This window comes from Pipistrellus kuhlii, unplaced genomic scaffold (assembly GCF_014108245.1).
Source record: "Pipistrellus kuhlii isolate mPipKuh1 unplaced genomic scaffold, mPipKuh1.p scaffold_m20_p_10, whole genome shotgun sequence".
Classification (NCBI taxonomy): domain Eukaryota; kingdom Metazoa; phylum Chordata; class Mammalia; order Chiroptera; family Vespertilionidae; genus Pipistrellus; species Pipistrellus kuhlii.
The window spans coordinates 56,287,516-56,431,694 of record NW_023425405.1 but is presented as its reverse complement, the minus strand read 5'-3'; the positions used below and the strand labels follow the sequence as shown (position 1 = coordinate 56,431,694).

The 144,179-nt window shown below is 43.5% G+C and overlaps 1 protein-coding gene and 1 pseudogene across 1 annotated transcript; one reads left to right on the top strand and one right to left on the bottom strand.

Annotated features, from left to right (window-relative positions):
* Positions 1 to 50,879: 50,879 nt before the first annotated feature.
* Positions 50,880 to 51,487, bottom strand: LOC118711433 (annotated as a pseudogene).
* A 15,542-nt stretch (positions 51,488 to 67,029) lies between these two features.
* NPSR1 (neuropeptide S receptor 1) lies at positions 67,030 to 129,160 on the top strand. The gene is made up of 9 exons (XM_036424427.2): positions 67,030 to 67,392; positions 77,156 to 77,288; positions 99,500 to 99,603; positions 109,604 to 109,697; positions 111,848 to 112,049; positions 119,945 to 120,021; positions 123,583 to 123,669; positions 127,197 to 127,377; positions 128,114 to 129,160. Exons 1-9 carry the CDS (start codon positions 67,249 to 67,251, stop codon positions 128,202 to 128,204), a joined length of 1,113 nt encoding a protein of 370 aa, XP_036280320.1. The 5' UTR covers positions 67,030 to 67,248; the 3' UTR covers positions 128,205 to 129,160.
* The last annotated feature ends 15,019 nt before the right edge of the window (positions 129,161 to 144,179 follow it).

Sequence of the window (144,179 nt, the reverse complement as noted above, 5' to 3'; positions counted from 1 at the left end):
ATGCTGGGGATTTGGCTTGACCATTTCACTGTCCTATACCCTCCCAGAAGAACCTCACACTAAGACCTTGAACCCTTCTGTTTTATATTGTGAGGTAACCCACCACACCAGTCAATCAGCATGTGCATTGCCCTAAGGGAGTGTGGGTGAGTTTGTTCCATAGGGGACATTAGGCAATGTCCATAGACATTTTTGGTTATCATGACTTCAGTGTAGATGATACTACTGGCATCTATTCAGCCAAGGCCAGGGATACTGCTTAGCATCTTACAAAGCACAAGAGAGCTCCTCACAACAAAAATTATCCAGCCAAGAATAAATGTCAATAGCTCTGAAGTTGAGAAGCCCTGCTTCAGAGAATCCTAACAATTGATAACCAAGATGCTTCAAGGTGACATTTTGACCCACCCCTCCCCTTTTCCACTGCCCACATTATTAATAGCCACTTAGAAATGGCAGTTTGCTTGCTAGGCAGAGAAGTATTCGGATTTTGAACTTGAATCAGCAAAAGAAACTGCCACTTGATGGTGGAATCACAATATATCATTTCACAGTCATCCATCATCTTCCTCATTTAAAAAAAGTGGAATAAGTCAACATCACCCCCATTAATATTTCACATACATACATTGTACATTTAATAAAATGTGTGCCCTTTAAAGTCATAATGTCCCCACTAAGACTTGTATGTGATACCATATAATTTCTCTGGAAACTGGAATCTGGCTTGGAGAATGACTTCAATTTGTTTTCCAGACACATATGACATAAATCATTATATCACCAGCTCTGATCACCAGACCAGTGCTGGCCCACAATAGATGTTTCTCAGCCTGCAAACCTTTTACCACAGAAAGTTCTTAGTTTTTAAAAGCTATGAACTAGAACCATGACCTTTGACAGGCAATGAAACTCACAATATCACTTTGGAAGTTCTAATTTGTATTATTATATTTTGGCCATAAAATAAATAATTGGATAGAGAAAATATAAGTGGAATTGTGCTTGTCTTGGCCTAGCGCGCCCCCCCCCCCAAAGCAATATCTGCAGTGAATGTTTATGACTGCAGAGAGGAAAAGCTAGGGATGAGGGAAGGAAATGGGGACATGGGGACGGAGGGGAATCCAACACAAGCCTGCACCAGAAGTTGGCCACCCGATGGATGACTGTCACTTCATACCATGAGCCTTTGCAGAACCTTATGAAATGCATCTCAGAGGCATCGGTAAGTCTAAGTAAGAAGGGGGAACCATGGGTCTGCTAGCTGCCAGTCCTATAGGTCAGGTTTGTTATACAGGTGTCTGTCGCTACAGATTTCACCTGTGAGTACTAATTGTTCCAGGGATGCCCACGGAAGTGAGAAGGACCTAAAACAATAAAATAGGAGGTTGTACCTGCAATTGGAATTCTGCAAGTGGAAGTCAATGCAGAATTTGTCCCTGTAGAGGCAGCTACAATGAGAGGTAAGGCCAAGAGTCATTGAAGAGGTGAGTGAAAAAGAGGTGTTTGAAACAAATACGTATGCACACACTAAGTACTTATATAATATTTGGTAATGATAACAGATCTTTTCAATATTTTTCTTATCTACAATTCTGTGTTGCCTAAAGAGTACAGTTTCTCTTATTTTGGCTTCATTGGAAGGGAATTAGCATATGGCAGTGAAATATGTGGCTAAACTTGTACAGGACAATGTGTGTCTTGCCAGGGGATGGCAGCTTCTTGTATTCTTTGGATGCAATATTCAATATTGACTCTTTATAGTATTTAGACTTTGAATCTGATTACTGTTTAAATCCTGTTCATACAACATACCAGTTGTGTGACCTTGGGCAGGATATTTAACCCTCTGTGCTCGCAATTTCCTCACCAGTAAAGTGGAGACAATAATAGCACCCACCACATAAGGTTATATGGGAACAAATGAGTTAAACATGAAAAACACTACATGCCTGGCACACAGTAGGAGCTCCTAATAGCTGAACCACTCATAGATAATAAATGTTATCTGTTATTATTATTTTTATTCACACCTAACCAAACTGTATGGAAGAAGATGGGAAAAGATAGAGGATGGAATTAGTTGACCTAACTCTTCTTGAGTCATTTTCTATCACTAAGCAATCTCCTATGAACTTGTAAGCTAATCAAACACTTTTAATTGCATGCCTTTTCTTTGTTTTTAAGCACTTTGCTTACCCTAAGTTTTATCTAGCAATAAACTTTTAATGTATTTTAGAGAGCACTTAGTATGTCATTTGAGAATTGCTGAGTCAGGCTAGGGAGATATTGAACAGCACAGTCATTAAAGTAAAATCCAAGAAATGTTAAAAGCAAACCATGATTCCATGACCTGGATGAGTGGAATTTGAGGACACATTTGCATCCATGTGGCCAGAGGACAGGAAAATCCTCGGCTAAGACAAATCAGAGACGGTGTCTGTGCACCTACCTTGCGCTATGTATTGTGCTCAGACCAAATGTTACCATGCTAGGTGGGAGAGTCTCCAACTCAAGGAACTTGTGGCCGAGTAACCCTGCTACTTAGTCTTCACACCAAAACTATAAAGTATATACATGGACCAAGACTCACGTTCTGTCTGAGGGAAGAGATATCAGGTGATCGAGCATCTATTATGTACCAGTTTGCAACCTCCTTACAAGAAATGTATTCTCATTTCCACTCTACATTTCCAACGTAAGATCCCTAGTGTCCCAGAAGTTGAGCTAGCCATATCTAAAAAGACATAAAGATAATAAGCCAAAACAGAATTGTGACCCCTGTCTGTCTAACATTCAGGTCATCATGTTGCCTATCACAGCTAGCCTTTCAGCTCTGGCTGGCCAATGACAATGTAAGGTCACTAGCTTGGTGTCAGCCATTTCTGAGCCTGGCAGTGACAGAAAAACACTGGTGATCTTTCAGGGTCATGAGTTGGACAGGGCAGATGAAACAGCTGATACCAGTTAGAAACCTAAATTGGGAGGTTCTGGCCGAATTAAAAATAAACAAATCATATGCATGTTTATCCACAAGTTGGAGTGGAACCATCTATTGAATCAAGTAATTGCCTCTCACTGACTATTGCAAGTTAATAAATAATAACTTCTGGAACAATAGGGATCTTATTTTGGATCTGCTTTGTCTATTCCAAATCCATGCTCAAGGGCCACCATTTAAAAAAAGCGTTGGGCTCTCTCAGCCAAAACTATTAAAGAGTTTACTCCTTTGAGCAGCCTTATTCCACTCTCATACCCCCGCCAAACAGTAGGCTATTAATCTAGGCATATATGAAATACCTGCAGAAGATAGCATTCTTTCCATAACTTTGAGTGCTTGCTACTATGGCGCGTATGCTTGTGTATATGAAATTATACATATGTATGTACATATATAACATATATACAATACAAATAGGAATATATTTACTCTGACACTGTGGTTTTATGTAACAGTCCTGCCTTGAGAGACAGTATATTTCTCTCCCCGTTTATTTATTTTTAATACATTTTTATTGATTTCAGAGAGGAAGGGAAAGGGAGAAAGAGATAGAAACACCAATGATGAGAGAGAATCATCAATCAGCTGCCTCCTGCACGTCCCCCACAGGGGATTGAGCCCAAAACCCAGGCATATGCCCTTGATTGAAATCGAACCCGAGATCTTCTATCCACTGAGCCAAACCAGTTAGGACTCTCCATTTATTCATTTAGTTGGCAAATATGTGCTGAGTACCTGGTCTGCTGACATAATGAATATGATCACCCTGTGAGGTTTCCTAGGGCCTGGCCCTCCTGGGAGCAAGGCACCTGTGACTTTCCATACCTTCTTCTACATTAATCACACCTTCTTCAGTTATAACAGGTATCAGTTATTCCACGTAACTCATGGAGTAAGTACAGTAAACTTTTATTTCAACTTTCCATAATTTAAGAATTGGCTTGTTCCACACCTCTATCTTCCCTGAATTGTCAAAGGAAAAACAAATATGGAACAAAAGAAGGCTTACACAGTCCCAGGTATCTTAGGAAGAGGTTGGGGAGAAAAGAGGAAGGGCTTAACAGTCTGACTTCCACAACCAAGAAGTGAAGGTCCCTGTTTGCTGTTGCTGTTGCCCCCAGATAATGCCACTGTCTCTCTTTGAGTCTCCACTGTCTCCAAGCTGCTCCAGCAATAAGGGCATCTTGGCTCCCCAGGTTGGTGAGCCCCACAAGGAGGGTGAAATTTGTGCAGGAGATGCTTGCTCTTCTCATCTAGGTTCCCAAGCCTGGGACACTGAGTGCTGGGTCTTTGAGGAATCACCCACCCATTGACCATTCAGTCTAAAGTCTGTGCACTGGGTGTGCTGCGCTCAAGAGCTTCTGGATGTTCTTGGAACAACACCTGCTCCCTCCATTTCTCATCTTAAAGCTGGGAGCTATTTTTTTTTTTCTTTTAAATTCTTGGAGGCGCTTCCAAGTTCACTCACATAGTTGTAGCCAGGCCTGACCCCAGGCCATGAGGGCCTCTGCATAGACTTACATGCAGCTGTAAGAAATCATAGCAAGAAATCCCAAGCACCCCTTTACTCAGTTTTCCTCAATGTAACACATAGCAAAATTATAGTACAATGCCATAGCCCGAATGCTGTCATTGACCCAGTCAAAATGCTGAACACTGTTGTTGCCACAAGGATTCCTCATGTTGCCTTGTGTAGCCACACCCACTTTCCTCACACTCCTACCCACTCCTTAACCTCTGGGAACCACTACTCTGCTCTGTCTTCCCATGATTTTGTCATTTTGAGAACTTTATATTAATGAGTATGTAACTTCTTAGGATTAGCATGTTTTAAACTCAGCATAATCCAGTAGAGAGTAATCCAAGTTGTTGTGTTTAGGAGTAATTTGTTGCTTTTTATTGTTGAGAAGTATTCCTTGGCATGAAGTAGCATAGTTTGTTAACCATTCACTCATTGAAGAATATCCGGGTTGTTTTCAATATTTGCCTTTTAAGAATAAAGCTGTTAAGATGATTTGGGGACAGGTTTTTGAGTGAACATAAGATTTCATTTCTCTGGGATAAATGCCCAGTGGTATAATCACTGGGTCATATGGTTGTTATATGTTTCATTTCTAAAGAAGCTGACAAACTATTTTCCAGAGTATCTGTGTTGTTGAACATTCTCATCAGCCATATATGAGTGATCTGATTCCTGCACATCCTTGCCAGCATTTGATGCTGTCATTATTTTTTATTTGTTCCATTCTGACAGACATTTAGTGCTATCTCATTGGGGTTTTAATTTGAATTTTCCTAATAGCTAATGATGTTGAACATCTTTTTATGTGTTTATTTGCCATCTGTGTATCCTCTTCAGTGAATGTCCTTTTGTGTCTTTTGCCCATTTTCTAATGAACTGTTTTTGTGGGGTTTTGTGTGTGTTTTTTGAGAATTCTAGATACTAGTCTTTTCTCGTCTATATAGCTAGCCTGCAAATACTTACTTCCACTATGGGACTTATCTTTTTATCCTCTTAACAGGGTCCTTCACAGAGCAGAAGTTGTTAGTGTCGATGATGAAGTTTATTTTATCAATTTTTCCCATATTGATCATGTTTTTGGTAGCAAGTCTAAGGACTCTTTTTCTAGCACTGGATCATGACAATTTTATCTTGCTTTTTAATCAAACTTTTATGGTTTTACATTTAAACTGGCAGTTCATTTTGTATTAGGTGTGAGGTGTGGACAGAAGCTCAGTGTGCCATCTGTGGGTATCCAGTTGTTCCAGCATATGTGCATAAGAAGCTATCCTGCCTCCATGGAAAAGCTTTTGCAACTTTGTTGAGAACCTGCTGGAAATATTCTTGTGGATCTGTTTCTGAGTTCTCCATTCTGTTCTATTGACCTCTATATGTCCATCCTTTGGTCAGTTCCACAGAGTCTTGATTTTTCTGATTCCACCTACATTATTTTTTTTCCTATATTACCTTTGCTCTCTATTCCTTCCATGTTTCTATATACATTTAAAAGTAACCTTATCTATAGCTACAGAAATATTGCTGGAATGTGGGAAGGAATTGCATTAAACCAGGTATCAGCTTGCATGAGGTTGAAAATACATCAGTGAGCCATCTTTCTCTGGGCCCTTCCATTCTGCTGGTGCCTGAGGTTTTAGGGAAGACCATGATCCACAGCATAATTAACTGGATAAGTGACTCTGAATCTGTCCAGACCCAAGTCTCTCTGAAAAATTGTGCCAAGTTCTATATTTGGTCTAAGTTTGAGAGGTGTTATAGAAACTATTCTTTTTTAAAATATATATTTTATTGATTTTTTACAGAGAGGAATAGAGATGGACAGAGAGTTAGAAACATCGATGAGAGAGAATCATTGATTAGCTGCCTCTTGCACACCCCCCACTGGGGATGAGCCCGCAACCAAGGTACATGCCCCCAACCGGAATCGAACCCGGGACCTTTCAGTCCTCAGGCCGACGCTCTATCCACTGAGCCAAACCGGTTTCGGCAAAACTATTCATTTTTAAAAAATATATTTTTAAATATATCTTATTGATTTTTTTTTTTTTTTTTTTTACAGAGAGGAAGAGAGAGAGAGTTAGAAACATCGATGAAAGAGAAACATCAATCAACTGCCTCCTGTACACCCCCTACTGTAACTGCAACCAAGGTACATCCTCTTAACCAAAATCCAACCTGGGACCCTTGAATCCACAGGCTGATGCTGAGCCAAACTGGTTAGGGCTAAAATATATTTTTATTGATTCCAGAGAGAAAGGAGGAAATAGAGACAGAAACATCAATGATGAGAGAGAATCATTCATTGGCTGCCTCCTGCACACCCACTACTGGGGATCCAGCCTCCAATTAGGACTGGGTATTGAACTGTGACCTCCTGGTTCATAGGCCAACACCCAACCACTGAGGCACTACAGCAGGGCAGGAACTATTCTTTATGTTCCTGGGTCCTCTCCATTTGAACATTCCTCCAAGGACCTCTGTGCTTCAGGAGTGACTTGGTCCTCATGAATGATGATACTTTGATGGGCACTTGGCTGCTCTGTTTCATTGGTCCTCTAATGGGCAGGAACTGGCTGGAAGGAGGCCCTGCTCATCCAACAGAATAAAACGATTTCTGTGAGTCTTCTGAAAGAGTAGTTCATCCGCAAGAAGGCGAAATGCTTCTGAAGTTATCTTCAATGGGATGGGAGGTTTGGCTGCAATTCCCTGCTCATCAAAATTGCAGGAAAAGATGCTCACTGAAATCCAAATAAATAAATAGAAAATGGAGAAGACGGTGTCTGGAAACTGTCATAAAAGTTGCTGCTTTCTGAGAACCAGCCATGTGTTTTATTAATAGTACAGGACAGTGAGTCTGGAGGTGCTATTTATTATTTACGAGGCATAGTCAAACACACCTGAATCATTAAGGCTCCTGATGTGACTGGTTGTCAGAAGCTGCAGAGTGCAGATGATTGTTAGGAAAAAAACAAACAAACAGTGGATGGATGCTTTTGTGAAACACCTCCACAGCAGCAGACACAACTATTTTCTGGTGTTTTGTATGTATGGTATGATTGCAGTCTGTTTTTTTTTTTCCTAACCCTCCCTGTTGTTTATAGTGCTTACTATTGGGGCCTTCCTGTCCCGTCCATTAGGCTCTCTCTGTGCAGGCTCTTTAGTGTTGGGAAGAAGGTTGGCAGAAGAATGGCCAGGGTGTCTTATTTTCTAGGATCATCAACTTTCCTTCTTACTTCTCTCTTCCCTTTCACTCCATGATCTTCAAAGCATACCCCACCTTCTCCACGTATCTGGTTCTTCCTCAGATCAGTGTTTCTTCCAGGCTTTCACTTCTGGTCTCATGGAAGGGAGCCCAAGGAATGGAACGAAGGAAAAGAACCACGTGTAAAAACCAACGTGTGCAGTTTCCTATGGATAATGCTCTGCCCATCGTGCTGGCAGAAGAGACATTATACGAGAGATGCTGCATGGATGCTCATAGGAGTTGACAAGAAGGAACTTATTGGAAGTTAGTATAAGAAGCTTACATCCTGCCTGACATTATTTTGCTCCACAGGAGAACCACTCCCTAAGACATTCATATGCTGCATTATGCTTGCCTTGGATTTGAGATACAGTTTGGTAGGTGTTTTCCCCTTGAACAGCTTACTTATATCCTAAAATGTTTGTTTGGTTGCCTTTGCTTGCTATTCATATAATGTAGGTTAAATACATTCCAATGAATAGAACTCTGAATGGTCTCAGTTGCAACAGTTATGTAGGGTTGGGTAATCCAGAAAGCTGACTAGAGGCAGCAAAGGTTTCTCAAATGCACTTATTTCTATGTTACTGTTTGGAATAATTCACCACTTTCTCTACCCTCTATCTTCGATGGAAAAAAGAGGCACATTATGGAAATTAAAAAAGAAAACTATTTAGTTTTCATTATCTTTTATTCACTTGGGGAATACAATATATATGTGCCCTTTCTGAGCAACTTATTAAAGGATGATCTTCATTCAAACAAAATACAACTGGAAAAAATCAGTAACAGACCAGACATTAATTGTACAGCTGGCACTAAAACAAGATGGGAGCATGGGTTAAAGAATAATATGCAACTTTTAAAAAGCGAGGAAAAGGGACAGAAAATGAGGAGAATAGAATCCCATCGCTGATGCACAAGCCATACATAGATTCAAGAGATAGTATTCAAAACAAGTTCAGAGAGCAAAAGCATTCAAAAAGAGAAAGAAGATCAAGGGAAGTATAAATAGTATTCATACAATGGGAACTTTGACAATTAAAGGACATATTTTCCTAAGTACCAAAAGCAATTGAGTTAAAGGGGACAAATAAGAAACAGGATGGAGCACAATATAACTTTAATTTTTGGTCCAAAGAGAATGAAATACACTCGGCCATTTTAGGAAATGGAAAATCACCTTGAATAAAAAATTCTAAATCTAAACCAGAATGAGCCAAAAAAAGGGAGAAAATAAAAGAGGTAATTGAATTCAAGAAAGAAATGGAAGGAAAAGACTACATTTTCTAAAAAATGGAGAAATAAATTGTGAGTGTCCAAGAGAGAATAGATTCAAATGAAAATTTAATAAGGGGCATTGAAGAAAGGTAGGAAAATAAACTGAGGAAATAAAAATGACAGGAAGAATGAAATTAAAAATAAAGGTCAAAGAGAAAGAATAGAAATGAAAGGCTGGCAGAGGCAATAATATGCATATTATTGGAACACAAAGAAGAAAAGTAATGGCAGAGAGTTAATTATTAAAAGATATCGATATGTTGTAAAAACTTTCGAGAAATAGAAAAACATCTGAATTGGTACATTGAAATGGCTCCCTGAGTACCCGGGGAGATTAAACCAGAATGATTAACTCTGAGACATAGCCCAGTAAAATGATTTTAAAAATATAGATAACTTTAGATCTCCGGCTAAAATATTTACATAGGCAAAGGAATTAGACTAATTCTTTTCAAAGTCAACATGTAAGAGCAAAGCAGTAACGGAGCAATATTATTACTTTTAGAATATTCAGTGAAAGGAAATGTAAACTAAAGATTTTATGTCCAGCAAAGCTGTCCTTTTAACATTAACAGATATGTAAAGAGTTTGTTACCTGCAAAAACTGGGGGAATGCTGAGCCCATCAAGCCTTCCTGAGGAATCAACCAGGGATGAACTTTGTCCAGCAAAGTAATGACGAGGCAGGGTATTGGAGAGGGAGTAGATTCAGGAGACAAAAGTTCAACATGTTTCAAACCAAGTAAAGAGAAATTTTTAAAAGTGACCAGAGCTTTAAGGAATGGCGCAGAGAAGAACTAGATTAACTTAGAAATAACATGGTTACGCAACAAGAAACTGTGAATGAGAACTGCCATAACACAGGGAAAGACTAAAAGAATTTGTGATGAAGTCCAAATGAGAAGGTACTCAAGAAAGAATAAATACATGGGAAACAGAAGGGGAATATGGGAAGCAAAGGAGAAAAGTGAAAAAATCAAAGATAAATATTAAAAGAAATAGAATGAATTTAAGGAAAAGTGATACATCTCAAGGAAAGGAGATTAAATATTCAGATCATTGCAGACACTGAAAAGGCAGTTAAAATGGAATAAATACCTAAAATCACGTAATTCAACCTTTTTAACATGAAAGGAGACTTGAACTTTCATATTCAAAGGGCACATTATGTATCTTGGAAACACAACTCAGAACATTCAACAGGGAGACATAGCTTATTAAAACCAAAGGACCTGAAGAAGACAATCTGAGAATCTAGGCAAAGAGCTATGCTATTTAAGGGGGAAAGAACATGCCTGGCTGACATGACTCAGTGGTTGAATGTCTATCTATGAACCAGGAGGTCACAGTTCGATTCTTAGTCAGGGCACATGCCTGGGTTGTAGGTTCAATCCCTAGTGTGGGGGTGTGCAAGAGGCATACAATCAATGATTCTTATAATTGATGTTTCTCTCTCTCTCTCTCTCTGAAATCAATAAAAATACATATTAAAAAAAAAAACAAGGGGAAAAGATCAGATTTGGATGATATCCTGACCATGTTTGTTTGTTTTAATTTAGAAAAAAAAAAAAAAGCAACATGTTTAGAAATAGAAAAATATTAATCAGGGTATTTTACTCACCAAAATTCTCCCTTAATTATATATAGGCCACATACAAACAGATGTGAATGTGAAAATCTCTCTGAACACTGATCTCAGGAGCCAACTTGCATATTGTCATTTTTATGCTATATAACTCTTCTAATAAGTGTGTAGTAGTATCTTCTTATTAATTCCTTAATTTATTTTTTAATGCACCAAGGATATTTATTTTTTCACAAGTCATGTTTTTTTTCTAGGAATATAGTCCTTTTCTTCTTTTTTAAAAGTCTTTATTGTTAAAAGTATTACATATGTCCCCCCCTTATTTCTCCCAGTGAGTCATTTTCTTTTCTAACATCTGCATATTGCATTATATTCTCAATGAAAGCTAAATTCTCTTCAGTTGTATCTTTTGATTTTTGGATAGTATTCTAATTATTGTGACTTATTTTTCAATAAATTAAAAATTCTGAAATTGGATTTCCATTCATTACCTTCCCATTACTATGATAACTTATATATTCATTGTTCTTGTCATTTTCTTCAGCTTTGCTAGCTTCTTAAATTTGACCTTAATATCTCTTAGTCGAGATTCTGAATTTCTAATTCTGTCTTTAAGTACGTTTTTAATTCAGGTGTTGGATTTGTTTATCTGGTTTCCTGATGCCTTCCATTTCCCTTTGAATTTCTGTTTTTGTTTCATCTCTTCTCTTATAATGACCTCATGACCCTGCTTTTGAAAGCTTGTTGTACTCATAAAATCATTTTCTGTGACATGACTTCCTCCACATCTTAAAAATGATGAGAAAAGCTTATTTGGATGAGCCAACAGTCAGGTTTTGTGGTGTGCCTTTCCTTTTACCTAATTAACTGTAATTTTTAAAGTATTTACTTGTTTTTTTTCTTGGAGAATATGAACTATTGGTAGAAAAACTCTAATGCCCCAGAGGCCTGTGGCATTTCCCTCCAGAGCTCATTTTAGCAAAAATTACCACTGAGCCCACCTGGGACTGCCTGACTCATTATTTTCTGAGGCTAGCAGTCTCTGAAGCTACTCAACTAAGAGGAATTTTGGAGCCGGATGGGGAACAATGTCTCACTCTTTCAAAGTAATAACCTACCATAGCAGAGAACGAAATATCCCTGTTTTGGGCTGATTGTGTTTGAGTTTCTTATCCACAGGCTAAGATGTCAGGTAAAAAATTTCATATTCTTTTACTTGAGGCAAGAATGTTTTCCTTGCCTTAGATGAAACCCATATGCCAATGTCTCTTTTATATTCTAGTTCTCTTTTCTGCTTCATATATTTTTAATTAACAAAAATGCTCCCTATGGTCCTGCAATATGTTGACTATCAGCTTCAGCTTTGGATGCAGTTACAAATTATAACCATTTCCTGAGTTCCCATAGTTATTCTGTTGGGAATTGGGCAAAAGTGAATAAAAGTAAGCTAACCAAATGCTACAACATAATAGTAAAAAAGGTACATAAACATAAATACAGGCTTTTCTTTACACATATATCTTATAAGGTAGAGAATGCCTGCAAAACACAGAAGAACATGTTTTAAAAATCATAGCAAATCATAAGCAGATTATATCAGCAAAACCTTTGTACAACCCCCAAAAATTATGCTAAAATACCAAATTCCACATGATATCTACATTAGCCAGGCTGAACAGGCTTTGAGGAGTATATTGAGGCTAGTGAAGTAGCATATTTGGATTTTTTTGGTGCATGACCACACATTTTACACATATCTGATCAGGGGAAAAAAGATAAAGTCATAGCAAGAGTGAGTTTTATCCTGAGCTTGGGAGAAGAGTCAAGAAGAATCCTATATAATAAAAGGCTAATATGCAAATTGTTCCCTCAACAGGGAATTCAACTGACAGTTTGATGGGGGGGGGGAGCCAGTTGGTCAACTGCCCATGGCCCCTCCCCCCAGCTGACCAGGCTCAACTGGCCCCAATCAGGGAAGATCAGCTGGACCCCACCAGTGCATGAATTTGTGCACTGGGTATGAACAATAAAAACGATGAATAATTTAGTTATCTGTGGATGTATTACAAGTTATTTTAAAGATAATAACAGCCCATTACTCTTTGTCTTCTGTTGTGATCCTATATAATAAAAGCATAATATGCAAATCAACTGAAATACAAAAAAAACAGTCAGTGGCGAAGGGGCAGGGGGAGGGGGCATCGAGCAGGCAGTGCCAGGCCAGCCAAGGCACATGCCAGTGGGCAGAGGAAGGGTATGGCAATGGGGGGGGGGAACAGAACCATCCCCTGATAGCACACCCTGTCACCTCCCACAGAGGGAGGCCAGACTGCAGCTTAGGCCCACTCCCCTCAGACATCAGTAGGACATCGCCTGAGGACTCCTAGACTGTGAGAGGATGCAGGCTGAGTTGAGAGACCCCCCTCCACCACACCCCTGCCTCCAGTGCATGAATTTTTGTGTATCAGGCCTCTAGTTCTAATATAAAATAAAATTGCCAAAAGTAAAATTAAGAATAAAGAGAAATGTTTTTTTTGTTTTTTTGTTAAATATTGAATAAGCCAGTAGGAAAAGTTATAAAGCCATTTTCTTATTTTAACTCATTAAGAAAAAAATAACTTTTTGACTTGAAGGCTTGAAATTAAATTAAGATAAACCTGATAAACACCTGATACTGTTCCATATTTAAAAGACTATTTTAAATATGTCTATAATTTGTGATTAGATTTTGGATAGTAGTACATTACCAATTACTTATAACTATAACTAAGTGTACAATGTATTACTATGATAGTTGTTATAATTATTTCCTACCCTTTCTCAATTGATCAGTATAACAAACACATAGTCAGGATCAAAATAAAATAGGATATAACCAAAATATGTGTTTTAAGAGAAAAGACTGTCTATAAGCAAAGCCTAATTATAGTCACTACTTATAATATGGCCTGCTTACTACCTCTTTTGGGCTCTAGATACTGAATCCTGTGCCTTTCATGAGATCCCCTCTGCTTCTGAGATAAATAAATCTTCATGGGTAACTCAAAAGATGAGCAAACAACTATGTCTTCTGAGAATTCTCAGAAGGGTAAATGTTGCGTGCAGCTCTAACAAAGGAAGGAAGATTATGTGTGGAACACCAAATTGTCCCTGACGATAGAAGCAAGGAAATAGAAAGGAAGCCATTCACTGAGGGGCAGAATGATGACTCTTCCACCCACATTTTTGCAGTTCTTTGCTGATTGAAGCTGGAATTACATTTTCTCATTTGTGCCCACAGATTATTCATTTAGTTGCATTAATAATATGCCTAATACCCAGGGCTTCATACATTTTGAACCATTTTCACCTGATTTGTTTGATCACAATAACTCTGCTATTATCCTCATCACACTGGGGGCTTTCAGAGGAGAAAATGAGTGAACAGTGCATTAGTCATGCTTCTATCTAGTAGCAAACAAGAAAGTTGCATACAGGTATTTTTTTTTTAAGCCCAGTCAAATGTTTTTTCCATCTTGCATGCTGATGCAATCTCTGGAAAAGATGTTATTGATTTCACAGTCAGAAAAATGGCAGCACTCAGATTCATCAATGAGAGGTATCCCTTGTCTTGATTTCATTGTTAATTTTATAGACACCCAAGCAAGAAACAGCTCATCAGAAGATAAAGTTCTGGGTGAACATCCACAGTGACAGGAAGTCATTTAGAAAATTCACAAGCTTTAAATTTGTTTCTATAGTGCATTACTGTACCTCTGTAATACCTTTTCCAATGTCTAATTTACTCATAATTAAGTTATAATTTTCTTTCCACATATGCTTATTCTCCTACTGAATTATAAAGTTACTGAAGGCAGAGTGTATGTGATAAATCTCACACAATTCTTTGCACACTATAATTCCCATAATTGTTTGTCAAATGAGCTAACTGCATGACCCTAGTATTGATGTCTTTGTATTATTGATACAATTACATTTCTTCAGTTTACTGACAAGAGCACCAGTTTGGATGAGCGAAGAAGGAGCCACATAATAAAGTAACGGACAGTCATGAACCAATATGGGTTATGGAAGAACTGGGAGTTAGCAAGAGGAAGGATGGAGTCAGCCCAGAAAAGCCTGGAGTAGGTACCAATCACACTTGACCTTGGCTAGATATCCTAGAAGAGAATCCAGAACAATGGGGCACCACTGCAGTTCTAGACTATGCACAGAAGCACAATGGGATGAAGATAAAAACCAGCTCTTCTGTGGAAACAGATGGATTTCAGCTCAGGAACTATGACAAAGAAATATGAAAATAGATGGCAAGAACACAATAAGCATAATCACCTTAAAAATGAGTAAGCAAATAAATAAATAAGTGATGCCATTTACAAAAAAAAAAAAAAAAAATCCAGCTAATAGCATCTGCCATTTGGACACAAAACATAGGGCAAAAGTAGGTTTACAATTGTGAGTACATGAAACAGTTTATTCTTTTTTATTGTTGTTCATCCTTACCTCAGGATATCCTTCCTATTTATTTTTAGAGAGAATAGAAGGGAGGAAAATTCATTTCTATTTATTTTTAGGGAGGAAGAGAGAGAGAGAAACATGCATCTATGTGAGACTCATCAGTTGGTTGCCTCCCGCACTGCACCCCAACTGGGGTCTGGGATCAAACCTGGAACCCAAGTAAATGCCCTTGACTGCGAATTGAACTGAAGACCCTTTAGTGTAAGGGCCAACACTGGAAAAACAAGCTAGGGCCAGAGTTTATTCTGCTATTACTATTTTTTTTTCCATTTTCCATAGGAACAACTGTAAACCTACTTTTACCACATCTTGTATTTTACACGTGTTTGAAGAAAGAAAAAAAATGATTCACTTAAGAGCCAATCACATAATTCCTATCAAATGACCTAGCTTTTGTGGGGAGGGGACACCAGTGATAAAGATGAGGCCCCAGAATGTGTGGTTAAAGGTGAGTGAGCTAGAGACAATCAAAGAAAGAGAGAAGAGCCCAAAGTAATGGAAGGAGTCCTGAACACTGGTAGGAGAGAAAACCAGAGAATATTCCCTCACCAACAACTCTCTGAAGTCACTCCTATTACCCCAATTTATAGAGGACAATAATGCAGCTTGGAGAGTCTAAGCTATTTGTCAAGGTTAAAAGGGTCATTGTGCTTGCCCTTGTATCACTGACTAAGGACATACAGATTTGACATAATACTGGGTGATAAAAAATAAGGGGCAAAATATTATCAGGAAAGCAGCACCTGAAATAAAGTACTCCCCATTTCTTGGTGATGAGGGGGGCGCTGGATAGCCATTGTTTGTCTTCCCACAGTGTTCTATCATGGAACAAACAATGAGTCACCAAAGTAAAAAACCCAAGGTTTTCTTTAAAGTGATGAATTCACTTAGAATGTGAAACAGTGTATTTTTTCTGCACTGATTTGCATTTTTCCAAGTTTCCCTTTATTCCTGAGTTATGGACAGCAAACCACATGCTGACATATCGATAGATGCCCAACCTCAGGCACTGAGACAGAAGCTCAATACATTTGTTTCAGGGGGATTAGCCTTAATGTGTAATCCAATCTGTGAAAATGGGTTATAATGGATTCTGTGAAATTCATGCACCGAGCCTCTAGTTAACTTATAAAGACCATGTATCCAAGCTATATCAAAAGACATGGCATGCCAACAGGATTATCAACAGGCCTCATCCAGGGATGCCATTAGGTGATGGCTGAGATTTTAGTTCCACATAAACAAAGTATGAGTCATCTAATTGTAAGTGGTCCCCATTGGGGTACTTATTTAGCCCCTTTTCAATTTCTACAGTGAGTAATACTTAATCAAAAGGCCTCTTGGGCCAGGGAATGAGTCAACACAGAATCCTGTATCTCTCTTTTTGTGGTTATTTTTATTTCATTGGGATAAACACATTAGCAGAAAAACCGGAGAGCTGAGCATGAAGGGCTATTCAGAAACACACTTGTGCAATGGCATTTCAGGTTCTGATGATGGTAAAGTAGATGCAGCCACAGAAAAGCCTGGTTGTGAGAAGTAAAAAGAGGGTATTAGGACTCACAGCTTCAAATTCAACCTCAGAACCTTTCTCTTTGGACCAACCACACAAATTGTGAGCCCGTAGGCACAGCAGGGAATCAGACATTTTACCCAGCCGTGTTTCATAACCTGACTTTCCCTGGAGCATAAGATAAGATGCAAAACAGAGCCGAAACTGGTTTGGCTCAGTGGTAGAGTGTCGGTCTGCTAACTGAAAGGTTCCAGGTTCGATTCCAGTCAAGGGCATGTACATTGGTTGTGGGCACATCCCCGGTAGGGAGTGTGCAAGAGGCAGCTGGTCGATGTTTCTCTCTCATCGACGTTTCTAGCTCTCTATCTCTCTCCCTTCCTCTCTGTAAAAAAATCAATAAAAATGTATTAAAAAAAAAGAAAGAAAGAAAGAAAGAAAGAAAACCCATCCCTCTCATGAAACTAAAATAAAATAAAATAAAATAAAATAAAATAAAATAAAATAAAATAAAATAAAAAAAGATGCAAAACAGAGAAAATTAGGCATATGGGTAGCACAGAGGACTTGTGGATGCTAAGTGGGCAGTGTGGGGCTTTCTTACATCCACAACTGGCTTCCTCTTCATCCATTGCCTCCTTTTCCTCCGTAGAACATTGACCAATGTTGCCAACACTCTGAGTGTTTGGGGAAGGGTGGCCAAATTGCACACTGCATCAAGATTCAGTGTGTTCATTTCCAAGCCTGTTCATGCCAACTATGCCAGTGACTGTTATTTCATCATGTAGTTAAAAATGCACACAGGTGAGGCAGCAGCACAGAAAGGTGAATGCTTTGGAAAGACAGTGGAGCACAACTTAAAAATACTATAGAAGTGGGCATTGGTGAAACAACTGTAGTAAAAGTAATCCAGGAAAAAAAAAATAATAAAAGCTGGAAGAATGCTGCCTTATCTTGCTACAGAATGTGTCTTTGATTCTCACTCTATTTTAATATTTGTATTTTTATATTGTTATTGACTTCAGAGAGGAAGAGAAAGAGAGAGAGAAACATCAATGTTGAGAGAGGATCATTGATCAGCTGCCTCCTGTGTGCTCCTCACTGGGATTGAGCCCACAATCAGAGCATGTGCCCTGACCAGGAATTGAGCCGTGTCCTCCTGGTTTATAGGTCAATGCTCAACCACTGAACTCCAGTCGGGCCAGCTCAAATGATTTTTGAAGGTAAATTCAATACCCACAAAAAAATAGGTTTGTTCCAGTTTAAATTGATTTACTACTTTTGTTTCAAAAACTTGAAGTCACCAAGGGAGGAACCTGGGTTTGTTATGGGGCCTTCAGAGGAGGTGGGAGCATGAGTAGGTTGAGTTTGTAGGACAGGATGCCCCAATCCCTGGATGGGAACGCAGACTTCTAGAAAAGGAAGATGACAAATGCTAGCCAACAAACTGTTTCTGGTGCTTGTACTCCCAACAGACTTGAGAAGAAAGTGGGAAAAGGCAGCCAAATTAGCTGGCAGGGAAATCAGAAGTGGCTGAGGAATTTTAAAAGGCAGAAAAGACTTTTAATCAGGAGGCAGTACCCTGAGGGAGATCAAAAGCCTGTTAGCTACAACTGTGATGCTGGAACTTAGAGCTAAGAGGGCCATTTGGATGATTAAAGCCCCAGACTGGCTTTTGCTGCCTGTATCCTTGGCGGGCTGGAGAGAACAAAGAACCCGTCTGTGTGGATGGAGATGTGAGCAGGAACCCTGTTACTGTCCCTCACCAGCTAAGAACAATGTGGGGGGCAGGGGAGGAGGTGTTGGCTAGCAATTACAGCCCAAGGTCACAGCCTGGCAGCCCATGGGCCATAGTGGACCCAAAGCTAGACACATTTTGGCCTGTACGGTTTTAAGAGTCACATGATGGAATGGGGGAGGAGGGGAGGAGACTTCTGTGACTTCCTTGGTAAACCAGAAGACCTAAAAACCGTACTCCTAAATCACATCAGCATTTGGGGGCCTCTGAGTAGAATCTGTCCCTTTAGATGCTACTTCACTGCAAGCCAGGAGCTTGCAGTTAGTACGTATTTTCAAACGCTATCCTCCATATCCCTGTCTGTATAAGAATGGGAAACTAAACAGTTAAAAATTGAACAATTTTTCTTACACGTGAGCCCAGTCACCTACTTTTGTTATTGCCTACCTCTGCTCTGACACTGGATTCTTTTGCTCTTGACAGGAAAAGTGCTTAGCCTTGAACTTGTAGTAAAGACACTTTAGAGAATCAAACTTGATGCTATTTTTAATGTACCTTTGCCAGAAAATGGATTGTTAACATCCTTACTCATGATTAGTTTATGACTGTGACCTTGTGTGATGGGGAGGAGAAAAGCAGTGTTGAGTCAGGCAGCCTGGGGTCAAATTCCAGCTCTGCCAACTGTCCTGGGTAAACTTGGGCAAAGTCAAATTCTAGGCACAGTTTCCTCATCCCTAAGAAGAGGTGCAATGAGTCATCACCCAGAGTGATTCTGAGGATTAAATAAGAGCTTCACAGAAGCTCCTAGAATGTCAGAGCTGTTCAATAAATGACCATCATGATGACCAAATATTCTTAGATTTGAGCTCCAGTTTTAATTAAGACTTTATGGCAATAAAATTAGGCAACCTGAAGTAAGTTGGATGGGAATGGGCTATCCTATGTGGCCCCCTCAAGATAAGGAAAATAAGATCATTCTTTGAGAGATTAATGAATAAAATCAAAATAATGGGTTTGGGCAGGGTCAGCATGCTTTTTCACTAAAGCACAAAATAGTACCTGCCTTTAGCGTGGCAGGCCACATGGACGGTTGCAACCACTCAGTTCTGCCATTACAGCCACAGACAACGCCCAAGGGAAGGAGTGTAGCTGTGTCCCAATAAAACTTTGTGTGTGGACATGAACATTTTAATTACCTATAATTTTTCACACGTCACAAAATATTATTATTCCTTTGATTTCTTTTTTTAACCACAACACAGAAACTGTTCTTCGTTCTCAGGCAGTACCCAACCAGGTGGCAGGCTGAGTTGACCCGCAGGCCGTAGAGCCAATGCCTGCATTAGAGTCGTCACGGGCAAAGTCATTAGAAAAGCATTCTAGTTCACAGAGATAGAATTACCTCAAGGCTTTGTGTCTCAACAGTCAGAAGCAAATAGAAAAGCACAGAAGCAAATGTTGGCAGAATTTAATCCTATCAATTTCTGCCTGATGCCTGGCCCATCTGGAAGGCCTGGCCCATCTGGAAATTGATGTGTTAGACTAACGTGACCTAATGAGAAACTCCCTGGCTCACCAGGAGTCCTCCTAATTAACATTTGGCTTCTTCTTCCTTTTTTTTTTTTTTTTTTTGAGTTTCCTGCAAGGAGGGAATGTACCAACCAGTCAGACTGATGCAAATATCTATTTTGCTTGACAGAGATTTCTTATTACGAATGGATAAATTGTGACCTGATTTACCCATCAGCCTTTTGAAAGGTTGTTGTTTTGGGTTTTTTTTAAGCCTGAATCAGCATTTCCAAATCCAATTAACTTGGGGCTGAATTTGAGTGTTTTTATGAGCCTGTGTGGCTGAGAGCCAGGCCCTCAACACTGGTGACTTCAGGAGCTGGAAAGGGCCTTTCTGTGTGGCCAGCCGGCCTTCCCCGGTCAGCCCCACCTCACTGAGCGCTACCTGTCCCCCATTAGAATCCCAGGCTCTCTTCAGTGGATGGGAATTCACGGAGTTCTTACAAGTAAAGGAATAGCGGCACGCAGAGAGAGCTCGGTGACTGCTAGCTAATATGATGGTCATGACTGTGATTATGGACAGTTTCAGTCGCTTTACCCTTGTATCTTAATTATACCCAGGGATAAGCCTCAGCCCTTTTTTATGTCCCGGATTTTAAAAGATGGTCACTCATTTGATATGGTAGCTGGGATAGAGGGAATTACAACAGACTGCCTCAGATTCTTTAACTAATTTAAAGGTATTCTGAAGCAGGTCATCTTTCCACTAGGTGTCAAAAATGCTCTCTGCTTATAATCAAGGTCACCTTGGGGAGAAAAGGAAAGGGGGCCTCAAATGCATTGAGCACTTTTTTCCAGTATCATTAGACCGCACACATGTAGTGTTATTTAAGGCTGTAGGTTGGTATAGCACTTCTCTCTATACTAGATGGAAAATGGGCACTCAAAAGAGTGAAATTATGTTTCAAAGGTCACAAAGCCTGGATATTGTGTGTGGCTCCAGGATTTAGATCTCTCTCTCTCTCTCTCTCTCTCTCTCTCTCTCTCTCTCTCTCTCTCACACACACACACACACACACACACACACACAAACAGCTCCATTTATCCCCACATTCTTTGTGCTATAGTTGACATATAGATTAAATCTAAATATGTTATTGTGTTATTGACTCCACCATACAATGCTATAATATACTCTAAACTGCCATATGTCTTTCTCAGGAACCAAGAAAGGAAAAAAGATAACATATAACGTACGTATTGACATTCACATCCCTACTGTTTTTGATATGAATCAGAATCTCTCTCACTGTGAGCCTGAATATTGTCAGCAGCATGATGACTGAGAACCCCATTAGGTCCCCACACTCTTATTTTCTCTCCTTCAGTGCCTCATAAATAGGACACCTCTACTACAGTATAATTGATAACAGTAAAAGGGACCAAAAAAAAAAAAAAAGATAAGCTGCCCCATAACTTTAAAACAATATTAGTTATCACTAATACTTATTTAAGGCTTACGATGTACCACATTTTTGCTTAGGGCTTTATATGTATATTCTCATTTAATTTTATTACCACTAATAATATGTACTATTACTAGCTCTATTTTGTAGATAAAGAAACTGGAGGTTACAGAAGTAATTTGCTCCATATAAAGGAACTAGCAATAGACTGATCAGAGATTAAAATGCAGTTCTCTAACTCCAGACCTGTATTTTCACTAAAATAACCCCTGTTTTTTTGTATTCTATGCTTGCATTACAATTATTACATTTTTCCTTGACAGAATCATTTGAGGGATTATCTACTTTATAATAAAAAGACTGAGGAGCCAGTTCACTCTGCGTGCATGGAAGACTGCTGCCTGCTGTTTCATTGGCTGGCAATCCAGTCATGACAAGTTTTCTCCCAAAGGTCTTGAGCTATTTTCCCATGGCCCTCAATAATAATAATAATAATAATAATAATGAGAATGGTAATAATCAATTTTTTTCTGATTTGGCAGAGAAATACAATCTACAAGGCACTTTGCATGTATTATAGTGTTTAAGCCTAACAGTGAGCCTGCAGCAAATGTGTTATTATCTCTCAGTTCCTAGATGAGGAAATTGAGGTGCAGAGAGGTTAAGTAGGGGAGGTTAAGTAAGTTTCTCAAGTTCCCTAAGATACTATCAAACAGCTGTCATAAAACCCTTTTGAGTCCAAAAAGAGTCATACAAGGCAAAACCTATCATGACAGCCCTCATATTCACCAGGCAATACACACACCCCTTTCCTTTTCCACTGTCAAAATTGCATGGGATTAAAAAAAAAAAGAGTTGTAATAAAAATTAGATTAAATGGATTAAGATAATGTTATGTAATTCTCTGCACAGAAACAAGATACTTGACTGACAAAACAAACTGGTGTCTGAATCATAAGCAAGGGTGATTTTCCAGACAAGTACAGTAAGGCCTCCTGACTGGGCCCCTGGCATTTGAACATTTTTATTCTCCGTCAGAATATTCTACCCTCTTATCCATGCATTTTTCTCTGCTTGGCAACCTTCTGCACAATCCTGAAGAACCGAGCTCAAATGTCACATCTGCCATTAAATAATTCTCAGTACTCCGACACAGAGATGGACACCCCTACTCTGTGCCACAATGGTCTGTGTGACCCTTAGGAGCTGGAGCAGAGATTGATTTATTTTTCCTGTGCCTGACAATGGTGGAGTTCCCACATCCTGGATATTTTATGAGTTTCCTTTGGAAAACTGCCTTTTCCCCAGGGCCAGTCATATCGTCTGGCAAAGACTTATCTCCTCTCAGCTCTAGGGATGGCAAGATTGTCTTATCAAGTAAGTGCATCCCATATCCAGCCACCAAGTTTGAACTTGGGAGGGCATGTGGTCCAAGTTAGGTCAACAGAACATGGGAAGATATTTTGCCAGGGGCTTCTAGCAAAGATAGACACTTTCTTGTTCTTCTGGGAAAGCCAATGGAAGAGATGGGCTCTCTTCCTCTGGACTCCCATCCATCCAGGGTAACCTCTGAACACTTCAAACTCAACACCTTCCCAACAGAAGCTACTGCTCTGTAACCATGCTTCTCCTGTCTTTCCTGCTTTTGTGAACAGCACCCAGATCATCCGGGCACCCTGGAACCTGCTGGTTATCATGAGCTCATCCCTCTCCTTGACCCTATTAGTATACTACTCAAATCACATCTTGCCAATTTTCCTTCTAAATATTCCCATAATTTTTCACCTTATGCTTTTAGTCTACACCCTACTTTCCCTACTCTGAGCCTCTATCATGTCTTGCTGGGACTATTTCAGAGCTTTCTAACTGATCTTTCTTCCAGTCAAAATCCATAAAATCAAATCTCAGCACTGCCTCCTGATTCAAATATGACCATCATCTACCACAGCTAGAAATGTTTCTTTGGGTCCCAAACATATTCAGGATAAATCCCAGCTTTCTTACAATGACATGCAATTCTCTGTTTGATCTGGCCTCGCTTTGCATCTTCAGTCTCATCACTCCCCACTCCCTAGTGATCTATACTCAAGCCATATTGTGTTGATATCACATCCTTTCTTGCCTGAGTGCCAAGTCATGCGGTGCCTTCCATCTTTAAAGCCTTCCTTCCCCAAGTCTACCTCCGACATATTCACTTTCTTGCAAAATCCAAAGTCAAGTCAAATACTAACTTCTCTGGGAATCCTTCCTGGATGTTGCTGATAAATGTAGGCTGCCTTACCCAGGCATCTTTGGATGACACCCTTGAGTAGGACCACATTTCTGCCTAGTAAGATGACCTGTCCTTTTTAGTCAACACTACAAACCTCCACCATCAGGTAGCCTAAAATTCCCTGCAGGATAAATGATTATTTGCATTTCAATAGCTGGGTCTGTGTCCATTGTGGATAAGTCTTCCACAATCTCTCATCCTCATTGCTGTCATTGGTGATTACCTGGTTTTCATTCTTCATATTATAAAGATTAGGGCCTGGTACACGACATTCGTGCACTGGGGGTGGGGGTGGTGGCTGTCCCTTAGCCCAGCCTATGACCATTTGAGTCTGGGAGTCCTTAGAGGATGTCCAACTGATGGCTTAGGTCCAGTTCCGGGGCAGGACATCCATCAGTTGGACATCCTTAGTGCTGTGGTGAAGGCAGGAGAGGCTCCTGTTACCGCTGCTGCACTGGCCAACCTTCAGCCCAGCTTCTGGCTGAGCAGTGCTTCCCCTGTGAGAGTGCACTGAACACAAGGGGGCAGCTCCTACATGGAGTATCTTCCCCCTGGTGGTCAGTGTGCATCATAGCAACCAATCGTTCTGCTTTTTGGTTGATTTACATAATACCCTTTTATTATATAGGATGGTAACAGATGGAGTACAGTCTCATGTTCCATCTCAACCATGCTTTCATTCCCAGGGTCTGTGTGGATTACCTAGCCAATGCCTGGTCTTCTTCATTCCCTTACCTCGTCATCACAAAGAACTCTCCATTGCTTCATGTTAGCCACACAATTCCATACCTTGGACCTGTCATCAGTGTAAACTAAGCCACCCTGAAATCACAAAAACCTATCCTTACTTTCTCACTATAATTGAAGCCTTCTGGTTCAATTTTTTAAGTTACAAACTCACCACATCCTTAATATTAGGCTTCAAGTACATGGAATTTGGCTGCTGCTTAAGAAAATGTATTGGACTGTAGGAAGAAAATTTTTACAGCAGCAGTTCTCAACCTGTGAGAACTAAGACCATCGGAAAACACAGATATTTACATTACAATTTTTAACAGTAGCAAAATTACAGTTATGAGGTAGCAACAAAAATAATTTTATGGTTGGGGGTCACCACACCATGAGGAACTGTATTAAAGGGGTTTGGCATTAGAAAGGTTGCGAACCAGTGCAAGCGAATCCGCTTGATTCCTCCAGTGCCACCATTTTCTCCTTATATCCTCATCTCCCTATGGGACCTTGATCTGTAGAATCCAAATAGGCTTTAGCAGTTCCCATCTTAGAAACAAAAAATGAAAGAAAAGCAAAAGGAAAAAGTTGTGCATGTCCACAACACCCTTCAGCAATTGCTTCATTCTCTGATCTGAATCTAGTCTAAGAATCTAGAGCCCGAATTCTTAGACTTTCATCTTTCTACCTCCCTCCACTCTCTCTTCTTCCAACAGCTCTATTCTGAATTTTGCTCATGGTTACACTGAAACTGTCCTTTTTAAAGATCAATTGCGGGGGGTGGGGGGGATTAGAGAAGGGGGAGGAAGGCCCTTATTAAATGCATGTTTTCCTATTCTCATCATCCTTCATGTTCCACACCAAGGACAACCCCCTATGGCTTCCACATGTCTCTCCTGGTTTGGGGGTGGGGGGGTAGGAATGTTCTGATTTTCCTAGACATTCGTGGCTGATTCTTCTTCTGTCTTTTTCACTGGGTCCTTTAACTTCCCCTAACCTTCAAATGTCTCAGATATCACTTCTAGCACTTCTCATCATTTCCCGTCTCTTTTTCGACCCACTCTCTATGAGACAGCATTCATTCCCCCTGGCTTTGAAGACCATCTCTTCATTTTTGAGTTCTACACTATTCTCTTCTTGGAGCTTTATTTTTAGATATCCACTTCTCAAATTTATTATAATGATCACAAATTTCCTATGTTCAAAATTAGACCTCTAATTTTGCCTCACCTAGAGTAAATCACCATTACCTTTCATCTGGTCCCCATTGTAATATCATAATTGCCTTCCCTGCTTCATCTTCTGCCTCGTTTTTACCCAATCTATTCTTCAAACAAAAATCAGAGTGATTTTTTAAGAGCCTAAATTGGTTTAAAACCGTTCCACTCCTCATTGCATTTCAAATAAAATTCTCATTCTCTACTTGGCCTGTGAGACCTCACCGGCTCTGGCATCTGCCCACCTTTCCAATCTCAGTTTGGGCACTAAGGTATGGCCACAGTGATTCCCTGTCTGAATGCCTCAGTGAACACTGTTACATCCTTGATCTGAAGTGTTCCTTCCAACACTTGTGACATGGCCCCTCCCTCTGCTTCAGGTCCCAGCCCAAATGGTACTTCTTCGGGACGATGCTTCCTATCTCGCTACATCAGTATCACTCCCACCTCATTATTCTGCTTTTTCATTTCCTTCTTAGCTTGTTCTTCTTTGCAATTGCTTGTTAGTTTATTGTTTATCATCTGTCTCCTAGACTGTGCATCACTCACTGCACAGCACCCTCATGCTGAGCATAGAGGGGTTGGTGGAATCTCACACTATAGAGCCAACTCTTAGCTCCAACACTTACTTTCTGTGGAAACTCAGCAAGATCCTTATTACATCCAGGCCTGTGTTTCCACATCAGGAAAGTGGGAATCATCATGTGTAATCTCACTGAGACAGAATGAAGATTGAGTAAGGCAATATACCTAAGGCATTTCGAATAACATTTAGTGTAGAATAATTACTACCAATAACAATACTTACACTATTACTTCTAGTGATGATGATTATATTATTGGTAGCATTCAATAATATTGTTGAATAAATGAACGAATGAATAAAGATTCAGATTTATATTTCTGTGCAACTACAATATAACAGGCACTGTGTTATTTGCTTATGGTTTATTTCAATATGTTTATTCTCACAAAAACTTGAAAAAAGACAATATTACTTCAGGGAAAGTTATTGAGAGAATTTAAATAACTTGCTCCAAAACACGTAGTGCCCAAGTGATGGTGGTCATCAGAGGGGAAGGTGGACGGGGTGGGGGAGGGGGAGGGAGAGGGAGTAGTAAAGGGTAAAAGGTCAAATATAGAGTGACAGGAGATTTGACTTGGGGTAGCGAACACACAATGTAATATACAGATGGTGTATTATAGAACTGTACACTTGTAACCTATATAACTTTATTAACTAATGTCACCCCAATAAATTTAATTTAAAAAAAATTTGTTAAAGGAACCAGATTTGAAACCAGTCTGCATCCAATCTGGTGCTATTTTCAGCTGTCCACTGTCCATGGGCCAGGGGTTGCCTATTTATTAGAAGCATTGGGAATAGTTTTAAATTATAGATTCTTGGTCTAAAGAATCTAAAGTGAATTCTGTAGGTCGCTACAGGGCCCTGGGCTCTGTGGCTTTCACAAGAACTTTGATGAAGTTAAGGTGAGAACCACTGCCCGGTCCTGCCTCTGCTCTGTGGTCCAGTAGCTTCCCTACTTTGCTCCACAGAGATATGAGAGCTCATGGAAATGGGGGGAAAGACAGAACCAGAGGGGTTAAGAGATCCCATTGTGGGTTCAGTCCTCTTGGCAGGTCTTTTCCTCTCATAGCCACAACCTGGCCTGTCACACTGCCCTGCATGTGGCCAAGGCCCAAATGGTGGCTGCATCATCACAAACCCATCACCAAGGCCTGGACATCAGCACAGTATCTCCATCATGTTCAAAGACATCATTCTGAAATTCTCTCTTAAATGTGGAGGTCTGTCTAAAATCAACTTCCAGGAGGACATGGAAGCAATTGCTTTCTTTAAATTGGATTATAAAACAAAGCGAGAAACACATGAACTCCCAATTGATTAGGTTACTCTGTTAGACACCCAGGAACATGGTTTTCCTGGGAGAAGTTGAGGAGATATGATCCAGAAGAGGAGGCAATCCAAAGCTGTAGGGAACTGTTTACAGAAAGCTCCGTGTTCCACTAAATAGAAGAGCAGATGTTACCGCTAACTGCTCTATGTTTGAAAAACTTCTCCAGAGTTCTGGCCAGGAAAAAAATAATCAACATCCTTTTGGGAAAATTGGGTAGCTTTTAGTGCTGGCAATTAGGTACTTCGATTTCTTCCAGTTATCATGTAGAGTTTTCACTTCCCTCCAGCCAAATAATAATAGCTTTGGCCAAATTTTGGTACAAATTGAAAATGTTCAAAAAACATTGGGGCAATAATTCCCAGTGAGCCTTTCAACTTTGTCCTTGCTTCTATTTTCTAAATTATGTTCAGAGAAAGGAAAACAAAGCTTTTATTCTTAACCTTCTGTAAATTCAAAGACCATCCAAAGGGGATCAGTAAAAGCTTATCCTGAAAGCGTGCAACCAGTTATCAATTCCTTTAGGGAAGAGTCAGGCCAGATAGGAGAAGAGGAAGAACTCAAGCAACAGTTTAGAATTAATTTCTGGGAGGAGAAAATGAAAGAATGTTCCTAACCTATAAACTGAGCAAAATAATATTTTCTGGATAGCTATATTGTTTACGATTGAAACTAATAATGTGTGCACGGGAAGTGCTGAAATGTAGAAGGGCCTCAATCAATTATTATCCGTAGTGTCATGTGGATCTAGTACTTTATTTTACATAAGAATTAAAGAAATGTTAGCAGGCCACAATTAAAAAAAAAAACAAAGAGTGAGAAAAATATGTGAAGCCAGAGAGTGTCTAGAGGGTTACATCTACACAAAGTGCCCATCCTCTTCTCTTTTGCTCAAGTAACAAGTGCTTATCCCACTTTTCTCTCCAAAGTTTGCTTCGTCAGACTTCTAGAACACATTTTTGTTCTAATCACGTATCTAATATCAGAATCAAATTCACAACCACTACAGGGGGAAATGTCCACTGGGGAAGACTTCTCTTAAGCCCTGGTGGCGTGTGACCATGGAGGGTGTTTGCTGATCCCAGGACAAATGCTGCCAGCCCAAAATGTAATCAAAAGCAACTCAGCTACCATGTTTAGGAGAGTTTTCCTTCAAAGGCTGCTGGTACCCAGAAGGAAACACATCGAGCACCACCATCGAAAGAATTTAGGACATCTTGCTCTCAAGGGACTCAATTATTTCTAAATATATTTTCAAATAAATTAGACTTTTTTAAACCATTTATCACTATGGCAACTAAGCTGGCAGAGTTGGTGGGAGTTTTAGCATCTATCAATTATGAAATATGCTTGTTGCTTGCAATGCTTTAGGAAAAAAAAGTTGTATTGAATAAATAAGCAATAAATCCATAGTCTTGCATGAAACTAATGAGTAAAGGAATGATGAGTGTATTTGCAAAGATCTACACTCTTACCATTAGCAAGGACTTCATTATACCCCCATCTGGTTATCTCTTAAGTAACATAATTCTCTTAAAATATGAATACTTTTCTCTAATCATACGTCCCAGTATATGTGGTGCCTAAAAGGTTTTGGCCTGGACATCAAGAAACATGGTTCTAGTCTCAGTGTCAATGCTAATTAGCACTATGTATTAAGGCTATCAACCTCACATGGACTAGTTCCTTTTCTATGTGATGAAAGGATATTGGATACCATTACTTCGTTTGAATAAGTAAGCTAAACACTATCTTGTAAAACTCTGTTATGGCCTTTAAAAATGGTTTTCTCTGTTTGTACAGTTGCAAATTTTTTTTTAAGTTCTGGGATATGAGTCATGTCCTCAGGCTCATGGGCTACATACATATGTAAGAGCCTGAAGCCCCATCATTTTGGCAGAGGTTTAGCCATATGGAAAGGAAAAGAAGGTTGACTACTACAAGGCATTGAGCAACTTTGTATTTATGGGCACTCATATGTGCCCTTCATCCCTACAACCTTGTATGTTAGAGCTTATAATTCCCAGTTTAGATCTGAGGAAGGAGCATTGAACATGATTAAAGAGGAAGGCATGTTACATGTCTGGCATTTGGGAGGCACTCAATGAATGCAGTTTTCTTTCTTCCTTGCAACTCTCTTTGTGACAAACTCAATGTATGGGGAAGTGTTTTCACTGGGGCACTGTAACACATAAACCAAACTCAATTTTGTCCAAAAATAGTATTTTAATTTAACCTTGGAAAGTTCTCTTATTTGTGTTTGACTGTGGGGAAGTCAGGTCATCTAAAAATCTCCAACATGTCTCATCAAATAATGATGCCAAAGTACACAGATCTAGCTCTCAATGAGCAAGAAATTCATCAGCTTTACCCCTCCCCACCTTGTCTCTTCTCTTCCCCTGCCTCTGCAGCTCATTATCTCTAGAAGATGATGGGCATCTGCCCCACTCAACTTCCTTCTTTAAGATCAATAACTTCCCTAAGGGAGAGGAGAAAATAGAAAGCAAAATGATTTTGCTTAAAAGACTGAGTAAGGGCTGGGGAAAGAAGACAGGGGCTCCAGCTTAAGGATGAGATTGTCAAACACTTTTAACAGAGAGAAGACTGTCCAACAGGCATGTTACATCATGCCTGGGACTGTCTACCAAGTAAGGCTGTCAATTCAGGAGGAGGCAGTCGGTAAGCAGTGGCATCTATGATGGCACAGAAACCTGGACTGGTTATAAAACAAGAGTTCTTGCAGGAAACTGACTGGCATCATCTCCAAGTCGCTTGGAAACCAGCAAGAAAATATGATTCTTATTTTAGTGTCATTAGCTTGGGAGCAGGAATCTGATGGACATACAAAGGACACAAATAAAAATTGGATGGTGCCAAGAGAGAGGTAGAATGAGACAGACCACATTATCTTAGAGGCTTATTTGGTGCAGTGCAGATAATCTCTGCGCAGAATCCCATAATCATGACCCAGAGATGCTCCTAGTTTGTCAGAGAGAATGCTTAATATTTTATGGAACATCTGATTCATTATAGAGCTTCTCTAGTACAAGGGACCCTAAAGATTTCCATTTGGGGTAGTAGTTTTATTACGCTTATTGTGCTCTTCTCTGAAATCCATGTCCATTGAAGTGACTTAGAATATGTAATAGAGGTCCTTGGGTGCTACTCACATTTTGGAAATTCATCCTGGAGAGTAGGCAAATGGACAAGGGAGTGAGAAGCCCTTACGTGTTACCATGCATGAAGGAAAAATTCACTGGAGATATCGGGTGCAAATGACTAGCAGAATTCTAAGCTAGAAGAGGTATGAGTGGAAAGCAAGAGTGGACTATAAGAGAGAAGAAAATGGACCTTGATTCAAGAAGTGTCCCAGGGTTGAAGGCTGTAGATCTCTCTCTGATGTTATTATTGGCCTGGAAGCCTTCCTGAAGACAGAGCAAGAAGGTGTGCAGAATGTCTGCATCACTACTTTGAAGATTCTTTAGCATGGCTCTGACCTTCCTTTCTGCTCTTGTATGCAAGGATAGACTAATAAAAAGCACCAGATGAAAGATTTACTACTTTAAAGGAAAGGGGGTAGAGGTAAGGAATTGGGGTAAATACGAACTTTGTTGTTCATATTTCCAATTAGGTTCCAGATTTCGGACATGGTGGGGAGAAAATGTTAGGGGTGGGAAAATCCAGTATCAGGAAAACCTGGTTTGGATAATACACTGAATTTCCACATTTTAAAATACACTGCAGAGGCAGTCACTAGCAAGTTGGATAATGAAGAAAACCAGGAAGCTGATAAAAACTGAGCACAAAACATGTTCCCAGAACTTAGAGGAAAATGTTACAGATGACATCATGATGTAGAAAATGATCTATAGAAAATGACCCAGGAGAGTCAGCACTCATGATCTGTGTGGCCCAGGGGGATGAACTTGGCATGAAGATGAGTAAAATCAAAGAAATAATGGAATAAAAGTTGCCTAAGCTGAAGAAAATTTGGAATCTTTACCAGGAAATGGGTTGTTAATATCAGATGACCTTGATAATAATAAGAAGGAAATAAAAGTCTTGTTTTTCACCAGAAAAGATGACACAGAGGACAAAAGGGGGGGAAATGTCAGGATAAAACCACATTTCTTCTTTACTGCACTCAATACTAAATTCCATGCAATTTTGAAGGAGAGAGTTGTATACTTCCTGAGGAGAAAGAATTCTATACTCAGCCAAGCTGTAATTTATGAGTGACATCATTAAGCTATTCTCAGAAATGGAAGGACTCTTGTGCTTTCTGAAAGTGTTACCCTGCAAATAATTGAGCCACTTAAAACAAAAATAAAACAACTATCTCGGAAAAGAATAGAGATATAGCATAAAAGCACAAAGAGAGTAGGAAATGTATTTTGAAGAGCCACAGTTATGTCCTGATTCGGAAACTGGTATCCACACAAAACCCTGCACTCAGATGTTTATGGCAGCTTTGTTCATAATTGCCAAACTTGGAAGCAAGCAAGATGCTCTTCAGTAGATGAACAGATAAACAAACCATGGTCCATCCAAACAAGGGAGTATTTTTGTTATTGTTGCTAATCCTCACCTTAGAATAATTTTCCACTGACTTTTAGAGAGAGTGGAAGGAAGAGGGAGAGACACACAGAGAGAAACATAATTGTGAGAGAGGCACATCGATTGGCTGCCTCCCACATAGACCCTGACCAGGGCCAGGATCAAGCCTACAACTGAGGTATATGCCCTTGACCAGAATCAAACTCGGAATGCTTCAGTTGGTGGACCAAAGCTCTGTCCACTGAGCCAAACCTGCTATGGTGGGAATATTACTTAATGCTAAAAAGAAATGAGCTTATCAAACCATAAATATACGTGGAAGAAAATTATATGCATATTGCTAAGTGTAAGGAAAACATTCTAGGAGGCTAAATATCCTATTATTCCAACTCTATGACATTCTGGAAAAGGCAAGTCTATGGAGACAAAGATTAGTGGTTGCCATGGGGAGAGGAAGAGAGGGACGAATAGGCAGAGCACAGAGGACATTCAGGGCAGTAAAACTACTCTGTAGGATATTACAATGGTGGATACCTATGTCGTTATACAGGTATCTAAACTCATCAAATGGGCAAACCGAGAGTGAACCTGAGCTGTGGACTTTGGGGAACTGTGATGTGTCAACGCAGGCTCATCAGTTGTAACAAATGGCCCCTCTGATGGGGGATGTCAATAGTGGGAGAAGCTGAGCATGTAGGGGAATACATGAGAAATCTCTGTATTTTCTGCTCAATTTTGATGTGGCCTTAAAGCTGCTCTAAAAAAACAAAGTCTATTTTTAGGCACTTCCAGCATCAGCGAGCAGAAGGGTTTTGAAGAGCAGGAAATATTTGCGAGAGCTTCTATATTTCTCTTGCTGGCAGTGACTTTGCTAAGGTCTGCAACTCCAAGCCTGGCCACTGTGGCCAGAGGGTCAGCATGGGTTGTTTTACTAGTTTATCGGTTTATTCATGTTAACCTACAACCTCAAGCATATCATTGAACTTGTGTCTTCTGTCCTTCATGGGATTGTTGTAATGATAAGAGAGGGCATATCCCCAGAGGATGGTTCAATAAAGAGTAGTTATTGTGATTTTGTCATTATTTCATACATCCCAGGAGAATTCCATGGGCCATAGTAGTGACATTTATAAAAGAAGGGAAGAGCCGTGATGTTTTATACCCACCACACACATAAAGAGATAGATACACAAGCCCCTGACCTGCAGCTGCCCATTAAAAAGCTAGGGCATTTATGGATATGCCTTCCCACACACTGTGCCCCAACTGTCAGTCGGATGGAAATGTGAACAGTTCAGACAGAGCCAGAGCACTTTAGTCCTGTGCTCTGAGCTATGAATCTATTCACCAGTTTTTGCAAAGAAACAAGAGAAATGAATGAGGACGAGAAAAAAAGAAAGGAAGGAAAATAAAACAACTCATGGATGTGTGAGCACCAATAAGAACAGGTGTTTGAGCAGGGAAACACCATGCAGGCATAAACTGCTGGTTGCTTACAGCAACAGGTGCGTTTCCCCCTCATGAAACCCATTGCTGTTATGGAAAATGTTTGTGCTGAGGCATTGGATTTATTATTTTTAATTGAATTTCAAAAATATTTACTAATCTTCATGCTTCAGAATTTGCATTTAAAAAAATTTTTAAATGGCATTGTAAATACCGTGCTTCTTAAATTCAGGGCTATTACTGGACAATTTTGTTATTTAACCTTCTCTATCCCCAGCCAGGCCTAGTCTTCCGCAGGGGGGGCCACTTCTAGATAGGTGCTGAGTGGGCCTCAGCTCAGCCCACCCTAACACCTGTGAGACCCCATGTGCTGGCCCTGACCTTTGCAGGATGCCCTTGTTCTGACTTGCGTGCAGCAAGGAATGGCATTGCTTGCATTAAGCTCTCATTCTACTTGGAGGAGAAAGACAGTAACAAATAATTTGGATAATTTCAGATAAGTTGAAGCTAATTCTTTTTAAATTATTGACATAAGTATTTAGCACCCAACGTTTTTCTCTAAAGAGTTTAGCTGTTTTCATAACTTCTAACAGGGGGTGTTATTAGAAATTCAGGGAGCAGGCCTAAGCCTGCAGTCAGACATCCTTAGCACTACTGTAGAGGCAGGAGAGGCTCCCACTACCACCGCTGTGCTCACCAGCTGGGAGCCCAGCTTCTGGCTGAGCAGCGTACCCTTGTGGGAGCACACTGACTACCAGGGGGCAGCTCCTGCATTGAGTGTCTGGCCCCTGGTAGTCAGTCATATCATAGTGACTTATTGTTCCACCATTTGGCCAAATGTGAAAGGGTGCAGGCCAGGCCGAGGGACCCCACCAGTGCATGATCAGAGCTGGGGAGAGACGCAGGAGGTTGACAAGCTGGGGAGGGATTGCAGGAGGGCTCCAGGGTGTGTCCAGCCAGTCTTGTTCAGTCCTGATCTGCTGGACCCCAGCAGCCAGCTAACCTATAAATCAGAGCATCTGCCCCTTGGTGGTCAGTGCATGTCATGGCAAACAGTTGAGCAGCTTTAGCATATCATTAACATATTACTCTTTGATTCGTTGAACAGCCAACCAGACAATCAGACACTTAGTATATTAGGCTTTTATTATATAGGATTTTTTTCTAATCCTCACCCAAAGATATTTTTTCCATTGATTTTTAGAGAGAGTGGAAGGGAGAGAGAAATGGGAGAGAGAGAGACATCAATTGGTTGCCTCCCGAATGTACCCTTTCCTATGTGGGGGATCAATTATGTGCCCTTGGCCAGAATCAAACCCACGACCCTTCAATCCATGGGCCAATACTCTAACCACTGAGAAAAATTGGCTATGGAATGGAGAGTTATTATTAACATTTATTGAAATGTTCTGATGTTTCAAATTGAGGTTTTAATACAGAGTTCTTTAGGAAAAATTGTTTTTAACTTCCAGGTCTATTATTTTCATTTCCAGTTGTTATTTTTTTATTGAATTTATTGGTGATATTGGTTTGCAAAACCATACAAGTGTCAAGTGTACAACTCAATGCAACATCATCTGCACACTGCATTGTGTGTCCATCTCTCCAAACAAATTTAATTTCCCTACCTTGACTTTTTCAACTTCAACAGTGAATTTTTAGTTTTCTGGGGTGGTGTCTGTACCTTTCTACTTTGGGACTTAGTTGTTTTATCTGTGGTCTAGTGCATAGTCATTTTTTATGACTTTACATAGACTCCGTTTTTGTTTTGCTTAGAATTTAATGTATATTATGGCAGGAATGTAGGTTTCTATAGCTTTGCATATATTTAATCTACTTAAACTGTCGTGGACAGAGAAAAGCGAACTACAGTCTCCATCCAATGTGTTTCCACCCATTACTTCTTGTATTACTTTTACATTTTGCTTCATGAAGTTTGATGCTTTGTTCTTTGGCATACGGATATTCAAAATGTTAAATGTTAAACTTATAAAGAAAATGTTAAACTTATATTTTGGAGCATAACTTTTAACCATTATAAAGCGCTCTTTCTTTCCTCACTGAATGTTTTTGGTTTGAATGGAAACCTATGAGATATTGAGATTTGGATCTTTTCTCTTTTTTACTTGCATTTGTCCCTCACTGCCTTGATTCCTTTGCTTATTCTTTTTCATTTAATCTTTCCACAATCATTTCTGTGGCATGCCTCATATGTATAGTACACCTTTTGTGATTCAATCTGAGTCTTCTTCTTTTAATGTGTCCTATTTCGAATTTTTTTTTTCTATTTAAAATTATTTTATCTCTCAGTAAGTGGTATCTTCTTGTTGTGTGTGTTTCTTGCTGATTACTTGAAAAGTTTGTAGCAGCCATATTTAAATTTTATATTATTTTTCTCTTTTCTATGTTTACTTATTTTTTACCAAATTTTATTACCATCCACTATATATAAACTAAAATAAGATTACTATGCTCTAAGATATTACTTCAAATAATTATTAATAAAACATAATTACAACACAATGAGAACCCTGCAATGGGAGACTCCAAGAATTTACCCTTGATTTGAGTATAGTTGTATAAATGACCAATCTTTCTTAACAAATTTTTTTTAATGCACATTCTGAGGGCACAATGGACAGAAATGTATTGCTGCAAATGCACCAAAGTCATCAAAACTCCATCCGTGGGTGGATACAGAGAAAGGACAAATGGCTCCCACCACTCCCCTCAGCCTCTCCACCGACACTCATCACCTTTGACAATGACAGGCAGTAAACCAGTCGCGTTTACGTTTGCCTGTTATGCGAATGTTGTCTTTGACAAGAAATTAAAATCAGTTGGAGTAACACAGAAAAAGCCAATTCTAGGTCTCTTTAAAAAAATCAAGTGAATGAAGGAAATGTTGGTGATTAATATATTTACAGGCTATGTGGGAGTTGCTTGAAATAAAAAAGAAGAAAGAAAGAAAGAAAGAAAGAAAGAAAGAAAGAAAGAAAGAAAGAAAGAAAGAAAGAAAGAAAGAAAGAAAGGAAGGAAGGAAGGAAGGAAGGAAGGAAGGAAGGAAGGAAGGAAGGAAGGAAGGAAGAAAGAAAGAAATAGAGATTCATGTATTTTGTCAGTAGTATTGCAACTCTTGTTGATTTCTGGAATGATAAAGAACCAAGCCTGGTAAAAGACAAAAGATGCCAACCTGAAAATGTGACCTTGCTTGGGGGAAAAAGTGGGGGGGGGGGTGTCTTTGCAGATATAATCAAGTGAGAAATCTCGAGATAAAATCATTCTGGATTAGGGCAGGTGGACCTTAAACTCAATGAGAAGTGTCCTCTGAGGAGAAGAGGAAAGAACACGGGGAAAGAAGTGTCAAAATGAAAAAAGATATCAGAGTTACGGGGCTCCAAGCCCAAGAAGCCAGAACCACCAGAAGCTGGAAGAAGAAAGATTTCTCCCTGTAACCTTCAAGGGGAGTGGGACCCTGCCGGTACCTTGATTTTGGACTTCTGGCATCCAAAATCATGAGAAAATCAAATTTCATTGTCACTTTTTGCTTTGCAGCCCTTGGAAACAAACACAGGTGCCAATATTTCCCATCTTCCTTTCTTTCTCAGAATGACCTGGAAGGGACAGGTAAGATAAGATGGAAAGGGTGGGACAAGAAGACTGGCTTACCCCACTCACCAGTCACGGGACGCTAGTATTGTCCCAAGGGCAGAGCCAACAATGCCTATCCCAGAGTTATAAAACCCTCCTGCCCAGTGTAGCATTTCAAAGTGATACAATGTTCTTTGGCTCTAGTGCATACTTGACTCTTTCATTTTATAATAATTAATGCTCTGACTTCCTGGTTTCCCCTTTTGGCCATCATGTAAAAACTCTCTATTAATCCCTGAGAAAAATGGGTTTTACCTTTGCATTGTTTTATAGACCTGTCCATCCCCTGCAGGACACTATCCACCTATGCCTTCAGCATCTCCAGGCCAGATCACCAAAGAAGGAGGATTTCAGGGTAAGAGCTGAGAATAGAGTTTTGCACTCCAATTCTCTGAAGATGCATTTACCACCCCAAAGGAACAGAAATCTCTTTTAAATCAGCCATAAACCATTCTACTTGAGAGCTTCCTGCTCCTGCTGGCTGGCCTTGGGGGACTCTAGGCTCCTGTGGGAACCCATCAGGAAGTGCTTCCCTCTCAGGAGACATGAAAGGGGCCTCAGATGCATCTTCTCTGTGAGGCAGAAGAGCTAGATTAAGGTACCAGGCAACCTCCTCCCTCCCCTCTGTACAGAAGCAGGAAGCCAGAGACAGAAAACCAATCCTGCCCAGCCCAGCTAGTCACTCAGACTAAAGAATAACCTACAGCTGATTGTAATGCCATTACAATATCATTAATATTGCAAATAGACCAGGACCCTGATGCCACTTCTAATCAATACCAAATAAGGAAGGGAAAAATCCCTCCTCTTGTATGAAGGAGGTGCTTTGCCTACCCTGCCCCAACTCCACCCTGGACCACCCCTTCCTGCATTCGTCTCTGCTAACCCAAAATATAAAACTAGCCCCCCAAACTCTGTGGGGCTGCACACTCCTGAAGTCCACCTGTATTCCCTTATCTGAATGTGTACTTTCGCCTTAATAAATGTCCGGCTTTACTGAGTCTAGCTGCCTCGCACTCAAATTCTTTCCTACATGATGACAAGAACCTGGACACTGTCACTTGGTTGAAGCATCCCTGGGCCTACCCGTTCCCTCTGGCATCATCAGCACTGTCTTCTGCAGAACACAGACAAGGACAGAGGGCCAAAGCCTCTCCTCCAGTGGTGGTGGGAGTGGGTTTAGTTGGTTCAGACCCTGCCCGTCTGGGAAATGGGTTTCTCACCAAGAATGGGTGGCACACAGACCCAAGTGGGGAGTGAGGGAATGAGAGCAATAACACAGGTAACTAAGAGGCAGAACATCAGAGGATGTGGCTGGGCTATGAAGCCAGGACTCCAAGGGGGAGGAGTGAGAGCAAGAAAAATATAGTCATGTAGGAGAAAGGACTCCATGTACAGAACACGACAGAGACTGCTCTCCTAGCCCCGTCCTCCATGCCAGCCTCTGTGCCATGGTGGGCAGCCAGCGAGATTGCAGGCACCAGAGCAGAAGCCAAGAGGAGCTTAAGCCTTCACCTCCTTCCCACCTGAGCTATTGGCTTAAGTCTCCAATGACAGGGGCTTGCTCACCTCTAGTTTTCTCTCTGCTTGTCAAACCTTAACCAGACCAAATGTGAGGCTGCCTCGGCCGAGAGTCCTTGTTCAGCTGCAGAGGCTGGTTGCAGCAGGCGTGTAAATCATATCTTTCTTTGACCCCTTCAAGCCTTAGACTTCTCCAGTGGCAAACAGCACTTTCTCACTGCAAAACCGTTTCTTCCTTTTGTGGGGAAGGGCACTTCCAACTACATCCCCTCCCCTTCGCTTGTTTCTGCCCTTTGTCCGTTTTTTCACTTTCTCTCCTTCCATGTAGAACCGCATGTCAGTCTCATCTTTGTCTAGATCTTCCCAGTCCTCTCTGCTAAAACTCAACTCTCCCAGGAAAGGGAAGGGAGGAGGGATGGAGGGTAAGGAAGACAGAGAGGGAGGAAGGGGAGGAATTCACCTTTATGGGCATCTCTTCTGGGCAAAGGGCTTTCCCCAGGCTTTCCTGCCGAAGTCTCATGGCAAGCTTGTGCAATAGTTATTACTAGGATCTTTTTTCTACAAGAGCAACTCGTCCTATGTCACCCACGGCTTTGCTGTGCCTGTGCAGATGCTGCTACAATGGGGTGACCCAGGTAGGCACCATTTCAGTGCTCAGCCCCCGTCGGGTGGCAGGAGATAGGTTTGTTGTGAACAGCACTAGTCCTGCTCTTATTTCACTGTGTGTTCGAATGAAAGACTGCAGTACCATCTTCAGGGACAGCTCCTTGTGGATAAACACACCCAAGGAACATTCTGAAGGCTGAGAAACAGAGACCTCCCCAGCAGCCTTTGAACACATTTCCTGCTTTGAGAGCTTCATCCAGCTAGAGTCAGAGTTCCAGGGAGATTTTTCAGAGAGCAGAGCAGACGGGCGCCTACCCTCTCGATCAATTACACTTAATGGACTGGCTCAGAGAATGACATGTTTCTCTTTTAAACAATTTCATTTTTCCAATTGCCTAACAAAAAATGGGGGGGAGGAAGGAAGGGACAACAGGAACAGCCAAAATATTATTTGATGTCGGCTATGGAATGACAAGGTAGTCCAAAGAGGCTCTCTCCTGAACAGATGAAAATGAAAAAAAATAAGCTCACACATCTCCTCTCTCATGATCACCACCTCCCCTATATTCCTTCCCATCATGCTCATCACCTCCAACCACAATCACTCATGTACCTGCCTGTCTGACACACCTCAATCCTCAATCATTCTCTCTTTACTTTTCCTTTTATATCAACAATGAAGCCATACTCCCCAGCCCATTTCATCTCTGTATGACCCAGTGGCTAGTTCCTGTGAAGAGGAAGAAAGCAGGAACTGTGTTTCAGGGTCTAGTGCCTTCCCCATGCTCTTTACCCTCTTGTCAGCTGGATACATATAAAGATGAGGCCCAAAGGGGTCCCTAAAGTTCAAATAGGGGACAGCTGCCTTCCCCACCTCAAACCCTAATGTAAAGAAGAGATGTACTTTTGTACTTACCGTGTACTAGTTAACATCACCCAGCCTCCTCAAACTCATAACAATAGGAACATGGGTTAGAGGTGAAATCTGTCACCGACAGCAATCTTCCTCACCTCAGCCAGGGTTTGTCTCCATGGAACCTGACCACACCTGCTGGAATTCTAACCCATAACTCAACATCAGCACTCATTGGGCCCCATTCAAATGTTTATAACGTGGGGAGTTGTTTGAATTTCACCCATGTTTGCAAAGAAGCCATGAAAGCATGTTAACCAGGGAAGCGATATGACCAGAGTCACATTTTAGAATGATCAAGTGCAAGACCCATAGCAGGAAGCCCGGGTTGAATGCTGCTGCTGGGACCCAGGTTTCGGCAGTATAGACGGAAAATGGCAGGTGGGTGCAGGCACTGCAGGGTGCGTGTGATCAGGTGAGAGGGTAAGGGACACTGAGCCTTCGAGACTCAGAGAAGCAGGAAGAAAGCACAAGGATGTTTGTGCAAGGAAAGGAGTCCAGGAGAGAGACTTACTGGGGGTGGTTTGTATATAAATCCAGGTAACTCTTAAGGCCAAATGAGCTAAGTAGAAAAAGGTGTTCATCTGAGATAATAAGCAAGAAGCATACTACCAAATTTTTAAAGCTTGAAGAAGGGCCCGGCCAGTGTCTTAGTGGTAGAGCGTTGACCCATGAACCTGGAGGTCATGGTTCAATTCCCCATCAGGGCACATGCCTGGGTTGCAGGCTTGATCTTCGGTGGGAAATGTGCAGGAGGCAACCGGTTGGTGATTCTCTCTCATCATTTATGTTTCTTTCTCTTTCTCCCTCTTCCTTCCTCTCTGAAATCAATAAAGTATATATTTAAAACAAAAACAAAAAAGTTTAAGGAAGGAATGTAGCATGAAGATGGAAAGTTTTTAAAACTCCACCTCAGGAGGGTTGGATGTGACAGGAGAGATAGAGAAGTGGTCAGAGAAAAGCATGGATTGAAGGAGGTGTTTTTGTTGTTTTACATGGGAGAGGCTTGTCAAAGCATCATTGGAAGGAGACATGCAGAGAGGAGGGGAAGCATCACAGAGCAAGCCTCTGATGAGAGAGCTGTAGGATGCAAGAGGTGCAGGGGATGTGGAAAATTAACTGCTGGCAAGATGAGGAGGCTCTTTCATGGTACAAATGAAAAGGGAAGAAGAAATACAAATGGAATTAATTTATGTTTGGCAGATTAAGCATAAATGGATAATGGAAGCAAGGAAATTTATGTTTTCTGCAGGAAAGAAAGAGAAAACATCTATTAAGTCTATTAGGATTTCTATTAGTTGAAGGGAAAGCAAAATGGCCTGAGATAGAAATACACATGAAAAGCAGTATACATGAAAATGGCCTAGGCAGAATACAGAGTAACATTTTCAAAAACTGTGTTATCATGTAATCTCATAATTAAAAACATGAGCTTTGAAAAACCAAAACCAAGTTTTGCATTCCAGTTCCATTATTTAATAACTATAAGAGCTTGTATGGTTTGCATGGCCTTATTAAGATTCAAATTTCTAGCCTCTGCCATGGGGTTATATACACAAAACAATGACCGCTAGGATAGCATATTATTAGTTATCCATATACTTTTAGCATCATCATTATTACCTGGGCAAAGCACTTAGGAAACGATGATCTTCATGAAACAAGCAGAGAAATGCAAAAATCATGGGTAATGATGGAGAGATCAGTGGGATAGCCTCCCAGAATATCCATGAAATAAACAGAGATTTCAAGAATAACAAAGTTGGTGAATATGGAGGACAGATATGAGGGATGGATGTTCCAGAATGAAAGATCAGACAAAGTGGAACAGAGGCTATACTCAGAGACATACAAGCATTCACCGGCTGCCTTTGCAACATTCACACAGTAAGTCCACAGACTTATAAACCACCTACTTTTGCTATACAATGCAAGGTTTGTATTCTTTTTTTTCTTTCTTTTTTACTTCTACAGCATTGAATCTGGTTGTAATCAGCTCAGAGGCATGTGACAAATTTTGCTCATGCATTTTTTTTTCAATTTTTAAGGTTAAAACAGCGTTTTACCTTCAACAGTATTATAATTTGTTACAAAATTGTGTCTCTAACACATTTAGCCATCGCTTGTAATTTGCAAAAATACACAGAACAAAACAAGAAAAAAACCTGGCAAACACTGGTACCCAAATCCCTTTTTTCTTTAGGAGTATTTTAGTCGAATGGCATAATAATAGAGATTATAATTATCTACAGTATGTAATTACCCTGACTCATTATTGATATTAACAGCTTAATGCTTGAACTTTCTTTCCCATTAATAGAAGCACAGCAGTTTTCACATGAACGTTAAGGATAAAATGAGTGTGTTTTTTCCCCACTAGCTAAAACTTTGGAGCTGGTGACACTGTGTGGCTAATTCTATCAGCATACGCCGACAACCTGGAGACATCTGGGTGGCATTGAAACAGACAAGATCAATGACAAGGGACCCACGCTAGAACTCATCCTGGCAAGTCTTCTAATTACATAAAGGAAAATCCTCTGAGGTGTCGAGGTTTGAGGGGAACACAGTGAATCAAACCTTTTCCCTGGCCCCTGCTTCTAAGTTGAGAAATCAGACAAAGTAGAAAGACGGATGGAAAATGCAAGAGCCCTACTGCCAACTGCAGAATGTAGCTCAGAGCTGGTGCCCAAGGGGTATCCGGACCCTCTCCTCCACTCACTGACTCTCAGGAAAAAGACTAAACTTGCCAACCTGGTCAACAACAGACCTGGATAACCTTGTGGTTCCCCAACACAGGTCGGTGCTTTACAGGTGGCAGAGGAAGAGAGACAGAATGTTCCAGGTGGCGGAAGGTCACACATTGGGCACCTCAGTGCTCTTGCACATGGCCTCTCCTTTCAGAAGACTAGCTGGGACTTCTCACATGCATCTCAGGGCTTCGGCATGGAGGAAACAGAAAAGGCCAGTCCTCCTAAAAGTCAACCCCAATCCTGGCACATCACTTCTACATATGCTATTGTTCAAAGCATCCATGCCAGCCCAGAATCAAGTGAGTGGAGGAGTGGAATCCTTGCTCAGTGGAGAAGGGGCGTGAGTGTGCAGGGAGGGAAGTCAAGCTAACACCCTCTCTGAGGGATCCGAGCTGCCTCATGGTTGCCTGTGCAACCCAACTTCAAGCCCATCCACTGGTCTATGTGTTCCTATTGAGAGATGCTGCTCTGGGTGTGAAATAGAGCCCTGGTGTGTGCAAGATTAATAAAACTCTCCCCTGCTCCGGCTCCTTGCTGCTCTTCTACTTAGAGAATAACTTATGAAGCTTGTTATGGTCTGCCTACTCAATGAAAAATGAGTCTCATGAAAGGGGAACTGGTACAGTGTGTGAAGATTTATTTGTGGTAAGAGTTTCCAGTTCTTAATGCTTGAAATAATCTCATGAGTTTGAAAAGCCGTAGGAAAACCACCTTCATATATGTCATGAGTGCTTCATTCTTATATTTTTAAAAAAGAGTTTTCTCATTGAAACTTATCACATGTTGGCCCTGGAATAGAAATGTAGGTCTTCTCCCTTTAAAATATAACATTTTGTTTGTAAAAACAATAAATGTTCTTGTAGAAAATCTGGCCATCCAAAATGCTTTAAGGGTTAAAAAAAAAAAAAAAAAAAAAAAAGTTCTCCATAAAAGCATATCTCAGAGATAAGCATTGTTACTCTCATGATTTAACTTCCAATATACCCTTATCCGTTTCTCCTTAAAACCTTCAAAATCAGCCGAAACCAGTTTGGCTCAGTGGTAGAGCGTCGGTCTGCAGACTGAAAGGTCCCAGGTTCGATTCTGGTCAAGGGCATGTACATTGGTTGCGGGCACATCCCCAGTAGGGGGTGTGCAAGAGGCAGCTGGTCAATGTTTCTCTCTCATCGACAATTCTAGCACTCTATCTCTCTCCCTTCCTCTCTGTAAAAAATCAATAAAATATATATTTATTATAAGTACCGCGCGCTAACCAATTGCGCCACTGGAGCCCCAAAATATACATTAAAAAAAAAAAAAACCTTCAAAATCACATGTGTTGTTTTGCAGCTGTAATCAAATCATAAAACAACATCTAGGTATAGCTTTCATTCCCCTATCATTAACCAGTCTTCTAAAAACTCTTCAAAACAACTTGTAAATAATAGATTTCTTAATCTGACCAAATAAACTGATACATCATAAAATTTACACAAGTTACAGAGAAGTAATAGAAATTTATTTTAAAATTCTCCAAATGCCCACTAAATACAGTTAACAATTGTTATGTGTTTATTGTTTTTTCTTACAGAAATATAGGTCAAGGTATTGAAAGTGATGTATACTTATCTATCTATATGTCTCTTTATGTGTGTATGTATTCTTAGCATATATACATACATACATACATACACATACATATGTATATGTATATATGCATTTTATATTTCCAAAATTATGATCATTGTCCACATTGTTTTGTAATCTTCATTTTTCCTGAACAACATAGGGTGAATATCTTCCCATGCTTTGTCTTCCACAATATCATCTCATCCAACATGTTATTAGGACAAATTTCAATCATTCAGAAAAGTATGAAGATGGTACATTGTATGCTCAGGTGCCTACCACCTAATTCCACAATGGATGACACCAGTTCTCATTGCTCTTTGAGGGCCATTCCTGGAACTATCTCTGGCACTTCCAACTTGTGTGCAGCAGGGATGGGTGGGTACAGAGCACACTCCTGCAGATAGAAAAGACTTTTGAGTAATACAGGACCTCTCTATAAGTGACATTGGAGCAGGCAAGATGCTCAGCACAGAAAGAACTGATTTATGGTTAAATGGCACCCAGTCAATGCTCTACTCATCATAGTTCTCCGAAGCCTTTCCCTGAAGAATGTGTAGCTCTCTTAAGTTTTTGAAGGCAGTTACAGGGCAAATGTTTGCTGGTTCCAATACCAGTCAGCATGAGTTATCACACCCTGACCTACCAGCACTCATTGCACCGCAAAGAAAATCTTTGTTCTTGAAAATGGTTAGGATTGGTCTTTTAGCTTTCACACATATAGTCAGGCACCCTTGCTATTTGAGAATGTAATGATCCACTAAAAAAGAACAGACATTTATATAAAAAATACACATATTGATCATAAAAATTTCAGTAGTTTTTTTAAAAAAAAAACCACTGCCCTCAAATTCTAAAAGAAATTGCTTCAGTGCCTGCGGAAAGAGTGGTACCTTGAAAGAGATGGCAACAGAGAGCACAGCTGTCTCCTCGGCCATCACTTGTCAGCAAGTGTAACTAAGGGACTCCAGAAGAAGCTGTGCTGTCGCTCAGATGGAGACATTTCACACACAGTCCCTGAGCAATAAAATGGCTTTAACCTTAACATCGTCAGTCTCAACTCCTCTTTCTCAAGAGCAGGCTGTAGCAGAGAAGAACTTCGAGCACTCCTTGAGAAAAACAAGCAATAATTGTGAGCATTTAAAAGTCACCTTCAGCCCAAATCCTGTGGCTCAGGCAGGGGTTGAGTGTTGACCCAAAAGCTAAGAGGTTGCTAGTTTGATTCCCGGTCAGGGCACATGCCTGGGTTTCGGGCTCAATCCCCAGGAAGGGGTGTGCAGGAGGCAGCTAATCAATGATGTTTCTCTCTCATGGATGTTTCTATCTCTCTATCCTCCTCCCTTCCTCTCTAAGAATCAATTAAAACATTTGTAAAAAAAAAAAAAAAAAAAAAAAAAAAAAAAAAAAAAAAAACACCTTTAACAGTACTGCCCGTGGTGTTATTTCATCCATGTATCACCACTGTGAATGTGAAAATATGCTCACTCACTCCACATGTTGGAGATCAGGAATCAAAGGCTCAGACAGCTACTTAAATCTAGGTCTTCTGACATCTAACTCACTGCTCCGTCTACTCCATCACTCTCACCTCTGCTCATAAGTCTCTAAGAAATGGTCAAGACAACAGGCTGAACAAAATAGCAGGCAACGTGGATTTAGTCAGAAACCTCTCTTTCACAGCGTTGATCGTCCCACAACATGATGTCTACAGAATGCACATCGTCTTCAAGGAATTTGAGAAGCTCTGGGCTCCTCCTTTTCCTGCTACAACTCCCTACAAATTGAAAGCTATTCTGATGAAATGATTGAAGGGCACTTACATCCAGATCCCTTAACTCTCATTCTGCTAAAATGGAATTATGAAGTAACTGTGCACTTGAGAAACTTCAGACAAAGTAGTGGGGCAGGGCCCATTAATCAGCGGGGCATTTGTTTACCCCTGTCTGCTTCTGGCTCTCTGAGGACTACATTGTCCGCCTTTGGGCCACAAAAAGAACCCCCATAATTTATAGTCATAAAAATGAAAAATCACTGCATGGGAGTAAAGTAAATGACTTCTGTGCAACCAATAAATATGTGGGGGTTTTTCCCCCTCCCACAAAGTGCTCACTCATATCAAAGAAAAGGATGGAATCATGACATTTCCATTGAACTGCTCTCACACAAATGGTTAGGCTGAGTCATTGATTGACTCGAACCCTGTCCATTGGCTGGTCCCTGCCTCTCATGTAGAGTTCCTAGGACTTCTATGGAAATTTTTGTCCAGAAGAGCCAGGGACATTACCATATTTGGCCAGATCCATTGTGAATTCCTTTTCTTTAACTGTTAATGTGTGTGTTATCTCCAGAGTGGTGCACCATCTTGTTTTGGATATTAATTGACTTTAGCCTCTGGAACTCAATAATTATTCCTTCCAAGCAAGTGAAAAAATATAGTCACCAGACCACAAGTTAGAAGGTCAGAGAAGCAGACTTTGTAGGATCCAACTACCCTCCCAGCTCTAGGAAATGATTATCCTTTAGATGTCCCAGTTTTTCATCTATTAAATGTCATGAAAGATTTTTAATGGCTTTGTTGCTAAATGTAATAGCTGGGAATTGTCAGTGTACTACTATTATTAATATTTCATTTTAAAAATGTATTTCATTTAACAAATACTAACACAGTCCTTACTATATGTAGGAACCACTTTAAAGCCCTATAACTATCCTATTTAATGCTCAACAATATGAGGCAAAACATCCCTTTAACAGATGAGCAAACATAGACACATAAGCAATAAGTAATTTTTTCAAGTTCGTACAACCAGTGAGTTGAAATTCAAACCCAGGTCTTTGACTCCAGATTCCTGTTCTTACCTATTACATTATGCTGCACCATGGAAAATAAATTATGATTTTTTTTTAAAAAGTTTCTTGACATTGTATAAGTTGGAAATTAAAGCACCAGCCTCAAAGCCAATAATCTAAAGGCAGAATGATTTCCCTCAATTCCTCTTGACTGAATGGTAAACGTGTTTAATCCTCTTCTTTCTGAGTATTAATCTTTAGCAGGTGGACGCCTCCTAAAAATTCTAAGGGATAAATTCAAGTGGGTTTTACAGGCAAAGCCGTGCTTTAATTGCACTCTCTGCATCAGCGGAGTGGTGAGTATGCTATCGTGTCGTCCTTTCCAACTGGCTTCCTCCAGCTTGTCAGAGGTCGTTTGAGCAGAAGCTACACTAAACCCTATCAAGGTAAGGTAGAAATGGCTCTTATTTAGAGGAAATTTCTTTTATTTGACAAGAGAAAAGCTCTACGATCTACAATGTCTGTCTGTTTTCTTTGCTGATATTAACAAGAACTGCCTCTCCTTACCATGCTTGTCTGAGAGCCCCAAATCATAAGAATAAAACACAATAAGGCACCAACCCCATGACCCCTGTTTTACATAGGCCAGATAAGTAGTCTTCTACAACACCCAGGTTCGGGGATCCATCCCACCTGAAAACAAGCCAAAGAGTACACCAAACACCTTGCTACTGGAGGCAGGACTGAAGAGCAGAGCCTCTATCTGTGATCAAATGAGCTTCCAAATTGAGTCAACACCTTTAAAAGAGGAAGCATGGAAGAGAGTTAAAGGGTCCATGCTCGCTGCAACAACATCATCTCCCAGGATAGTTCAGAGGGGGGAAAGATAGAGAATGTTACTCAAAGTAAAAGGTACCAATCTTCTACACTCTTCCACAGAACAGAGAACAATTTCATATACTTTCACATACTTAGATTGTCTAGATTATGTTTGTCCATTGAGATTAAGATTTTGGTGAACTAGGGGTGTGGCTGCTCCCTTGGGGCTATAGGGAAGAACTGCCCCCACCTTCATTAGCCTCTGCCCACGCATCTATTTCTGCTCTTTTATCCACATAAGACTGCTGGTGGACAATATATAATTTGCCTCCATAAGGCTCAGAAATTAATTATTTAGGACAACTCCAAGGTCGTTCAGGTCCTGAGACTAAAAATTTGCTCTGTATTTCATTTCCCATGCCAAATTACGTCCAGTCAGCATATCAGAGGTTCTGCAATAAAAAGCAAGTGAATAAATTGCCAACCAGAGAGATATACCCTAAATTTGATTATTCAAACATCTTCCTTAATCAAATTCCAGGGAGAAATTAAAGTTCAAAGATTAACAACAGCCTTGCTTGTTAAAGTTCAAAATTTATTTTCTCTAATTTCATATTCTGCTCATCTCAGCTAAAAGAATTGCCTTTAACCTTCACCGATAATGGCTTCCTACAAAACTCCCCAGAGCAGTGTAGTGGGAGAGCCCCGTGGCTAACTCCTCTCCCTCCTGTCTCCCAGACTCCACAGAGCAGTGCTGAGGCCCAAGGTTCATTGGTTTGGATTTCCACTACGACAGGTTCTTAGGCTTTCTCATTTTTTGTGTCTCCCCTTGCCCCTTCCAATACTCAGTTCCCTCCTTCTTCATGGTGCCAAACAGTGGAGTTAGGATAGACTTGGGATGCACAGATGGGAAGCTGTCTCCCTGACTGCTTCTAAGTCCCAGATTTCATTGAATACTCACACTTGTTCAGAAAGAACTAGCAACCTGAACATTTGATATGCAGGCCTTCTGTCACTAAATAAATGTAAAACCCCAAAGTTTCTCCTTTACTTTCAGAGAAGCATTGATCTCTATGGTCCCTCTGCCAAGATGTGCCAATGTCTCCTAGCAAGAATCTACCCTCCAGCCTTCTGGGAACTTCTGAGCATTCAATATGTGTGACCATCTTTGCTCCAAGCTCCATTATGAGAACCTTGGTAGCACTGCTCTTAGGGGCCATGCCACAGAATGAGACCCACTTCATTTGGGAACATAGCTCCATAAATAAGGAAAGTAGTTTAACCTACCTAAAACACTAATATCAATGTTTCTACTTTTGTAATCATTACAACCATTTTTGATAAATAGCTTCTGGCATTTAAAATACAGCTCTCAAATCTCCCTTCTCATTAAAAAGAAAAATAAGAGGAAGTTGTGGAAATAGCCATCCCTCCTGGCCCTATTAATAGATGATTGGCTTTTTAAATAAATGCTTTCACTATAAAACTAAAACATGCATATTAAAAAACACACTTGGAACACCCAGAAAACTAGACAGAAGGAAAAAAAGCACATTTAGCCTCATTACCCAAGAAAAAAACATAGTTAACATTTTAATGTTTTCATTTATGGCTTCTTCATGTATGCTCATAAAGTATCTCTTTGGATAGAAAATGGGTCAATTACCCTATTAAATTAAGCTATTCATTCAATGTAATTCTAAATTGCATTTTTGTTTTTTTACTAAAATGCAATTCTAATAAAAATTCTCATGGATTTATTTTAGAGCTAATTCACTCTAAGTTTAACCAAAAGTATAAATGGATTGGACTGCAAAAGAAAAAGTTTTGAAACTGCTAGAAAAGCAGCAGCCTGGTAATATATATTAAAATTAAAAATGTATACAATTTTTGACCTAACAATTCAACTTAAGGAAACTTTCTTTTAGAAGTATAATAACACTACACCCTGGTTGGTGGGGCTCAGTTGTTTGGGCATTATCCTGTGCACTGAAAGGTGGCCAGTTTGATTCCCAGTCAGGGCACATGACTGGATTACAGACTCAGTCCCTGGTAGGAGGCATGTGGATCAATGTTTCTCTCACATCGATGTTTCTCTCTCTCTCCTTCTCCCTTCTTCTCTCTCTCTTTAAAAATTAATAATAAATTTAAAAAACTACAAATATATATTGTTTTAAAATTTAAAGACTGACACTAGAACGCAGAGACACATATCAAAGGGTTCGTTGGTGTGGTTTGTTTGCTTGGTGTTGGCATTGCCAGTAAAGTGTGTTGAATTCATCACACTCCTCAATTCATGGGATCTTAAGTGACATCATCCACACATGGAAGGACCGTGTGTTCTGTTTGGTTTTCTTATTGTTTCCGTTAGCTCTTCAATCCTCATCCCTTCTCCTCTGTCCCCAGTAATGTTATGTAACACCATGTTATGATATTCCAAGCTTTTAGGAAGGGCGCCTAAAATGCCTCCAGGACCTTTTTACCACAAACAAATGCACAGTGCACACCTCACACTCTTCCTTATAGATCTCTGTGAAGCAATGACAGAGTGAAGGCTGGGGGATGCAGCTTGTTGGGGTTCAAGGGGAATTGTTATATATACACACATATATGAAGAAGACAGTCTGAAAAGGCAAGTATTAACTTTTTACATTTTTGTTTATTTATTTTTTACTATCCTAACTTGTTTATTAGGTAAGCATTTTACAAACATATTAGAGGTAATGGTGGAGCAGGAGAGAATTGCGCCTTTTTCAAGCTGCAGGGCGAGAACCGCCCATAGTGTGGTGAGACTCATGGCCCTTCCCAAGGCCACATGGCTCTTGGGCCTGCAGATGTCAACCCTAGCATCTCCCTGTGCTTGAGGACTGGTTTGGTGATCCACTGGTGCCAGGATTTCTTCGGATGGCCTTATGGAATGGATCAATGAGCAAACCCCTGAGGATTTGTCCGTGGAATTTTCACCAACCCAGGAGGAATGCAGGACCCTCAGAGCGCACAGTGGAGTCCAGCTCACTCCTCGGCAACAGTCTGAAGATGAGCAGACTTTGACTGGTTAACACTGTGATGGACAGGCTTGTCGTCGAAGGTCACACCTTTAGTAACACGGCATTTGTGGCCACCAAAATGCACATGAATCCAATATATGGCATAGCCTTGCGTGGCCTGGTATCCTAACCTGTGCACTATATTGGGCCAGGTGGGGCGGGGCCCTGTGGATTGCAGAGAGCTGGGTATTGCCTGCAGCGCACCCTGAGAAGAAGTGCATTACATCAGCCTGCTTCTTCCTCCATCGCTCCTGTTGATACTTGTAAGTGCCCATCTTGGTTTACCAAATGGTTATGGCCATACGGGGGGGGAGGGAGGGGGAATCCCATTATTAACTCCTTAAGTTCCATCTCAACAAGCTAAAAACAAACAAATAAGGACACAAAATCAGCAAATTAAACCCAATGAATGAGAAGAAATTTAAAAAGAGCAAAAATCAACAAAACACAAAAAATACAATATAGAAAATCAACATCTCCTGCAGTGGAGGGAGGAGGAAGAAAGAAGCCCCTCAGCAGGGAAGTTTTTCCCAGAAAAATACACCTTGGCCTCAAGGATACTCAGCAAGGCCTGGGGCAGACAGGACTGATCCGACCTGGAGAACAGAGCGGGGATGAGCCACTGGGCTGGCAGGTGTCCCCTGCTTGCTTGTTCACCTTTCATCTCTCAGGTTCAGTGATGGACACGGAATGAGACTGGTGCACTGAGAGAGTCACAGGGCGGGTCTTGCCAAAGTGAGCACCATTTCTTTTGAGGTGGTTTTGGTTGGGTTCAAGGCAGAGACCCCTCTGGATTTAGAAATGGCTCCAGGCCATACTGGTCTTTTCCCTTTGGCTATTTGAATCATCTAGGAACTCAACTCTTTATCCACAAAATAAAATGAAATGTTTCAGTTCCTGAGTTTTTGGAAATTTTTAGTCTGCTCAAACAATTCTATTCAGATACCTCTTTAGGAGAGGAAAGGAACACATTTCCCATGAAATTCTTAAAAATTATTCTCTAGTATCATTAATATAATACAAAAAATCCATTAAGAATTATGTTCCCTCTTTATACAAGAGGTTACTGTAGAAAAATACCATAATAAGAAAGTTGCAAAGGAAAGAGAGATGGAGGTTACCCTAATAATGTATTTTTGCAATAAAAGCTGAACCAATCACTGATTAAAGTGTAGAAGAAAATGAGTTGTTTTGAAAGATTACACAGACATTATCTCTCATAGAGGTCAACATCATAAAGTAAGACATGTTCAAAGTAAGTTGTCTGTACTCAGCCTGACAGTTGGTAGGTTTGTCTTAATTACCTTTGAGGATAGAGTTTTAAAGAAAACAATGCCTTTAATGGTTTGTTCTGATCTCATTTTTGTTCTGGTCAGTATTTCTGTTAGTGACTAGGATATGGATAGAAATAATTTGCTGATCTAATAACCCTGACCAGAGATGATGAGGTGAGGGGTGGGCGAGAGGTCAAAGGTGGCTGCCCCAGTACGAGAAGCAGAGATTGTTAATGGTTCAGAGGGTGGAGCCAAGGTCCCATATGGACCACCCTGTCAGCCAATAGCCATCTTCTATCAGGGGATGTGCTTATTTAGTTACAAAGTCAGGGGCAATCCACAATTCTTGGGTGTCATCTGGGACAAGGGAAGCTAGAGCCCCAGAGTATGCTGAGCTGCAATGGCTCAGGGTACAGTTCTGGATTATACTCATGAAATCCTTGATGCAAGTGCACTGGCCCCAGTTCAGAAAAGGACAACTGAGATGGGTGAAGCATCAATGTACTGTCACCAGAGAGCTAGTGAGGAAACAAACGGCAGAGGAGATGTATGGAAGACATAATGTGTGTCCTCAAATGCTTGAAGGGGTTGACACAGTGACAGGACTAGACTGACTGCTGGGCTGAGGGCTGCTGGCTGCCCGTTGGTGCAAGGTAGAGCTCTGATCACAGATAGAGGCTGCCTATGTAGGAAGATGAGCCCACTGCTGAGGGTTCAAACAGAGGAGCATCCATTAGGGAGGACTGCAGGGCCTTCTTGGGTTAGGATTAGTGGTGGCTGGGGGAGGCCGAGGATTAGAAGACTGGCCCCAGCGACCTCCACAGTGACCTCCACACCACAATTCTAGGAGCTCCCAGCAAAGCAGGCCTCCTCTGGTGTCCTCCTCCTTCCTCTCACCGTTTGCACGACAGTTCCTTTCTCTGTGTGCTGCCTTCTTCAGCGAGTCCACACAAACAGCTTTCCTTTTGTGTGTGAGGTCCTTGACAGTGCTCCCCACATCCTGCCCCGTGCTAGACTGCACCATGACGTGTCTGCTTCCCATGAGACCATGAACTGTGATAAAGTAGGACAGGCCTGACTTCCTGTCAATCACATGCCCTTTGCCTTGCTGCGAGTATGTGCTTCATTGTAAACATTCTGTAAGCAACTCGGAAAAGAGATGAGCCTGATTTTAAAGAGGGGGTGAGAGACTTCAAATACGCAGATAACAAGTCAAGGCTGAAACACTTGATTATGGAACTCATTCAGGTTGTACTTACAGAAAAATAACTTCATCACAATGGGAACATATCTTTTGCATGTTGTCAGCCATACAATGGCCCAGGGATAGAAAGAAGAAGGATTCAGAAATTTTAGAAACACAGAGTGGGTATCATTAAAGCATTTTTGGAACCCCAGCACTCTAATTATACCAAATCTCACATGGAGGACAAACAAGCCCAAAACCAACAATTGATCTTTCCAGAATCAGTAAATGGGACATCCTATCAACCCGTTTTCTGGATGTGAAAGTTGGTCTCTGGATTCTCCTTTGTTATACCTAAGGTCCAGAGTTAACTTGCAAGTTTGTGTCGTCATTCTGCAGGGGTAAGTTATGAGCTAGGTCTTTTAAACTCCTCAGCACTGGGGGTGCAATCAACTCCCCCCTCCCATGACTACAATGGATGAGAGCAAAGAAAAAGGACAAATATTAAGTCAGAACAGATGTATTTGAGATCAATAATATATTTGAGATGGTTAGAAGTCAAGTTTTATCAGAATAGTTTCTTGTCGTGGCAAAATTAGGATATGCTTTGATGACGTTGTTTAGAATTTAACTTCTCAATAATTTGTGATAACATTTGTCCATGTATTTACAACTCATCAACATCACTTTAGTATATACATTTGTCCATGTATATACTATTCATCAACATCACTTTCTGCAGAGTAAGCGTTCAAAACAGGCAGATAAGAAGTCACTAACCCCTGGGAGATCACGGCCCCTGTAGGGTCTGGGGTTTAAAACAGCTGATGTCAGGAGAATTGCAATAAAGGGCTCTCTCCTGTGCAGGACCTGTGCCGGGATGCACAGGAGTTGCAGAGGCAGGCTCTGCAAGGGTGCTGGGCAATCCTGGGATGAGGGCCTTAGAACAGAGGTGCCAGGTCACAGACCAGGGTGCTGCACAAAAGAATCCAGGCTCCCAGGCTTGCTTGCTTCTTTCCTTCCTTCCTTCTTTGCTCCCTCTCTTTCTTCCTCCCTCCCTTCCTTTTTTCCTTCCTTCCTTCCTTTCTTCCTTCCTCTATCACTCTATCACTTCACAGAGGAGTGGATGGTCTAAGAACTTCCTGAGATTATTACAGATGAATTCAATCATCACTCACCACCACCCATGACTACCCATGATCATCCATCTCCCTGAGAAGAAGGGTGACAAGATCCAGCCACCATAAGACCAGGACCCAGAGAGCACCAAAGACGTCATTCGATGGGTTCTTCTAAGGCAGCTGTTCTCCACATTTCTGACTTGGGCACATGTATTGGCTGATGTTCACTTGCACAACTTAAACCCATGGGTGTAACTCACCCTTAACAAACATAATCACCCCCCAATTAATTGGCATGACTTCTTTTAGCATTTCAAATTATAAAAACAATGAAACCGGGCACTTATATCAAAAAATTGTCACTTGAAAGAAAATGACAATAAACATAGCTAGCCTCATTTTTTTTAAAATTTTCTATTAAAAAAAAAAAAAAGGATAGTGTTTGCTGCCTGTGGGCTCAGCTGAGATAGAGTAAATGGAAGACTTGCAATTCCAATTGTAATAGCTCTCAGACGCCCTCTCTCTCACTCAGAGTCCAAGTGCTAATGACAGACTGATCTCTCCTCTATGTTATTATCTCTAATTGCTGATGAAATTAAAGGATTTGCACACTTTAATTCTGGAGGAGCAGCAATCCCCTTTCATTCATCACAGCAGCCACAGAGTTGACAAGTGTGGGTAATATGGGGTTCTGGAAGCTTATAGACTCTTCTGAAAACTCCCTAAATGAAAGCTTTCTCTCAGGTGGAAACATTCTCGCATTCAGAGTACCTTCTCTTCACTCATGTCCCACTGTCCCTAAACATCCAAGAAAAGACAAGACCTTAATCCAGGAATAGGAATAGGAAAAGGCGGGGAACGCAGTTGGAGAAATACCAGTGGGAGAGAAAACTGAGGAGCCTCCTTCTATCTCTTTTTTGTTTTGCTTTCCTCCCTCCCTCTCTTTCTTTCTATCTCTTTCTCCCTCTCTCTCCTTTCACTCTGTCACCTCATAGAGGAGAGGAGTCTTAAGAATGGCCTGAGATTATTACAGATGAGTCCAATTAGCATGTGATAAAAGCACCATCTTGTTTCCTTCCCTATAAGTTTTGCTGGAAACTGAAGGACCAGGTTCTTCTTTACATACAATGCCCAGCCCAACACATAACCCAGAAAATGGGGGCCTTGCCCCTCCCTGGTCCCGTGGTTATTTTCCAAGTAGAGGCAGAACTATGTAGTGATTATCAATAGATATAATACAAAGGCTTTAGCACAGGGCTGACAAGGTTCACATCATGGCCACACTGTTCACCAGCTGTGTCCTCCAGCCTCGGTTTTCTCATCTGCTAAGTAGGGGTGATAATATCGATAGTACTGCCCTGGGTTTGGGAAAAGAGACACTGCTATACATAAAGTGATTAGCACAGTACTTGACCTGCAAGAGCCACTCACCTTAGGCCACTTGATACCTAACTATGAACAAAAGTGAGAAAAATGGTGGCAAGGTGAATACAGTAAAATTAATAATGAATAGTAAGTGGTTAAATCACAAAATGCTTAGAACACAGACCTCACACATATTAGCTGTCAGTTTGTACTATTCAGCTGGGGAGAGAACCACTTCTACCCTCCCTCCCCCAGTCCTATGGTTGGATTGGAAACCAAGGAAGGCAGCTTGCTTGGGCTGATTCTAGGTGGCTGTTTGGGTCTCTCCTGCCAACCCTCTCATGGGTCCTCCCACTGGCAATGGCAACCCACCGTAAGCCTTAGTAACTGTAAATTTCTCATCACACCTTTAAATACTCTGGACCAGTGGTCAGCAAACTCATTAGTCAACAGAGCCAAATATCAACAGTATAATGATTGAAATTTGTTTTGAGAACCAAGTTTTTAAAACTTAAACTTCTTTTAACGCCATTTCTTCAAAATAGACTCCCCCAGGCCATGGTATTTTGTGGAAGAGACACATTTAAGGGGCCAAAGAGCCACATGTGGCTCTTGAGCCGAAATTTGCCAACCACTGCTCTAGGACACTGCACTGAGACTCCTATAGGGCATGCCTCTTCTCATCCACTGGCCTGTTACCCAAGACCCAGCCATGAGTTACCTGCTCAGTAACTCTCCCAGGTAGAGCTGACATTCCCTCCTCTGGGTGGCACAGCTCTTGTTCATAACTATCCTAGGGCTTATCGTGCGGCATTTGACTACTTGGTTATCATGTGACATCTTACCTAAAAATGGTAAATCTTTTTTTTAAACAATTTATTGATTTTTTACAGAGAGGAAGGAAGAGAGATAGAGAGTTAGAAACATCGATAAGAGAGAAACATCGATAGCTGCCTCCTGCATACCCCCTACTGGGGATGTGCCCACAACCAAGGTACATGCCCTTGGCTGGAATCGAACCTGGGACCCTTGAGTTCACAGGCCGACACTCTATTCACTGAGCCAAACCGGTTAGGGCAAAACAGTAAATCTGTTCAGCAAGTCAGTTTATTATGTTCCCAGCTTCTCTCAAGCTCACACCACTGGCCTGAAGTCCTTCAGGACAAGGGTGGTGTTTTTTAAGTCTTTGAAGCCCTAGGATAGCCAAGTACATAGTAGGTGCTTAATAATCATTTATGGAGTAAGTTGAAAGGTGAATTTGCAAGCTGCTCTCTTTTTAACATAATAACTTATTACCACATAGAGTAAACCAATCATTCTTGGATCAGGTAAATAACAAAATGAATCAAAATTAAAGGGAAATTAAAGATAAGTAGTATAATTTAATCAGAACTAAGGTGGCATCTTGCAAGTAGAATGTTTCACCAACCTAATACATCGGCAATTGTTTTGAGATCCTAAGCCTTGCTCCTAAGGGAACTTATGGCAGTTCAAAATTCACTGTTATTAGAATTTGCATTCTGGGGTTTCACCCAATTTCTTTAATCAATCTGTAAAAGGGGGCTCAGACAGATTTTTTGCTGTTGTTTTCTTTTTCCAACTATCTCCAAGATTAATGAGAAATCAAGGTTGAGATCGTCCTGCTCCTCTAACTTACTGGCCCTGTGATCTTGAGCGAATTTTTCATTTCTCTAAGCCCAGTTATTCTCATCTGTCAACTGAAGATAATTATCATGACTCCTTCAAAGGCCGAGTAATGTTTAAATGAAACAATCCCATAGGAAGCGCTGAGCACAGTACTTCCAATGCTGAAGGCATGGAATAAGCATTATGATTGTCTTATTAGCAATATAATTTTTGTTACTAGAGGCTGTGCCACACTGCTACCCATGAGCCAGCACTGCCACCATCTTAGCCCAATAGCCTAACCCCAGGTTCCTGTCCACTGACTTCAAACAATGGAAACTAGGCCACCCTGCCTGTCCTGCCTCAACTTGTCAAGAGAGAGGCTGGCTGATAAGCATTCCAATCAACCTCCCTTCTGTCTCTGCTACAAAGACCCGAATTTTTCCTGTTATTTCTAAGAACTGAATTAGGCAACTCTCAATGAGGTTGCTTGCTCCTGGGGAAAGAGAGAAAGACCACAGAGAGGAAAGACAAAACTTTGCTCTAAGACAAAACTTTCAAAATATTATTTATCCCCCAAAAGTGAAAAGGTATAGTTGGGGAAAACCTGCTCTGTGGAAAATTGTTTTGAAAGTTAATTTGGGATTCATTCATTATTTCCCTTCCGTTATCTCTCTGATGTCCTTAGAACTCTGATGTCCATTTCCATTTCATTAAAAAGGAGCTAAATGAGCACATTCTATGCAAATCATAGCACATGCAAACTCTTTAAGATAAATTTAGAAAGCAATTTATGTATTAGTGGCAGGGAAAGCAAGGTAAATATTTATAAGAAAAATAAATGCATAAGTTAGAAGAAAATAGCCCAGAAACTCCTATGTTCATCTACGAGGGTGGAGGTGATAAAAATAACAGAAACAGAGTCTTAGAGTTGAGAAAACATCAATAGAATGTCTTCAGTGGAGACCACCTGTATACAAAGTCTACTGGGCACCCCACCTTCCCATTGATTATCAAAGGCAATCTTCCCAGTAAAGGGGAAACACTGTTATCCCAAGATTACAGGTGAGGAGGGGTTGCTGCCTGACTGGTACTGGGGTGACTCCTCTAAACATGAAATTAATTGGTTGAAGAATTTCTTCATCTTCTTCCTATTCAGAGTACAACCCATATCCTAAATATGCTTCACATATTAAACTGTACTAACACAATTAGACTACTTGTCTTCTCGCAACTGGACAGTCATTGACATCCTGTTTTTCCTCCTAACTCTAAGATCTTTGTAAAAATATGTCTTGCTTCCAATTGGATAAAGGAAATGGTTGTTATTTGTCACTCCCTCTGTTGGGTAGAAATAAAAATGGAGGGACTGACAGTGATCAGAGCATGGGCTCAAAGACTCGGAAAGACAGTGGGGGGATTATTGCAAACATCTAAGCAGACAGAAAGAAGCTAAAGGAAACACCAAGTTAGCTCCATTTAGAAGTCGCCCTTCTTTCCTCAGCTCTGTGTGAGTCACTTCACAGACATCGACCAGCCAGCCATGGATTTCCCTGTGAAGCACACCTTAGTCCCAAAGCCAGGATGCTGATGATGTTCATAATAAGGCACTTTGTGAAGCTGTTATCGCAATTGCTGTTCTAACAGAATTTACATGTCTGTGGCCTGGTCATCTTCCAGGCTGTGCATTTAAAGCTTGATGAGGCATTGTTTCCATCTCAAAAAGTCATGGAGACAAAGAAAATACAACTACAATTGTTCCTATCATTTAAAAGATGTAAATTATTTCCCTGTTGAAGTTTTCTTGGCACACAAACTTCTCAGAAGCAAAGTGGATAGTCTATCTCCAAAATGTAATTACGTTCTCTTTTTCTTTTCAGTTCTAGACCTGATTAGAGAATTCATCTGCCATTTGGCTCAGTTGTGAGAATCAAAAACAAACAAACAAACAAACAAACAAACAAACAAAAAACCACCAGAATTAATAGTTGGGGAAAAAATATATTGCTATACATATCCTCTATTTGTGTGTTAGCACAATGGATATATGACCACGAATATTTCCATGTGTGTAAAAGCTCCACCCTGCTTCCTCCTAGCCCTCTCTGTTCCAGGAAGGGTCCTAAACACCAGACTACAAATACAAGATAAAGTGGACTCTATGTTCCAATAGGATTCTGAGAGCATAAGTTGCCCTTCCAATTCCTAAATGTCTTAAAATGCGTACTAAATACATATGTACCATTTGACTTACTCTCTTCTAAAAAATATTTTCATTGTAATGAAAAAATTGAGGCAATAAGGATCTAGAGAATGGTCACACATGGTTAACAATTAAATCAATAAAAAATGGGGAGGGGGCAGTCCCATTAGAATAAATAACTAAAAAGCAATGAGGAGATTAATGAATTCTTATCCAAGTAACATATGGTGTTTAACTACAACAGATATATGATTATGTTCTATGTTTAATAATTTGTAGTTCTTCAAAATGTTCTAAGTAGCTCAAATGTTTGACATGTGTTATTATTAAATCACATTCCATCTTTTGTTTCACAATTTTTTTTTAACTTGGAGATTTAACTGATGTGGATAATCAAATATGGGTAAATATCCTTTTAGGTCACTTGGTTTATTTCTTTCAAAAGTCTTGCCTGTCTTACTTTCCATAGAACTCCTTATATGTCCTGATCTGTATTATACATCAATTCCTCTACTTTTTAATTTTCTAAAGAAAGCTGTGGAGCTGAGAAATGAGGCTCCCCCATGACTCCCACTTTCTCCTAAAATTTTCCAATTTACTCCCCATTTATCAATGATGATGATGATGATGATGATGATGATGATGAACCTTCTATTTTAATGACTCAAATGTCATTCAATAGGAGAGGTCATATAACCAATTAAACAAAAACCAAGTGGAAAGTACTGGAGGGGGTTTCTAGGTAAGCTCCTTTAAAAAGATCTGAGTCCCTGTAGGAAATACAAGGTGAAACTTATAGGATTCCCATGATAATATGAAACATAAACAAACTTGTCTGAGTCTTTGAAAAAAAGCATATGGACAACAACTGATAGGTCAGGAAAATATAGTAAAATTGAAAGGGTGCCTGACACCTTAGACTATGAAAGCATTTGTGTGTGTGATTAGTTAATCATCTTATTGTATAAAGGGAATTTCATAGTTTCCTAAAAAAAAAAAAAAATTATATGAAAATTTAAAACATATTCCAAATACAGATCTTATCTTCAAAACATAATTCAATAAATAAATATGAATATTAAATTGCATTGGATTAAACACAAATAGCAACATTTGGTAACCACCCATGAGTACTTCTTTAGTCCAAGAAGAAATCAAAACACACATTACAATATATCAGAATCTAGATGACATTGCTAAAATATATATCCAGAGGAAAATCCATTGTCTTAACCATGAGCAAATGGAAGTACACATTAAGCATTTAATCCAAGAGGTCATAAAAAGGACAGCAAAATTAAAACAAGAAGAAAAAAAAATAGATAAGCAACAGCTGCAATAACAGTACCTCAAGAAAGTCTTTTGAGGAAATGACCAGATAAGTGCTCAGAGATGAATGTTCAATGCTTAGTGTTCGAAAAACCAGACAACTTAAATCTCAGTTACATGGGGATGATTGAATAAACCGTGGCACCATTACCTGAGTGTTATAGAGAGACACGAAAAATAACCATTCCATTTCTTGATGTAAAAACCTACAATATATGAACTTGCAAAATCGAGTGCATAATCTACCTCATTTGGGGACTGAGGAGTAAGTTAGCAGTTAATATACCTTCTTTCTTTGCATGTTCAGGTAGTTTCTTAGAGTAGGCAAGCTTTACTGTGGAAATTAGAACAATGCGATTCTAAAAGCACGGAGCGCTAAATCACATTTCTTCTCGTGTCCTCTCTAAAATGGAACACTGCATTTCATTTCTTTCGGGAGTGTAACTCGTATATCACTGAAACACGTGTAACCCCTTGTACCTAGTAGAGCAGGCAATTACCAGATGGAATACAGCACTTAGCTTTTCTCTGGGACCCCAAGGATTCCCCCTGCCTTCGAAGCCGTGTTCTTCCACAGGCTGTTATTCCACACTAATGGCTGAGAGCCTTCCCACCACATCAGAAAGCCGGGCAACAGTAAAGGGACCACGGAAAGCGAACGGGCGTGGAAGCCAATGATGGTTTCTAATTGTTTCTCTAATTGAGAAGTTCTCCTCTGCCAGGAGCTCTCTGCACCTTTAACACAGGGAATCTGCTCCCACCTTAAACTAATATTCTGGGAATTAAATGCTGAGCCTGCTGTCAAGCACTCCTCACCTCTCTCCCATATCCCTTTCACTTCCACCTGCGTAATTAAAGCTCCTCCAACAAACCCAGATCTACACGGATTCTCAGAGAGACGCAGGGCGGTCCAGGGGCAGCAGCTGGGATGTAGCTGACGCAGGCCCCACGTGAGACGCGATGACTAGCACCAGCCCAGGCTGCCAGCTCATTCCTTTGAGCAAGAACTCCTGGGTGGAGTGTCGATTAGCACCTGAGCATTCATCTCTGCGGGCAGTAGCCAAGCCTGGGACCGGAAAAGCAAACACCCCACAGGAGCTTGGCTTCCTGTGTCCTAAACCCACCCTCACTTGCCATTCTCCATGTGGTGGACTTTACTCAAAGGTATCAAAGCACCACACCTACTTTGGAACTTCAGAACTAGGATCTGTGCCTCCTCTGATCTGAGAACGTGAATTCTCTTGATTCCCTCAGAGATGAATCACACTCAGCCGCCGGAGCCACCTAAGGCTTCTGTGATTTACCCTAGAGCGACTGAACCTGGAGCACATATCTGTCTGCTCTCTCCAACCCAACCACGAACCCCCCCACACACACACCCCTACCCCCCACCCACCCACCCACCCCCCTCGGCACCTGACATCACCAGTTTTTCCATAGCAGTTGCTTAAGTAGATATTTAACCACCAATACCATTTTCCGTTCAGTACAACACAAACCTGTGAGCAGGGTGGAGGTGTCTACCAACCGCTCAGGACTCTGGGATGTTGGGAAGAATCATTGTAAGGGGGGTAGGCATTCTCACAGAAGGGGGAGGGGCATCCATGGGTCTGATCAGAGCCGCATGGGGAACCATGGGTCATTGCAGTGAGCTGTTCTCAACGCAAAGAAACGGTTCGCCACTCTGGGCTCCAGGACCACAGGGCTGGGGGTCCATGTTGTCAGAGGACACAACAAGAATAGGGGGAGCTCCCACCGTCAGGAACTGGCAGACTCAACAAAGAGCCCAGAACAATGGACTCACATAAGCCAGTCATCACTCTAAGGAGAAGGAAGGGAGGGCTATGACAGTAATGGGCAGGCTTTCCTCATGTCCCCTATACTCCTCCCCCCCCCCCCCCCCCCCCAGTTCAGAGCCTGTCGGACGGGGAGCTGGGCTGTGGTCACCCACACTCCATCTCTTACCTGGAAACCTCCCTCCAGGCTCTGGCGGACGGTGTCTAAGGAAGGCAGCATCCCGAAGGGTGATCCAATTGATTGTCTGGAAGTCTCCAAACCGGAGGTTAACTAGGGCTTCCTGATGCTGAGAGAGAGCAGCAAGCCTTCTGGCCCCAAAATAAAGAAATGGGAAAGTTCCCTCCCATCTGCTTGCTGAAACTACGCATGCCCAGTGACTCAAACTGCGCCCTGAGGAAGGAGAACCTGGGAGGATATGGGGCTCTCTGAGGGTCTGGGGGGCGGGGGGGCGGGGAGTTGGGGCCAGGCAGTGTAGACAGTGGCCTCAGAAGGCAGGCAGCAGACATAGCAGCCTGGGAGTAGCAACCTAGAGATTGCTATTCTTCAGGACGGGGGTTCTCGTCCCCAGATATTCATGAGAATCACCTGGGGAGCTTCAAAAACTCCCAGTGGCCAGGCTGCCTCCCCTAGTCCAAACCTTGGGGGCTGAGGCCTCAGCCCCAGTATTCTTTAGAAGCACAGATGGTTATTCTAGGGCGCAGGCAGGACTGAGAACGCCGGACCTGGCAAGCAGGGAGCCTGTCCTACACAGGACTCTGAGACACCCCAGTTTCTAGAGGGAAAGGAGATCAGAGACCTTGAAGTGAACGACTTAAGCAAGTCTGAAATCAGAGCAGACAAACAAAACCTAAACAAATAATAGAAAAATGTAAATCCACTCCAGTCACTACTCACCTATAAAATGAATGAAATTGAACACCACACATTGTTTTGTGTCTTATCATTCAAAATGTATGACTGTAAGATTTCTACAGACCGTTTATCGGAATCGTGTATATTTTGCATCATTTGAACATGCCACACGCTCTTTACCTGCTCCACTGTGAATGAGCACTTCGGGAGTGTCCAGCTGGGGGCATTTCCAAGCTGAAGCGCTCTGTTCATCTGGCAGCAAAGCCGCCGGGTCCTGGAATATGCATATGCTCAGCCTTAGATAATGCTGCCAAGACAGTTTCCAAAGCACCCATGCCAACGGACATCACTGCAGCCGTGCAGACAGGCCTCGTCCGCCACATCCTCACCAGCACACCGTGTCTCCCAGGGGTCTCGTGGCTTCACTCAATGTCCCGTGACACATCAACGCCCCTCTCATTTTTGTGGAATCTCTAGGGATGAATGCAGGTAAGGAGCTAGATGCTACATGCATTATTTGAGGCTCTCTAGAGAAACATAACCAATAGGATGGATGGATGAATGACAGATAGATAGATAGATAGATAGATAGATAGATAGTAGGTAGATAGATAGTAGGTAGATAGATAAATAGATATTACTAAAAATCGGTTCATGTGATTACAGAAGCTAAGTCCGAAGATTTGTAGTCAGCAAGCTAGAAAATTGATGTGTAGTTCCAGTCCGAAGGCTGTCAGGCTTGAGACCCAAGCCTGATGTCTTAATTCAGGTCCAAAGGCCTGAAGAGACCAATGCCCAGCTCCAAACAGTCAGGCAGGAAGAGTTCTCTCTTATTTGCGGGAAGATCTGACTTCCTTCTGTTCACACCATCAAATGATTGGATGAAGGCCATCTGCTCCCCTCAGTCTCCTGATTCACAAGTTAATCTCACCCAGAAACATCCTCAGGAGCACACGGAGAATAATATCTGAGCAAATATCCCGGCACCTTGCTGTCCAGTCAAGTTGATAAATAAAGTAACTGCCACGTTATGTTAGTTTGCCATCTTGTCTGCAACACTTTCTTTTAACTGCTGTATAGTATTCCACAGTGAATATGTATTTTAAAAAAATATATATATGCATGTGTGTATATATATATACATACATGTATATATGTATATAAATGTGTATATATATTAGAGATAGATAGATATACACACACATATATATAGTGATACTTTATATCAATGAAAAATATGGATTATTTTACTTAAAATTACATTTATGAGTTTAAGCTATCATGTTATATTTGCTGCAGAACATTCTTCTCACACTATTTCATTGTGTGAAATACATGGAATGTATTCATCCAGCTTCTGTTGATGGGTATGTGGGCAATTTCTAGCTGGGAGAGTCTTGTTGATCCTGTCACCATAAATATTTGGGTTGCTTCTGATTTGTTTCAGAATGATGTTGCAAAGGCAACTTTCTGGGCATCTCCTTGTACACAGACATATGTTTCTCTTGGATAGCCACAGGTCAAGAAGTACCCTTCTGGACCCTGAGTAGGAAGAAAACCACACATTCAGAAAGCTCTCTCTCCACCTATTCCCCATCCATGGCATCTATCATATCCTCTCTCTCCACCCTCATCACAATATGGCTTCACCAGAGTCTGTCCTCTCCCAGAAGTGACTCACAGATTTTGTTTACAAATTTGTGTTGAAGTAAAACATACCTACAAAAAAAGCACCCGCATTTTCAGCATGTAGTGCAATGCATCTTCATAAATTGTATGTAAGTAACCCAGGTAAAGAGCTGGGAATTACCATAATTGAGAAATGGAATGATGCATTCCTTACAGAACAGGCAATTTCATCTTTACCAATCCCGCCAAATTGCTCTGCAAAAGGACCGTGGAACTAACTCTCACACCGAAAGTGAAAAAGTGTACCCATTTCTTGTTGACCTTGGTGGGGTCACACCTTCGTTTTGCCACACGGATAGGTAAGAATTCTGCCTATTGTTTGAAGTTGCTTTTCCTCAGTTTGTAATATTATTGGGCATCTTTTTTGACGTTCGTTTGCCAGCAGGACTATTGTTTGCTCATTTGCTCTCTGCTGATTTGACCCTTTCTCTAAGAGCCTACAGCTCACACGTTTTTCTGCACAACTTCCTCCTCTTTGCTGCCCCTTCATTGTAGACTTAACATCTCATCTCATCCACCATATGCGTCCTGGGCTCCTGCCTTCCGCTAAAGTTCCCCAGGAGCCCTTATGAGGGCTTCAGTCTCTTATGATCATCACGCCTGCTGCCTCTGACCAGGTGGCATTAGCCCCTGGTTGTGGGTACCAGCCCCTGCATGCTTTCTGTGTAAGTGGCCAGGATTATGCTCGGTTGCTATTATATGTCCTATTGTTCCCCAGCTGGCCTGTCACCCTTACTCGGGGTAACTTCATGCCAGTATTTGGTGCATCTCAGTGTGTGTTTCAGTGAAAGCACCCTGTCTAGGAATTTGGGAAGACGTGGGCTTCATCTCATTCCCGTCCCCAGCTGTGGGCCCTGGACAAGTCACTCCACCTCTGAGACTTTCCTGGTGAAAATGACAGTGTACATGCCTGCCTCACACAGTGGTTGCATGTCAATGACAGGACGCTGAGGCCTGAGGCGTTGAGAGGACTCCCCAGGCACCAATCCCAGTCATCACAGGACGTGGCTCATTGGCAAACACAGACCCAGGCTTTCCAGAGAGCTGCCCGGTGCAAGCCTGGGAGTGGGGGAGGGTGGGTGCGACAGACAAAAGTGGGCTTGTTTACTGAAATGACGGGCAGGCTACAGGGGATTGTAAGTCAGAAGGCAACCTCAGCTGAAGCAAATGCATAATTACTATTATGTTTCAGAAAGTGCCAACATGACCTGAATTAATCAACCCGTGATCAGCCTAATCTCCTCTGTGGCTCAAATTGTAGCAAAAGGGTGGGTGGGAGGGGGCCCTTCTGGAAGGAAAGCACACCTGGGCAGGGAGGCCTGTCTGGGAGCCTCCAGGGGCGAGGCTGGGCCGGGGTGGGCTGTGGGAGCTGAGGCTTGCAGCTCCCGGATCGTGACAGCTGAGGAGAGAGCGGCACGTGGATGTGCCCTGCCTGCCGTCAGCGGCTCTTCAATGAAGTGGGCTCCGAGGGCTCAGCGCCTCTGCTCAGCGCAGCTCCCGCCAGAGCCAGGAGCCCGGAGGTGCGGCTGCTGCCGGCTCTCAGCTCTCAGGAGAACCTGGACTCTCTCTCCCTTGCCTCTGGGCCCCCCGAGCCATGCCAGCCAACCTCACCGAGGGCAGCGCCAACTCCAACGGGACCACGCGGACCCCGGATTCTCACTCGGCCGGCTGCTTCCCCACAACTCCCACGGGAGAGATGGCAGAAGAGGAGTGGGGCTCCTTCTACTCCTCCTTCAAGGTGAGTGTCTGCCGCACCCCCACGACGGCGGTGGAGCGCGGGGCGAGCGGGATCTAAGAGACCCCGAGCACCTGGCCAGTGTGTGCGGGGGCAGCTTCGTCTCTTTGCTTAGTCTGGAGAACGAGAGAAACCAAACTGGTGAGCTCACGCAACAGTTTCTATAGACCCTGCGAGGGTCTGGATTGTCGTTTTTTATGAATAGGGCTCTTTTTTTTCCCCCTGCTGCTGCTGGAAATGTGTGCATTTGAGTGGACAACTTAAAAAAAAATTCTCTCCCTTTTCCTCGCATGAAAGTACGTTTAATGAATCCTTTGGTTGTGCTTGTAGTTGTGTCTTGTAAGGGTCGGTGCTGTGAATGTGCAGGAGGGAGGGAAGGCTCACCCTGCACTTTGCACTGAGCTTCAGTAGAACAGATGCCGGGACAGCAGTGGGTGCTGATATTAGCAACAGGTGTCCTCAGAACGAGCACGGGAATCCGAGATTGGTGAGTTTCCTCTGGAAAGTCCTCAAGGGCCACGGGGAGGACACGACTCTCATCAGGTTCACCCTGCTTCCTGCAGGACAACACGCTGTGGTCCGGCCCCCGGGCGCCTGGCAAACCACCGCCTCCTGCTTGCTGGGCAGGATGCCAGGCTGTCGGGTTATGGCACACACTGTCTGTTGGCGTGTTTAGTAACGACACTAATTCCTGGGTCTCAGACTGGTCCTTTGACCCCCAAAGGAAAACACTCCAAGGAAAGTTTAGTGGAAAACCTTGTTGGTGTTCTGGAAGCGATTTGGTTTTTACCCAACCAGGTAGCATTCCTGGAACACCCACCTGTCCCCTGGGAGCTTTGCTTCTGCGCTGGCCTCAGAATACGGCCATCAGCAGAGCTGTCCCTGGGGCCAGCCCGCTCCTGGGGACCACGCTGAGTGCCCTAGGCAGACTGCCCGGCCCAGGCCGGCAATCACCTGGGGGAGCAGCGCCTGCACAGCCCGCTGCGGCTCCACAGCAGAAACCAGTGCACCTGAAGCGGGGTGTCGCCCATGACAGAGGACTGAGCAGGCCCCACCTCCATGAAATGTGCGCTGACCCCAAGCTGCTGCTCAGAGAGGCAGGCGCTGAGCCAGGGAGCCGGGGCTGCTTTAGACGCCGCCTCCACGGCCACTTTGAGTTACAGAGCGTGACAGCCCACAGCGGAGAGACTGGCCTTGGCAATGGGGATAATAGCGGCAAGGTAATCAGAGCTCTCAGCCGCCCCGGGGCCGGGTACCTCAGCGGTTAAAGCGTCGTCCTATATGCCAAGGCTGCAGGGCAGATCAGGGCACACACACGCAGCAGCCAGGGAATGCACAGATGAGTGGGACCACAAAGCAGCGACCTTCTTCTCACAAGCACTGTGGGCGGAAGGCCTGCGTGCCGGGTGTTTTAAGCAGCTCCTGGAGGGGTGTGTTTGCAATATGGACAAACACCCAGCTCCCTCTCCACCAGTGTTTGTGCAGCAGCATCCCAGAGCACTCACAGAAACCTCCTGTTTTGTGTCTCCTTCCTATTGGCGTGTGTTCCCTCACACAGCCAGTGGACAGGGGAGAAGCACAGAGATCTTACCACTTTGCGTGTCCGGTTGTGAGAGATGTAGGCACTGACTAAAGGCGGTGATTTTTAGTTCCACACAGTCCGTGGGGGTGTTTCTGGGAGCCCAGCTCAGTGTAACTTTCTTCCACGGTCCCTTGGAGCATGAGCAGTTTGGAGGCACTGCTGATGCAGAAAGAGTTCTGATAAAATAAAATAAAATTTAAAAGAACCCTTGTTCACTGGGTTGCTTTGATCCCACAGGCATCTGGAGAAGGAGGTCAGAATTGTGCTAGCTTACTGTCTTTTAAGCATGCGCTTTGAATCCCCGTGGCCTTTACCAAAAGCAGTAAAAATGTTATCAAAATAAAGCAGCAGAATAACAGCAGCCATACCCCTCTGTCTTGTTTGCTGTGGGCTTCCCTGATGACAGGACTCCTTCGGTGAAGTATCTCATTGAATTCTCACAGCTCATGGGTGTCCCCTCATCTGGAATTGCTTTCCACGTTCATCCCTGTTTTAAGTTATACTCGCTCTTTAAGGCTCCCGTTGGGCTGCTTCCTCCAGGGAGCCCTCCTTGACTTGTTCCTCCTCTGGATTCCAGGAGTGTCCTGGGAACACACAATAACCAGCTCCTGCAGAGATGAGGTGCGAGGTTCTATTTCTGTCAGTTGCTACATGTTGTCAGGCTGGGCAACAGGAAACATGCTTTCTCCATGGCGGCAGTGGGGTCCTGTGTGTCAGCCCTGCCCTGCCTGGCCTCTGCCCTCGTACACACTAAGGGTCTTCTCTGCAGGCACATTCCGTGCATCCATATTCCATTCCTAAGCCAACGTGGCCAAGGTACGTGATAGATTCTGGCGAGTGGGGTGTAGAATGAGTTGTGGCACCCTGGTGGGGACCCTGATCCCTGGGTGCGCCGTGGAGCTCATACCCACTGCAGTGCAGCCGTTAGACTTCACTGTCATGCCTCAGCTACATGCCTGGTCTCCTAACTTAGTCTCCTACCGAGCACTTGAGTTCTCTGAACCCTACAGTTCTCTCGGCTGAAGACAAGATATCCCTGTCTAGATCTTATTGGTCCTTTCCCGAGTGGGTCAGGAGTGAGTTCACCACCCTCTTCCTCTATCACAGAGGTGGGGAACGTCCATCCCACAAAATCATTTGGTCTCACCGAAACCAGTTTGGCTCAGTGGATAGAGCGTCGGCCTGTGGACTGAAAGGTCCCAGGTTCGATTCCAGTCAAGGGCATGTACGATGGGGGGGGGGGGGGGGGGGGGGGGTGAGGCAGCTGGTCGATGTATCTCTCTCATCAACATTTCTAACTCTCTATCCTTCTCCCTTCCTCTCTGTGAAAAATCAATAAAATATATTTTTTTAAAAATCATTTGGTCTGGCCCTGCCGAGGCATTAGGGGTGAGTTCACTAAATGTTTGACCACGTAGAGCCGCTCATGTTTAAGCTGATCGTTTCGTATGGCCCATGAACGATGTTATAAATATCCGATCCGAAGAGCATTGGCAGAGAAAAGGTTCCCCACCCCTGCTCATGAACTTCAAGTAATAACACTGTGTGGTCCTGGGTTCAAGGTCCTCAGCTCAGGCCCTGCTTTCCTTCCCAGCTTCTACTTTCAAGGTCCCATCCAGCTCACTTCCTCAAACCGTGACCCCCAGCATTAGGGGTTATCTGGGCTTTAAGAATCTGCCGGATGTTTGCAAGGAAGATGAGACCTGTCCCTCAAGAAAGTGAACCAGGAACCTGAATATAAAGCCGTCCATGAGGAAGACGAAGATGGAATAACAGCCTCTTCCTAATGGCCTCTAACTTTGCCTAGGAATTCACCAGCGCTGCTTCCCAAATCTCTGATTCTTAATGATGAGAAAATTAATTCAAAGTAACTGGGAGGGAAACCCGACTCGGTTAATAAATTTCCTAACTTTTAAAATAATGCAAATGAGCTCGGTTTTATTGCTGGTTCTTCGCTGAGGGGAAAAGCACGAACCAAGGCTGCTGGATATCCAGATGTTACCTGATGACCGTCTCTGAAGAGTATCCTGGAGTGAGGAGTTACAAATGGTGCACAGTCTGACTATTGTTTGTGTACGAGTGATGGTTCCTAAGTGCTTGACGGTCATTGGCCACTGCCCCTGCTTTGCTCCTTCTCCCTGCCTGCAGTCTGACTGTCCATTTTCCTAACACACCCTTTCTCCTTTCATGTCACCAAAGCAAATTCCAGTCCAACCCATGCCCCAGTATCTCTCCCTGGGCTTAAAGCAAGAGATCCGTTTAAGAAGCTGAGTATACTGTGCTATGCTTGTTGTCACTGTCTTTAGCTTCCCTGCTTATTTGTAAGAACTCTCTCTACTGAGTGTCAGGGTTCCACCTTCAGGGACGGCCACTTCGGCTCCCCCCTGCCCACTTCCTCTCCCCAGAACCCTCCTCCAGGACTGGCTGCTCCCCCTTCCTGCCCTGGCCCCCCAGGGCAACATCAGTGATGCCTGCCTGGAGCCCAGGAGCCCTGGGTCCCCTCGGCTTCCCATGTACCTGCTGCCGGTTATCACCAGGGGTCTCGCACACACAGATAACCAGGGGTCTTGCACACACATCGTGCCCTTCTAATTAGTTCCACTCGGCCTGTTCATGCTGAGTTTCTCCTGCTGAATCCTGCAGCTGTGCATACGGAAATGACTGCTCGCCGCGCTCAGTGAAATCATTATTAAAGGTCTGCTCTTTACTGCCTGTTTCTGCCTCACAGCCCTGACACTCCCTTCGAATCCTCTATCCTAGGCATGCTCCACCACGGCCAGCTTCACTCCGGTCACGGAGAAAGGCCCAGATGGGCCGGCTGGCCCCCAAGGATGCCATGGGATCCCCAAGTCCTACACTCCAGCTGTGAGAAAGGAAATCTCTATCAACTGAATTTCTCTTTGCGTGACTAACGCATCTGGTGGCAAGACACATAGTCTTAGCTGTTCCACAGCACACTAGGTCATTACACAGTTTTTCAGCCTGTGGGGGTTTTCCCGTTGTCTGACTCAAGAGAGACGTGGAGGCTGCAGGGGGTACGCCTCTGCAGTGTTGGCACAGGTGAGGGAGGGGTGAGGGAGGGGTGAAGCAGGGATGAGGGAGGGATGAGGCAGGGGTGAGGGAGGGGTCTGAGCATGTGGGTATCAGCGGAGAGAACGAGTGCTGCTGCCTTCAGGAGTGGACGTCCTGGTCCCCACCTTTGTGTGGGTCCCTATCCAGCTCAGGCCCATCTTGACTGCTCTCTCCTACAGTGTCCCTGTCATTCTCCCTCCAGTGGCAGGTGGCCGGGCTCCTTCCTGCCCTGTCTGTCATGGCCACATCACTGTGTCCTTATGGGGATGTGAGATTTCATTTCTTCACTCCCGATTCTGGGCAGCAGAAAACCAAGTGGGGTTGTCTTCTGGTTCCTTTTCTACCCACGTGGCTGTCGTAGCCAGGAAACTCTCACACCAGACAGCTGGGTAAGCCCCCAGGGCCGCCATTCTCTGGGATCTATTCATCAGCACCCCCAAACCAGCAGGTGGGGTCTCTTTCTCTCTCGTTGTGCTAACCTGTGGAAGTGGCAATAAAGTCCTCTCCCCGGTTCCTCTTCTCCTGACATCCACCCCTCTGCGGTGTCCTTCCACACTCCTGTGTCCCGTGGCTTCTTCCTCTGACCTGGGGGAACTGCTCTTCCCCACTTCTCACTCCAGGCCGTCTGCTCTGAATGGGCAAGGACTCGACCTCTCTCAGGGAGAAAACCAGTTCTCTCCCCTGTAGGATGTCCTCCGAGGAGCATGTGAAAGCTGCCCTAGCTTCTTTCTCCCCTGCACTGAGGGGGGCGGTTTCTCCGAGGGCACATGGGGATAAGCTCTCTGGCGGCCTGGCTGGGGGAGGTTTTCTCTAGGGAGCGGGGAGAGGGCACCCATGAACGCTTCCAAACATCATCCTGGCGTTCTCAGACTGTTTCTCGCCATGAACTCGAGTGAACAAGATTGTTACTTTATTTTTCTGAACTGAAATTAGCTTCTCCCTGGGCCTCTCAGCTAGCTGACAGCAGGCGTAAACTCAGACAGTTAACAAAAGGAGTCCCAGGCACTGCCTCTGTCTGAAAGGGGCAGGTAGGCCTTGGGAAATTAGCGTTGCCCATGGGACCCACGGCAGCAGTGCTGAAACACTCCAGATCCGATGCTCCTAACCCTGTCTGCTCAGCATGGAAAGTATTGATATAGTCGTTTCCCTATGTCCTGGAGGCGAAACTGGGAGAGAATTGCTAGGCAGTGAGCCATTGAGAGGTAGGGCAAAGACCACTCTGGCCATGAAGACAATTGAATAAAACTCCAGAGGACAAATAATCTTCCCTCTTGGTAGCAAGTTCTTTGAACCCAGGACAAAGGGCCCGAGTGGACTTCGCCCCATTTTTGAAATAGCTGGTTTTCAGGACATTGGCCCAAGTTCTCACTTTCATACCAGACTTGCCTGCTCAGTGACTACACCTAAGGATCGGGGACGGCCCCCTCTGTCCTCTGCCTTCACTCACACCTTGGCCAGGTACCCTGCTTCTCTGCCTGGCTAGTTCTCACATTTCCAGACTCAACCCACATATTAATTCCTTCAGAATCTACCTTTTGACCAGCCATAACCAGCCTCTTCTCAAAGTCTCCATTATACCAGGTCACATTGAAAACGTTTGTCTCCATATCTGCCTCCGCCATCAGACTGTGAGCTCCTGTCTTAGCCTCCCTTCCACCCCCAAAGTATTTTGAATTTGTTACTAGATTCTCAACAAATGCTTGTTGAATTATGCAGAACGCAAACCAGTATAATCCTGTTCACAAGACATGGTCTCCAGAACAGTTCTCTCTCCCTCCCCCTGCACGGGAGTTCACAGAATGACTTGCTCCAGGACTATCTGGAACTATCTTGGTCCACAGCCCTGCTGTCCACCTCGACAGAACCAGGCTCTGATAGTACTTCCACTCCATTCCTGTTCTCTCTTCTTCACACAGAAGCCCCCGTCTGCCAGTCCCACCAGCCCCTGGCCAGAGGTTGCCACCTGCACCCCTGTTCCTCATGCCTGTAACGATAGGAAAAGCCTTACCAAAACATAAAACTTGCGTTCACATCCCCACCTGTATGTTGCTTTACATCATTTTTTTTTGTAATAGCAATCCATTAAAATGTCTTATTATCTACTTTTTAAAATATATTTTATTGATTTTTTACAGAGAGGAAGAGAGAGGGATAGAGAGTTAGAAACATCGATGAGAGAGAATCATCGATCAGCTGCCTCTTGCACACCTTCTACTGGGGATGTGCCCGCAACCAAGGTACATGCCCTTGACCGTAATCGAACCTGGGACCTTTCAGTCCACAGGCCGAAGCTCTATCCATTGAACCAAACCGGTTTCGGCTGTTATCTACTTTTTACACTTGAATATGAGAAATGAAGACTAGCCTGGGTAATTCAAGATAGAATCCCCATCGCTCTCAGTAAAGCAGTTAGAAAAGGTGAATGCCAAGAGAAGGCGTGAGGACAGTCACTCAACTGTATTGGCCAGGGTGTCTCCCAGCGGGTTCCTGGGGAGGGTGGCGAAGATGCAGATGTTCGAAAGGGGCCTCACTGGGAGGAGGTTGCCATGGGAAGAAGCCAGGTGAGCCCTCCAAGCAAGCTCAGTCCTCCCCAGCCGCCTGCTTGGCTATTCCGGTTGCTGCCACCTGGCCTTGCCTTCTGAAGCAGCAGGGGGGGCGTGACAAGGAGCCTTCGGAGCGCCCACTTGCTCAAATGTGCTCACCTCCCTAGAGGCTCGGAGCCTTTGCCTGGATCACCCTCCCCAGTCTAATCATGGAACCCTGAGCCCTGCAGTCTGCTCCTGCGGGCTCGCTTTACAGCGTGGGCTCCTGTCTACACGGTGACTCATCCTCAGTGCAATCAGATGCTTTCAGACTTGGCTCTTGATATTTCCAACCCACCTCCGTGAATCAATGAGGCTTTGAGCCGCTTCAGAGGCCGGGTGCTGTGAGTGACAGGTGACACTTGGTCCCGGTGCCAAGGAGGCAGCACAGTTGCGTTGCCCTCTCGCTGAGGACGGAGGCTGAATTGTAACCTTTCGGAGACTTCATTTCCTCTCTTGGGAGGGAAGATATATTTGCTCTGTCCTGTGTTTGAGATGCTATCTTCAGCACCACAGGAATAACACTGGTCATCAAAGGGACCATGAAAGTGTAAGGCGCATGGGAAGTGCTGATTCCCTGGGCCAGCTGGCATCGTTGCATCTGGTGTGACATCCGGGATGCTGTGGTGTGGAAGCTACACGCGGCTCCAGGGTGAGTCCCTTCAAACACACACTGAGCACCGCCCTTTGGCTCAGCCTGGGGTGGGGGGGGAGGGGCGGACACGGTCACAAAACCCACCCAGTTCCAAAAGCCCAGCTTCAGACAAGTTTGGAGTCAGAATCGCAATGGTGATAATTGAAAGCAAATGAGGCAACTTCACCATCTCTAGCCCCAAATTGTAAGCAAGTCATGGACTTCCCAGTTTAAAAAAATATATATTCCAACTTTAGCAGCATCCCTTCTAACCCAGGAGTACCTACCAGCTAAGTAACCCCTTTGAGCCCCATTTCCTCCCCTTCTGATTGAGAGCAGCGGCATCTCCCTGGCCAGGTGGTGAGGACGAAGTTAGCAGTAAGTAAGGCGTCTCAAACAATGCACAGCACAAGGCAATCGATCAGCAGCACACATTTATCGATTACCTACTTTACAGTGCGAACTGAATACTCGGGTGTTAGATGAATGAAGTCACTCAAATAGTGTTAGTTCCCATCCCCTGTAAGATCATGGGGGGGGCGGGAAGGGGGGGGAGGAGATACTCACAACTGGCAGCCCAATGTGGGATACTCCCAAGCCCCTTTGGAGAGACTGCAGGCCTGGGGGGGATTGTTCAGACCAAGGACTAGAGACCCAGCCATTCTATTCCCACTGGGGGCCAGAGGGCTCCTTCATTGGAGAGAATCCAGATTTCTGAGGATCTGAATGTTGGTGTCTACATAGTCACCAATGCAGCATGCAGGACACACACACACAATCTCTCTCTCTCTTTCTCTCTCTCTCTCTCCAAACTAGTTACTTTCTGTGGTGGTGTTTTTTGGAAATGTGGCCTAAAAACCAAACCACAGGCAGTTAGTGAAAGAACAGCATGAAGAGAGAATAACCTGGAAGAAAAACAAACAAACAAACAAACAAACAAAAACATAGCTTCTTGTTCAAAAGTCCCTGAGTTTATTTGATCACTTCTCTTTCTGATTCTCATCCAAAAGGCCTTCAGAGCCATTTTAGTTTAAAACAATTTTCTGTGAGAAATAGAAAATAGGTGAGGTCAGCTCCCTTTCACCCCTCCTCCCCCACCTGCTGGGAAATTGGAGGACTCTAGAAGGTGAAGGTACGGAGGTTCTGAGTGCAGGGCAAGTGCTGTGACGTATTCATGTGAAGAGTGTCCTTGAGCATCATCGAGGGAAGGATGTCACAGGAGCCTTGCTGTACAGGTCCAGGGAGCAGATTTCCGCTGCAGCTGCATCACATGCTCAGACCTCACAGAGGAGCCACTGCCCGCTGCTTTCTCCCGGCCGAGGGACGTGAGTGGCCTGCAGGGCCAGGGACAGTGCTGGAGAAGACGGAGTTGGGAAGGAAAATGGTGTCTAACTCTGTTCCTTCTTCCTCTGAGGTTGAAAGCATCCCGCAGAGATTGGCTCGGTGCTGGGCAATGTGGAAGCACACCACTCCTGTACCACTACCCAGGCAGAGAAAATGTGTGCCTGTAACACAGAGTTCTGTGATTTGAAAAAATAAATGGATGAAAAGCATTATCGAAATGCTTCTTCCTCTGAAACAGGTTCCCTGAAAGGAACAGGGGCAGGGAAGCCTGGGAAACCCCTCACTTGCATTTCCGCAGGACTTTGCAGGCCCGCACTGCCACACTACAGCCCCTTCATCCTGTCCAGGGCCAGAGACAGGCCCCCCCACAATCCTCAGTACCATCCTCTTCCCTGGGAGCAAATGGTCTTGGTCTTGGCCTCTTTTGAGTAGAGCTTTGACAGTGGGGACATGAAGGCAGAAGGAAGACCTTCCAGCTGGAAGCCTGAGCCTCATGCTCTGCAGGGCACCTTGGTCCTCACAGCGCCGCTTCGTGTTGCTTGTTTCCCACAGACTGAGCAGCTGATAACGCTGTGGGTCCTCTTCGTTTTCACCATCGTTGGCAACTCCATGGTGCTGTTCTTCATGTGGAGGCGGAAGAGGAAGTCAAGAATGACCTTCTTTGTGACCCAGCTGGCCATCACAGGCAAGTAACTGTGCAGGTGGAAGAGGAATGAGCTGCCTGCAAAGTTCCTAAGGCTTCTTCCTTTCAATTATTTTGCCAGTAGCAATGGTAGGCTCTCTCCCCAAAGGCATCAGCCAATTTGGGAGTAATTGCTATGGGGATATAAAACCCATATTTGAATGTTTTGAATGTTTCTTCCAGCAAATTTAACACAATGAAATATCCATTAGATTCCACTCTAAAATAACTCACTATATAAACAAAGTTGAAAATGCAAACATCAGTGCCACCAAAGGGTTCTAGAAGGTTCCATTCTTTATACACTGCAGCCTCCACAGTTCACTGAGGTGGTAATATAATATCATACCACATTATGAGCTTAAAGAAGAGAACCCAGAAAATGGACCAGAATTATCTCTCTTCAGTAACACATGTGAAGTCTCAAATACTTTGCAGACGTAAGTCAGAGGGCATTGCTTTTGAAATGTAAGGGACATATGACACCACTGCTGGGTGTGGTACAAGGTCCTAAGATAATAAACAGGATTTGGACATTTAAATGTGGGTTTGCAGACAGGCCAGTGCAGCTGAAGCCTGAATGCATCATGCCTCAAGTTCAGCTCTTGGTTAAGATGGCTCTTACTTCAAGGTGGCTGCTGGAACTCCTGCCATCACACCCAAATTCCAGCCAATGGGAAGAAAGAGCAGGGAGGAAGAATAAGAGAGGCCCATACCAGCTACCTCTCCTCCTCTGAGCTGGCATTCCTGGGACTTGAACCCATTAATGTTTGCTTGCGTTTCACTGGTCATCTCTAACCAAAGTAGAAGCTGTTTGTTGGCTTGCATGTTTGCTTATTTGTTTGTTTTTGACCTGGGCCCCTTGGTCAGAATGCAATCCTAGGGAGGAATGAGGGACAGAGGTAAGTAGCAGTCTCTGGTACAGAGTGTCCTTCATACTCCCATTGAGAAAGACATTTAGACATAGAGTGTCTATCTGACCACCCATCCCCCAGCTCTGAGGGTGCTTCCTCCAGGTAGCCGGGCTCCCTTCTCCTGGCCCCTTATCTCGGCATGCTGGCCCCTACCCATTCTCAAACACAGGAGGAGCCTTCTAGACCCATGGTTGGCAAACTGTGGCTCGCAAGCCGCATGCTGCTCTTTGGCCCCTTGAGTGTGGCTCTTCCACAAAATACCATGGCCTGGGCGAGTCTATTTTGAAGAAGTGGCTTAGAAGAAGTTTAAATTTAAAAAATTTGGCTCTCGAAAGAAACTTCAATTGTTGTACTGTTGATATTTGGCTCTGTTGACTAATGAGTTTGCTGACCTCTGCCCTATATGATTGCCTGTTTATGTAGGTCAATCGTTGTTGGCTGTTTATCTTTTTCCAAAAGATAATTTCCAAAATAAACTTCTCTGAATAGCTTTCAAATATATAATATAGTGTTGTTACTATAGTCACTGTGTTAGACTTTATATTGTTGGCTGTTTATATCTTTCCAAAATAAATTTGGCTATTATACACAACTCTACAATGAATATTCTCTCATAGTTAAATCCTGGGAGCATTATTTATTACTTAGAAAAGTTTATAGACGTGGATTTGCTGCATCAAAAAAAGTCACTTGTGACTCACATTGGCTGATGTCCTTTTAGGTCCCCCAGGACTGACAGATGATGAAAAATGTCATGACAAATGCTCTGAAAATCACCACAGAGACCCACACAGGGCCTTGTTTTAAAACCTATGTAATCCTAGCCACTTGCTTCAGGCAGGGATTCTCTCTGCTCATCTGTGAGTGATACGATTCTTACACATACCCAAGTACAAGTTGCTTATTTTAAAAGGAGCATTCTCTTCCATGGCTGCCAGTGTACCAGAGAAGAGTCCAAACCTACTTTGTCTTTTTTTTGTCCCACAGTGATTATAGCAGTGCTCATGTGCTTGTGAAAACAAAGACCACATCGCTTACCAGAATATTGAGTGGAGGAAGTGTTTCAATTTTGCACCTGTTTTAATTCATTTCCTCTTCTCCACATTTCTGAACCATTCAAAACACACACACACACTCACACACACACACACACACACACACACACACACACACACAATTTTTCCTCTATATCCATTAGGGATTTTAGCTATAGGGTTACTTTTGAGAATAGAAGGAAACCAAAAAATCTCAAAGTTGTTATTTTTGCACAATCTGCAACTTTAGCACTTTTGATTCTGAGAGTTTTCTGGTTGAATTTAATGACTGTATGTTTGCGCTAAAGAGCCAATTAAAATTTATTAGTCATTTATCATCATCAAGACGGCTTCTCTGTTTTATCCAAATGCAATAAAGAAGGGGAACTAATGAGAGTAACTCCCACTGAGCATTGAAAAACAGAATACATATTTTTGGGCGCACATCCAGATAACTTCCTCCTTCTGGAAGGGCCAATCTTTTCCTATTAGTAAAAGTAATCAGCTTTGCCTCCGAGCACTTTCTGGAGATGAATTGACTAATGAACTAAGGAATTCTTCATCCTCCTGTTAATGATGTGAAAACAGAGTGGAGAGACTTAGGCAGGGAGGTGAGGCCGGGAGTGTCAGCTGTCCAATGCCCTGCATGGAGTTCAAATATCACTTTTCTCTGCTGATTCTACTCTTTTCTTGAGTTTTTGAATTGTATACTTAATTCTTTTATTTATTTTAGTTTTGCTCATTTTGTTTTTCATTTTTCTATTTTTTACCTTTATGGAGATAAAGCTGACAAAACCTGTGTAGGCTTCAGGTGTCCAAAGCAATATGTATGTATTAAAATATGATTACCATAATAATTTTAGTTAGTATCCATCCCGTCACATAGTTGTAATTTATGTGTGTTAAGAACTTTTAAAAAGTCTGTGAGCAACTTTTAAATATACAACATAGTATTGTTTACCATAGTCACTGCGTTATACTTTATAACTTACTGATCTTATAACTAGAAGTCTGTATCCTTTGACTAGCTTCACCCATTTTCCCTAACCCCACCTCTGGCAATCACCAGTCTGTTCTGTGGGTCTATGAGTCCAGGGATGTATTTGTTTGTTTTTAACATTTCATATACAAGTTGAATCACACAATATTTGTCTTCTTCTGACTGGCTTTACTTGATATATTGTATTCAAGTTGTCATAAATGGAAGAATCTTATTTTTTATGACTGAGTAACATTTCATTGCACATATATACCAAATAGTCTTTATCCATTTATCTGTTGATGGACACTTAAGTTGTCTTCATGTCTTGGCTACTATACAGAATGCTATCAGACATGGGGGTGCAAATTTCTCCTAAAGATGGAGGTTTCATTTTCTTCAGATATATTCCAAAATGTTGGATCATATGGTAGTTCTATTTTCAATCTTTTGAGGAACTTCCATACTGTTTCTCCACAGTGGCTGCACCAATTTACAATTGCACCAACACCGTATAAGGCTTCCTTACTCACATTGTTTCCTCTCATCTTTTTGTTAATAGTCATTCTATCATATGTGAAATGATATATCATTGTGTTTTTGATGTGCATTTTCCTGGTGTTAGTAATGTTGAGCACTTTTTCATGTACCTATTGGCCATTTGAATATTCTCTTTGGAAAAAAAATGACTATTCAGGTCCTAGGACAGTTTAAATGGTTATTCATTTTTTGGCTATTGAGTTGTGTGAAATTGTTATGTGTTTTGGATATCAATCCCTTATCAAGTAGATGGTACGTAAATATTTTCTTCTGTTTCATAGGCTGCCTCTTCATTTTGTTGGTCATTTCTTTGGCTCTGCAGAAGCTTTGTAGTTTGATGCAGTCTCACTTGTTGGTTTTCATTTTTGTTATTTGTGCTTTGGGTATCATATCCCTAAAATCATTGCCAAGACCAATGTCAAGGAGATTTTCTCCTATGCATTCTCCTAGGAGTCTTATAGTTTCAGGTCTTACCTTTGTCTTTAATCTATTTTGAGTTCATTTGCAATGTAAGATAGGGGTCCAGTTTCCTTCCTTTGCATGTGAATATCCCATTTTTCCAACACCATTTACTGAATATGCCAAATAGTCATTATCCATTGAGTATTCTTCGATCTCTTGTCACATATTGGTTGGTTGTATGTGCATAGGTATATTGAACTCACAACTCAAACCTCCATTGATGTTGCTGCTGGCTCCGGAATTTTATCTTCCAAAGGGGAGGTCTAAAGTCAGCCTGAGATTTCTTTCTTTAGAGGCTATCAAGTTTTGTCTTTTGTTTCTCGATTTTTTTTTTCTTTGAGGGTTTATACTGTTACCTAGTTCTATCTATTTATTGGTCTGTCCTATTGGTTCCGCTATTTGCCAAGTGAGCTCCTTTAATCTACAGATTAAAGTGATTTCTTAGCTCATTTTATTTATGTCTGAGTGTTTATTGTCTCCCATTTGTTCTGATCTTGTGTTCAGGAGCACTAACTATTCACATATCAGTAACGCTGGTGTTTCTCTGTCATTATTTGAATATCTTGGTCTTATTGCTCAATACTTGGAAGAATTATTTAAGCTTTTCCTAAACGTTTATTTTATTTTAGTTCCATTGTTATCAGCCGTATTAACCCTAATCTTACTATTTCTAAAATATCTTCAAAGTTGCTTTTCCCATAATTATTTCAAAACATTCATTCTTTATATTATCTAGTACCTTTTTTCATTCTTAGTTTCTCAGTATTTCTTTTCACAACTGCCTTATGTCTTATTATGTTATCTTTCACTTTTTATTCCATAAAATGTAAAAAAGAACAGAAAACATACTTTTAAAAATTTGAGCACATTTCTCAAACTGAAGGTTCTTTTGGATGTATATTCTTTTTCTGATATTTGTGTGCTCTCTTCTACTTAACGCTACAAAGTCCTCTACTATGTGACTCATTCTTTCCACCAAACATTTTGTTCATGTACACGCCTTTCATTAGATCATCACTGTGGCTGCACGCTGCCATTATTGTCCCCAGCTTGAGGAGAGATGTGTGTTCTGAAAGGAAACCAACTATTCTCCAGAAGGAAAATAAGGTATTATCCAGGAAAAGAAGGCATTGTTCCATCGCTGTTGGAACAATTTAACAGAAAGGAATGAACTTATCTCCCAGGAAAGCTTTTCCTTTTGGAGAGCAATTGGGTTTCATTTTGTTCCCTGCCTTTGACCCTCCATTAGTAACAGTGTGACCCCTGAAAGGCACTTACCTTTTCTCTAAGCCTTTCTCATCTCTAAAATGAAGGTGTGGGCGGCTCTCTCTCTCTGGATCATGCCTTGCACCTTTCCCCACCCCTTCCCTGAGCTGTCCTAAGTCTCTGATGCCCTGTGTCCAAAACCCTTGCTACTTGGAGGGCCACTTTCTGACCAAACCTGACAAGTGTCGTAGGTTTGTGGGGGAAGAACTACTCCAAGTCCTTTTGGCCCTCTCCTCAAGATCCTGGACTAATTAGACAATGTCCTCCCTTCTGGGAAAGGTGAGAGAACCGAGGAAGGGGGGAAGAAATCCACTGTCTGTGAATTACCCACTTTTAGATTCCACTGGTCATGACTCAACTGCCTTTTGTGCTTCCTACACTGAAGTCTCAATGGCCGAGAACAGTCAGAACCTCCACCCAAAAAGACAAGGAACTTTCTATTTGGCCTGATATTGGGTCATTGAGAAGCTCTCCTTGGTCTGTGAACAGATTCAACAGGGAAACATTAATTTAGGGTCTACTACACTCAAGGTCCTCTTCTAGGCCTGGCAGGAAAGAGTGACAGTAATAGAAAATAATCTTTCACCTGGGGACTTTCCTGTAGCAGGGAGAAATCAAAGTTGTTCATTGAACTGACATTAAGACAGAGGAAAATGTCAGGAGAAAAAAATTCCTCAAGGCAAGAGCTAAGAGGGTTTCAAATAAGGTGAAATTATATTCTCCAGAGAAGTCCAAAAGGCCATCCCAATTTATATCTGTATGGATAACTCAGAAAGGCCATTCTGGATTATATTCTCATGGAGAACTCAGAAAGGCCATTCTGGAAAAAAAAATGGACCTTCAATGATGAGTGAGTTTCCCAGAGAGATAGATGAGCCTAGGAAACAGGATGCCAAGAGGGATATAAATATTTAAAAAACATTTATTAAGTGTCTGAGACCACAGGTACCTGTCTGAAATTCTCCAATTTCCCCAGTATACTTTTCCACTTACATTCCTTGCCACATTTTTTATTGCTCTTGCTTTGATTTTATGTCCTTTCTTTACACAGTAGCCAAAGTGATCTTTTCAAAATTCAAATCCATCATTGAAGTTGGTGGTAGATATCATAGTCCATAGAAAATTAACACACATGCTAATTATAACCCTCTATCTATTTTGTGTATGTGAGAAGGTGGCCAGAACTTTCAAATGTCCCAGAGATTCAGAAATCTATCCAGGCTTAAGAACCACTGCTCTAGGGGTAAGGTGAGGCCAGACTGTAGAGGCCTCCCAGGACCAGGCGTTGGGGTGTAATAAACTCGGGCACTGGGTCATCACCGAAGTCTTTGAGCAGAGGCGCAATTCAAACAGCGATGTGTTTGAGTGCCCAAGCCAAATACAGTGTGTGGATTTAAGGAGGAGACTTAATTACTTATGAGAGAGTATTTATTCATTTCTCAGAAGACTTACATAATTATCTTCATTCTGTTTCCAGTTTCCTTTTTTCCATAATTAGTTTTTCTCCATGCACTTGTCCCGCTAGCCTTAGACTCATTTTAGTATTTGTCAAAGGTCACATTTCAGTATATTAATTCTCTTGCTGAATGTTACCGCTTGAATTCCCATCTGCCAGTTTTGTTAAAATCCAAGAGAGGGGGGAAAAATTTCTCTACATTGTCTGGGTGAGCCATGTGAGCAGTCTGGCCCCATTAGCCCTAGTCTGCAGTGGAGGTGAGTTCTGAAAGGGTCTGGTCCAAAGGACACAGCCCTTCTGAGGTTATCAGAGAGAAGCACAGGGTGTGAAGGTCCCGCCTCATCAGTAGTTTCCATTGCTAGTCTCCATAGCAACAGCATGCCAATGCTCAGATCCATCCCAGTGGAACAATGGGACTCAACTGCGAATTTAGTAATCTACAACAGGATTTCATTTTTCTGCGTGAATTTGCATCTTTTCATGGAGTGAGCAAGTTCATGGCTTTGCTAGGGGAGCCTTGATATGTAGGGGGCAAATACCCAATCATAGTTTAGAAAGCAGTAGGGAATTCAAGTTAAAAAGTCCAAAGGAGCAGCCTCTGGGACCCCCCACCCCTCCCTGCACCTTTGCATGCCATCCTCACCTCCACTCCACATTATAACTTCTAGAAGAAAAAGAAAATTTTTAAACAATAATTGCCCGATTGGTGTGGCTCAGAGGTTGATTGTTGACCTATGAACCAGGAGGTCATGGTTTGATTCCCTGTCAGGGCACCTGCCCAGGTTGCTGCTCAGTCCCCAGTAGGGAGTATGCAAGAGGCAGCCGATCAATGATGCTCTCTCATCATTGATGCTTCTATCTCTCTCTCCCACACCCTTCCTCTCTAAAAATCAATAAAAATATTTTTAAATAAAAATAAAACAGTAATAATGAACAGCTTATCTCAAAGGGAGAAAGCTGAACCTCCAGCTGCCAGGAATAAAGAGTGAACACTTAGGCAGGCTGTGAGCACAGGACACAGTGGGGCTTAAGTACAACATTTAGGAGCTGTATTTTCACATCTCTGTGGAGGTCTGCACGTCAGAACTAGAGCAGGAAAGAGCTGGAAGGAGGCTGGGGGTAGGGGGACTGGGGCTGCACAGTCTGTGACTGGGAAATGGAAAATCTCCCCACTGGCTGGAAACAAGCCATCTGCCCCAGGCCTGGTCCCAAGTCCCTTCACAGAGAGGAACTCCAAGAAACAGGATTGCAAACTCACTGCACACATGTGCTAAGCCCCACATCCATGGACAACTCAGAGAAACATTATTCACATAAACAAGTCTCCCTCTTCTGGTCATTGATTGCTATGTAGCAGTCCCAGATGCTAGGGACTTCAAACATTGGTTGATTTCCCCTCATGTTTCTGAGGCAGCTCCTCTTTGCCCCATGATGTCAGAGACTCATCAGGGAACAGCCTGAGTGGCATGGCTGGCGTGTTGACGCTGGTGACTGCTGGGAGCTTGGCAAGGACTAAGGTTCCTCTTCACGTGGGTCTTCCCAGGGCTTCCTGGAAGAATGGCAGCTGGGATTCAAGAGCATGAGGCAGAAGCTTCAAGGGTTCCATGGCCCAGGGTTAGAAATTACGCAGTATCACTTCTGCCCCTTTCCATTGGTCAAGCATGAGTTAGAACCCAGCCACGATTCAAGAGGAGGAGACCACCCATGAAACAGGAACAACATGAAACATATTTCTTAGGTGGGGAGGGCATATTTGCAGACTAGTGACCACACTGCTGGGCTGGGGCCACCTGCCAGTAGTGGGCTTGGTTATAGAAATCCCAGTATGAATGGAAACACTGGTTCAGAGGATGAAAGCTGATAGTGCCCTTCAGAAGCAACCACAGAGCTGTTCCCTAGAAGGACCTCCATGCATTAGAGTGCCCACAGGACTCCCTCAGAGTTCCCAATGGTCATAGGTCCCCTGGAAGATGAACACAGAGGGAAGGTAGGCACCCACTTAGCAGAACCAGGATGTGAACACCCAGACTGACCAAGTGGGGGTCCATGGAGCTCCCCATCCAAGACCCAGTCATGAAACAGAGCTGGGTCAGGGCTGGATGGGTAGGGGGACAGGAATAAATGCAATTGATGAGTCCTCTGCCCTGACAAAGTATCAGGAAGCATAAAGCAATGGCCATATTTGAACCCAGGTTTGCCTGACCTGCTTTTCCCAGCCCTGTTGGCTTGGCAAGAAGACACCAGGGTCACAGGGGTCAGAGAGGGGTGGAGGATGAAGTGTGTTCTGGAAGTTTAGCCAGAGCCCAAGGCATGTGGTGACTGCCAGGAGTGTGTGAGCCTAAGAACTGCATTGCATGGGAAGGTCAATGCAACGAGTGGCTGGTTACAGAGAGCTGGGAGGGGGAAATGCCCCCAGTATGCAAACCCCACCCCTGCACCAATGCTGGCAGAATTCACAGCAAAGTGGTTTCTCTGTCAGGATGAACTTAAGAGAATGAGATCAGATGGTTAGTGTGTTAGGTTGTTCAGAGCCTTTGAGGCAGCAGGTGTCCCAGAAAAGATCCTCCCTAAGAAAAAATGGTAACACACTGTTCCTGGATAAGGGTGACATCCGGTCTCTATGTGCAGTGAAATAGATGTTTCAGAAATGTTATGGGAAACAATATTATGACCTAATAAATGTCTCTATTTCATGCCTGATTCTTTAACGAGGATTAAACGTGTATCCTCAACCTGCCACCACCAAACGTTCTTCAATCACAGATTGCTTCCATCTCTCATGCAACAAACCTCGCTGGACTTCCAGTTCGAGCCTGTGCCTGGCTCGCAGCCCTCAATGCCACCTGTCCCAGTTTCTCACTTTAAAAAATATGGGGGGAAATGGCAACTCCTGTTACTATTGAAAACCACCACTGACAGACAATCAGAACCAGAGAGGAATTAACACTCCCTGTAAGGCAGATGGAGCTACACTGAGCAGCCCAGGGGCCCTTCTCTGCCATCCCTAGATAGATTCCAAGTCTTCATTTTTAGGCAAAATAATTGAAAAGATGCTTCAGCCCAACCTCCCCCACCATCTAGTCTCATCTTAGCGAAGCCTTTTACTTACTCAACAAATACTTATGTGTCAGGCACTGCTTTTATAGAGGTTAAAGGGAAAAGTCTCAAAGTTTTAGGTAAAACAAAATTGTTTACTCACAATACCCACAGAGACTTGAGGTTTCTTTGCAAAACCAAGTATGGGAACATTGTGAGAAGTCACCTGTGGTCTTAAAGGGATTGTTTGTGGCCCAGGATTTCATAGGCTGCCCAGGGGCCTTCTGTGCGTGAAGGTAACAAAATGCTGGGGTTTAAAAATCCTGGCATTGATAGTGAACGTTTAAATATATAGTTACGTGTATTCTGCAAGCTCAAGCAGAATTAAATGCCTAACATGGAAGAAATCATTGTATAGAAGTCCTGAAATAATTAAAATACAGATCAGCATATGTAATTGGCACATGTGGTTGTAAACTGAAAACATAAACATCAAGTAGTGTATGAGAAAAAGAATCGATGTAAATGTGCATACTCTTAACTCAACAATTTTTTATTAGTAGAAAAATTTCCCAACAGGTTATTTAAAAATGAGTATAATGGTTTTTAAAGAACAATATGATTTAGAATGTTAGTTATAAAGTTGACAAGAATAAAAGAGTGGTGACATTGGTTATATAAACAATAATTTATACCTATAATGAAATACAATAGGAGAGTGTAGATAAAATCCATTTGTAGGGGAATAAGCTGGAATATGTTGCCATTAAAAAACTGTGAAGTTAAAACACAGCATTTACAGTATAATTCTTTGGGGGGAAATATATATGTATGGAAATAGAAAATAAAGTCTGGAAATTTCTACAGTTTAATGTTAATAGTCGTTATAGCTGGATGGCAAGATCTGGTGTGTTTGTTATTTTCTGTTTCGTATGTTGATTTGTTTTTGGCTTATCTGGATTTCCTAGATTCTCTGCAAGTTACATAAAAGAAATGTAAACTTCGCTATAACATTATTTGCTTTGCAGGGCCAGGAGAGACATGTAAATGAAGCAAATCAGGTGAAGGGTAGTGGCAGCTGGAAGCCAGAAATGGTTGTGGGGGTAGGTGCAAGTGGGCCCACAAGTGAGTCCAAAGACCGGAACTGATGAGGCCGTAGCTAATTACTGAGCTGTAAACTACCCTGTTTCCCCAAAAATAAGACAGTGTCTTATATTAATTTTTTATCCCAAAGTTGCGCTAGGTCTTATTTTCAGGGGATGTCTTATCTTTCCATGCACTAGGTCTTATTTTTGGAAGATGTCTTATTTTCGGGGAAACACAGTAGAAGGAAGAGCCAGCCAGGTGGAGAGAGGGAAGGCCATTTCAAGCAGGTGTGTTACTTGACCTGTCTCACAGTGGCTTTTCCCAGCCAAGCCGCAAACACGCTCACCAAATTTAAATCATCACATTCAAAGAAAGAAGCAACTACCATTCCCTCCGGAAGCTCTGAGCACATTAGTCAGAGCGATCCATCCATCCTGGCTCCAGCTGTCAGTCCCCAGACAATGCGGTCCAAGCAGCTTTGCAGAACGGGTTATCTCCGCTGAGTGCCTCATTAACTCCCCAGTGGAGAACTCCTGGGAATCCGGACCAGCCAAGCATAGCACAGTGACTGTTTCTAGGAAATTACCGTTTGACTCCAATGACTTACACGAGCAGAGCAATGTCCCATTGCCCAGCCGTAATCTCTGTGACCTTCATTGGGAACCAGTGTCCCTTCCCCAAGGACCTGCTCTGAACCACTATCTACCGGGTTGAGCTCCTGTCCAAATGTGGAGATTCATCACACTGACAGGTCCTCCTTGAGGAGTGACCACAACATCCTTTCATATGAAGGCCGAAGGGGCAAACGTTTCTCAATGCCACAGAATGAGGTGGCCTATGACGACTTACTTTTAGCAGAAGTTCAAAGTAGGAATAGTCATTGGGATTTCCATTTCAAATTTTCATTGAAGTTCTTTATCAAAAGACTTCCTTTTCTCTTGATCTACTCAACATTTCTCACCAGTGATAATTTATAGTAATAATAATGATAAAATAATATGAACATTTGTTGGTTTGCCAAACCCTGTTATGAACATATCTCATTTTATCTTTACTTCCTGGCTAAGAAAGTAATCCAATTTCCCCAGATGTCAGAGAGAGAAGTTATCCATTTGGTTGAACCAAAACCCATCTACTTCCCACATGGAGTAGCCAGGCTTTTATTTTAAAGAACATGCTCTTATCTAGAAAGAACCACTATACTTTCACATTGACCTTTGCCCTCACAGTCATCCAATCTGAACTACCAGCTGGTTTAAAAAAAAACAAAAAACAAAAAAACATAGTTAATGTGGACTTTCTTTTCCAGAGCTGGAAAAATGGTATAGCTAACATAAAGTAAAACTGCTAAACAAGCATAGCTATATTATCACAGAAACAGATTCAGAAAAATAAGCTAGGGAACACTAGGGAAAGAAAGGCTATTATACAAGCCTCTCCCCTACAGTTTGCAGCCTCTGTTTACAGTTGGCTGTAACTCATTCAGCTCTACCAGGAAGCCCACGTGACCACACTTCCCAGGCTCTGTTCTCTCTTTCCAGACCTGGGAGGTTTCTTTCTTCTGATAAAGTGTAAAATGCTTGTAGGGTAAGGGGTGTTCAGAAACGGGTAGAGAGCAGACTGCCTGATTCAAGGCAGGATGGAAACCAGAATGCTGGATGTTTTCAACCACCCCCTCAACGCTATTCTCACTCAGGTGGTTTGGGACAATGGTTTAGACTCTGGAGTGGAGGATTCTGGGAGCTGCGAGCACATGGCGGCTATGAACCTGGGGTCATAGGGTCTAGGCTCAAACCCCAGCTCTAGGTCTCACCAATGAGGACACTATGACAAGTCAATTAGCCAAGTCTCGATTTTCCATTTACTAAGTGGGGATGATAATATATATAAAGTAATGAGATGATGTATAGATGCAACATGCTTACTTAGCATGTATCTGGATTATAGAAGGTAATCGATAAATGAAAGTAATTATTATTAGATTATATGCAAAGCACAAACCAGAGAGTGCTGTATATGGTCTCAGCAAAGCCCTCATTTTAGGGGACAGAAGTGATTAAACACTGACCCCCAACTGTCTATGAGATACATCTGGCAGTGTTGACAACACATGGTACCAAGCTACCCAAATGGATGAGCCAGTACTAATAAATTCCACTTCAAAAACGAGTAATAAAGGGAAGGGAAGGGTGGGGAAGGGCCCGCCAAAACCTTTGCAGCACAAAGAACAGAGCTCTCAGGACAGTGGAGTGCCCACTGGCCTGCCACAAGGTAAGCACGGATAAAATTTTCATAACCATCCCCCAAATCACTCATATTCTAAACAGAGAAAATGCTTGTAAGACTAAAACGGTACTTATTAAGACCCGAAAGCCAAAGAGGGACATCCCAATATCATGTAACGGTAACAGTTTTAGAGAGCTTGCTACCATCATTTGGGCCAGGGATGCACGTTAACCCCGCACAGATGGATCATGAAGTCCCAGCAGAGGTTTTCCATGTGGCCAAAGCAGGAAGCAATTACAGGCAGAAGAGGAAAATATGCAGAGTTTTTTATGAAATTTGCAAAACAAGGGTCAGTGAAAAAGAACTCATTTCTCCAGTCTGTCACCCTGGATCAGGTCAGGAGTGTATTCTTCTGTTGCTCATCTTTCTTATCCACTAAGGCCGTGGTCAGCAAACTGATGCTTGCGAGCCACATGCGGCTCTTTGAGTTTTTAGCAAAGGTCAGCTTAGGAGTACCCTGATTCAGTTAATAACAATGTACCTATCTATATAGTTTAAGTTTAAACAATTTGGCTCTCAAAAGAAATTTTAATCGTTGTACTGTTGATATTAGGCTCTGTTGACTAATGAGTTTGCCGACCGCTGCACTAAGGAACAGGCAGGCTCCTCAGTGGCCGTGAAGGAAGTGGGGTGACAAGAAGAGGGCTGCTTGGGCACCAGAGTAGCTTTTGGACTGTTCTGGTTATTCATGGCAGAACCCCAGGGCGGCTTTAGAACTCCTCTGGCACCCACAGCAGAGTCCTGGCATTTCATTAATTTTAACTTTACGGAGGCTCTATCTGAGGCATCCATGCCTGTGAGTACATCTTTTTCAAAACTCATGTCCACCAGCAGTGTGCTCTCTGTGATCTCCTGCTGGCCTCATCTGTCTCTCTCTGGCTGCTCTCTGCCCATTGAGTGGTTGTGTTTTTCTCTGAGGTGTCATGACCTCTCCACAAGGGACCTCAGCAACATTAGGCCTCCATTATCCTCAGAGCTAGTGACCGGTCACTATGGCCATGGAGTAGACGATTCTGATCGTCAAGGCCTGGGTCATGAGTGCACTCTAGGTCGGGGGAACTGAGTCAACACCACCCAAATGGTATAGATGAGGACTTGGTTAGGGAAGGATGATTGAGATACTGTTGAGAAGAAGTACATGTGGGATAAGCAGAAACAACAGGTGACCAGTAAAACGTCAATGGGTCTTCAAATTCCCATTCCCGGGGCTCACCTTGTCTATGTGAACACCAGCAATGGTCGACGGAGTGGTGTTCCCTTCCCAGTCTCCATGGCCTCGTGTGGGGGCAGAGATGGCCCTGCTTCATGGGGAGGCTCTGGGGATGGCAGAGAAAAGACCACCCAGGACGTAAAATCTGAAAAAAAAAGGCCAACTTATGCCATTCGCAGTGGGGCATTCCTCTTATTTCTTATCCCAGAGCCCTGTTCCTTGCCTCTTTTTTGCTGACTTTGATAAATGGATAAATGAATGAATGAACAAATATGTTTCCTGCAAACCCCACGCCAGCCTTCCTTCTTTTCTCTAAAATATAAATGGAATGTTTATGGGACTATAAGAGCTGAAAACGTGACAGCTCTCAACCTTGGATCCAGAGAAAACAGAATGGGCTGTGGAAAGTACTGCTTAATGAGTTTATTTCCAAAAGCACAGACAGAGCTTTAAAAATGTTCATTTCTTTGACATAGTAGTTAAGGTTTTTATAATCTACCCCGAGGAAGTCATCTAAAACTGCTGGTAACGCTTTTTGTGCAAAGATTTTCATCACAGGGCTATTTATAACAGCAGAAAATTGTAAACAATTTAAGCAGTCCACATTGAATGAACAGTTCAATGACATATGCTACATTCCCTCAAAGCATATAATGTACCATTAAAAATAATGTTAATAATAAACTTGTAATAATATGGAAAACAATGCCATAAAGGAAATGAAAAGCAAGATAGAAAGGTATATGTGCACAATGAACTCCAGCTAAATAAAAATGTAAATGCCATAGACGCTTTTAATTAATCTTCCTTACATCCTCAGTCCCCTCTCCCCTGCCTCTTTTTATCTTATCACTCTACAAAACGACGGCCAAGGCAAAATCTCCTTTTCCATGTCTTTGCCATCTCTAGGTAAAGCAGGCTGGAAAAACAAAACAAAAAAACAAAACACACGATGGGGACTCTCTATAATTTAGGAACTTAGCACTCATACGAGCCATTAATTCTGCCCAGCAACCGTATGCCCATTCCCCTGTGGTCACTGAATTCTCCAAATAAAAATGTCATATTTACCAAAGACTGCAGTGAGATTTAATGAAATATTCGCACTTTTTCTTATGATGAGAAAGCTGTATCTCATGCTAACTACATCTCTCAGTCTCCTAAACTAACCCTTACCTTTTCTCTCCTCTAACTTCCAGCGCCTTCTCTCCCATCTCCCCTCCCACCACATGACTTTGCTTCCTGCTCCACTCAGAAAACTGAAGCAGCAGCAGGACACTTCCTCCTCGTTCTCCTGCAGCCCATACCCTTCCGCCAACATCACCCTCCAAAGCTGCTGTCTTCCCACCGGGGGATGTGGGTAAATTCTCCCTGCACCCCAGACTAGCCCATCTGCTTCTGCTTTAGACACCATGTCACAGCTCCAGTTCATTCTTCCAGAAAATCTCTTCCACCCTGATTGTGTTTCTCCCTCTGCTAGATAGTACTATCGGCATTTACCATGCTGTTGTTTCACACACACAAAGACAAAAAGTTTTATTCATTGCATGTGTTCATCCAGCTACCACTCTGTTTCCATAAATATCCCTTGATGGGAATAGTTCTTGAAGTAATTGTCTGTACTCATTGTAACCAATTCCTCTCCTTCCCTTCCTGCTCAAACCCATGCCAGCCAGGCTGTTGCCCCTACCATACCCATAAAACTGCTTGGGTTAAGTCTCTTCAATGACCATCATATTCTAAACTCAGGGGCCAGTTATCAAGCTTCCACTTATTTGAACTTACAATGATATCTGACCCAACTGGCCATTCCCATTTCCTGAAAAACTTTTGTACGTGGCTTCTAGCCACCCACATCTCCTGGTTCTGTATCTGTCCTACGATTGCTCTTTCTCAGTCTCTTGCGTTGGTTCTGTCTCTTAACTTCTGACCTCACTTCCATAGAATGCCTTCAGCTCTGAAGTCCATGATTTGTTCTGCACTTGGTGGCATCATCGTGGCTCTGAAAACATCTCTATGCTGATGATGCCCCAGGAGTTTTCTCTGGAGCTCATGTTTCCTAATAAGTTCTTCACGTGCTGTGTTTATTGTCTACACCCCAGCACTGGTGTGTAAATGTCATCAGAAGAACATTTTTATTTATTTTATTTACTACACCTAGAAGAACTGGCACATAGTAGGTATTTAGTAAATATCTGTTGAGTGAATGAATTAGTGATGTCACACTATCTCTCTTTTGCATGGAATAATTTTTATTTCCCTTTGTCTTATTCTATTTGTGTCTTTGAATCTAAAGTGAGACTTGTTGAGACAGAAGTGTAGAACAGACTGTTGAATCTCAGAGAAAAGGGAGGGAAGGATGGGTGGTGGGTGGGGAGAGATCAGCCAAAGAATTTATATGCATATGTGTATAACCCATGAACACAGACAATAGAGTGTTGAAGGCCTGGGTCCGAGGTGGGCTAGAAGAGGTCAATGGGAGCACAGGGAAGAGGACATATGTAATACTTTCAACAACAAAGACTTTTAAAACTAAAATAAAATGAGTCTCTTTAAGCAGGATACAGTTGGATAATACTTTGATCAATTCTTTGTCTTTTAATTGGAGAGTTTAATCCATTTACATTTAAAGTAATTACTGACAAGGAAAAATTTATGTTTGCCATTTTGCTATTTTTTTTCTGTTTAGAGCTCTTCTTTTTGTCTGCAATTACAGTTTTGACATCCAGCAGAGTAGGAGTTTATGCTAGCAATTAATTTCAGTTTTTGAAGATGAAACGTATTTTTCTTGCACAACTGCAAACCAAAGTGTAATGCATGCTTACATTCTAGGATCCCTTAGCTGGTATGACAGGTGTGGAAGGTGAAGAGGGGTGTAGGAAAGGGATCTGGGTACCACCACCTCACTGCTTTCTCTCTTTGGGGACCACATCTCAAATGAGACTCATTGTAGGTATTTTACTGCCTTGTTCTGCTCAGCAAGGCTCTCAGCCAGAGAGCATAATTGATGTGCACAGAGCCTGGACCTTTGCCAACTGCTGGAGCAAGGGCCTCTAATTCAGAGAAAAAGGAATTGGGCCTCTGCCAGACATGTGCCTTTTATGCTTTCATATGGCCATCAGTTAGACCCTGATTTCAGTTTGACAAATCAGGAAAAATAAAACTGTCAGCATCCAAGCATGTTCTTTACTGGGACTGTTAGCTCAGTAATGGAAGGGAATGTTATTGCTCTATGCATTTGCATAATATCTATTGATCAGGCTTCCTACAGCTTTTCATGCTCAGCTCTGGCGGTAAGGGAGGTCTGTTCAGGTCTCACATCACAGCCTCTTCACGCCACAGTCACTAACACAGCTAAGAGAGAGGCAGACAAGTCAGCAGTGCCAGCAAACAAGCAGCAGCCTCAGGCTGGGCAATTGTGCGAGATGGGAGTTAGGGCAGCTGGGTTTTATTCACAGCTCTGCCACCACCTTGCTGTGTGACCTCGGGCGAGCTGCCAACCCATTCTGTTCCTCTCTCTGCATTCCACGCTTCCTGGAATCTTTCCATTAGAGAGGCTCTCCGGGCCAAGGTTTGATGCCCTCGTTAAAATAAAAATGCTGGTAAGAGAATAAGTGGCTTTAGCTGTTAGCCCTGGAGAATTAGGACTAATTTTCAGTCAGTTACATTTATTTACAATGAGAGGTATTTGGTTTGGGAGGGCTGACCTGGGGGTGGGCACAGGTGGGAGAAGACCAACTGGAGTGTTGGGATTCTTCTGCCTGGGGGTGGGGTGGTGACCTAGGAAAGGAACCTACTGAGTCTCCATTATCAAATCCTGGAGGAAGAATCTGTGAGACTTAGCTTGGGTCACTGCACCCATCTCCCCCACTGCCTGAATTCCTAACAAATAGACTGAGGATCTTTACATAATTCCTTCTAGGAATAGAAATAATTGCCTCCCCCTTCAGCAGGGGTGGGAAACCTTTTTTTTTTTTCTGCCAAGGGCCATTTGGATATTTATAACATCACTAGAAGCCCAGTTCATGAAATTTGTGCACTTGGGATGGGGGTCTCAGCCTGGGAGCCCTAGGGGATGTCCACCTGATGACCAGACCAAATGACTTGTAATCTTGATATAGTAATTATACATACCTCAAGTTTATAAGGCTGCCACTCTCTTTACTGAAGAGTATTCCATTGCATGGACATGCCACAGCTGATTTCCCCCTTCTGCTGGTGATGGGCATGTGGATAATTTCCAGTTTAAAGCCATTATGAGCAGTGCTGCACTGAACTTTCCGGACATGCTGTTTCATGAGACACACATGTGAATTGTTGCACTACTTGACTTTTGTATTGTGTGCTAGTATCACTTTTTTTATTTAAAAAAAATTTGTTTTTAAAACACCTTCTAGCGCTTTTTAATTGGCTTCTAAGATTTAGCTCCTTCCCTGCTGACAATTGAGCAGAAAAAAAATAATAGTTAACATTTACTGAGTGCTCACTCAGCCAATCCTTTGCAAAACAAACAAAAATATTTTCATATATACCTTCTCATTTAATCCTACAAATTACCCAAGCAATAGATTCATCCATTCCTCCCAGTTAGACCTATGGAAACTGAACCTGAGAGAAGCTGAAATCACTTGCCCAAAGTCCAACAGCAAGTGGAGAGCCACGGAGCAACCACAGGTCCCTGACTCTATAGTTGCGTTCAACCCCCGACATCACAACCTCCTCTAGACAGGGTGGGGTGGGGCTTAGGGAAGCCTCTCAGAATGGGAGCAGGAGCTGGGCCCACAGCAGCTCAGGCTGCCAACCCAGCCCTGCCCAGCAGCCTGGATTGTTCTTTCTTCCCTTCATGTCCTAATTAATCAAATCCTGAACAAGAAGGAGAGAGAGACTGGAATTTTGTTAAGATGAGAGAGGAAATCTGTTCCCATCTGGTCCCTTCAAAGCTCTCCTGTGTGAGCCAGCAGGAAGGACATCAGTGCAACCTGCATGGAATTTAACGATTTCTTAGGAGCCCCACAGGCTTTGGCGAGGTCACCAGGAGTCTGGGCCCACCAGCATGCAGACATAATGGAAAGGTCAGGGCCTGAGTCCCAAGCAGGGGGCAGCCAGCTTTTCTGCAAAGGGCCAGATATTAAACATGTTGGGCTTTGGGGGACATCTGGTCCCCAGCTCTGCTGCCGGAGCATGAAGGCAGCACGGACAGAGTGTGAGCAAGTGGCATGTCTTGGCCCCAGCAGCACTTCATTTGTCCATCCTGAAATTTGAATTTCATAGACTTTCCGTGTGCCACAAAGTATTGTTCTCCTTTTTATTCCTTTCAATAATTAAAACATTATAAAAGCCATTCTTCATTTAAAAACTGTACAAAAACAATTGGGGGAGTCTGGAGACCACAGTTTGAATCTGGGCTCTACTACCGCGTCTGTGGCTTTTGGCACATTACTCATATTTTCCCAGCTCTCTCCTGGGGAAGTGAGCAGAGCAGGGGCTGTGCACCGGGGCCTGCTTCTGGCTTCCATGCTCTGCTTAATGTAATCCTCATCATAACCCCTAAGAGGTAGAATTATATCTACAAGTCAAGTCTCCTTCCATTCCCCATTTATCCCCCTGCACCCTCTTCCACCTTCCCCACCCCCTTCCCCTCTGATAATCACCACACCGTTGTCTGTGTCTATGAATTGTTTTCTTAACCCCTTCACCTTTTTTACCAGTCGCCCTGAGAACATCTTTCAGAGCAAAAGAAACCCTGGGTCATGCATTGTGTTCCGTCCTCATGTATGATTAGTCTTATCTAGAATAATTTCTCAGTCTTTCTTTGTGTATACACATTATAGAAATAGTACAGGTTAGGTATCTTGTGGAATGTCCCAGGACACATTTGTGTGAAAGTGCCACAGGCCTAATCATGACAAGGTGTAGGGTAGGACTGTTCTCAGGGTGCCAGGCTATAGTCTCAATCCCAAATGTCCTTTCATATTTCAGTGATTCCCCGTGGACCCAGTCCTGGGGCATTTAGAGTTATCCCACAGCCCAAGGATGCTGACTTTCCAGCGACACACGGGGCAGTCTAGCCTCAGAAAGAATCGTCCTGCCAACAGCCTCCCTGCTAACAAAAAGTGGTCCGATCCCTGGACCACGCATCACAGCCAGTCTTCCTTGTGTTCTGTTCTCTCAAATTCTGGCTTGGTTCTCTTCACCTTGACAGCCAATCCGTTCATGTAAACCACCACTGTCTTATTAGTCCATGTCAACCCTGATAAATTAACTAGCATGCATTCTAGCAAATAAAACAACCCGTCTTTACGGCTGATCTAGTTTAAACAAAGCCTCAACTTTTCGTTTCTAATTTTTTTGTTCAGAAAAACTCTTCCAGCTCATGGGCTAAGAGCTCAGGACCTAAGGTGAGACTCACCCTCTCATCACAGTCCCTGTGGCTCTCCGTTCCTTCAGCTCTGCTCCTGACATCAGCACCAAGATGTTCCAAGGGTTTATGTGCCAAGCGTTTCAGTAAGAACTTCACATACTATCTCCTTTAACCTTCACCATGGCTCTACAGAGTGGGTACTCTTACCACCCCATTTTTACACAGAGCCCGCCTCCGTGTGGTGAGTGACATGCTGAGGATGGCACAGGGGTTCTGTGGCAGAGCCTGTAGTCAGGCTCTAGGACGCATGCTGCCCTCACTGTCTGGATGTGGAAGATCACACTCAGCAAAATAAAAAGCACAGGACAAGAGGGTCCTAGAAAATGCTCAACTCTAACCACAGAGACCCAGAGGGAGGCTCTGAGGCTCCACCAGTTACCGCAGCTGAGGATGTTTCATTTTGTGCTTCCCATTGGCCGAAACGAAGGACAGAACTCATCAGATGCGATTCATTCCGGCCTGAAGGAAAAAGCCCAGCAAGAGGTTTCCTGATCAAGAACACTAATTCCGTGGAGCTTTCTATGTAGGACTTTGATACTACATCAACAAAATGGCCTCACCCCTCCCTCCAATGCGTGAGCCAGAGATTCTCACAGACCTACAATAGGAGCCAATATGATGGTGCCCACGTATTCGCAGGTTGGCTGAGTGATGGATGGGCTCTGAGCCTAGAAGCCATTCTCCGCAATCGTTTCCACATCTTGGTGGCTTTCAAGTGCCTTTTTCTTGGGGGGGCAAATGGGGTTTTTGCTAAGATCTGCGATCATGCAGAGGCAGCCCCACAGCCCATCCTCAGACAGTGACTGATCTATGTCCCTTTCTGCCTCACCTCCAATGGCAAGGTGGACTTTTTGGGACACAGATGCTGGAGCAGAACTAGCCATGCCAAATTTGGGGAAAATGAACACCTCAGGCACCACATCCTCCTCCTTTTACTTTATAACGTATATCTCAAAGCCGCACCCTCTCTCCATCTCTATATCCTGTTTGAGTCACTCAGTAGGAATCATCTTGTTCTGGAATGTCTGAAGTTTGCTAACGAGCACAATGGTGATTTCATTACTGGACCTACCAAATGGACACACACAGCCCCACAACTAAATGAATCCCTTCAAGCACAGGTCTGAGCACACAGACCTTCCACAGCCCCCGCAGGGCACAGGGCTTCTCAAAGACAAATATTTTCCTGTTCTCAATTTTGCCTTTGACTAATCCTCATGCAGTCCTTGTTTAAGCACAGGTCTAAACCCCCTTCAAACTTCTCTTCTGTGTTTAAAAGGTCAACTGTATGATAAGCACGATTCCTCTTCGGTCATCACCCATTGCTCCCTAGATGGCTGCATCCGAGTGGCAACAAGCTCCAGGAATAAAAGTGCAGGGACTCCTGTGTCGCCTTCCTTTTTCCTCAGCAGCCTCCTGATAAATCAGGAAAAAAACACACAAATCTCCCAGGAATTCATGTCTGCGGCAGCACCTGGCTGCAAATTTGAAAGACGTGGAAATTAATCACTGTGTTTTTGTTAGACTCTCTCACAGGACTGGTGAACATCTTGACAGACATTATCTGGCGTTTCACTGGGGACTTCATGGCGCCTGACCTGGTGTGCCGCGTGATCCGCTACCTGCAGGTATGTATAGCATCTTCCCAACTGGATGAGTCAAACTGACACCCAAATCAGCTCCGGGGTTCTTCCCAGGGAATCATTCAAACTCATTCCCACACAGCACACTGCACTCCTCCTTCTAGTTGACAGGACAGGCAACTTGGTGAGATGTTTAAAACGTTTTTGTTGGTTTTTTTTGCTAAAAATAAGACCTATATAAAGAAAACCCAATAAATTTTGGAGATTAACCCCTTACCGGAGATAATATTGGCAAATATATTCTCCCAGGCTGTGTACTCTCTTGTTGTTTTGTTCATGGTTTCTTTTGCTGTGCAAAAAGCTTTTTCTTTTCTTTTTTATGTAGGCCCATTTGTTTATTTTCTTGTTTCTATTGCCCTAGGAGATGTATTGGTAAAGATATAGCTACAACATATGTCTGATATTTTGCTGCCTATTGATTCTTCTAAGATTTTCGTCCTATGTTAAATCCTCTATTTCATTTTGAGTTTATCTTTGTGAGTGGTGTAAGTTGGTGGTCTAGTTTCTTTTTTTTTTCTTTTTTTTTCTTCTTTTTTTTCTTTTTTCTTTTTTGCATGCATCAGTCTAATTTTCCCAACACCATTTATTGAAGAGATTGTCTTTGTCAAATATTAATTGAGCATAATGGCTTGGGTCAACTTCTGGGTTCTCTGTTCTATTCCACTAGTCTATATGTCTGTTCTTGTGCCCAGTACGAAGCAATTTTGAGGAAAGTGGCTTTGTAACATAGCTTGATATCTTGTATTGTGATCCCTCAAGCTTCATTCTTCTTTCTCAGGATTGTTGTGGCTATTCAGGGTCTTTTTTTATTCCATATGAAGTTTTAGAGAGTTTGTTCTAGGTCTGTGAACTATTTGATAAGGGTTTAATCTCCAAAATTTATAGGAAACTCATAAACTTAACAAAAAAAAAGATAAATTATTCAGTTAAAAAATGGGCAAAAGACCTCAATAGACATTTTTTGAAAGAGGACCTACAGAAGGCCAAGAGACATATGAAAACATGCTCAAAGTCACTAACCATCCAAGAGATGCAAATCAAAATGATAATGTAGTACCACCTCATACCTGTCAGAATGGCTATCACAACAAATCAGCAAACGACAAGTGCTGGCGAGTGCTGGCTGGTGGAGAAAAAGGAACCCTCATACACTGCTGGTGGGAATGCAGACTAGTGCAACCACTGTGGAGAACAGTATGGAATTTCCTCCAAAAAAAAATTAAAAATGGAACTCCCATTTGAACTAGTAATCTCACTTCTAGGATATATCCTAAGAAATCAGAAACACCAATTAGAAAGGATATATGCATCCCTATGTTCATAGCAGCACAATTTACAAAAACTAAGATTTGGAAACAGCCTAAGTGCCCATCAACAGATGAGTGGATTAGAAAACTATGGTACATCTACACAATGGAATACTACGCTGCTGTAAAAAAACATGGAGAGCATTCACAACATGGAGAGCATTATGCTAATGAAATAAAACCCAAATAAGCAATAATAAAATTATCAAAATTCATAATTAAAGCATTAAATAAAATTTTCAGGAAAATGGTAAGGCTTTTGACATAGTCTGGTTGTCTCCATTCATCCAGGGTGTTGTAACAAAAATATTACAGAGCAGGTGGCTTATAAACAAACATTTAAAAAATTAAATATGTTATTTATTTGAGGAGGAGAAGAGAGAGAGAAACACTGATGAGAGAGAAATTTCAATCAGTTGCCTCCCATATGTACCCTGCTTAGGGATGGAACCCACTACCTATTTAAGTATGAGCCCTGACCGAAAATCAAAGCAGTGACCTTTGGGTACACAGGCTGAAGCTCAGCTAACTGAACCACACCAGCCTGGACAAACAACAAACATTTATTTCTCACAGTTCTGGAGGCTAGAAGTCTGAGATCAATGTGCTAGCATGGCCCAGTGAAAGCCCTCTTTCAGGCTGCAGACTTCTGATTATGTCCTAGTGGTGGAAAGGGCAGCGGAGCTCTAAGGTCTGTTTTATGAGGGCACTAATTCCATCATAAGGGCTCCACCCTCATAATCTAATCACATCTCATAGGTCCCACCTACTAATACCATCAAGTTGGGCTTTAGGATTCTAACATGTGAATTTGGGAAAGATGCAAACACATATACTATACATAACACTAGTTAAGTAATCTCGAGAAATTTTTTCAATTTTTTTTTTTTTGCTTTTTCTCCTCAAACTAACCCAACAACATTGGATACTGTTGTTTTTGAAAAATTATGGCAGTTTTTAGAAAATAGGTATTCTCTTCAGTTGTTTTAATTTGTATGACTACCCAAATTCAACCTTTTACGATATTTGTTGGCATTTGAATTTCTTCTCTTAATTGCTATTATCCTTTTTTTTAATCTTTTATAACCAGTATACTTATTTTCTCAGTTATTGATAGTATCTATTTTTAGATTAAAGACATATTCTACTTTGCCTGTAGAATATGCTTCAATATAAAATATAATTGTAAAAAAATATATATTGGGTGTAAAATATTACCTCTGTAACATATATATTTCATTATTAATACATCATCCATATATATATAACATAGATTAAGATACAGCAATAAACACAATTGAACTTAGTATGGAAAGAATGGACCATTTTATAACTGGTGTTAGGACCAATGTGTTCTATTCCTGAATTTTTAAAATGATTTCCCATTAATGTATTTTACTTTTGTTGCCAGGACTTCAGATTTAAGTTATTGTAGCTTTACAGGTATAAGACATTTCTGGGAAAATTTAATCTTGTTAGATTCCATTTGTTAGTATATGACTTTCTTTTTAGAATCTTTGCATCTATATTCATAAGTGAGATTATGATTTTCAGTTGTTCGATCATTTTCAAATCTTGGTAATGGAATTATTCCACATTCAGAAAATAGAAAGTTGTTACAATTAAAAATCTCCTTTTGTGTTCAGCACCTAATCTTGTGAGTTTAGATGAGAAAGAGCCCTGTTACTGTCTGGGGCTAGTATTTTCTCAGTGAAAATATTTAAAACATAGTTCTTAAGGATTTTTGCTTCCATATTTCTTCTTGAAGATTGATAGAGTAAGCAGATAAGTATTTTCAACTGCTTACTCTATCAGTTGCTGAGAAACAAGTTACATCAATACTTGGTGGCCTAAAACAATAAACATTTAATATCTCACAGTTTCCTTAGTGGAGCATTCAGAAACAGGTTGGCCTGGCGGATCCAGCTAAAGGCTTATCACAGAGCTCCATCAGCTCTTGCCCAGCACTGCCATCATTGGGAGGTCTGGTCTGGACTACACAGATCAGTTAACTTTCAAGGTAGCTCACTCACGTGGCTGGCAAGTTAGTGCCAGCTTTTGACAGAAGATTCAGGTCTTCTTCACCCGGGCCTCTCCACAAATATTCTTTAGTGATTTTACGATCTAACAGCCAGCTTTCCCAAGGATCAGCTACCCAAGAGATCATGGTAGAGGCACATGTTTTATGAACTCGTCTCAGAAATCATACATCATCACCTCCACATTATTCCATGGGTCACATGGTCAGCCCTGATTCAGAATGGAAATAAAAGACCCACAAAGGAGCCAATCAGGAGGCAAGGATCATTGGGGATACCTTGGAGACTGGCTGCCACACTTCCCTTCACATTTTTCAAATACATGATAACCTATGTCTTTTCTAATTACTAACTGAAAAATGTCCTTTTGACCCAGAGTTATTCATGTCAATAATATTCCTTCTAATAAAATTATATAATAAGAGCCCAGTAACCTTTATGGTGGGCAGAATGACCAGAATGACTGGTCACTATGACACTCATTGACCACCAGGGGCAGACGCTCATCGCAGGAGCTGCCCTCTGGTGGTCAGGGCGCTCCCACAGCAGGAGTGCTGCTCAGCCAGAAGCCAGGCCCGTGGCTGGTGAGTGCAGCAGCAGTGTTACGAGCCTCTCTTGCCTTTGCAGCAGCACTAAGGGGAGGTGAGCCAAGCAGTAAGGAGCGAGCATAGAAGCCATTAGGAGCTAGCAGGTGGACATTTAGGAACAAGGGGTCCTGAGTTGTAAGAGGGATGTCCCAGATTGTGAGAGGGCGCAGGCTGAGGGTCTGCCCCCTCCCCCAGTGCATGAATTTCATGCACTGAGCCTCTAGTAAAAATGTATTTAGCCAAAACCGGTTTGGCTCAGTGGATAGAGCGTCAGCCTGAGGACTGAAAGCTCCTGGGTTTGATTCCGGTCAAGGGCATGTACCTTGGTTGCAGGCACATCCCCAATTGGGGGGTGTGCAGGAGGCAGCTGATCAATGTTTCTCTCACATTGATGTTTCTAACTCTCTATCTCTTTCCCTTCCTCTTTGTAAAAAATCAATAAAATATATATTTTTAAAATGTATTTAAAAAAATAAACATAAGCTGACTTGCCTTTTGGTGGTAAACACACAATGCAATATGCAGATGATGTGTTATAGAATTGTACACCTGAAGCTTATATAATTTTATTAACCAAGGTTACCTCAATAAACGTAATAAAATTAAATATATATACACATATATGTATATGTAAGTATATGTGTATATGTGTATATGTGTGTATGTATATATACATATATGTATGTGTGTGTATGTATATATATATATATGTGTGTGTATACACACGTATATATACACATATACATATATTTTTTTAAATAAGCTTAATAATGAGATATTCGTAGGGGTTTAGAAAACCTCTGACAGAGCCCTGAGAATGTAGAAGACAACGGGCACACTGAGGATGATGCCTGTGCTTAGATATTCTTTGACTTCTCTCATCAGAGTTTTGTGATTTTAAAATATTTATCTTGCATGTATTTTGTTAAATTTACACCTTAGTATTTCATAGTTTGGTGCAACATAAATGCTATTGTGGTTTTAACTTTAGTTCAAAAATTTTATTGCTGATATATGAAAAAACAATTGACTTTTATATATTAACTTTGTATTCTGTAATCTTACTATTTCCATTTAATAGTCCTATAGAGTTTTCCTCCTATTCTTTTGGATTGCTTATCCAAAAGAATTGAACTTGCCTTATTGGGTTTGCCTGACCCGTGCTAGGGAAGAAAGAGAGAAGGCCCTGACTGCTCACCTTTGCCTGACCTTAAAGCTTTGTACAAGCAGGAAATGGAGGCAAAGGCAGAGCTGCCATTGTCTGGCTGTGTCAAAACTATGCCCAGCATTCACACAGACTCTCTGCAAAGACTGGAAGACACACCAGTTCCAGGCATCTGTCCATTGATTGCGACACTCCTGTGCGGGATTTTGATAATGAGGGAGGCTGTGCCAAGTGATGGCTGTGAGTTTATGGGAAGTCTCCGTACCTGCCACTCAGTTTGGCTGTGAACTTAACTCTAAAAGATGTGTATTAAAAAAAAAAATAATGAAATATCCAAGAACTGTGAGACAATTACAAAATGTGCAAAAAAATTCATTAATGTAGTCCATTACATCAAACAGGTAAAGAAAATGTATATGGTCTCATCAATAGTATTTGACAAAATTCAACACTCATTTATTTTTATTTTTATTTTAAAACTCTAAGAAAACTGATAGTTGGAAACTTCCTCAACTTGATAAAGAATATCTACAAAAAGCCTTTTAAAATAACCTCATACTTAATGGTAAGAAACCAGAAACTTTCCTCTTAAGACTGAGAACAAGGCAAAGATGCTCCCTCTCGCCATTCCTACTCAGTGCTGCACTCAAAGTGCCAACTAATTCAAAGGGACAAGGAAAGCAAATGAAAGGAAACAGACTGGAATAAAAACAACTTTGCTCACAAGCAAGACTGTTTATATAAGCAATCCAAAAAAATAGGAGGAAAACCCTATAGGACTATTAAATGGAAATAGTAAGATTACAGAATACAAAGTTAATATATAAAAGTCAATTGTTTTTTTAATATATCAGCAATAAAATTTTTAATGTAAAATTAAAACCACAACAGCAGTTATGTAGCAACAAGCTATGAAATACTAAGATGTAAATTTAACAAATACATGCAAGATAAATATTTTAAAACCACAAAACTCTGATGAGAGAATATCTAAACAAGTGGATAGATACTCCATGTTCATAGATAGGCAAACTCACTATTGTTCAGATGTCAATTCTGCCCAATGTAATTTAAAAATTCAATGCAATCCCAATCAAAATCCCGCCATGTTATTTTATAGATACAGACAAACTAAAGTTTATATGGACAGGCACAAGACACAGAATAGCCAACACAATACAGAAGAAGAAGAAAGTGAGAAGAGCAATCTGATTTCAAGACTTCAAATAAAGCTATAGTAACTAAGGCAGTATGGAATTGGTGAGAGAACCAACAAGTAGATCAATGGAACAGAACAGAGGCCAGAAACAGATTTCCACAGTCAACCTGTACCACCTTCTCAATTTTTTCTGTAAATCTACAATTGCTCTATAGAAATAAAGTACATTAAACATTTTTTTAAGTCACTCTAGGAATCCTCCTTTAAATGAAGCCAGTCTGGAATCTTTAAAAATAAAATTTCTCTAAATTTCCTCTATTTAAATCTCACATCTCCCCAAGATTTTATTTGGTTTCTAACTTCCTAGGTCATTTTTGTCAGAATTGAGGGGTGGGGTAGTGAGAATTCAAACATATGTCCTCAAACTGCCGCCTGTTCTCCAAATGGTATCCCATATGTTGTTGATGTGTAGAATTCTCATTGTTGACATTTATGAATTGACTATAATTATACTTTGGTTTCCTTTTTGACTCAAGTTAATTATAGGGGCGTTTAAATTTCCAAGTGGTATTAAAAAAAAAAAAACATAATACTAATGTCAGCTTTTATTGCTTGTAAATTGGCACAAGTGTCACTTTTTGGAATCTATTGAGGGTTGTTGTTTTTTTTATAGTTTCATTATGACCAATTTTTGAAATGTTACCTTGATATTTTATAGTAATGTATATTATTCTTAAATTTGGTTTTTTTTTTCTATCTATGTATAATTGTATTTGTTCCTCTGTAAAGCTCTGAACATTTTAGTAGCTTATATTTAGTGTTAGGTTATTAATATAAGTTTATTACTTATTTTCTTGCCATGATGTTTTTGTATCCTTTGTTAACAGAAATAATCCCTTTATCCCACAAAGTGCTATTTGCCTTAAATTTAATTTGTTGGATAGTAGTATTGGAATGACTGCCTCCTTTTCATTTTTAATTGCTTGACCTACCTATCTATCACTCCATTTGTAAACTTTGATAACCATTTGGTTTTAGAGGTTTCTCTTCTAAACAGGACACGGTTGGATTTGGGGACAGTTTTGTAACCAGTCCTTGTTTGTTTCAGTGAAGGGGCTCAAGCCATCTCTGATTGTGACGAGTCATGTTTGGTGTTATTTCAGCCACCTCATTTAATCTTTCTGTCTTAAATTCCTTCCTGTTCGCTTGTGTTTTCCTTTCTATTTGGTAACTAATTATGGTAGGCTAAAAGTGGCCCTCAAAAAATACCCAGTTCCTAATCTCTAATGCCTATGCATGTTTACCTTGGGAGGGGGGGACCACAAAAATCTTTGCAGATGTAATTAAACTAAGGATCTTGAAATGTGGAGATGACTGCATTATCGTGGTGGGTCCCCTACAATCATCCTTATAAGCGGGGAGGTGACACAGAGACAGAGGAGGGATTGTAGCCATGGACTCAGTGATGGGATGGGTGTGGTCACAAGACAAAGAATGCTGGCAGCCACCTGCAGCTGGAGAGGAGGTCCTGATGTTCCTCTAGGATCTCAAAAAAAAGGGGAGGGGGGGGAGGGCCTTGAGAACACCTTGATTTGAGCCTCTGTAACTGATTTTGGACCTCTGGTCTCCAAAAATGCGAGAGAATACATTTATGTTGGTTTAAGCCACAGAGTTTGTGGTGATTTGTTCCAGTAGCCATAGGAAACTAATAAGATCTTTTTCTCCATTTTTATTTCATTCTAGGATAGCTTATCTTTAGTTTTAAATTTAATATCAAAGTAAAAAGCAAAAGAGATGCCTCAATGCCCACATAGAAATGTAACAGGACTTCTTTCCTTCTACCCTCTCTTCTCACTCAACTTCCCAGATTTTCTTCTGAAATACTTCACAACTATATTCATAGTTGTTTGTAAACATTTTGTGTTTTTCTGACTCATTGCTTACCTTGCTATTATTATTCAATCCCCTTCCCTCTGCTTGAGTTCTTCATTTTGAAACAATTCCCAATAGGCAGAAATATTTCCTCAAAGAAGATTTTTCAGGAAGATAATGTGATGTCATATATATATATATATGAATAATTCTGTGCCTTTGCATAAAAATATATTCATAAAGTTCTCATACTTTTTCTTTCAAAGCTGTGAACATGTTTTGTTACTCTTTTCCACTTATCTTTGTGAAGAAAAGCATGACCATTGGAGATGCATTTTCTCAGTAACCTTTAATATTTTCCCCTGCCTAGATGTTCCTAGAGCCCTGAAATTAAATACCCTTTTTGACCGTCTCAGAATAGATTGTGTTTTATTAACGTCGCCTGCTTCTCTGGGAGCTCTTCACAGTGACCTTTCTTCCTGCTCCGATTTCAGAGCGGGTGTCAGCACCTCACTCAGTCCCAGCTCCGATGGCCCTGCCTCTTCTGACCTTGTCACCACACGGCATCCCACCTCCAGGGCTTTGCCCGGGAGCTCTCTTTCTCATCCCCTCTCAGAGGTCCCCCCCTCAGCAGCCCTAACAATTATGAATTCATGGGCCACACAGAAATCCCAACTTTCTCTAGGGAGTCAATTGTCTGATGTTTTGGTTAAAGATGGCCATCATTTTCTTCCTGCCCATATATCACCTTTTTAGCAAGAGGAGACTTTCCCCCTTAAATTCCTCATGGAGCCTTCAATCTCTGATCAGCCCTCGGAACCCCTAGCCTAGGACACCTTCTGAAATATTAGTGCTGGGCTGTCTTGTGGTGATGTCACCAAAATAGAGATAATACAGGGCAGCAATGTGATTGCTTGGGATTTGTCTGAGAAGGGGGGAAAAAACAAAAAGGCACAAATTCAGACAAAGGTCATTGCCAAAGTCATGTTATTTCATTTTAGAAAAATTCAGACAGTCAGCCTTCACGTTCCTCCTCTGTATGCTCTGGATTTGACCCGAAGGTTCTGGAGCAGAGAGATGCTGCTCTCCAAGTAAAAAGAGGCTCGGAGTCAGCTGAGGTCTTTTCTCCTTGCTTGTCCTTTTGGAGCTGTTTCCTGTCATTACAGTTGGAGTGTGCACTTCACACGAGGGATATTAAGGTCTCATATCCCAATTTCCTTCTCTGCAAAGTATGCAAATAGCACTGCACACCGGATAATAACAGGGCTGGGCAAGGTTGATAAAGGAGAGGGTGGGGTGTAGGAACGGGAGACCTGAGGACCTACTGTAGGGAGGAGTTCTGCTGGGGAAGTAGAGGAACGGGATCTCTGAGTGTCCTCTCCGAGGATGACAAGTGACTTAAACCAGCCCGTTCCTACCCAAACCCTCCTTTCATCATCTCTCAGCAACTCTTGCAGATAAAAGGCAAGGGGACGTTTTGTGTTTAATTATTCTGGAATGTCCGTGGTGACAGAGAAAATTAGATTTAGCTTTAAAAGTCAAGCACCAGCAAATGTACCCTGCACATGTCCCAAGAGGCTGATTCTGAAATGCGGAGTCTCCAAGAAGCCAAGTGAGTGAGCAAGCCAGAGAAGGGGGAGCATTCTCAACTGTCACCACTAGCGAGGCCAGTTCCAGCATCAAGAACAGCGTTCTGCTTCCTAGAATGGAAGGCAGTCTTCCCCTCCCTCACCCAACCCCATTTCCCCCAGCGTTCAGTGCCCGGCTTTCCAAACAGCACAAAGAACGTCTCTTCCCCCTCGGTGCCTTCCCTCACCTCTGTGACGTCCCTCAACTCCTCTCATTTCTACCTCCAGGTTGTGCTGCTCTACGCCTCCACCTACGTGCTGGTGTCCCTCAGCATAGACAGATACCACGCCATCGTCCACCCCATGAAGTTCCTGCAAGGAGGTGAGCTGCCTCAGCCAGCTGCTGTGTTGGAGGCCTGCTATGAAATCTGGACTACAAGGTGTAGTCAAGTGTCATTAAAATGTGACAAAAGCCAACTTATGGAAAATAGGTGATGTCTTTAAAACACCATCCTGCAAAATGTATACCCAAGGTAGCAAAATTAATAGAGCAAGCAGAATTTTAGACTAAATAGAATGAATGTCATCAGATACTACTGAATACATACTATTGGAGCAGATACTTCGGCAGCTTAACCATCTCTAATTAAATATACCGTATTTTCTGGCGTATAAGACGACCCCCTAATTTTACAGTTAAAACATAGGTTTAGGCCTATATTCGCTGTATAAGACTACCCCCCCACTTCCGAGGCAACACCAGTTCTTTTTTTAATAGACCACCTCTCTGACTCTGGCCAATCTGAGCAAGCTTTTTTTTTTCGTTTCAAAAGTCGTCTTAGCCGAGACCGGTTTGGCTCAAGGGATAGAGCGTCGGCTTGGGGACTGGAAGGTCCCGGGTTCGATTCTGGTCAAGGGCATGTACCTTGGTTGCGGGCATATCCCCAGTAGGGGGTGTGCAAAAGGCAGCTGGTCGATGACTCTCTCTCTCATCGATGTTTCTAGCTCTCTGTCTCTCTCCCTTCCTCTCTGTACAAAATCAATAAAATATATTTAAAAAAAAAGTCATCTTATACGCTGGGAAATACAGTAAAATGTGTAGCCCTTGACATAGAAATTCTACTTCTTGGCATCTTCTCTGGGTGCATGAATACATATATGAGCTGTGTCTTCTAGCATTGCTTAGAATGGCAGAAATCCAGTTCCACCCTGGGTGTCCCTCAGTGGAGGAATGGCTAGCTGTCCTAAAGAAGTTTCAGTAGCTTAGGTGCATTGATTGCATGCTATGTGCCATCCATGACTCTAAGTTCTTTACATATGTTAAACATTTTAATCCTCACAACAGCTCTGTGAGGTAGGCTCTAGTGTTATCTGCATCTTCCAGTCTGGACAATTACAGTTCAGAAAGTAAAAGTAACTTGTTCAAGGTCATGCAGCTTGTAGGTGCATGGGCTGGATTTGAACTCAGGTGGTGTGGGTCTAGCTCAGCTGCCTGTGACACACCCTGTCTCTCTCAATGAGGACGTGGTAGAGCCATGGGCAGTCATGTACAATACATTGACATAAAAATGTTTAGTGATACAACAGCATGCAGAGGAAGCCATGAAGAATGATAAGATTAATATACAGACAAAGTCAAAGCAATGCTAGATATGGTTGAGAGAGAGGCAGAAGAGAGAATGCAAGAAAAAGGGGAGTCCTTACTTCTGGGAATGAAAGTTGGACAAGCCATAGTGACCACATGCAAAAAGGTAATTTTTAACCTGAAACATATCAATTTATTGTGTGCAATTCAAAGTAATTGAGTTTACCTGCTTCGTAGGCTTTCTCTAGGGTGTGTGTGTGTGTGTGTGTGTGTGCGCCCAGCACCAAGCTTTTGAGCACTGCCATGCCCTGGGGATTATGGTAGAGAAGAAAGCAGGGAATGGGATGAGGGGAAATGGGAGAGGCAGTCTACAATACATGTATACAGAGGTGTGATACACTTATTCATCCATTTGCGTATGCCCAGCTGGCTCCAGGAAGGAGTGAATGTGGTCTATTAAAAGACACCTCCAAGCATCAACAAAATAAAATAAAATAAAATAAAATAAAATAAAATAAAATAAAATAAAATAAAATAAAATAAAATAAAATAAAATAAAATAAATGATTTTTTATTGATACCCCATGGTGCGACACCTCCACCAGCGTATTTTAAGTTGAAATAGGAGAAGGAAAAGTACGTAACAGGAAGTGTGTGGGTGTGTCTCGGGACAGCTGCTGGAAGTGGAGAGCCTGGGATCGAGAGCCAAGAGGGGAGCATGGTCAGTTACATGTTTCCCTATATTCACTAGGTAAAAAAAAAAAATTGTTTAGCTCAGAGCAAAGATGATGAGTTCTGAGAGACACTGTGCAGCATTCTGAATGGCATCCTAAATTACAGGAAAGGCAGCGATGAATATCGGAGTGTCCTTTTAAATATGTAAAGCCATGTATTTCCTCACTGTGAAATTAGTGAGGCCCAGCCCTGCCTCTGTTTTCTCTGAGCAGAAAAGCAAGCCAAGGTGCTCATCGCTACTGCCTGGGGCCTCTCCTTCCTGTTCTCCATCCCCACCCTCATCATATTTGGGAAGAGGAAGCTCTCCAACGGCGAGGTGCAGTGCTGGGCCCTGTGGCCTGATGACTCCTACTGGACCCCGTACATGACCGTTGTGGCCTTCCTGGTGTACTTCATCCCTCTGGCCATCATCAGGTAAGAGGCCCGCAGGCCAGACCCCAAGGGAGCTTTCCTGGTTTGGCAACTGCCACTCTCCTCCCCTACAGCCCACTCACTGTGCCTAGTGTTCTTGGGGGAAGTGGCCAGGCCACATGCTTTTATCTAAAGCTTGTGCTAAGCCCAACTCCTCCATGTAGAGCAAGGAGCAGGGCACTAACATTTGCTGAGTGTGCGCTATGAGACAGGCAATGGGCTAACTGGCTAACAGTTACCCCATTAGCCATGCTTCAACTCTATGAAAGAACTACTGCTGTCCCCATTTAATAAATGATGACACTCAAGCTCAGAGAGGTTGTAACTGACCCAACATCACACAGGATTTGAACCCAGGTCTGTCTGATTTCACTCCCTGCTCTTTGTCCAGCCTTTCAAGTATAAGACATAGTACCAGTTCCAGAGATATTATCACTGAAAAAATAGTTGAAACAAAACTGAGCAAAAACAACAATAACACAAAACATAAGTAGAGTGTGTGTGCAGGAGGTCAGGTCATGGCAGGGAGCATTTCCCAAAAGCCACATTGAAAGATAGAAGAACTCAGACAGGAGAAAGGGAAAGAAAGCAGAGGGGCAGTTGGCTCCCTGGTGACTGGAGGTCAGAGTGAGTATGGAAACAGGAAAGGACAGGCAGGCAGAGCCAGTGGGAGAAAAGTTGGCAGTAAGCTCTTTCTGGGGAGGGGGGAGGCTTGCTGGGAAGGGCCTTAGAAACCAAGCCATAGGATGTTCCCTTTGTCCTAAGGCCAATGGTGTGTCAGAGCTGGTCTTTCAGCAGAGAAGACCACAGCTACCTGGACAGGACAGGTCTCACCTGGTCATGTGACAGGACCACCTCTGGAAGGGTGGAGTGCATAGTGGGGCTTCAGGGAACCATCTGGGTGTTCAGTGTGGATGCAGGGCATGCTGATCCTGCCATCCTGCACCCTTTAAGTGTCCCCATGCCTGCCATGGGGTTTCACGTACTTTGTCCTTGGCAAAGGAAACCAGCCTTTGGTAGCGTAAACAATATATATATATATATATATATATATATATATATATATATATATACACACACACACACACACACACACACACACACACACATATATATACGGTAAGAGCTAAGTGACCAGAACAACCGGAATGACCAGTCACTATGACGCACACTGCAGCCAGCCAACCCACTTGAAGGGGACAGGGCCAGCTGGCCAACCTCCCACAGCCCCACTCCCCAGTCGGACCCCACCCATGCATTAATTTGTGCACCGGGCCTCTAGTGCTATGATAAAAACTCTTATCCTTAAAAAAAAAAAAAAAAAAAATCACTGAGTCTCTGATCAGTTCCTCCTAAGTTCTTTTTGTGGATTTACTAAATCAAAGATGATGCTCACTTTAATATTGATATATATTTATCAACTGTCCTCTGGGAAAAGGGGCTTCCTGCCAACAGCAAATAAAAACCCTGGCTTTTCTCCCCCTGACCCGATGGGAGATGGTACCATTTCTTTATTAAATCAGTAGTGTCCCAGTGCACGGACCCACGTACAATGAAAAGAAATTAATTAAAAGAAATGTTTTTATATCACTATTTGCCCTTTCTCTATAACAGAAGTGTCAACCAAATTCACAATCAACAATGACAGATGGAAACACAGGCGTGCGATTGGCGCCAGTGAGAGCTTTATATGTATTGTGTATGCAGGAGTCAACTTAGCCTTTTATATATATGGAGTAAACTTGCTTAATTAGACCTGCCTTCTGATTTAGCTGAACTTTTCCCAGCCCAGTGAAGCACCCCAACTTCTCTTTCAGATAATTGTCAGCAACACAGCAGTAAATATCAACATGAAGCAGATTATTATGGTAGATCATGCAGGGAGAACTGAGGATAAAATATTTAACTGCAGCAGTGTTTGACTATATTCTGTGAGTGAGAAAACCTGAAGTCATTTTCAAGGTTCAACAATTTTTCTTTTCAGTCAGGTCAAGTTTCTAAGCTTTCTAAATCTCCATTTTCAGGCTAGTGAAAAGAAAACAGGATTCCACCAAGTCTCCTATCTACCTACTCCAGGACTTCTGTGAGAATCAAATGAAGCACAGAAAAATGCTTCACAGACATTTGGTTAAAGTGTAAAATGTTTGCACCTGACTATGAATCAAGTCATGTTCCTGGGCTGAAAAGACTGCAAGGAGCTAGTCGTCACTAGGGAGAGGAAGGCAGACATTGCTACATGACGTCATTACCTGGATGGCCAGACATTTAGCATATTAGCCATATATATATATATATATATATATATATATATATATATATATATATATATATATATATATATATATAGTTTGCCAGTCATAGAGTTTAAAGAAAAGCTATCTCATTGTTTCAATATGCATTTCTTTGATCATTAAGTGGTTAGGTATTGTCCAAGTGTTTTCTGATATTATGGGAATCTCTTGTTCTTCCTCTTTGGTCACATTTAGTCTCAGAAAAAGAAAAAATACTAAAGCTGAATTTTGTACAAGAACAGACTTAGGGCTAAAAGGACTGAAATGGCTTGCTCCCCATCAGAGGTCAAACTGGGCAGCGTGATCCCCATAAGCCAGCCCAGCAGCCTGGCTGAGATTACAGATTGCCCCGTCATTCTGCTCAGTCGATACATTAACCTCCGCAGTTAATTTTAACTTACTATGCTCCTCCCCACCAACTTGAATTTGGGAGGGATCATGAAGGAGAGCTGAAGGTTATTTAGACAACCAATGAAAGGGCAGTCATAGCAACGTTAGCAGGGGCACGTGGTGAGGAGAGAGGTCTGTCCTAGCCCCAGCCCCAGGAAACTATTTGGGAGGAAGAGGCTCAGGCTGTCATGGGCAACTGACTGATCAATTTCGGTGACAGCCGCAGGTCCTGGCTTCTCTCCTGATTGATTTCCTGTCAGTTCATGAAATCAGTCAAAGCCCTTGCTCAGCAGGGCGGATGCCTGTGTGCAGCAGTGGCTCCCCCTGTGCTGTCCAGCCAGATCTGCCATGTGGGTCTCTCACTGTCCCCCATTCATTTGAGCTGCTTCTTTCCACCAGGGCTTCTCATCAAACTTACCTACAACCCAACTTGGGTGTTTTTGTGTTGTCTTTGGAAATAGCATACCCCCTGCACACGCACCACACACACACACACACACACACACACACACACACAACATGGACATCTCTGGCCATTTAGTACCTAGATCCATTTCTGGCAAATGGTAGATCTTCTGTAAATGTCTGTGATGGAAAGAAGGAGGGAAGAAAAGAGAGAGGCGAAGAGGAGTCTTTCTGTCTGTGGCAAGCTCATAAGAGAGCTATGTCTGAATAAAGATGTAGCTGTTCTGTCATTAGCTCAGTCAGGCTCCCAGGACTTGAAATCCTCATGAGTAACATTAAAGGCAATGCAGTGTTTTTCTGGGTCAACACCACTCCGTTGTTTTCAAATTCACGTGTCACACCTGTCTCACTGCCGCTGGGGCGGCTGTCAGCTCTGCCGCAGTGCCTTGCATTGGCTGTGGTTATTCGCTTGCACCTAATTGATACCTCATTCTCCGATCATTTTCATCTCCATGATATCAGGGCAGAGGCATAAAAGATCCAGGGCTGACAACTGCGAAGGTGTAAGTGGGTAAAAGCATGTTTGGCATGGAGCACTGATTCGTGATCTAATGAAATAAATCTACTTGCTTTTCCTTGGGGTATGGGGACCCGACTGGGAAGCCCATGTGGAGGCTGGCATATTCTCAACCCTCTAACTTTAGGCCACACTATGTATTCGTTTCACCAGGACTTGGATTAAAATGCAAGGACAGTTGAGGCGGTATACACTCCCAGGGTTATTACAATCTTTCATTCTGTCCAGTGCAATAGCTTCCTATCTATTTTACATGCCTATTCCTTACGGCAGACAGAGCCTTTATTTTGTTTGGAAAAGTGCAAAGCATGCAGTAGAGTATGAAATGATAGAGAAAAATGTTCCCCCACATCCCCTTTGCCCCATTCCTCAGAGGCAGCGCTGTTAGGAACGTCTGGTATACCTTTCCAGGACCGTTCAGATCAGACACCAGGCTCTGCATCTGTATAGAAATACTACATCCATACAGGAAAAAGGCCTGATCTTCAAAAAACTGTCAAGCAGTCATTTCACTTTCCTAGTTAGAACCCTTCAGTGAGTTTCCATTGTTTCATGCTAACACTCAAGACCTGCAACCTTGTGTACAAGGCCATCCTCATCTTAGGCCACATACACACGCTGACCGCCCACAGGCACAGCCAACACCGGCCTTCTTGAAGTTCTTCAGTGGTGCCATGCTCCCTCCTGCCTCTGAGCCTTTGCACATACTGTTCCCTCTGCCTGAGGGATCATCTCCCTCTGCATTTAAAACACCATTTTCCCCTTCAGATCTTAGCTGAATGGTCACCTCCTCCGAGAAGTTGTCCCTGACCCCAGGGCAAGTCAGGACCCCTATTATATACTCGTATATCACCTACATTATGTCTTCACAGCATTTTGCTCCTTCATAATCATGTACAATGTATTATATAAAATATGTTGCTGTATTATAGACTATGTGTGAAACTTATACCTATGGGAGGATGGTAATGATCAAAGTGAGGAAGGCCGAGGAAGACGAGGGAGGCTTCCGGTGCTCCACATAAGACACTGAGTGTCATCTTGTAGGAAAGAGGGGGTGCTGGAGGGCTTTGGAGCTGGGGGAAGGTTCTCTGCCCAGGAGCACCAGCTCCCGTGGTGGGGTGAGCATCCAACATGGTAGCAGAGTGGAGTTCTTAGAAGACAGAGGCAGCAATCAGACAGGAGACTAGAAGGGGTACCCATTTCGGCAGCAAGCACACTAAGATCGGAGTGATACAGAGCAGGCAGCATGGCCTCCGGGTGAGAATAGCACATCCATTCACGAAGCTTTCCATGTTTCTGTGTCTAATGGAGACAGAGCTTCCCTTTGAGAAGATGAAAATGTTCTGGAAATGGACGGTGGTGATGGTTGCACAACAATGTACGTGTTCTTAATGCCACTGAACTGCACACGTAAAAATGATACATGTTATGTTCTGTGTGTTTGATCACAGTGAAACCCACCGACACACATAAAAAGAGATTGTACGGGTCCTGAAGAGCAGGGCTGGAGAGGCAGGGACAGGTAATGGGGACACTTTGCAGGGACAAACCACACAACTTGCTGATTACTTTGAAACAAAAAATGAGGAAGAAAGAGGAGACAGATGTAATTCTGAGGTCTCTCTGATGCCTGACTGCTACAGCCCAAGAAGTGGCCAGATTTGGGTAATAAATTAAAGGGGTGCCCTCCTTACTAGGCATTTTCCTGGTGAAAAGGAAAGCTGGGGCTGGCTTTCTACTTGCCTCACTGGTCCTTTAAAGATGAGGTAGGGCCCGGCTAGTGTGGTTCATTGACCTGTGAACCAGAGGTCACGGTTCAATTCCTGGTCAGGGCACATGCCTGGGTTGCAGGCTCAATCCCCAGTGTGGAGTGTGTAAAAGACAGCTGATAGATGATTCTCCTTCATCGTTGATGTTTCTATTTCTCTCTCCCTCTCCCTTCGTCTCTGAAATCAATAAAAATATATTTTTAAAAAACAAAGATGAGGTGGGGGTGACTTAGGCCCAGACCCCTAACACATAAGACCTTTATTCATTTCCACCATGTATGTGGTTGGTGGTCAATAAATATTTGAATTATTGCTCAATTGTTAATAAATATTTGAATTAGTGATCAATTAAGTACTGGACTTGCAATTATAATATACAGCACCTCGTGTGGCTGTAAACTTTCCTTGGATTTCATTTCCTTGGGGAAAAGTTTCCCTGCTCCAACAAATGTTCGACTTAAGTAAAGAATAGACTCACTAGTAATTTTTGTTCTCATTTGTTTCTTTAATGTAGACATGCAAATTCCAGAAAAATCCCTGGGCAGCTGTCTTAGGGGAAGGGGGGAAGCTCCAAAAAGGTCTTTCGCTTCCTTAGAGCTCTCAGAGGGGTTGGCTGAACAAGACAGCAAAAGCATTAAGAAGCAGAGCATTTTAACAGTCATTAATTAAGTTATATTGTAAAGATCATTAAAAGCAATTAGTGCCTTGTCAGCTGCTGCAGACTGGAGCTCCGATTTCTCTCTTAAGCAGTGGTTCTCAAGAGGGAAGCTGGTGGAGCTTTAAAATAAAGTAGTGCTTTTCCCCCAAGTTTTTAGTGGAGATACTTAATATATTGAAAATGTCAAATGACAAGAAAGAAGGGTATGGATTGTTATATTTACCAAAGAAGACATAGTAAGAAATGTTGCCGCTTTTGAGTCATGAACATGTTGATTTCCTGTCACATACATATTATATCACATAAGAGAGATGTGATACTACATGAAAAATGGCGGAGCTAAAACCGGTTTGGCTCAGTGGATAGAGCGTCAGCTTGTGGACTGAAAGGTCCTGGTTCGATTCCGGTCAAGGGCATGTACTTTGGTTGCGGGAACATCCCCGGTGTGGAGTGTGCAGGAGGCAGCTGATCGATGATTCTCTCTCATCGATGTTTCTAACTCTCTATTCCTCTCTCTTCCTCTCTGTGAAAAATCAATAAAATATTTTTTTAAAAAGAAGAGAAAAATGGCAGAGAGAGGACAGAAAATGACATTTATTGAGTCTCAGATAATTTTCAAGCATTGTGCTTGGCATTTAAAATGTTGTCACATTTGATCCCAGAAATCTCTGAAGAGGTTTGTGTTGTTAACTCCAATTTCCACTTTCAACTGGGGCTCACTGCCTTTGTTTGGGCTACAACAAAATACCACAGACTTCTACTTTACACAACAGAAAAGCATTCCTCTCAGTTCTGGAGGCTGGGAGTCTGAGGTCCAATGCCAGCAGAGTTTAGTGAGGTTCCTCTTCCAGGCTGCAGACTTCTCTCTGGTGGAATGGCGAAGGTCTCTTTTTAGAACGGCTCTACCCTCTGACCTAAGCATCTCCCAAAGACCCCGCTTTCATATACCATCACATGGTCATTAAATTGTCCACATGTGAGTTCTAGAGGGACACATACATTCAGGCTATATTACTCTAATTGCTATGTTATCTATTGTTTGATAACAAATGATCATGAGCCTGATGATTAAAACAACACACTTCATTATCTCATAGTTCTTGTGAGTAAGGAGTCTGTTCATGGCTTATCTGGGTCTTCTGCTGAGGCAGGGCATGCACCAAGGTGTCAGCCAGGGCTGCGGTGTCCATCAGAGAAGGATCTTTCCCCACCTCTCACAAGTTCTTGGCAGAACTACTCCCCTGGGGTTGGAGAACTCCTGATTCTGCAGCCCCAGTGTGATTCTTCAAAGCCAGCAATGGAGGCAGATACTAGCAAGACAGGTGCTACACTGCCATGTAACCACGAGCATCCCATCACCTTCATCCCGAGCATCGATTAGAAGCAAGTCACAGGTCCTGTCACACCCAATGGAGAGGATCACACAGAGGCTGAACACTGGAGGCAGGAACCATGGACTAACGTCCAGGGCATATACCACCAGCAAGCAGTAGAGCTAATTACAAGTCTAAATCTTTCTCACCCTAAGCCCTGTGTTTGAATCCTAATCTCAACTATACCTCTAACCACTGGGGTGATTTTAGAGAAATTTAAGGCTACCAGCCTTGGCCTCCTCACTTCAAAAAGTAGCTGCATCCCGCTGATCTTTCTGGAGGCTTTCCGTTGCAATTGGCTGAGTCTACGATCAGCAAATACAGAGCACCCCTCCCGTCATACCTCACACTCAGGAAGTGGAAGCGGCCCTCCTTCTGTGTCCTTCAGGCGGGCACCCAGCAGCCATTTATTGCCTTTGCTCCTTTTCACAGCGTCATCTACGCCATTGTGATCCGAACCATTTGGAGTAAAAGCAAAGCCCACGAGACGGTGATTTCCAACTGCTCGGGTAAGCCTCTAACTCTTGGAGGACTTTGCCTTTGTTGAGGTTTTCCTCTAGCAAACAGGAGCTTGGGCTGGGGATACAGCAAGCCTGCACTGTTGTGCTATGGCCCAGCGGGCAGATCAGACCCCCATGGAAGTCCCCCCTCCTCTTCCCTCCCAGTCAGGCCCTGCCTCCTCCACCTGGCTCCCTGGAAACGGGGAGAAGGAAGAGGACTGTGAGTCTGGCCAAGCTGTACCAGCCGAGAGACCTGCTAAGCAGCCTTTGAGCCAGAATCTGGGGTGATCCCATTCTCTCAGGCCTGATCAGGAGGAGGACACAAGTGAAGAGAGGACTGTCCAATCAAACACCATCCATTCATCAAACACCAGAGCGGACATTTCTATTGAGCTGAATTCACAGACCGAGAAATCTGCCTTTGATCCACAGGGCAATCCTGGACCTAAGCCAGTGGAACAGCATCCATGCTTTCCCCTGACCCAACACTCCAGCTCCCAGTAGACTGAGCCTGAGATGGCCATGTAACCTCCCCCAATTCCCTTGCAGTAAAACTTCACTCAGAACAGCCACACGGCATGCACTGAGGTGTTTTATATGACCCAGGCCTGATTCTAGTGTACAAGTATTCTTCTTGTGTTCCCATAGGCAGAACTTAGACACATGACTATACCCTGCTGAAAAGGAGGCTGGGAAATGTGGTCTAGCTGTGGGTCCCAGGGGAAATGATCTGATGAAAGCTAATTTGTCTCTGCCACAGTGATTTCAGGCTTGTCAGGGATCTTGGCTCTGCCTGAGCTAAGGAGCTGAGAAACAGAAAAGTCTGTGAGTTAGGTGAACTGGGTCAGTGGTTGGCAAACTCATTAGTCAACAGAGACAAATATCAACAGTACGATTAAAATTTCTTTTGAGAGCTACATTTTTTAAACTTAAACTTCTTCTAATGCCACTTCTTCAAAATAGACTCATCCAGGCAGTGGTATTTTGTGGAAGAGCCACACTCAAGGGGCCAAAGAGCCTCATGTGGCTCGCGAGCCACAGTTTTGCCGACCACAGAACTAGGTCATACCTCCTCCTAGCCAACCGTGGCCTCTGTTTTGCCAGAAGGTCAAAAAAGAAAAGGAAAAAAACCCTCAGGATGGAAGTGGCCATAGTTTCACAGTTAAGCAGGTGAGACATAATGCACTAAAAACATGTAGCATGCAGATTGGGTTATATTTATAGACAAAGAGAACACCAATGGTCAGAAATCAAAAACGAATTTCATCTTTTAAAAATTGTAGAGACCAGACATACCTTCTTAAAATGTTTAATGGTTTATGAACATGAGGTATATAAACTTCCTAACGTATGAAAAATATTTATTCTAAAATACTACTAGGTAGATTCCTTGTTAACAAACCACTTGCACTCAGTATAGGTCCACAGATAGCTCCCCCTCCTGGCTGCGAATAAATTCTGCCTCATTTTAAAATCCCAGGATAACAAGGGCCCCTGGTGGCTCCCCTCCCCCCTTCTGGTGTTCAACTCACAGGAATGGATTCCCAGTGGCTCCATTCCCCAGTGTGAGGAAGGTGAGGAGCAGAGCTGGCCACTTGGAGGCTAATTCCCAGCTCGGCCCCCCTAGGGACTCATGCCTGAGCTGAAACAGCCTAGGGCGGTTTGCAGAATCTAATGAGCCTGCTGCCTCCAGCCTTCCCCAGCTATTAATGCCCAGTGACAGCTGGATGTAACTGCTTTTCACTCCCGTTCAGGGCCAGGGCTGGTGGAATTAATCCTTTTATCTCCCAATAAAGGAGAATTAAGGCGCTTTGTCGCCTGGCGGTGTTTGAAGAGCCGGCCTGAGGAGCTGCAGGCTTTGCCTTTCCCAGAGTGGTCCGACTGAAGAAAGGTGCTCCTCGCTGATCTTACTGGGAGAGCGAAGGGCAGGTAGCTGCTCGCTGCACCCAGCTGCTCTGTGCAGAGGACAGTGTGTTTCCAGTTTAAGCAGATTTCAGAGCACAAGTGTCATTCTGGGAACTTTTCTGAAAAACCAACGCGGTCAGCTGCTTCCCCAGCAAACAGGACACTGGGAAAGGAGACAATTTGGTCGGCTGGCTTTTTGACCTGCCTCGCATGGGCCTAATCCCCCCTGGTAATTTTTGGGTGTACGTACTTCCTATACAGAGATAACAACACTATAGGAGAAACTGTCTAAATGCAGGAAGACCTTCTGTTGGCCTCCATAAAGGCAGCTCACAGTCCTCCTGAAACACCATTAAAATTGACATGGTCGCCGAAACCGGTTTGCCTCAGTGGTAGAGTGTCGGTCTTCGGACTGAAAGGTCCCGGGTTCGATTCCGGCCAAGGGCATGTACATTGGTTGCGGGCACATCCCCAGTAGGGGTGTGCAAGAGGCAGCTGGTTGATGTTTCTCTCTCATCGACGTTTCTAGCTCTCTATCTCTCTCCCTTCCTCTCTGTAAAAAATCAATAAAATATATATTTTTTTAAATTGACATGCTCAGCATAGGGCTTGGCATCTGGAATTCATTATTTTATTTGAATCCTCAAAAAAAAAAACCTGAGAACTTGGTGTTTCATGTCTCATTTTTAAAATTGGGAAACTGAGGCTGGGAGCCATAGGCAATTTGCCTCTGGTTACACAGCTGGCAATTGGTACAGCCGGGGTTGAATTCCAGTCTGGCTCTGAAGCCTGTATCTTCCCAAGATGCCTCCCTAGCAACCAGGGTTTTTCAGCCTTGGCACTTAACTAGAGCTATTGTGCTGCATTCTGTCCATCACCATTCTTTATTTTACCACTGCTCAGCGAGAGAGAGGGAGGTTTGTATTAATTCATTCAACAAATATTAATCAATGAGTTCTGAGGATATAGGAGTGGAAAATACAAAGTTCCTGTCTCCATGAAGCTGACAGTCCAGTGTGTTCTCATACCCTTCAGGGTGGTTTGTTTTTGTTTTTTAATATCCCTGGTTTGAGCCTTTGTCGAGATTGGAGTTTCTGAGTTAGATGAATGAGTTCGCCTGGGGTGTCCATTCTAAGAAAATGGCTTTGCCCTGGATTGCCAAAGCAATCAGATGGCTGTCTCAGCATCGCCCCTTGTGGTCACATCGCTCATTCCAGCTTCTGCAGCTGACTCCAGGCCTCCCTTGGTTTGCAAACTGCAGCTCGAGAGCCACATGTGGCACTCTGGCCCCTTGAGTGTGGCTCTCCCACAAAATACCACAGCCTGGGCAGGTCTATGTTGAAGAGGTGGCGTTAGAAGAAGTTTAAGTTTAATAGAATGTGGTTCTCAAAAGAAATTCAATTGTACTGTTGATATTTGACTCTGTTGATTAATGAGTTTGCCAACCACTGTTGCAATACATTTTCATCTTATGGTAAGCTTCAAACTGAGCAATTTCCAACATCCAGCCCAGCGCCATCTCTACTCTAAAAATGTCCAAGACGTCCTCCTGGCCATGGGAGAGCAGGATATTCGTGGCCCCGGTGCCAGTAGTGGGACTAACTGGCCATGTTCCTCTTGGCAGGAACAGCACTTCATTTGACCACTCCTTCTTTGAATCTGCAGATGGAAAGCTGTGCACCAGGTACAACCGAGAGCTCTTCTCAAAGGCAAAAATCAAGGCCATCAAATACAGCATGGTCATCATTCTTGGTAAGCACCGCCCCTGTTGGTGCTTCAGCTCCGCGAGGACTTTCCAAGAGCAAGCTGGTACCCGGGACGCGCTAGTAGGGAGTCCAGAGAGAAAGGGCTTTGTCTGCATGCATACCCATCTCTGTCTGGTTGGGAGAGGAATGTGTGAAGCTGCTCAGCCTATCTGTAGCCCTTCCAAAGGTCACCTTGGGTTCCTGATCTCTCTCTTCATTAATCTCGCTCTGCACCAAGGCCCTGGGGTACACAGTTTGGAGAAAATCTGACCACTAGCTGAAGAGGACGCTCACCATCGCCCCATTGACCCAGGTGCTTTCTTGACTGCCTACTCTACTCTCCCCCAGGCTGAGGTTGATGAGCAAGAGGAAGACAGATGTGGCAGTTTGTTTCTTCTGGATGACTAATTTTAAGGTCCCTATAAATTCCTCCTTAATGGACGCCTATCTTCTCTCACTCTCCTGTTTTCTTCCCTTTTCTTTCCCTTGGCCTCTACTCTGAAGACCCATAAAGTCACCTTACCCCTGGGGGAAAAAAAGGGGGTATTTCTGGAGCACCTAATCTGTGTCAGATTGGTGTGTGCTCTTTGTGATCCGCAGACCTTCAAAATGTCCTCTTCCTTAGGCCCTCTCTGCTAATGACCTTGATTCTTATTTCCTTGAGAAATACTACCAAGCAGAATGGAACTTCCTCCCTCTCCTGCCCTCCCAGGCACTGGGGGGAAGAACCTCTGACATGTGCCTTTGTCTTTTCTCCATTGCTGCGGATTCCTCCCCTGCCCAACACGTTCTCTTGAGCCTGCATCTCACCTTACTGCTCACTCAAGAACGTTGTGTCTCCAATTATCTCCTCCTCCCCACACAGATTTCCCTCCACTGGGTCGCAGGCACATAAACATACGAAATAGCTGCCTGGATGACCTCTTTAGGAACAGCCCCACTTCACCACGCTCTTGCCAGCACACTTCTCCACTCTTTACCTCTCATTCCCAGAAGCATATTTCTGTCCGCTTTCTTTTCTATTTCTCCAGGAAAACCACCCTTATCAAGGTCACCACCACCTCCAAATGCCAATGTTGATTGTCAATCTTCATCTTATTTGACTGCTAAGCAATATTGACTAGTTTGTCCTCCACTTCCTTAGCTTGGGAGTTATATCTAATATTTCTACTTCAGAGCTCTACTAGGCGTACCAGTTAATAATGCGGATTTTGTGATCAAAGAAAACACGATAATTTCAAGAGCAACGTCAAACGTGCTTTATCCAAAGTAATGTCCATTGCAAGCTACACATTTCCCTCATCTTTCAGGTAATTTAAGAACTTTTCTTGTTTTGAGGCAGACCACTCAGAGACCCAATTTTCCACTTCATGGTACATTTTGAAGAGCTCAGAAAGTGTGGGTGCCGTCGAAAGGAACAAGTGGTAATCTGAAGGAGAAAGGTCTGGTGAATATGGTGGGTAGGTTAATACTTCCCAGGCAAGATCTCATAATACACTACACCTTACTGATCCCATCTAACGTAGAGCATTGTCTTCTTCTTATTTGGCCTTGCAGTCCATGTTGATGGTTGACCTGGATCAACCCATGATTTTTTGCATTTGGAATTCTCAAAATAAATCCACTTTTCCTTGCCAGTCATAATTTGATGCAAAAAAAGACTTTCTTTCATGCCATTGAATCAACATATTCCTGATAACTTTTCGGTTTTCCATTTGTCCATTTTTCAGTTGACATGGCACCCATTTTCCTTCCTTTAAAATCTTTCCCATTGCTTGTAAATGATAAAAAATTGTTTATTGAGCAATGTTTAATCTTTCTGCAAGTTGCTTTTGAGTTTGACAAGCATCTTCATCCAATAATGCTTGTAATTGTTGGTTTTCAAACGTTTTTAGTTGACCTGGGTGTTGACTTTCACATCAAAATCATCACTTTTAAAGCATTTAAACCAGTGTTCACAAGTATCTTGAGATGCATCATGTTCACAATAAGCTTCCCAAAGTATACAATAACTTTTTCTTCAAAATAAAGTAATGAATTAAAACTTCCTGCAAATATTCTTTTTTTAGCACAAACTTCAACATTTTAAAATGTAATAATATCTATGATGTTAACACCTTCAACAAATTTGACATATGAAGTTTCAAAGCTTCTGTCAATACAACAAAATAGCATACATATCAAATCGTGTGTGTGTGTGTGTGTATCAACATATGTATAACTCCATCTTTTGAAAAAAAAAACACATTATTAACCAGTATTTGTATTTCTAATAAGCTTATTATAGGCAACATGGCAAGCCGGAAGTCTTGGCATGCTCTCCTACCCCCTGCAAAGTAATTTTCCCCCCTGGTGTCCTTTCCTCTACCCTCAAGGTTTTTCTGGCTTGTCTCATAAACAAATCGACATGAGAAGATTAGCAAGAGAAAAGAACCAAATTAATACATACATATGGAAGGGACTCCGGCATCTGTGAGAAAGTCGCTGCCTGCAGAGAGGTTCTGGGACAAAAAGGGGACACGTGTGTGTCAGACATCCTGAGCTAGGGATGAAGCAAGGTGCCCTGGGAGCTTCAAAGGGTCATTGCAGGATGTGAAGAGCAGACCTTTAGTAAATGGAGGTCTGCCCTGCCCTATAAGTAGGTCAAAAGATAGGTTTCTCCACTGGGTGATTGTAAACAGTTCTGTTATGTGAGGGTCCAGCTGGGTACTCAAAGGATGTAAGGGACATGGTAGGACTGCCCTGCTTCAGGCAGGAGAGCTGGCAACCCTGGGAAACCTGAACCAGACACCCAACACCCATCCCCCTTAAATACAACAGCACACACGTGGTCCAAGTGCTTCAGAAGGCAATCTCACCCCTCCATGCCAGGCTTTCAGCAAGGAGTCCCAACAGTGGGCCAATCAGATGCTCTCTTTCCAGAAAGAGAAGCTCCAGGAATGTATCTGGGGGGGTGGGGGGGGTTGTGTGGAGAGAGATTATGTACGTGTGTGTGAGAGAAAGAGGGGTTATGTGTACATGTGTGTGAGTGTATGTGTGTGTGAGTGTGTATGTATGAGATAGTGTGTATACATGTGTGTGAGAAAGAATGTGTATGTGTGTGAGTGTACCCTGTTTCCCCGAAAATAAGACAGTGTCTTATGTTAATTTTTTCTCCCAAAGTTGCGCTAGTCTTATTTTCAGGGGATGTCTTATTTTCAGGGAAACATGGTATGTATGTATGTGAGGTATGTGTGTGTGAACATGTGTGTGTATGTGACAGTGTGTGTACCTGTGTGTGAGAGTGTTTGTGTGTGTGTGTGTGTGTGTGTAAGAGACTGTGTAGGTGTGTATGTACGTGTGAGAGAGTATGTGTACGTATGAGAATGTGTGTGTGTGTGTGTGTGTGTGTGTGTGTGTGTGTGTGTGTGTGTAAACCAGGACATTAAGGTTCATGCACAAGATGGTTTTACATATTTCTGAGAGATCCCAGGCACTAAGGATCGTCCCCTGGGCAGGGGCCTCGAGGGGTGCTGACGGCTCACTCCTCCCCAGCCTTCATCTGCTGCTGGAGCCCGTACTTCCTCTTCGACATGCTGGACAACTTCAGCCTCCTTCCCGACACCAAGCAGCGCTTCTACGCGTCTGTGATCATCCAGAACCTGCCGGCCCTGAACAGCGCCATCAACCCCCTGGTCTACTTCGCCTTCAGCAGCAATGTCTGCTTCCCCCACTGGTAAGGGGTGCCGGCCACGTCACTAGTTGGACAAAGGGGAGCCCAGGCCCAGGCCATGGCCCGTGCTCTTTGTCTTGGACCACAAACCCTCTACAGTGAACATCCTCCCCGGGTCCCACAGAGAGGACCCTTCCTTGCGCCAAGCATGTCCACAGGAAGCGCCCCAGACATGGAAGGACACGGAGTGTGACGACCACTTCACAGATAAGATAAGCACACAAAGGCCCACCCAGTCAAGTGGCATTGCTGAGCTCAGAGGAGTGACTGGTAGCAGAACCTCCACAGCTCCATTCAGTTTGCTGTTTTTCAGCTGTTTTCCTACACAAACTACAGGGAATAGGAAGCGACACTCAGAGGAAATAGAATAATAGGATGCTTTAAGGCTGGGTTGGATCCCAGTGGCTGAGGTTGAAATCCTTCCATTGTGGATCCATAGCTACCGTGACCTTGAATGAGTTATCTAACGTCCATAAACCTCAGTTTGCCCACCTGTAACATGGGGCTAACAGCAGTGCCTACCTCTTGGCCAGTGATGTCTGCTCACGGGGCTCTGGTATTGACCTGAGGGAATGAGGGCTGTCATTGTGGGGAAAGAAGAGCAGGGGTATGACATGGAGAGTGCTTAGCACAGTGCCTGATCTCTAATACGTTCTTCCTAACTATTACTTCTTCAAGTTCCCACTCCCCTTTCCACTAAGTCCAATTATTTTCCCTTTCTGCTTTATTCTTTCTCTAGGGAGCAGAGATCACGGGATTCCAGAACCACCTGTCGGGAGAAGGTTGAGAGGCACGAAATGCAGGCTGTGTCCAAGCCAGAATTCAACTAGACCCCAGGGCTGTGGCAGGGCTGCACCCCACCAGCTCTCCTGGGTCCCCGTCATTACCCGGGCACGTGCATGGAGCCTGGGCTGATTCCTGCGGCTTTCCTAGGCACGCTGTCTCCGCAAGCTCTTCTGCATGTCGCTGGCTGCTATTGTCTACCTAGCACCTCGGCCAGGAAGCGCTGGTGGGTTTATTTTGACAAGTCTAGAGATTGGTATTTATAAGCATCATCCAAGGGAAATATGACTAAATGTTTTCTAGTCGACTTTTACCATTGGATTTTTCCATAAGTGGAAAAGGAAGAATTTAATTTGATATTATATATACATCCCCGCCCACAGCTCTGGGACGCGCGTGAGCGTCTTATTTTTAGCCTCTCATAGATTCTTGACATTAAAATCTCCTTGGCAGAATCCTCCTTCCCAGAATGACTCCGAGCTCAACTTTTTTACTTTTTTTCCCCCCTTCTGCTGGTGGAGTCATTAACACGTGCAGTATATGTTAATGGCGCTCCATTCCTCATTATGGGGTGGACCCCGAGACAGCGTGTTTAAGGTCATAGTGGCATTTTTCCCATGCATTTCTCTTTTCAATTCCATGTGGCCTCGGGGAAAATCTCTCTTTAGGCGGAAATCAGATTCCTCCATCACTATATTCCTGAGAATTATTTTCTGAACCTGAACGCCGGAATAACTTGTCTAATAGAGAGTCTTGAAGGCCGCCTCCCTCCCCACTGACCTCCATGTGAGCAGCCTGGGAAGCGCAGGAAGGCTGAGAAGTACTTTTTCAGGTTTCCCTTTTAATCAAGATGGGCCCTGAAAAACCCACGGAATCGCTGCTCAGCTAGTCGCCTGCATGTGCGCCAACGAACAGAGCAAACCCGGCCAGCGTCCTGGCTGGCAGAACGGGAGGCCTGGGGCCTCCTGACAGTTCTCCATCTCTGCCAAGCTCAGGTCTGCCTGTCTCATCCCCCGCGCCACCCCCCCCCCCCCCCCCCCCGTCCATTCTGAAAGTTAAGGGGAGTGGGAAGGGCTTTGCGCTCATGAGAGGCCCTCAATGTGACGTTGTGGTTGTAGTGCTGTCTCTCCCATCCCCTCTGAAGACTGCAGATCAGCCGGACAGTGGTGCAGGTGCAGAATAGGCTGCCATTCAACTGAGGCCTGCTTCATGTCGGCGTGGACCCTGGAATCCTCATGTCCGTGGATTTGCTGAGCTTGGCAAAGCATGATTTAAACGTGACGAGAACCCTGGTCATGGCCAGTCCTTACGACTTTGCACACATCCATCACTGAATGTTTCTGGGCATCAATTGTCTCATCTGTCAGACAGAGGCAGGATAGTAAGAAACTGGGGAGATTCCTTGGCAAGTGGAATGGGGAAACTGAGGCAGACAGCTGGGCAAACTGGCCAAGGAATGTACAGCAGATGCAGAAGGCCACTAGGGTGGACAGGTCTAGTGTCTAACCACGGATAAATCTGGTGCCAGACCTCACCCCCAGGTGGTCTTTCCTCCCCTGGCTTGTCACTTGCTGTGTGGGTTTAACTCCCTGACTTTCTGTATCACTGGTCATGAAATGTAGGCCCCAGACCTTTCCTCCTGAGAGATAGCATCTAGGCCCCAGGTGTTTTTCAGCTCCAGGCCAGAAAAGCAATAAAACCAGGCAGGGGACCCCAACCAGCTGCATTGACTTGCCCTGGTGCTGACCAATCACTAGAGATCAAAACCCATGCTCCCCTAAGACCTCCCTGAACCCCCAGACTTTAAAACCCTCAAGGACCCAGCTCACATGTTCATGCCCACTCGTTTCCCTGCCCCTCTCCTTCCCCCACAGGCATGCATCTCCTAAATTCTAGGCCATGGTCAACAAACTGCGGCTCATGAGCTACATGGGGCTCTTTGGCCCCTTAAGTGTGACTCTTCCACAAAATACCACGGCCTGGGCAAGTCTATTTTGAAGAAGTGGTGTGAGAAGAAGTTTTAAAAAAAAAAATTTGGCTCTCAAAAGAAATTTCAATCATTATACTGTTGATGTTTGGCTCTGTTGACTAATGAGTTTGCTGACCACTGCTCCAAGGAACCCCACAAGACTTGCAACCAGGGAGCCATGGGTGGCAGCAGCTCATCCCTGGCAAAGCCCCTGAACCTGTCCCCAAGGCCCCTTTCCTCTGACTCTCCAGTGAGCTATGCGCCCCTGCCTATGCTCTCCCATTGCTTCTTCCACCCTAGGCCCACCCTTGTTTCACTGGCCCCGCTTTAATAAATGTGCTCTCAGAATCACTTGGACTCACTTGTGAAATCTTTCCCGCATGAAGGCAAGAGCCCATACACTGTCAGCCACCCAAGGCAGACCCACACAGGGCCAGTCCCCATTCCGGTAACAAGATGAGAACAGAATGAGGCTGGAGCAGAGGGTGGAGTGTGTCCTTTACAGATACGGGTTCTGAGATTGAAATGAGTTACAGTGAGTTACATCACATCCTGCGAGAGCTTCTGGGATTATTTCCCAGGGCCTCAGTGACTGGATGACTCGGCCCTGATTCATTTGCCCTTTGGAACGTATAACTTCCCTATCATCACTATGATGTCAGAGAGACATGGTTTCCCAGGCAGGAACACATGGGAAGCTTATGCTGCAATGTCACTATTGGTAGCCTTGGGGACCAAGTGGGTCCTGGTCAGAGGGTGTAATATAAAGAGGCTTACTTCCCACATTGAGATAAGGAAGAAATCTCAGTTACATTGACACGTCCTCAGGCACAGCCACACTGTAGGAAAGAAGTGTTTCCACTCTACTGGACTAAGTTAAAGATGAATGGTTAAAACTTCTCTGCTTTCATGGGAAGCATAACTTAAGTTTAATCTCACCAAGCAACATCTTCACCTATTTTTCCCCACCTTTTTAATGGCTTTAGCTTGTGATTAATTGTGATGGGGAGAAAAAAGTAACCCTCTTAAACTGAACAAACACGTAGTTTAAACTGCCTTCCTCACTTGAGTCAGACAGCTCTGTCCACACATACAGGGCTTTGCCTCTTCCTTCCACATGCACCGTGTGGAGAGGGACCACACGGCTGTGTCTGCTGAGGAAACACAAGCAGGTTTAGCAAGAAATATTCATTCTGCTCTTGTAGGATCATCCCAGGCAAGCTGGCAACTAAGCTGTAGCATGGAAAACATTTGCAGCACAGATAATTGTCCAAGATTCGGTATTTAGAATATCTAGAAATTCAAGCAAATCAATAAGAAATGACAATAGAAGATAAATAGAAACATGGGCAAGACTTTAGTTCAGAAAAGAGGTTATCCAAATGGCCAATGGACATAAGGAAAGGTGTTTAATCTCATTCTAAGTCAGGGAAAAGGAGAATAAACCACAATAAGATACTAATTCGCACCCACTAGATTGCCAAAAATGTTTGGAAAGATTACTCTGGAAGGAATGTAGGAAAGGGAGCCAGACTGGAAACAGGAAGGTCATGAGCGGGGTCTTGGTTACAAGCTCGAAACAGCGGTGACGGCTGACAGGTCAGTCCTCTGGGCCCCTCCTCTGCAACGTTAGCATCCAGCGCTAGGGACAGTGTGCCAACGTTTTTCACAATCTGCAGACACTTCTTGGCTGACTCCTTGCCTTGAGAGTCAGGTCATCAGAAATCAATATCGTCCTCTGTTCTCTTGCTTGTCTAGGAGACCTGAGGTCCTTAAGTTCTTGTTACCAGCCCCTCCCGCCCCCCACTTTCATATCCTCCCAAAATCTCTGGCCCTCCTGTCCCCATCCTTTCTGCCCTTCCTCATGACTCAGGGTGGAGCAAGAATATAATACACCTGCTAAGAAGTTACTTCCAGAACCCACCTAAATGCAGCAATCTTTGGGAGAAGGTTTACATGTAAATAGAGAACATGGGAGATGGTGCGACTTACCCCCCAAAGAACTAAGTCACCAAAGGTAGGGACTTTGGGGCTGAATAGGCAGCTGGGAGAAATACTTCAGGCCAACAGCATGCGTCCCACACATCCCCGTGACTACCTGACAGCTTTCAAGCAGGTTGACCAAAACAGTCCCAAACCTGGCTGTGTTGCAGATCACGCAAGGAGTTTTTAAAAATACAGATTTCTCGCTCCCCAGCCCCAGAGATGGTGACTAGTTGGGCTCTGGGCAGAGCATGGAAACCTGTGCATGTATAAGCCACTTGGGAGATTGTGATGCCGCTATTCCATGGGCAGGTGTGTCAGAGCCAGCGACCAACAGCATGCCAGTGGTTAAAGCCCAAATTTCTCAGGGCCAGGGCGTGGGCAGGCCCCCTTTGCTCACCTCCACCCAAGTGTCCTGGATTGCTCTCGAGGATTTGACATGATGTCACATCCACATGTTGTAACAGGCACCCAACACCTGCTCAGGGCATCCTTCTGTGTTCCCAGACATCACAGACACACGTGGCCAGATTTCCCCACCTGGCTCTCTCTGGGTATCTGTAGACATGCGGAACTACTTTAGATTAAGGTCTGTTTTAATGGGTCCAACCTGAGGCCAAATGTGTTCTCCCAAGACCCTGCTTGGCCGCCTTGTAGTGGTCCAGATATCTGGCAGGTACACCCAGGACATCTCTAAGTTCATCTTCTCCCCACTCTGGATTAAATGCACCTTTTTCTCCATTAAAATAGACCTTAATCTTAGGTAGTTCCGCATGTGTATAGACACCTGAAAGAGAGCCAGGTGGGGAAATCTGGCAAAATCTGGCCACGTGTGTCTGTGACATCTGGGAACAAGGACGGATGCCCTGAGCAGGTGTCTGGTGCCTGTAAGAACATGTGAATATGACATCATGTCAAGTCCTTGAGAGCAGCCTTACTTAAACCTTTTGGTCTTAAGACCCTTTCTGTTTGTTAAAGTGGATTATATCCATTGATATTTACTACATTAAAATTAAAACTGAAAAATGTGTTTTATTTATGAAGTCATTTATAAGTCACAACAATAAACTCATTGCATATTAACATAAATATCTTTTTCCATGGAAAATAACTATACTTCTCCAAAAATAACCTGGCAAGAAGAAAAATTGAACTTTTTTGCAAATGTCTTTAAGTTCGGCTTCACAGACAGCTGGATTTTCCTGTCTTCTGCACGCAATCTGTTGCAATATGTTGTTTTGATGGAAATACATAAAGAAAATGAGGCTTCATGCAAATACGTAGTTAGAAGAAAAGGAGTATTTTAATCTGATTCTGCAGTCAATCTGTTGAGCTATTACATGGCATATAACCTCTGGAAAATTCCACCGTACATATGAGAGAATGAAAGACAGAAAGGCAAATAACATCCTCATGATGCTATGCAAATAGCTTTGACCTCACAGACCCTCCCCCCCCCTCAAAGTCAGGGCCCTCCACCCACCAGGTTCAGGACCCCATTGAGGGCTGCTGCCTGAAGGCAGAACAGCTCATTTGTTTGCCAATAGCATTGGCCATTGCTGGAAAGCTGCCCTCTTGGATGCAGAGCTCAGGCAGCGGGAGGTGGGCGGGCTAAGGCGCCCTTCGCACCTGTTTGCAAAGCCGGTTGCGGCATTAACCACAGGCAATTCAGATTGAGGCTTTGCTCCAAGACAGCCCCTCTTCAGGTGACCCTGGTGATGAAACCTGCTGCCTCCATGGGGACCAGAGCCCATGGTCCTACTCAGACAAGCCACTCAGCATGTCCAGAGACTGGATTGATGAACAGAACGATCAACATTCATCTCTGCTGATCCCAGGGCAACTTTATGGAGGTAAGCAAAGGGGTCTGCTAAGGTTCCAAATAGCGCCCCTCATTTGCTCCAATGCACTTGCTAAGCGAGGCTCCCAGACCAGACCACACTGCCTGGCCCTGCAGCTGGCAACCCAGCAGTCCCCATCCCCTCAGCACTAGCATTTGTCATCTTCCAATATGTTATACAACGTACGTATTTGTTGGGTTATTTATTTGTTAATCATATATCTCATCAAACAAAGACCTTGGTCTGTTTTGTTCATGGTTGTAGCTCCATTACCAACACAAGGCCTGGAATATAGACGAGTGCCAATAAACATTAGTGTTCTGAATGAACGGGTAAGACTGACGCATGGAGGGGCAGAGGAGAACAGCTTCCTGCAGGCAGCCTGCCCCCCAGGAAGGGAAAGGCCTTGATCTGACATGCCCGATGTACACTCCCCAAACTCATGACACAAATAGAAATTGGGCATGGACATCTCCACATGGAAGGAAACATCAGGAATGGAGAAGAATCACCCACCACGACTTCCCCATTGTTTGTTCCCAACCCATTTGTGATTGTGGTCAGTAGGGTGGTCCTCGGAGGAGGAGGAGGGCAGTTCTATCAAGACCTTTCACTCCTCCTTCACTAGGCACTCCCCCAGTGCCATCCACTGCATCTAGGTCCTCACATTCCCACTCTTTCCAGCTCTGAGCCCACGCTAGACTCCACTCTTGTTACTGGGGCTGGGACCTCTGCCAACCACATCCCCCAGGCTCCTTGACTGCTGGTCTCTATTAGGTAGGGTCTGCCAAAGGGAGGCAGGCAGGAGATTGAAGGACAGACACAACTTGAAGACCATTCGGGGGGGGGGGGGGGGGGGAACACTTCCTTCCTGTTCTCCAAGCATCAGCCTTGCCATCTACTCAGAGTTACCAGCAGCACCCAGGCCTCACCTCTCCTCCATTAAATGGAGCTTGCCCTGGGAATCCCAGCATCCACCTGGGGCTTTCCTATGAACTCCTGGGATAACTCTACCTCTTTCCATTTGCCCCCTCTCTCCCAAGTCATAGCAACGCTAACAGCTTCCTGTTGTTATTAAGCTATATGTTACTCTGCCTTTTTGCTATCTCAGTCCTCCAACACTTGTACTGAATTGTACCCAATTCCCTGCATTGAGTCACCTCTGTCTGAAATACTTACTATAGTTCCTCTTTCCCTAACTGGATGGTGACAGATATAGCTCCTTTGTGGATCCACCTGGGACCACTGGTAGACAAGTTAGAATTAATGCCTCGAAAGGCTTTTATGTGGGTCAGAAATTTTTCATTAATTACATTCATTACTGGAAATTCACTTGTTCCATTTATTTTTCTAATTATGTCCTTCCACATTGCCCAATAAAGCTAGACAATCATACATTCCAATTCACCCAAAATAGAACAGGTTTATGTCTGTTGTCCCAACATTATTAATAGGGCCTCCTTTCTCTCTCAAACTATCCTAGTTTGGACAATAAATTATATGGCTACTCTAAATATAGACCACTATATGTTCTACAATAGAATTAAATGATGTTAAGATATTCCAGCAATAAAATACCAATTATAAAATGTTCCAAATTTGAATATCAACCCCTTCTCATCATTAATTTTCTGGGAAGAAATTAAGTTTGATGATTAAAGTCAACAATTAAGTTAAAGTCCAAAGATTATTCAAGTCCAAAGGATTTATAGTCCAAAACTGTATACTATTTCCCTTGTGATTTAGAGTTCAAAGAAAATTGGAGTCCAAATCTCCTCCCAATTTGTTATTCAATTCCTATGTTTTACTTCTCAGTGTTCCAAGGCCATGCACCAATTGTTGGAGTTGAGGAGTCCAAAATAGCCTTTCTATTTCCCATGAGAGTTTGAACAGATCTATATATGTAAAACCCTAATATGTAAATAGACCGAATGGCAGAACAACCGAACAACTGAACAACCGCTCGCTATGATGTGCTCTGACCACCAGGGGGCATGTGTAGAACATGGTGAGTGTCAGCAGCAGGTGGCAGAGCACAGAACCTGGTGGGCGTCAGCCACAGCAGTATGGTGGAGCAGGTGAGCAGGGGCACCAAACCAAGACGGGGTGCCAGTCGCTATCATTGAGGGAAGCCTCTGTTGGTTACTGAAAATTCTTTGCTCCCACGAACCATGGTCCCTCCCGGTGCTTGAACTTACTGCTGGTGCCTGGCACCAGCCCCAATTGCTCAGCCCACAATTCCTTTCAAGGTGCATGAATTCATGCACTGGGCCCCTAGTTATAAAGTAAAACAAAGGATGACAGAAGAGAGAAATAACACCCTTATTACTAATAAATGTGGCTTGTACATACAAGTGAGAAAGCTTACAAATAATGAGCTCTGGAATTAGGACCCCTGCTCCTCACCAATATCTGAATTGACCCCTTTCCTGGCACGCTGCTCTGTGTATTTTTCAGCCTCTCTGATAGTTAACTCTGGTCACATGAGTTTTGGCCAATTGATTGTGAGATATGTTCTGTGCCCCTTCCTAGCACAATCCATAACAACTTCTCATGAGTATTCCTCATGACACCCTTCCCCCCAGCCCCCAGACCATCTGCAAGCTGAATGGGGAGGACTCCAATGAGTTAGAAACAGGTGAAGCTACTTATTTTCTGGAAATTGCTTCTGTAGCATGTAGCCTGCCCATCAAGTTCTTGGAAGCACCATCCCAGGAAAGGTGTTCCTGTGGCAGGGAGTTAGCTGCTCCAGTGAGACAATGAAAAGCAGACATTCTTCACCCTGTGGACAGCTCAGGCCCAAGAGAAAAGGGTGAGGCTGAGTAGAGCATGCTCCAGTCTTCCTGCCTTCAAACTAAACAAGCTAAGCCTTAGGAGTGAAGGAGCCTCTTTCCAGGGAATAGGTGATCAAGCCTCCACCTGGAAGGAAATATCTCATCACCAGAAACGTGTTTACTTCTTGTGCATCCTTGTTTGCTCTTGACCAGTCTTTCCTTTGTTCCCCATCCACTCTTTCCCAAGACACACCCCTCCTAGCTTCCCCAATGGGTGTCAGACAGCGGGAGCAACCCTTGCCTCTCTTTTGTGGCTAGCCTGTGGATCCCTGCCAAAGAGTCCTCTTTGGGTAAAAGTGGGCAAAAGTTAAAGAATCATCAACACTTCTTGAACTCCTCCCTACCTGCTCTAGATTCCAGGGTTCACCTAGGCTCATTTTCGGGAGATTCTTGGCATATTCTGTTTTGCTTTTAAAGAATAGTGGCATTTGCTTATGAACTCGTAGGCTGTTTCTGAGGGACATTCCTGTCCCCAGCCACACCCAGAGTCTGCCTGCCAAGAAGAACACCTTCCTTTTCGTACCTTTACTTGAAGTAGACAGAGAAAAGCTCAGAACCTCACCATAGCAAGAACACAGCGGGGATAGGCCTGCATTAGTGTGCCTCCCATGTCCACGGTCCCTTCTGAGGGGCACTGTCCAGCACGACTCTTAATGGTTTGGCCAAGGTTGGGTTCCATGTGGTCTAGCACCTCCTGGCCAAAACAGATGAGACCACGGTTGACCCTCCAACCCATGGGGGATCATCCACACATTGGTCAGCAAACTATAGCCAAGAGTTAGCAGGAATAGAAACCCGAAGTTCAAGACACAGAATTCCAACAAGAGAGGTCCCAATGGACCATCCCAAGCCCATGAGGCAGCAGGACCCATGACTGAGCAGAGGAAGTTGACTGACAGAGAAAGATCCATGGTGCAGCTGTGCAGAGAAATGCACTTGGGAGAGGGAGAGAGAACACAGTGGCGGACCACTCACAGAGGAATCTTGGGTCCATACAGTTGCTCACTTCTTTCCTTATCTGTCTGCCCTCTCAGTCACTCTCTTTTCCTTGCCCGCCTGCGGGCATCACTGAGCCTGTCTGAAGAAGGCTGCATTTCCACGTTGTTATCAGTGACAACATCAAGCCTGCTCGAGGGAAGCTGTGGCTCCACCTGGGGTTGAGACCAGTGTCTCCCAAAGAACTAGAAAGGTGGCACACGCACAGCTCCTTCTGCTTAGCATTTAGGGTCCGGTTCCGAGGAAATGAGTCCTGTTATGACTATGGAAGGAGATGCCCCATCCTTCCTCCCTCCCGACACAGGCCTGACCATGTGGTAGCAGATGGAACTGCCCCTGAGGGACACTCTCTGGAACCCGGGGGAGAAAGTGTCCTTCATTACCAGGTGAAGGCAAAACCAGGGACTGGACAATAAAGCAATTCAAGTGGAACAATAACATAACTCAAGGGCAGAAAACACAGGCTCATTCATGCATTCACAGTGATTATTCTAAAATGCAGATTTGATGACATCAGATCCTGTTTAGTATGCTGCCTTCTCTCCATTTCCACCCCACCTTGGCTCAGACGTAATTAACCAAGTGCTGCAGGCATAATTGCAGTAATCCCCTAACTGCCACAGCCTTTCCTCGCCCCTCCCCTTACTGCTCTGGGAATCCCACCATGATCCCCTCACTCTCAGGGCTGGGAAAGGGGTGTATTAGTCAACAGGTAACAGAAGGCAACGTCTTTCTGAACTAGGGGTCGTGCTTTTATGTGTTCCGCTGGGTGCTTTCTTGTGCTGTGTGTCATTTACATTCATTGTCACATGCCCCCGTAGGCCAATGTCAGCATCTGAGATTCAGAAATGTCGGGAGGATGAGGACCCGGAAGGGCAGGCAGCATGCCTGAGCCATGTGTCCTACGTGGGGGCGGGGTTTGAATCTGGCCTTCCACACATTCCCTCTCAGGGGTGGGCCAGGGGTGACATTTTCCTGCCCTCCCCTGCCCTCTTCCTTCTCTTCGCCTCAAAGCCTGGCACCACACCCCTTCTTGATCCGCGGTGTCTGACCTAACTCACCCTCACTGTCACCTTCAGTCCCACCTGTCCTTGCCCCTTCACCTCCCTGTCCCCAGCGGCCCTCCCAGGCCCTGCGGAGTCTGCTAGAGCGTCACCTCCTTTTCCTTGAGAAGATGGGGCGGGCGTGTGGGAGGCCCACAGCATTCCTGAGGGAGGAGGCGGGCGGCGGGGGCTGTGTGGACAGTGGCTGTGACGGCAGACTCTCTGGGCCAGAGTGGATGTGGGCACACAATGCCTGGCTTTCTATCTCTCAATCAGCCCCTGGCCTACCGCGGGCTCCTGCCATGGAAATCCTACAACACCCCCCAAATACAGCCAGTGTGCTCCTTTCCCCAGGATCCCAAGTGCAGATGGGGCTGGTCCTTGCAGCCAGCATGGGCAGTACCACTGTTCCCACTGTCCCCACAGTCCCCATTCTTCCCCAACAATAGCAGCCGAGGCCTGCCAAGAGCAGGCGTCGGCGCAGCTGGAGGCCCCAGGGGGCGCTGGGGCGTGATCCCTTACCAGATCCTCGGGGTCTCCAGGCCAATGCGGTGGAGGTCGGGGTGATGGGGCTGCAGGCCAGGGCCCCTTCTGGGCCTCTCGGTGGCTTGCCTGCTGTGGCAGCCTCTGCTCTCCGTGGGGGTCAGGCCCTGAGTGCTGGAAACGGGAAGCCCAGTGGTGGGAAACCTCCCTAGACGGGCGTTCACCCTGCAGCGAGCATCCGCATCACCTGGGCTAGGGAAGCAGGCTGGGCTCAGCCTGAGCCATTGCATTTCTGGAAGCTCCAAGGTGAGGCCAATGTTGCTGCTTCGGGACGTGTTTCTAGTAACAAGGGCTGAGCAACTCACTCAGGCCCCAGCTAGGGTCAGAGCTGGCCTCCGGAGGGGCTTGTGTGAGGCTGTGAGGAAGCGCCAAGCAAGGCCCAGCCCTTAGGAAAGGGTGGGAGGAAATGAAAGAAATCAGCTGAGATGCCTACAGCTAAAAAGAGAGAGAGAGAGAGAGAGAGAGAGAGAGAGAGAGAGAGAGAGAGAGAGAGAGAGGCCTGTGGGTGCGGGGACTACCAGTCAGAAAGTCAGAACAGGGGTGGGGAACCAGCTTTCTGCCCAGAGCCATTTGGGTATTTATGGCATCCTTCATCCAGAGGCCAAAGTTACCAACTTAAAAAGCAGCCGCTGTATTTGGTCAAACGTTTAATTAAGACACCCCTGATGCCATGGCAGGACCAGACCAAATGACTTCATGGGCCTTACCTGGCCTGAGGGCCCAACGTTCCCACCCCTGAGTTAGAAGGTGAAAATCAGGTGGGGGCGGCTCTGGGTCAAATCATGAACCGAGGCCACATTAGAAAGCCCCACGTCATCTGTTTCCACAGATCTTTGTTCCTTCCCAGAGTTCTCTCTGGCCAGCTCCGGGAGCGGCTGGGAGGTGCCTGCAAGGAGAAAGCCCGTGGAAACGCAGCCCCCCCTTCCCGGCTGCCCGCTCGCCTGCTGCCTGGCCCTGGGCCGGCGCCCCTTCCAGCAGCTCCACAGACACCCAGTCACCGAACCTCCGCTAACATTTCTCCCCCACGGAGAGCCCAGGTGTATCGGCACCTTGACCTCCACCCACTGATACCGACTTCAGACTCAGGCCTCCAGCTCCCCGGGAGAATCAGCTTCCGGAGCTGAAGGCACTGAGTGTGGGGAATTGGCTGCCGCGGCTTCGGGAAGTGGATGCAGAGGGGAAAGGTGGTGCCCCTGATGCGTGAGGAACTCTAAGCAAACGCAGGTCTCCGTGTGGTGCTCCCCACACTGCAGGGCGGTGCTGCCCCGTCCCCTCAGGCCCGGTCTCCACCTGTCAGGGAGCAGTGAGGCTGGCAGAACCAGCATGCTGGGCATTACCTTGTGCTTCAGATGAGACCAAGGGGACCCAGGGGTTCAAGAGCAGTCACCTACTTCCTCATGAGTAAAGCTGCTTAGGTGGGTCTCTCTAGTCCTAGTCCACAACACTGACACACACACACACACACACACACACACACACATACTCTCACACACACACATTCACACTCACACCTTCACACTGAAATAATGATAAAAACAGGAAAAGAATCAGGATCTGCAGAAAATATGATTAAAAGTAAAAGATCAAAGCAAAATAAATTAATAAAATAGAACCCCCGGGGCCAACAGAATATCTATGGTTAAACTTTAAAATAGATGGAAGGAAAGGAATACATTTACTCAGGAAGCTGACCGAGGGAGATCCTTCAAGGAATCTTCAATTCATTCATTTTAAAGAACTGAAGGCCGTACTGACAAAGATGGAATGGGGTTGTGGGAATGGAGGTGCAGAGGATAGTGGGGGAGCAAATAAAAGAATTTCCCAGCAGCAGGGAGGGTCCCACTGAGGCCCGAGGCCGGGCCCCCTGCAGTGCGGTCTGTGGCTCAGTGGTTGGGGCCTGACTCCATGCTGGTGGGGGAACAGGCTCCAGCTGCCAGGCCACCTGACGCTGCCTGGGAGCGGCTCGAGGACGTAGGCCCCCCAGCTGTTCTCTGCCTTATTCTCTCAGTGATTGCCACTGCCCGCCTCTCATGGCTCCCCACAGCTTCCGCTCCCTGCAGCTTGATCCGTAATCCCATTCTCTTAGAGCACATGTGTCAAACACAAGGCCCGCAGGCCAAATCCGTCCCGCCAGGCCTTGCAATGTGGCCCGCACCTCGCTGTCATCACTGCACTCCGCTGCGTTTCCATCACAATGACAGTTTATGACTGTTCAGTAAACCATTTGGCCAGCGATTTAGGCTGGATTTTAGATTTTGGCCCCTTCTCTGATTGAGTTTGACACCCCTATCTTAGAGCCCCTCACGCCACTCCCTACCCACCCAGTTTTTATTGTCCATTCCCTTCTCACTATGGGTCGTGTTTTTTGGCACATCTCATAAGCTTTGGTTAGATGCTAACCATTGTGAATGTTATCCTGTTTGTGCTGAATGAGACATCCAGAGAAGCCAAGTCATTTGCCCAAGATCACACAGTATGTGAGTGCCGGAGCGGAGACTAACGCTTAAGTCTTTTTTTTTTTTTTTTTAATATATTTTATTGATTTTTTACAGAGAGGAAGAGAGAGGGATAGACAGTTAGAAACATCGATGCGAGAGAATCATCGATCAGCTGCCTCTTGCACACCTTCTACTGGGGATGTGCCCGCAACCAAGGTACACGCCCTTGACCGGAATCGAACCTGGGACCTTTCAGTCTGCAGGCTGACGCTCTATCCACTGAGCCAAACCGGTTTTGGCTAACACTTAAGTCTTGGGGAACACGTCCAGGGTTGTATCCTGAGCTTTCACCCTGAAACCTTGGAATTCTTGAAACTTCCTTAAGGATTTTTTCTCCTTACCAAACCCATCTCACAGCCTACAACTCTGCCTTTTGCAAGGCTTGTTCTAGGCTAAAACTCCAAAATCCTTGGGACCCGTGCCCGCCTGGGCATCTGGACAGGCACCAGACCTTCAGGTCACAGACAAGCCTGGGCAGGGAGAGAAAGCACATTGTGGAAACGCCACCGGGGAAGACAATGCTGTGCGTAAAGGTGGCGATTCTGCTTGGAATTGGCAGCCATTCCTCTGTCATCGCTTAGTCACTCTCCTGCTCAGCTCGAAGGCAGCCCTGGCTCTGCTGGGAGACAGACGCTGTGCTGCCCCGAGCCCCCACCCAGCCCACCCCGCGGTGCCTGAAGCAGAGGCTGAGTGACGGGGACAGATGTGGAGACAGACTATTTTGACAGTGCACTGGTTTTCTCCCCCCTCGTCCCAAAGCCTTTTCCCTCTCCTTCTGTTTGGATGAATTATTCCTCTTCACAATGAAGACCAAAGGGGAACAGCAAGAAATTATTCCGGAGGAGATGGAGAGACACCTGGGAACACACACACACACACACACACACACACACACACGCACACACACAGGCACACACCTCAGGTTGTCAGCATCAGCCACGGTTAGTGCTCAGATCCACGCTCATTTGCTCACCTGCCTGGGCACTACGATTCAGGAAGGGGAAAGGGGGGAGAGGCTGTTTTTGTAAAGCTGTTTGCTATTTAAGTTTGATAGAGAATTCATTTCAGAGCAAGCCCTGGTCCCCTGGGCGGGAAAATAAGCTGGCAGACATGTTTGATTGTGAATGGGAAGCCCCCTGGGAGTGGATAACCTAGATAAGGTTAGACAAAAGCCCTGAGATCAGGGACTCCGGACGCTTCGGCACCCCAATGTTCCCAGCACTCACAGCAGCCAAAATCATGCCTTCCCGCTCTATTGTCAGTTCTTAGAAATGCCCTACATGCCAGAATAGAATGATTTTTCTATTAGAATGACCCTTAATTCAGGGTTGGCTGTTCTATATATGAACCTTAATTCAGGGTTGCTTATCTTATCACTCAAATCACATATATCCTTACCGATGGCTTGTCTGCTTCTGCTATTGGTTCCTCGGGAGGTCTGATAAAATCTCCCGCTGCGTTTGTGCAGTCTATTTCTCTCGTTTTAATTACCACCCTAGGAGGCGCCTCCTTTGGAAAGATAAGAAAATACATTCACAGGTTAAGAAACACATTTCATCTCACAAAGCTAGTGAGGGAGGGATCCAGGGTTCCAATGCAGCCGTCTCAGTTTTGACCATATTAACAGTACGACTGCTGCCATCCTGTGTCTACCATCATCTGGCCACAACACGCCAGTCTCTCCCAGCCTTTGGGAATGCCCCTCTCCCAGACTTTAACCCGATTTCACCCCGAGTTCCCTGCTTCCTGGCTGGCGGAGGGTGAGTCCAGGACTGCCATCACAGTACCCTGGGCCACACAGTCCTAGCCAGACCAACAAGAGTCCTCCTCCTAGACAGACGTCCGTCTTTGCCATGGTGATCCCCAATAGTTATTTGGGTATAGCCATGTTTGAAATGTACCAACGTACATAGTCAGGATCTGAGCTTAACTTTTATTAGCTGTTTATCAAGGACACTGTTCTCCTATGTACACTGAGTGGCCAGATTATGATGATCTCTGAACACATAATAATCTGGCCACTCATTGTGTGTGTGTGTGTGTGTGTGTGTGTGTGTGTGTGTGTATTAGAGGCCCGGTGCATGAATTCATGCATGGATGGAGTCCAGCCAGCCTGGCCAGGGGGAGGGGACATGGGCAGTTGGCTGGCCTGCCTGCTGGTCAAACTCCTGGTCGAGGAGACAATTTGCATATTAGCCTTTTATTATATAGGATATACACTGAGTGGCCAGATTATTACATGTTCAGAGATCATAATAATCTGGCCACTCAGTGTATGTTCATCTCAACAGAAGATGCCCTGCACTTCCTGGTTA

Coding starts and splice junctions, on each gene's coding strand:
- NPSR1 (XM_036424427.2), top strand. CDS start 67,249: ATGCCAGCCAACCTCACCGAGGGCAGCGCCAACTCCAACGGGACCACG. Junction 99,604..109,603: donor GCGTGATCCGCTACCTGCAG/GTATGTATAGCA, acceptor TTCTACCTCCAG/GTTGTGCTGCTCTACGCCTC. Junction 123,670..127,196: donor CAGCATGGTCATCATTCTTG/GTAAGCACCGCC, acceptor ACTCCTCCCCAG/CCTTCATCTGCTGCTGGAGC.